The sequence below is a fragment of the Azolla caroliniana genome, unplaced genomic scaffold (genome assembly GCF_043228905.1).
Source record: "Azolla caroliniana isolate FFs.n. ecotype wild unplaced genomic scaffold, voAzoCaro1.0.p SCAF_3, whole genome shotgun sequence".
NCBI classification, from domain to species: Eukaryota; Viridiplantae; Streptophyta; class Polypodiopsida; order Salviniales; family Salviniaceae; genus Azolla; species Azolla caroliniana.
Window position 1 is genome coordinate 25,154,415 of NW_028230438.1, and position 114,703 is coordinate 25,269,117.

At 36.9% G+C, this 114,703-nt stretch overlaps 5 protein-coding genes and 3 long non-coding RNA genes across 15 annotated transcripts; 7 read left to right on the forward strand and 1 right to left on the reverse strand.

The window, feature by feature from the left end:
* The first annotated feature begins 335 nt into the window (after positions 1-335).
* SRT1 (sirtuin 1) lies at positions 336-26,619 on the forward strand. 8 transcript variants are annotated; one of them, XM_087317317.1, is made up of 17 exons: positions 336-550; positions 6,272-6,301; positions 6,464-6,556; positions 6,640-6,759; positions 8,782-8,882; positions 9,439-9,547; positions 9,631-9,710; positions 21,670-21,748; positions 22,333-22,386; positions 22,986-23,082; positions 23,159-23,241; positions 23,309-23,376; positions 23,485-23,587; positions 24,394-24,462; positions 24,626-24,691; positions 24,768-24,842; positions 25,960-26,619. In XM_087317317.1, the coding sequence occupies exons 1-17, from the start codon at positions 452-454 to the stop codon at positions 26,266-26,268; spliced, it is 1,635 nt and encodes a 544-aa protein (XP_087173443.1). In that variant the 5' UTR covers positions 336-451; the 3' UTR covers positions 26,269-26,619. The 8 variants fall into 8 exon arrangements, 6 of the variants coding, with proteins under 6 accessions (XP_087173443.1, XP_087173444.1, XP_087173446.1 ...); XM_087317318.1 differs by having other exon boundaries at positions 24,626-24,664; positions 25,957-26,619; XM_087317320.1 differs by having other exon boundaries at positions 24,626-24,664.
* Positions 26,620-33,985: 7,366 nt separating this feature from the next.
* LOC147866825 (nucleobase-ascorbate transporter 2-like) lies at positions 33,986-41,343 on the forward strand. The gene is made up of 14 exons (XM_087317323.1): positions 33,986-34,126; positions 35,348-35,445; positions 36,059-36,235; positions 36,496-36,596; positions 36,717-36,792; positions 36,941-37,000; positions 37,110-37,294; positions 38,940-39,036; positions 39,183-39,269; positions 39,869-39,927; positions 40,013-40,104; positions 40,288-40,365; positions 40,481-40,641; positions 40,925-41,343. The coding sequence occupies exons 1-14, from the start codon at positions 34,039-34,041 to the stop codon at positions 41,135-41,137; spliced, it is 1,572 nt and encodes a 523-aa protein (XP_087173449.1). The 5' UTR covers positions 33,986-34,038; the 3' UTR covers positions 41,138-41,343.
* LOC147866826 (uncharacterized) lies at positions 41,067-41,433 on the reverse strand. The gene is made up of 2 exons (XR_015529530.1): positions 41,301-41,433; positions 41,067-41,240 (listed from the first exon to the last, which is right to left on the reverse strand). It is a non-coding gene; the product is annotated as an uncharacterized LOC147866826 (long non-coding RNA).
* A 3,305-nt stretch (positions 41,434-44,738) lies between these two features.
* Positions 44,739-52,537, forward strand: LOC147866827 (putative mitochondrial adenine nucleotide transporter BTL3). Its single transcript, XM_087317324.1, has 4 exons — positions 44,739-46,764; positions 48,641-48,944; positions 49,454-49,966; positions 52,017-52,537. Exons 1-4 carry the CDS (start codon positions 46,055-46,057, stop codon positions 52,083-52,085), a joined length of 1,596 nt encoding a protein of 531 aa, XP_087173450.1. The 5' UTR covers positions 44,739-46,054; the 3' UTR covers positions 52,086-52,537.
* Positions 52,538-56,652: 4,115 nt separating this feature from the next.
* Positions 56,653-60,644, forward strand: LOC147866828 (uncharacterized). Its single transcript, XM_087317542.1, has 6 exons — positions 56,653-56,986; positions 57,063-57,142; positions 57,490-57,533; positions 57,639-57,914; positions 58,535-58,724; positions 60,315-60,644. The coding sequence occupies exons 4-5, from the start codon at positions 57,667-57,669 to the stop codon at positions 58,722-58,724; spliced, it is 438 nt and encodes a 145-aa protein (XP_087173668.1). The 5' UTR covers positions 56,653-56,986; positions 57,063-57,142; positions 57,490-57,533; positions 57,639-57,666; the 3' UTR covers positions 60,315-60,644.
* Positions 60,645-85,546: 24,902 nt separating this feature from the next.
* On the forward strand, positions 85,547-87,591 carry LOC147866829 (uncharacterized). Its single transcript, XM_087317543.1, has one exon. It carries the CDS (start codon positions 85,754-85,756, stop codon positions 87,500-87,502), a length of 1,749 nt encoding a protein of 582 aa, XP_087173669.1. The 5' UTR covers positions 85,547-85,753; the 3' UTR covers positions 87,503-87,591.
* An 11,142-nt stretch (positions 87,592-98,733) lies between these two features.
* Positions 98,734-103,797, forward strand: LOC147866830 (uncharacterized). Its single transcript, XR_015529532.1, has 2 exons — positions 98,734-99,118; positions 103,195-103,797. It is a non-coding gene; the product is annotated as an uncharacterized LOC147866830 (long non-coding RNA).
* Positions 100,928-103,605, forward strand: LOC147866831 (uncharacterized). Its single transcript, XR_015529531.1, has 2 exons — positions 100,928-102,388; positions 102,714-103,605. It is a non-coding gene; the product is annotated as an uncharacterized LOC147866831 (long non-coding RNA).
* Positions 103,798-114,703: the final 10,906 nt, after the last annotated feature.

Sequence of the window (114,703 nt, forward strand, 5' to 3'; positions counted from 1 at the left end):
AGTTTATGCTAGAATATATTATGACCAACGATTCAAATCAGTCACATAGGCCATGGTCACCGATGCAGGGCGATGGAGTCAGAAACACAAGCATTAAGCAAATTAATATTTGATAAGCGGCTCCGGGATGGGTTTCTCTCAGGGTGTGTCGAGCCAACAAGATATATGGTCACATACATCCGAAGGTGATCCCTCGCCCCCCGAGCACTTCTTATATGATCAAATGTTTCTTTCTCTCTTCATATACAAAAAAAGAAAGATCTAGGAAAACTCCCTCCCCACCTTAGTGGGAACTAAATTTTTACTACTGTACTGCTACTTACTGATTTTGCTGCCACATCACATGCAATGCATCGCATTCCTTTCTCATGTGCTGCGTTGTGCTGCTACTCGGTAGAGTAGAGGAAGAAACGACGAAGGAAGGTCGGTCTTGAGTATTCAAGTTTCAGGTATGTCTCTAGGTTATGCTGAAAAGCTATCCTACAAAGAAGATGTAGGGAAGGTTGGGATGCCCGAGCTCTTCGATTCCAATGCCTCTGTCCAACTCAAGGTAAAATAATGCTTTCCACAGGTCCTCATCTTCTTGTTTCTTTCTTCCGTTGATTGATTATTTAGACAGAGAGCGAGAGAAAGAGAGAGAGAGAGAGAAAGAAAGAAAAGACGGTATGACAACGTCTACCAGAGGCCAAAATCGTCCCATGAGACAAATCATGATTATGAACATTATCCATCTTGAAACAAAATCAAAAGCTCCATAGGTGCGGGCCTATGGAAGAAGTCAATGATATGCGATTTCTGTCACTTCATATGTGGTAGTATAACAGTTGATTCCTTATGCTTTTGAAGCTCGAGTAAGCTTTGGCTAAAGTGCCGTGCATCAACCTTATCCATTATTTGTCGAATGGCAGTGGCAGGTTATCTCTTCAACCTCCTTTTAAGAGTTGACCTATCGCTCTGTGAGCACTACGGGGCCTGTAGACGTCGATGTACCTCGGTCTTAATAGGAAACCATCATTTCATAACTTCATGAAGTGATATTTGTAGTAGGCCATTTTTATATGATCCAAGTTTTTTGCCTACAGAGTTGTCACAGGCCTCACTGGAATATCTTGCTCTGATCATCATTTTGGAGGGGTACAATAGGTCATCTTTGTGGGGAGAGTTATACGGTTTTCTTAGGGCTTGTTGCAATACCTTGCTCCATTCATAATTTTGGAGAGTGTTGTGTATCATAAGGGTGGCAAGTTCTTTGTGTTGAGACCATTGTCGTGGAACCTAAGCTTCCCTATCACACTACAATGCTTTTGAGATAGATGTGTATCCCTATGAAAAGGCCTGATAAATAATCCATCCTGCGTTATTCATAAAAAGGTTGCCTTATAGTGGGCCATATTTCTACCAAGAGATGTTGCGGGGCTAACCCATGCTACTACTTCCATGATCAAATTTAATGATATCAGCTAGGATCACTCTATTCTCTTCCACTTTAGTCAAGGTCAGATGTGGACAATCCAAGATATATTGGAATGGGGATAGTGTGTTTATTCTCATGCTATGCGATTGAAACCATTCTTGCGTTGCATCATACCAGCTATGATAATCTCCATGTTCTAGAATCTGTTTTGATGAGTTAAGTGCCAGTTTTCAGTACCTTTTCTCAAAGGGCTTCCAAATTCTTAGAGAGAGAAGGAAATGAAGTGCTGATCGGGCCATAAATTAGATGGCTGTGTCAACGCGCGTGCCTGTGCCATTTGAGTGGCACCATGAAGGACCTGAACTAGGGAGAATGTGATGCCGTGTGAGAAGATTCTTTAGACCGCCTTTTAAATCTCTTTGTATGAGGCCCGTTATATGTAATTAGTGATCAAGGACTCAGGCGAGGAGAAGGTTCTGATGGGCGAACGTTCCGAGGAGGTGGACGGTCCAAGGAGGTGAAGGCTCTTAGGAGACGAACATTCCTAGGAGGTGAATGTTCCAAGGAGGCAAACACTCTTCACTCTCTGTTTCACATGACCATAGAGTAAGAGTGGTTCACACTTGATTGATGTTAACCATACGATTTCAGGCTAAAGACACTTGATTGACACATATGAACAAGGTTTTAAGTCCCAAAGTTCACGCTTAAATAAGAATTAGCCATTTGACAAAATGGGTTCACCAAAGATTACCACAAATACAATGGTGTTTACAAAGATCTCTTTTAGTTTACACAAATAGGAGGGAACAACGAGACAAAGTGGTCAACCTTTGGTGTGGATCTGAGCTAAACGATATTATTGAGGCTTTGCCTACATTCAATGACAACACCGTCAAGTTGAAGTAGTGTCCTCGGGCCGAATAAGCTCCCTTCTGTAGTTGAAGAGCAACAAACCAAACTCGCTCCTTTGAAGCCGCCAACACACGAGCTCTATGTGGGGGAGAAGAAGACATCCCCCGAAGTTGAAGAGGAGATGGAGAAGAACTTAAGAATAACAAAAACTATACCTTAATCACAAAACCCTTCCAAAAATGTCGAGCTCCCGAAATGCAAGGGCGACAATCTCCGTCCTCTCCCCAAAAGCCGACTGCCCCAAAAGAACTCCTAAAAAAGCCCTCTTCCCCTCTTTATATATATATATATTTCTTTATATATAGAGGCGCTTCCTCTTGCAATAAATGCATACTATCCCCACTTTGCATTAAAAAATGAAAACTTATGGAATAATTCCTTTCTTCACATTGACAAACATTCGAACTATGCACCCCTTGAACTTAGTCAATAGCCCTAACCATTGGGCCATTTACTTTTTATTATTTATATTTGTTTTCCCTAATAGATATGTACATTTTTGTGGCTGCCCCCTTTTTGCCTTTTTCCTTCTTTTCTACCTTCGGGCATGCCACATCACAACACTTTTTCAAGTCCACCGAGTTTTTAGTTTTGTATGCCTATTCGGCCTATAGTTTAGGAGAAGTTATATATGTTGTAACAAAGATGTGTAAAGAAACACATCGAACTTGTGTTGAAAGTTTAATACCGTATTGGTTTTGGTGAGCTCTTTACAAAAGAAGAAGAATGAAATGAAGTGAGGAGTTATATTACTGTCTTCAAAAGGCCTAAGAGAATTATAAGACTTCGAGTGACATCGATTTGAGTCTTATAGAATGTCCCATAAAATAAAGCAAATATTAAATTTAACCTATCCTAGATGTTTCCCCTATATAACAAGGTTATGATCAAAGTACAATGATTAGGATTAGAATTAGAATTTTTATTGTCCATAAAGAGGCCAATATTGACCTATGGGACCAGAGTATACATGTGTTCGTGATATGTGTCTCCTTCGTAAAAAGGGGTATTCACACATTGAAGCACAATGTCTCTATGTGTGAATAAGGCATGCACATATGAGCTCAACCTTCTAGGTGGTGTCTTAACTATGACACTTAAGTTATCACTCCCGCTTAATATGTCATCATATCTTGAATGAATTGCACTATATGCCGAGCATGTGAAGAGCAAGTGACATTCATCCTCTACCATGCCTTCATTGCATACTTTACATGCCATCAAATTCGTTACATTTTGATACCATGATGTAACTTCAATACCTAACTTGTGAGATCGAGTGCGAAGTAGTGTGAGGGCTCTACGAGCATTACTGTCATATTGGTAATGAGATAAGGTTGGATACGATCAGTAGGCATTCTTGCCTTATATTGAGACCAACATTCAGGGTTGACATTTGCAATGTAATATTCTAGCTTTATCCTCTTAGCATCTTCCCATTTCATCCTTAGTGATTTCACCAGCCTTTCCTCAATCATTACATAATGCATACCATCGCCCGAAAGCTCTAAAAGATCATCCACACCCCATCTTTTGAACCGTTTTCTTATGTCAACAACCCAATCGAATATAGGAACCAAGGGGACAAGTTTTTGTAAAGGATAGAATGTGCGAAATGAATATATATATATATATATATATATATATACATACATACTGAGTGGATCATCCCATGAATGCTCTCATAGGATAACAATGTATGCATCAATGTCCTTTGTATTGGACTGCTTGGGGCATGATTCTTGAACTCGGGAACTAATGGTATGTTCATTCGATGTAGAATATGTCATCTATGTGATAATCACTGTATCCTTGGGCATATGGATGAACCAAATGAATTGCTCAATTGAGCAATATCTTTTTGTGAGATGCAATTGTGCTTGATCGGAGGTCTCTCGTGATGACCTCATGAAGAAGTCAACATCGGCCTTTGTACGGGCATTGGATGTCTACTCAGGAGAGACTTTTTAAATCTACTGAGCTCATGTCAAACACCCATAAACATTTCTAATAAGAGAAGTTCATGAGCCTGGAAGATGCACCAAATCCCACTAAAGAGAGGCAGTGGAAGTGTCCTTGGATATCATAGTACACATCACAACCATAGAGGTAGAGTTCCTCAGACGCAATTGTGATGTGGCATGTCCGAAGGTGTGAATGTGGGTAAAAAGAGGAAAAGAAAAGGGTTGAAGCATGTGGATAAAAAGGAAGAAAAGAAAATGTGTAACACGTGAGGGACAGAGAAAAGAAAGGGGGCAACAAAATTGTACATATGTCCTTAAGAAAATATTAACGTAATAATAAAATTGAATGGCCTAGTGGTTAAGGCCATTGACTTGGTTTAGAGGGTGCAGAGTTCGAATCTCTATAGTTCGACATGAAATTAATGAACATTTTATTCACTATAAAAGGAGGAGAAGAGGATACATTTTGGGTCTTCTTCCTTTTGGCGATTTGGAGGTATTTATCTTCGATTTTGGGGCTTTGGAGGTTTCTTCTTCGAGTTTTGCCTTGGGTGGTCTTTGCTGATTTTCGACTTCTTTTCTTCCTCAACTCTTCTTTGTATTAGGTCTTTCGACTTTGCTTGGGATTTTTTAGACATTTTGGAGAGGATGGAGTGGCCCAAGGACTCTACACCGATTCGAGGCATCGTAGCCGTTGGAGATAGTTGTGGTCTTGGTGGCCCACTTGACTTGCCATCATTGGAAGCTTCAACCCTTCCCCCTATTTTTGTCTTCGTTACTTATTTAGTGGTTAATGTTGTTGCCACCATTGTAATCATTTACATTGAGCATTTGTATACCCTATTTTATAAAGGGTTCATTCTTAATCTATTGTTTATGGCCTACAAAGAGGCCTTTTTGATCTCATTATTGTGTAAAATCATTCGTAATCTTATGTTCCTTGTGGTAATTGCTTATTTTGATCCTAACCTCGCACGTTAACCATTATAAGAGCGAGAGGAGGAAGGAGAGGAGGTCGTTGCTCCTTTTGAGTCCTAAGATCTTTCAACTCTAGGGAGCTTTGGACTCTAGAGAGCTTTTGATTCTAGTGACCTTTCGACTCCCACAACCTTTCAACTGTAGGGAGCTTTTGACTCCCACGGCTCTAGGGAGCTTTCGACTCTAGCAACCTTTTGACTCTTGAGAGCTTTCGACTCTTATGAGCCTTCGAGTCTTGTGACCTTTCGAATCCTAGGGGCTTTTGGCTCCCACAGCCTTGGAGTTCCCAAACGTTCGTGCCCTCCTAGTCCTTGCGTCCTACCTAGTCACGCTCGAGTAGCACACACACACGCGTTTACATGACAACGTTAGCTCTATATAGGCATTGTAATTGGCATTCTCTGCTTGGGAAGTACACCTCTTTGCCTCCTATTTCTATCTCCTACTGATGTGTTGAGGTGTGGTTCTATCCAATGGTGCATCTCAATCTATGAGATAGATGGATATCCACATCTCCAGGGTGTTATGAAAATCTATCCTCAGTGATATGGAGGAGAAATTTTTGATAGAAATATTTGTTCTTGTCTTCAAGAAAAAAAGAAAACTATTGTAAAAGACTTTTAAGAGGCCAAAATGGCCTATAAGACTGAATAAGTGATTACATCTTAAAATTGTTTTGTTGTCTTTGAGAACGACAAACCAAAATATACCTATCTATCTATATATTATATTAAACATAGGGCACTAAAGAATCTAGATATCTAAGAACTTAAGATTCTGAACTTGAGCAGTTGTGACGTGTACTATTTTCTATCAACAACTTCTCTCTATATGGGCTTCATTATTTGACCTTAGTTTGGTTGAAAATGTTAAATTCATGTGTTGTCAACAGTTTTTTCTATTCCAATGGCTGGATTTTGAAGCAATCAACCAAGTATAATTCCTGATTGTTTGACATGAATGTGCTGTGCCATTTGACGTTATTGTGTTTTTTTTGCAGATTGAAGAGTTGGCCAAACTCATTCAGCAGGTACTGCATAGTATTCATATTCTCTATAAAACAACTTAGGATCACCATGATCAATGTTCATGAGCATTTTATATCCGAACCAAGGAAAATGTACACCTACATTTATTCACATCATAAATAATCTGAATTTACTCTGAGATGTTTTATGTGGGAGATTTGCAGAGTAAACATCTGGTAGCGTTCACTGGGGCAGGGATATCAACATCATGTGGAATTCCAGATTTTCGTGGGCCCAAAGGGGTCTGGACCCTTCAGGTACTAATGCATTCTAACCAAAACGTAGCTGCTTAATACCCTGTCCTTTACAGAAAATTTATTCTGTAAGATGTGTTATCCAGCGTGAAGGAATGCCACTTCCTAAGGCAGACTTACCATTTCATCAAGCAAGACCAGGCATCACCCATATGGCCTTGGTGGCATTGCAACGCCTTGGAATTCTCAAGTTCATAATCAGTCAGGTCAGTTTGATGGTGATAATGATCATATAATTGGCGTTGGCACAAGCCATATTTATTAAGCTGTTATGCTTGATTGGTGTTGGTTACTCATGATTACATATATTCTAGGCAATTAGTTTTAAGAAACTCCATGGATGTTTTGATTGGAGTAAAAGCCTACATTGGGGAAGAAGCTTTTATGACCGGTTAACCTTCACACATATGGAAACTGATTTGTTTAGTTTTTGTTTGCATAAACAAGTGAGGGTGGTCGCAAATGATGGATCAAATTGGGTCTTAGATTCGGCGCATCCACAAAAGGTGAATCGTTTTTGGAGGTTTTGGATTTTTGGAAAGGAGATCAATATCTCGATTAACCTGGGATCCCTAGAACTGTATTGGAAAGTGTTTGTTCAAGCTCAGATAAAACATGTACCTTTTTTCAGATTTCTGTGAAGATTAGTAGAAAAATATTAGGTGTTAGATCATGGAAGGAATTGGCTACAAATGTTTTCTGGAGACTGAACGTGCTTTCTCCACAACATCTCAAGCAATTTTGGAAATGGTTGTGGGGCATAAAAATGAGTACGAAAATTGTTTGTTTTCGATGGTTGTCGGTTCATAGAGTTATATCAGTTAATGGTTGGCAAAAGGGGTGAATGCAGACAATATATGCCCTTTCTGTAGGAATCTAGTGGAGACTACTAAGCATTGCTAGTGGAGTTGTGACTTTGCGATGGAAATCCTCGAGCATTATGGGTGGTAGTACAAGATAAAACAATGGTATATGAACAAGAAGATGTTGCAGATGCTCTTGGTATGAGACATGGTCTGATGCGAAAAACAATTATACCTCTGAATCCACTAATAGAGACTGATAAACCATAAATATGGCAATTGCTAAGTAGTATCGCAATTTGGTATATTAGGAAGGCTAGATGTTTGAAGTTATTCCAAAATGTGGCTGAAAGATTTGCCCAGATAATTTCTGGGATTTGGATAGAGATTTTGCATAATCTCAGAGGTTCTTTGGATAACATATAAGGTAATACGCAACAGGCAGAGTTACAACGATTGGAGTTTCATGCCAAATAGGACAAATGAATATTTTATAGGCGAATTTCTGATAAGGTGGAGTGGTTCTACTTTACATCGAAGTATTTATTTAAGCTGACAATTAGAACTTAGTACGGAGTCATTACCTAAATGTACATATTTCATGTGTAGCCTTAAGACGTCTTCTTAATACTAACGTAGTTTCTTTCTTCGAAAAAAATACATTCTTCTTTTAGTTACATCATAAAATGTTGTCTTGTCTATGAGAACAACAAACCAAACTCGTATACCTAAATCTAGGGCACTGAAGAATCTATCTTTTCTTTGCTTCATTCTGTCTGGATGGTACATTATTATAGTTGGTAACCCAAAAGTGATATTTCTTGGTAAAATATAGTGACACATGAAGAAGAAGAATCCTAGAGTGAGATGCTGCCAACCACCATCCGGGGATATTGTAGTTGAGATCTTTAAAGTATCTCCTATGCTCCTAAGAATCTTGTTCATAAACAAGATGAACTTGACAACCACCTCCCATTCAAGGGGCGAGAATGGCCTAGCATCGAATAGAGGAACCTGCGGTGGCTTTCTTTGCCAATATTAGGTCAGTTCTTGACATTTATGACAGTTTGTTAGGGGTTCACAACAGGTGCTGTGACGCTAAAAGCTACGCACGTAGCATTATGTTTGTATACACATGTTCTCACTTGCACATACTTGTAATGGTGGACTCCCTCTGCTTTAATTAAACGTCATTAAACCCTTCTGTGGAGAGAATCTTTTTCTCTGCCAGGAAAACATTGCTGAGCTTAGTTGTTTGGTGAGTTCTCTTCCTGTAGTATTGATCTGTCAAATTCAACAGGCTACAGATTTGTTTCCTTCCTAGATGTGGCTCAATGATATCAAAGGTTTTTTACCTCAAGGATGACTGAACTTTACTCATGTCATCTGAAATATCACTAATTTCTTTATCACAGTTTTTTACAGAATGTTGACGGCCTACACCTGAAATCTGGGATACCGAGGAGTTATCTGGCAGAATTACATGGGAGCTCTTTTCGTGAAGTATGCTCCTCATGTGAAAAAGAGTAAGAAATGATAAATTTTAACACATCTTGATTAAATTAAAGACATAACATTGCTTCTGCAGTATTATGCATCTTTCTTATGAAAGTGATTGATGCAGCTGGTCAGTACACCATTTTCCTTGTTTCTTAAAAACAAAAAATCTGATTTCATACTAGCAGTTTGAGGTTCTTTATGCATATTATGCAGCTTTCTGCAATATTATGCATCTTTCTTATGAAAGTGATTGATGCAGCTGGTCAGTACACCATTTCCCTTGTTTCTTAAAACAAAAAATTTGATTTCATAGTAGCAATTTGAGGTTCTTTATGCATAATTCGGTACCTTTAGTTCCTATGTGTTAGGGGTTTTATTTGGAAGGACTCTACTTCATGTAGATTTTTTATATGAAATTACCAACACATTTTGAACTAATCCATGTTGCAAATGAGTATTACCTTATATTAAGTCCCAGTAATGAGTACTAAGCAGTTTTCAGTAATTTTCTTTCAAGACTAGTTCAGATATCATCAGTCCTATTCAGGGTGCATAATTGTGAATCACTGTATTTTAAATCAGATATATTCGTGATTTTGAGGTGGAAACCATTGGCATGAAAGCCACAGGGCGGCGATGCTCTCAACCAAGATGTCGTGGAAAATTGAAGGACACAGTTTTAGACTGGGAGGTCAGCAACATGTTAATGCGATTAATAAGTAACAAAATAGTAGGAATTTTCACGATTTCATATTCCAATTTATGTGTTTGCAGGATGCACTTCCTCCAAAGGAATTACAGCCTGCTGAAGCACATTGTAAAGAAGCTGATGTTGTACTTTGTTTAGGAACAAGGTATTTTACTATCTACATATGCAAGCTGCCAACCTTTCATAATTCTCATTCTATTGCTAGTAATTTGATTTCAATTCAAGCACTATTCTTAGTAAAGATGTGCAGAAATACCATGTTCCAATTATAAGGTATTCGAAGGTCCGGGCCTTCTTTCCCAACACAAGTTGTTCATGAGTCATGGAGAACTTTTGTATTTTCTTCACTCTCATCTGATCCTGACAAAAATAAGTTTATTTTGCTAGTAATTTGTTTCTTTTTTAATGATTTCTACCGATTGAATTCTCTTAGTTATGGCTAGTCAGTTCCAACAGCTAGTTAGCCCAATGGCCAGATCTTGGCCTTTATAAAGAGGAACTTTCTCCTCTTGTAAAGATGAGCGATCTCTGTATTTTCTCCCTCCTGTTGTGGCTTACCGATGTATATTATTGGACAAATGTGCTTTCTCATTTTTCTATTTGGTATCAGAGCATAGATCTGCCCCTCTGCAAAACCCTAGATCCACCCCTCTGCTGGTATGATAGAGATTGGAACAATGTCCTAGTATCCAAGAGAGGAAAGGGGGCTTCTCCTTTTGGGATGACATTGCTATGTGATTGAGAGGCGACTTGAGAAAAGAAGTCAGAAGAGGAGAGCAGAGATAGGCTAAGTTGAGAAGATGGATGAGGTGTTCTCAAAATGAATGAGAATGAGGTGAAAACATTGGTGAAATACATGAAGTAGGCTGAGATTGTAGCATCTAGAAGTGTGATAGGAACACAACCACCACCTCGACTTGAACTCCTCCCAATTGAGTTCAAACTCGATGAACCAGCCACGTACTTGATCTGGTCGCGTCGGATTACGGGTGCCTTGGCAAGGATAAGCCTTGACGGCTACCTAACGGTGGAAGAGAAAGAACCTCATGTTAAAATGAGTAGTGAATGAAAAGCATGGAGAGCTACCCACATGTCTTTGTATACGTGGCTTCTCAACTCCACGGTTCCATCAATCACCACAACTGTTGATGGAATTTTAAGTGTGAAAGAGATTTGGGAGAAATTGCAAAAGACATATGCTAGGAGGGGAAATAACATGAGAGTATTTCAAATCGAGCAGGAGATAGATGCCGTCTGGCAGGGAGATAGGATGATTCAGGAATATGCCATAGAGCTGGAGCGTCTATGGGTAGAATATGATCATTTCTCGCCCGTGACAGTGTGCAATGATCCTCAATGTAAGAGCAAGGAGGTTTTTGCCCAAAGAAGAACCATGCAATTTTTGAAACATCTCAACCCATCGTTTGATCAAAGAAGGGCAGTTCTTCTAGCCAAGGCTGAAATTCCCACACTTCATGAGGCAATTGCGATTATGATACAGGAGGAGAGTAGAATGAAGCTGCTCGCTGACACCACCGGACTTCCAAGGGTACGATCGGCACTAATGGTGTCGAATTCGAGTGGAAGTGAAAATCGAAAATGCTACAATTGTTGTGCAGCTGGTCATTTAAAGAATGCTTGCTCTAAACCATGTAAGGAGAGAGAATATGGAGGACGTGGACAAACTAGAGGTCATGGTCGAGGGGGCCGAAGAGGTGGAAGAGGTCACCAAGCAAACTTGATGGTAGCAGAAGAAGTGGAAGGAACTAAGGTGGTGCTCACTGAAGAGAATCAAGCTCTCTTAGAAATACTTAGGAGGAAGCAAAAAGCTGCAAATGATACTTCATTCATGTCAAGAGGTAACGTTGCCACCTATGCTCATTCGGCCACAAGTACTAGCAACAAAAATACTCTTGCCTCTACACCAGAATGGATAATTGATTCTGGTGCATCTAGGCATGTGATAAGTAATGTTAGTGAATTCTCCTCGTATACTCACTTATCAATGCCAGAAAGCATTCAAATTGCTGACGGTACAACCTGTAGTGGGTATAGGTACAGTAAAATGTACCAACTCTATGACATTGTCTAATGTGTTGCATGCTCCTTCTTTCCCGGTAAACTTATTATCCATAAGTTGTATCATACACCAACTAAAATGTGTTGTTTCTTTTGATATTCCCACGGTGATATTCTAGGAGAAAGGGATAGGTCGGAGACTTGGGCCTGGTACAAGGCATAGTGGACTATGGTATTTGGATCTTGAAGGGCTGGATTCAGCATTAGCATATATGGTAGAGGGAACAGATGTAAGGGGATCTAAAATGAGTCATGAGGAGTTGTTGATACTTTACCACCAATGTATGGGACATACTTCTTATGGCGTTTTGAATCGGGTGTATCCACGCCTTTTTGAAAAGGCTGATAAAACAAAACTTGTTTGTGATGCATGTGAATTTGGTAAGCTTACTAAAAGCTCATATGCTAGTTCAGGTCATAGGAGTTCCCATGCATTTGATGTAATACACTCCGATGTTTGCGGACCATGTTCCACAAGTTCTATTAATGGATATCGATATTTTGTCTCTTTAATTGATTGCTTCTCTCGTGTGACTTGGTTATATTTGATGAGGAAAAAGAATGAAGTATTTGCTTGTTTTAAAGATTTTCGTAGAGCAGTTCAAACTCAATGTGGTGCAGTAGTAAAAGTTAATGGAACAGAGTATGCTAACATAACATTTAGGGCATACCTCTCAGATCAAGGAATACAACATCAAACTACATGCCTGTATACACCAACACAAAATGGTGTAGCAGAGAGGAAGAATAGACATTCTCTAGAGGTAACAAGAAGCGTGATGATTTCTATGAATGTTCCAAAGCAGCTGTGGGGATAGGCAGTTTTGATGGCTACTGCATTGATCACTAGAATGCCCTCTAGAGTATTGGAGTGGAAGTCTCCATGTGAGTTGTTGCAAGGGAATAACCCTAGAATCCTTCCTTTGAAGGTGTTTGGATGTGTGTGTTTAGGACAGTAGAACATCTATAGGAAGACTTGATCTTAGAGCTGTGAAATGTGTATTTGTGGGATACTCTGCCACACAAAAAGGCTATGTTTGTTGGAGTCCAATAGAGAAGAGATTATCTGTGAGCATGGATGTGCATTTCAGAGAGTCAGAGCCATATTATAAACAAGTGGTAACTTCACCCTATGGTGACTTAATTGAGACTAAAAATATGAGGGAAGGAGATAATGGTGAGAGGTTGCTAAAAATAGGATCAATTCCTTTACTGATCCCTACATCAGCTGAGAAACAAGTGAACGTAGGAGATAAGGAAGAAGAAGGAAAAGTAAAGAAAAATGAGAAGGCACATCTGTGCAGTAATATACATTGGTATGTCAAAATAGGAGGGAGAAAATACAGAGATCACTCATATTTACATGAGGAGAAAGTTCCTCTTTAGAAAGGCCAAGATCTGGCCATTGGGCTAACTAGCTGTTGGAAGTAACTAGCCGTTGGGCTAGATGTTATAACTTTTAAACATTCTCAACACTCCCCCTCAAGATGGGCGAAAAATATCCACTAAGCCCATTTTGTGACACAATCTAGTAAGACTTATTGGCCCAAGTGCCTTTGTATGACAATCTGCTACTTGATGTTCAGTAGAAACATGACTCAATTTTAATATTCCATTATCAAGCTTTTCCTTGATAAAGAATTTGTCGATTTCGATGTGCTTGGTCCTATTGTGTTGTACCGGATTGTTGGCAATGCTGATTGCTGACTTATTGTCACACCACAACATCATCTGATTTTCCTGATTCACCTTTAGTTCTACTAGTAGAGTTCTCAGGCATAACATCTCCGCAACTCCTATAGCAATAGCTCTATACTCTGCTTCGGCTGTTGACCTTGCTACTACTGACTGTTTCTTACTCTTCCAAGAGACCAGATTGCCTCTAACAAACATACAGTATCCTGATGTGGATTTCCTATCATCAGCACAACTGGCCCAATCAGAATCACAATAGCCCTCAATGTTAAAATGACCATGTTTTCTAAAGATTAATCCCTTCCCCGGGGCACCTTTGAGATATTTTAGAATATGGTACACTGCATCCATATGATCTTTCCTCGGATCATGCATGTAGCGACTTACCACACTTACTGCAAATGAAATATCTGGACGGGTGTGAGTCAAATAAAACAGCCCACCTACCAATCTTTGATACCTTTCACGATCAACTTTCTCTCCTTCAAGTTCAGTTAGCTTGATCTTTTGGTCGATTGGAGAAGCTACGGGCCTACAACCCAACATTCTAGTTTCTGTGAGAAGATGTAATACATATTTTTGTTGAGATAGAACAACTCCTTTTGCTCCACCCTCAATTCCAAGAAAGTATCGTAGCAATCCTAGATCCTTCACCTCAAACTCTTTACCCAATTGCACCTTCAGTTGGGCAATTTCTCCTTCATCGTTACCCGTGATAATTATATCATCCACATACACAGTAAGTAATGTAGTATGCTCCTTGTGTTGTCAAAAAAACACTGTATGGTCTGCATTCGTCTGTTGGTATCCCATACCCACCATAGCCCTTCTTAACATGTCTAACCAGGCTCGAGGAGATTGCTTCAGTCCATAAAGCGACTTTTTTAGTATGCAAACCTTACCTATTGTTTGAATTGTACCAAAACTTGGGGGGACATCCATGTACACTTCCTCCGTCAACTCTCCATGAAGGAATGCATTTTTTACATCTAATTGATGTAATTTCCAATCCTTATTCACTACTAAGGAAATAAGTGTTCTAACAGTGCTCATCTTCACATCAGGTGCAAAAGTCTCATCGTAGTCAATGCCATATGTCTGACAATATCCTTTAGCCACCAATTGTGCCTTGTATCGATCCATTTTTCCCTTTGGGGTCTGTTTTATTGTAAACACCCATTTGCACCCAACCGCCTTCTTTCCTGGTGGTAGTGACCCAATCTCTCAAGTTTTGTTCTTCTCAAGAGCAATATCATGAGGAAAACCATAACGATTAGGAGGGACTCTTGCATTACTGCGAGAGGCCCATATCACCTCTGATTTTTGGGTTTGGGAGTTCTGTAGGTATTTCAGAAGTCGAGGCAGGTCGGGACTAGGGATCGGCAATGGTTCAGTTTAGGAGTTTTCAAACCTGAACCGAACCAAACCAAACCAAACCGATTTATGAACCGGTTTGGGAAACGGCTTGAAAACCGGTTTGTGAACTGGTTTGGGAGAAAACAACAATACTCTTACATTGAATATTGAACTTCATAACACAATTCTATTACAATTTATTATTGAACTTCATAAGACAATTCCATTACAATTTATCATTGAACATTCCCCCTCCAATATGCTCCAAATGTAGAATGGTTACAAGGCTTAGAGAAAAACAACAAGAAAACATAAAATGAGAAATTCATTGTTTGTGTCGATGGACTGGTCACTATTTGTGTCGAGAGTCCTATTACCTAAGTCGTATGTCTGTGTCAAGAGTCCTATTGCCTAAGTCGTCACTCTGGAGTCTATGTGTAGACAATAGACTCGGGACTCGTGACTAGTTAGAAGTTAAAACTTAGACTTGAGTCACCACTATTTAGACTTGAGTTAGAACTTAGACTCGTGACTAGTTATTAAGTCTTTGAAAAACCAATGTTCGTTCAAGTAACATGAAAATCATTTATAGGACGGAAGTGATATGGCCCAATCTAATTCATCTGGAAGACCACGATGTCTGCCCAATAGCATTACGCAAATAAGGAATTACTAATTAAATCACTTAAACGTCTTGGACGGCTTGAGCCGGTTTGGCTCGGCTCAAGCCAAGTGGAGCCAAGCTCAAGCGTAAACCGAGCCGCTTAAGCCAAACGGTTTAGGCTTGAGCCGAGCCGTTGCCGATCCCTAATCGGGACATGGAACTTGATGGCACATGTGGCATTGAAGATGTGTTCATATTTCCGTCTTTCTGCCTCCTCTTCCTTTTATACACCTTTAGCTCCCAACACATATAGGCTACTCATCTTCGTTTCCTTCTTCTTCCGTACCTCCTACGCTCACTTGTTTCTCAGCTGATGTAGGGATCAGTAAAGGAATTGATCCTATTTTTAGCAACCTCTCACCATTATCTCCTTCCCTCATATTTTCAGTCTCAATTAAGTCATCAAAGGGTGAAGTTACCCCTTGTTTATAATATGGCTCTGACTCTCTGAAATGCACATCCATGCTCACAAATAATCTCTTCTCTACTGGACTCCAACAAACATAGCCTTTTTGTGTACCAGAGTATCCCACAAATACACATTTTATAGCTTTAGGATCTAGTTTTCCTACAGATGGTCTACTGTCCTTTACAAAACACACATCCAAACACCTTCAAAGGACGGATTCCAGAGTTATTGCCTTGCAACAACTCACATGGAGACTTCCACTCCAATACTCCAGAGGGCATTCTATTGATCAATGTGGCAGCCGTCAAAACTCTACCTGTCCCCACAACTGCTTTGGGACATTCATAGAGATCATCATGCTTCTCGTCACCTCTAAAAGATGTCTATTCTTCCCCTCTACTACATTTTGTTTTGGTGTATATGGACATGTAGTTTGATGTTGTATTCCTTGATCTGAGAGGTATGCCCTAAATGTTATGTTAGCATACTCTGTTCCATTAACTTTTACTTCTGCACCACATTGAGTTTGAACTGCTCTACGAAAATCTTTAAAACAAGCAAATACTTCATTCTTTTTCCTCATCAAATATAACCAAGTCACACGAGAGAAGCAAGTCACACTCCTCATGACTCATTTTAGATCCCCTTACATCTGTTCCCTCTACCATATATGCTAATGCTGAATCCAGCCCTTCAAGATCCAAATACCATAGTCCACTATGCCTTGTACCAGGCCCAAGTCTCCGACCTATCCCTTTCTCCTAGAATATCACCGTGGGAATATCAAAAGAAACAACACATTTTAGTTGGTGTATGATACAACTTATGGATAATAAGTTTACCGGGAAAGAAGGAGCATGCAACACATTAGACAATGTCATAGAGTTGGTACATTTTACTGTACCTATACCCACTACAGGTTGTACCGTCAGCAATTTGAATGCTTTCTGGCATTGATAAGTGAGTATACGAGGAGAATTCACTAACATTACTTATCACATGCCTAGATGCACCAGAATCAATTATCCATTCTGGTGTAGAGGCAAGAGTATTTTTGTTGCTAGTACTTGTGGCCGAATGAGCATAGGTGGCAACGTTACCTCTTGACATGAATGAAGTATCATTTGCAGCTTTTTGCTTCCTCCTAAGTATTTCTAAGAGAGCTTGATTCTCTTCAGTGAGCACCACCTTAGTTCCTTCCTCTTCTTCTGCTACCATCAAGTTTGCTTGGTGACCTCTTCCACCTCTTCGGCCCCCTCGACCATGACCTCTAGTTTGTCCACGTCCTCCATATTCTCTCTCCTTACATGGTTTAGAGCAAGCATTCTTTAAATGACCAGCTGCACAACAATTGTAGCATTTTCGATTTTCACTTCCACTCGAATTCGACACCATTAGTGCCGATCGTACCCTTGGAAGTCCGGTGGTGTCAGCGAGCAGCTTCATTCTACTCTCCTCCTGTATCATAATCGCAATTGCCTCATGAAGTGTGGGAATTTCAGCCTTGGCTAGAAGAACTGCCCTTCTTTGATCAAACGATGGGTTGAGATGTTTCAAAAATTGCATGGTTCTTCTTTGAGCAAAAACCTCCTTGCTCTTACATTGAGGATCATTGCACCAGAATCAATTATCCATTCTGGTGCAGAGGCAAGAGTATTTGCGTTGCTAGTACGTATGGCCAAATAAGCATAGGTGGCAACGTTACCTCTTGACATGAATGAAGTATCATTTGCAGCTCTTTGCTTCCTCCTAAGCATTTCTAAGAGAGCTTGATCCTCTTCGGTGAACACCACCTTTGTTCCTTCCTCTTCTTTTGCTACTATCAAGCTTGCTTGATGACCACCTCTTCAGCCCCCTCGACCATGACCTCTAGTTTGTCCACGTCCTCCATATTCTCTCTCCTTAGATGGTTTAGGGCAAGTATTCTTTAAATGACCAGCTTCACCACAATTGTAGCATTTTCGATTTTCACTTCCACTTGAATTTGGACCATTAGTGCCGATCGTACCCTGGGAAGTCTGGTAATGTCAAAGAGCAGCTTCATTCTACTCTCCTCTTGTATCATAGTCGCAATTGCCTCATCAAGTGTGGGAATTTCAGCCTTGGCTAGAAGAACTGCCCTTCTTTGATCAAACGACGGGTTGAGATGTTTCAAAAATTGCATGGTTCTTCGTTGAGCAGAAATTTCCTTGCTCTTACATTGAGGATCATTGCACATGTCACAGGCGAGAAATGATCGTATTCTGCCCATAGACGCTCCAGCTCTATGGCATATTCCTGAATCATCCTATCTCCCTATCAAACAACATCTATCTCTTGCTCAATTTGAAATACTCTCATGTTGTTTCCCCCTTTCCTCTCTTGGATGCTAGGACAGTGCTGTTCCAATCTCTGTCATACCAGCAGAAGAATGGATCTAGGGTTTTGCAAAGGGCTGATCTAGGGTTTTGCAAAGGGGCGGATCTATGCTCTGATACCATAAAGAAAAATGAGAAGGCACATCTGTGCAGTAATATACATTGGTATGTCACAATAGGAGGGAGAAAATACAGAGATCGCTCATATTTACATGAGGAGAAAGTTCCTCTTTATAAAGGCAAAGATCTGCCCGTTTTTTAAACATTCTCAACAAAAAGAGGAACCTATATGTGTTGGGACTCAAGCTGAGGGGGAGCTAAAGGTGTATACACGGAAGAGGAGGCTTAAAAATGGAAATATGAAAACGTCTTCAGTGCCACTTGTGCCATCAAGTTCCATGTCTCGACCTGCCTCGACTTCTGAAATACATATAGAACTCTGAAACCCAGAAATCACAGGTGATATGATTTCCTCTCCTTCTCCTATAGAGGTTAGGAGGACCTCTCGTAGTAATGCAAGAGTCCCTCCTGATCGTTATGGTTTTCCTCATGAAATTGCTCAAATTATCTCTTATTCTAACATATCAGCTACATATAGAGCATTCATTGCACAATTAGACTCTGTCACTTTACCCAAGTGTTGGCAGGTTGCTAAAGAAGGTCCAAAGTGGAAAGCAACCATGCAAGAAGAAGTCGGAGCTCTTGAGAAGAACAAAACTTGGGAGATTGTATCACTACCACCAGGAAAGAAGGCGGTTGGGTGCAAATGGGTGTTTACAATAAAACAGACCCCAGAGGGAACAATAGATCGATACAAGGCACAATTAGTGGCTAAGGGATATAGTCAAACATATAGCATTGATTATGATGAGACTTTTGCACTTGTAGTGAAGATGAACACTAATAGAACGCTTATTTCCTTAGCAATGGATAAGGATTGGAAATTACATCAATTAGATGTAAAAAATGCATTCCTTCATGGAGAGTTGATGGAGGAAGTGTACATGGATATCCCCCGGGTTTTGGTATAATTCAAACAATAGGTAAGGTTTGCAGACTAAGGAAGTTGCTTTATGGACTAAAGCAATCTCCTTGAGCCTTGTTCGACAGGTTAAGAAGGGCTATGGTGGGTATGGGATACCAACAGACGAATGCAGACCATATAGTGTTTTTTTGACAACACAAGGAGCATACTACATTACTTACTGTGTATGTGGATGATATAATTATCACGGGTAACGATGAAGGAGAAATTGCTCAACTAAAGGTGCAATTGGGTAAAGAGTTTGAGGTGAAGGATCTAGTATTGCTAAGATACTTTCTTGGAATTGAGGTAGCTCGTGGAGCAGAAGGAGTTGTTCTATCTCAGCGAAAATATGTATTACATCTTCTCACAGAAACTGGAATGTTGGGTTTAGGCCCGTAGCTTCTCCAATCGACCAAAAGATCAAGCTAATTGAACTTGAAGGAGAGAAAGTTGATCGTGAAAGGTATCAAAGATTGGTAGGTGGGCTGTTTTATTTGACTCACACCCGTCCAGATATTTCATTTGCAATAAGTGTGGTAAGTCGTTGCATGCATGATCCGAGGAAAGATCATATGGATGCAGTGTACCATATTCTAAAATATCTCAAAGGTGCCCCGGGGAAGGGATTAATCTTTAGAAAACATGGTCATTTTAACATTGAGGGCTATTGTGATTCTGATTGGGCCAGTTGTGCTGATGATAGGAAATCCACATCAGGATACTGTATGTTTGTTAGAGGCAATCTGGTCTCTTGGAAGAGTAAGAAACAGTCAGTAGTAGCAAGGTCAACAGCCGAAGCAGAGTATAGAGCTATTGCTATAGGAGTTGCGGAGATGTTATGCCTGAGAACTCTACTAGTAGAACTAAAGGTGAATCAAGAAAATCAGATGATGTTGTGGTGTGACAATAAGTCAGCAATCAACATTGCCAACAATCCGATACAGCATGATAGGACCAAGCACATTGAAATCGACAGATACTTTATCAAGGAGAAGCTTGATAATGGAATATTAAAATTGAGTCATGTTTCTACTGAACATCAAGTAGCAGATTGTCTTACAAAGGGACTTGGGCCAGTAAGTCTTACTAGATTGTGTGACAAGATGGGCTTAGTAGATTAAAAGTTATAACGGCTAGTCAGCTCCAACAGCTAGTTAGCCCATTGGCTATATCTTGGCCTTTATAAAGAGGAACTTTCTCCTCATGTAAAGATGAGCGATATCTGTATTTTCTCCCTCCTGTTGTGACATACCAATGTTTATTATTAAACAAATTTGCTTTCTCATTTTTCTATTAGTGGTATTTGACTTGTGCACATGCACCTCAGGGATGATTTGTAGTTCAGAAGTATAGCAGATGGGGCTTCAAAATATGTCGCTACCCATGCCGTTGTGGGAGGCCAAAACTGTGTCGCCCTATCGAACCACCGTTGACCTTTAATAAGGACGTTTGACAAATGACAGACAGCATATGGCCGATCTGTAACCCTTCATATATGGCTGATCTGTTTTGGCTCAGACAACCTCTTGGGTTTGTGTATCATAGTGGCTGCTGTTAGCTTCTTGAGTACTTGCCAGCTGGCTGCTGAATTTGTGTGCGCCTTTGGGAGTAAGGGTAGGCATGTGAGTGCAATTTCTGGCAGTTGAGCTCGTTTAGTGGACCCAAAATTAGGCAAGTTCAAGGGTGGTTGTTTCATGGTTTATCTCAAGCCTTGTTCCAAAAGTTCTCACACAACGGCTTCTGGCTTGGGAAAATACACCATTTGGGCACTCAGCACGATCATACACTTGCTTGCTGGAGCTCAAAGTGTCTATCATACTCTTGAGCTTTTTGTCACCCAGATTTGACCTTGCATTCGTGTTGCTGAATTACTATTCAGCATGTTTCAAGGCACAGCCATTGGAAAAGATGGCTCAAGACAGTCAGATGGTACTATCGGATGGGATATCAGATTCAAAGATTCAAAGATGTTCCAATGCTATCGCCCTGATAGAAAGAATATAATTGTGATAGGTCTGATTCTACTGTGATTCTGTCATGACTGGAGATGCAGATGACCGGAAATTGGTATCTAGCTACTATTCTATTGACATCCAGAGAGTTCTCCGGTTCATCTCTTTCATGAATGGAAGCGGAATAGGGAGGTGATCGGCTGAGGCTATTAACCGAAGTATTGAGTGATTCCAGATAATTATGCAAATCTGCTCATGAAACAGTTTGGTTAGTTTCTGTAACAACCTCCATGCATGCCCTAAGTGAATAAAAATGGAAAGCCCCCTTTCTCAACAGGGGGCTGGGGCATTAGCTCAATTCATATTTCTTTTGGTTCCTATTGATATCCCATATTTGGGTTGCCTAGGCTTAATATGGGAGAAAATCATATGGTCGATTTGAATTCTCTTAAAAAGTATTTATAATCCTTCTCATAACTTATAACATCGATGTTTGTATGATCACGTTTCAAAATCATCATTTTCCACATACATTTTCTAATGGAATTCTGTGTTAACATTCTAGTTTGCAGATAACACCTGCATGCAATCTTCCTCTCAAATGCATCCGAGCAGGTGGAAAGATGGTCATTGTTAACCTTCAGGTACGTCTAAACCTGGAAGGGATGTTTACAGATTGATTTTATCATTGTCCTAGGAAGGTGGAAATGTGCTTGGATCATAAAGAAATTGTGTAAGCAAGGACATATGCTCTTAGTGCGATAACTCATTTCTACATCTGTTGACTGGTAGGGTGGTGTCATCAGGGGGAATGCCTTCACAAGCTATATAGGTAGGCATCTTTTTGGCACTTCACATATCAGGGCCTGGCGCCAATGAGAAACTAGGATCCCTTGAAAGTCTCCTAAGACATGTTTTGCAGTGTTTTCTTGGCTGACTCTTACGCTTGTTTACCATGATCTGTTTATCTACTTCACTTTGGAGCTACTTATCAAACTATCATAATTAATAAAATGGGCATCAAGTCAACATAGAAGAAAGGTTTTTGAGTGATGTGAACGAGGATCATACTGCAGGACATACACTTCTGCAACCTCACAATATGGGAGATGATAGAAATTGTATTTAAGAATTTGTGCATATGGGTAGTACTAGTCCAGTACATTATGCCATTTTCTTGTACGGTATAATGTTTTTATGTTGATGCATTTCGTGACGTTTGGTACAGGCAACTCCAAAGGACAAGAAAGCATCCCTTGTTATACATGCTCGTGTTGATGAAGTAAGTGTGCTGGAAAGTTAAAAATTACGAGTTTAACACAAATTACTTCAGCAAATGCTGTGTTAGAAACATGCAGGACACACACATCCTGCTTTAATAGCAGAGTTATACTACTGGTCGAAATATCTGCATGATATCAATATGGTCACGATATCCTTCAACTATAAAGGATAAAATTAAAGAGAATGAATATTCTGTTCAATAAGAATATGCTGTTCAATAACATAAGGATCATCAAAAGGATATGGAAATTTGCTATGCACGATCATCATTATATTCCTCTCCATTAGAATACACAGAATGAATTATGAGACTATGTAGAATGCCTCTTAAAATTTTACTTGAATTCGTATCAAAATTCATGAAGCTATGGTCATAATTCTGCATGTAGATCGAGAGACAACACCTTCCACTGTGTGGTCTCCCCATGTGGCTTATCTATGCAGTGTTCTACAAAATAAGCTAATGACAAAAACATCATTATGGCCAAAAGTAGTCTATAGCCTTAAAACTTATTACACCAAAAATAAAAGTTTCTTACTCTTGGGTTTGAAATTTTAGATATTGAGTGTTAGATTCAGAAAGCTCTTTTCTTGCAGGTTATTTATGGAGTTATGAATCAATTATGCTTACCGATTCCTCCCTTCGTTCGCATTGACCATGTTATGATAAACTGTGTTTTTGCACAACAATCAAGTAGATTTTAAAACATGTTCAGATTCTGTTTACATCTTTTCTTGTGTTCTTTATCTTAATTATGGAGTCATTACAGGGAACCATACTGTACATTGGACACTACATGTTAGCAGCTCACATGACAGAAGAGCTCCACTTCCATTTATTGATTCAGTTGAGGTAAAAATGTTGCAAATGGTTACAGATAAATTAGTTTTAGTTTCATTTATCATGTTTACGTTTTCAGGTATTATTTCCTGATCGACCAGATCTAACGAGTGCTGTAATCAAAGAGCAGCCTTTTATTTTGAGAAGGTGATCCTCTGTTCATATCATGGATAAGACCATCCAGAGATTCCATGCTTTGGATGGCAAGTTCACGTATTACTAATTAAGTTTTACTTTGTGCTTTCTATGCTGTAGAAGTACCATGAAATGTGAGAACTTTGATGTTCTTGTAAAGTTGCAGTTCGGAGATGGTTGCATGTGCAGCCCTGTCACTATACGGCATCCCATGAAATTAGGGGTGCGTATTTTATTTATAAACTGTGCATTTGTAAACATCAAAATTCTCACATTTCATGTTGTTGACTATGGGTTTGATATAAATGCCTGTATGCGATTTGTGAAACTGTACATTTCTTAGGCATGCATGTAGTTGTTGGCATTCCTAAGCATTTCATTATGCGATGTTGTCTCCTGAAACATGTTTCAAATTTTCCACACACAGTAGCTCTCTTTGGTTAGGTACAAATTGTTTTTTGCTTTATTTTACCAGATTTAAACAGAACACCGTGGATATAACTTTTGGTTTAACATAACATTATATTATTTCATTTTCCTCTCTTAAAAACAAGATGATGCAAATTCACAATCAGAGAATGAATAAATAAAAACTATTTATGTATTATGTATATCAAATATGCCTTATAAAGGCATTTACACATTGCTAATATCCCTTGATATCTTGACTTCATAAGTTCAAACGTTCCGCCATATAAATGTCTTTATGAGTCAAGATACCGAGATCAAGTACGATCATTTCAAAAATTCACAATGGATTCCGGGCAGTCATATGGATGTAATATTAGTCTTAGGCCACTTTTTCGTTTTCAAAACATGATGGGTAACCTGGGTAGATTTGCAAAGTAATAATTTTTTTTAATGGAAACACAATTGCTAAGTGAGCTATTTTATGCGATAGTAGAAAAGCTCATTTTCTGAAGCTCAAGTTGTACATTTGTCAGAAAAGGCAATGTGTCTAAGTTGTGCTTTGCATGTTACATCTTGTGATTTCTCTAAGTTACCTCAAGTTTTGGTAACCTTTTCCAGGATTTTGTAAGGTTATCTCATAAGGATAAGACAACCAAGGCTTGCGGAGGTGTAAATGAAGAAAATGTGGTGAGAGCGTATATGCTGCATTCAATCTAATTGTGTTGGAACTCTCAACTACTCACATAGTCTTCAGGAGTGTACAATTACATGCTAAAAGGAAAAGCATTGCCTCTTTGATGAATTAGTCAAAAGCAACCAATGATGAATGAATATATGCAACTTTGAATAGGTTCTCTCAACAAATAAAAAAGCACAAACTGAAGAGCAGGTAGAACCAGAGATGGACAAACTTGAGGTGTTTATATACTGGATTATCCTTTTTTTCCACCAAATTCAGTTCAGGTTTGCTTGATTGATTGAGTCATATACAGGCTCTTCAAAGAACACCTATCTCCAATGAGGATGAACTGGTCAAAGTTCCTGCAAATGTGAAGGAAGAAAATTTGGTAAGAGATTGCTTACCCTTCATCCTCAATCCAGCTGGATGTAATATTTTGTCGTTTACATTTGCGTTATTATTAAATCTTTTGTGCATTATGTTTTCCATGCACAAATATACATCTACACCATACTAAGGCTCTCAAATAGGAAGATTGTATGATAGTTACAGAAAAATCTTGAAACTAGTTATAGGTAAAATATGAGTAGCTGTCAGCAATGGTTTGATTCAGTTTGGTAGTCTCAAATTCAACTGTTCCAAACTAAATAGTTTTAAAATTCTGAAATTTAAACCGAACGATGAAACTGTTTCAGGGATTTCCAAGCTCAAACCAAACAGTTCAAGAGATTTACAAACCGTTAAGCCACAGTTTTGCACAAACAATTATTTTGTGATAACTTTTGCAAGATTCTTTGACAAAGAGTTCTCCAACCAAAAATCTCAAATTCTCTAACAAATAGTTTGTTTATAAAGTGAGGAAAAAGAAAATATTGGATCTAAAGTGTTATAACTTATTATGTTAATAGGCAATGAACCAAATAGATATTGCAAAAGCCTCTTCCTTGAAATAGATATGAGAATCAATACCAAGAGTTATTACCATAATTCATAGGCTAAGAGCTAAACTATGTCATGGCATAATATGTGAAACCTTGTATTGCCTGAAATATTTGTGCTTGCACCTGAATATGAGATATTTGCATCGAATGAGATTTCCCCTCCTTGCAAGGGACAGCTTGGAACTGTTAAGTATAATCCTTAGGATAGATGCATTAAATTAGGTCAGTTTCCAGTTTTGTTCCTTTCGTTTTTTTCTGATAAATAAATCAGATGGAAAAGATCTTGGTAACAAACTGTTTAAATATTTGAAACTTCAAAATGTTTTCATATTGAAATTTAGGATGCATATGAAACATTGGATTAGTTGGATCTTCAAAGCAGCTAAGCTCAGGCATTATGATTAACTAACCCATTTGAATCTTTTTTGAAAATCAATGTGTTTTCATCGTTTTTGCATGCTTGGATATGCATTTGAGACATTGTTTTGTATGTTGTTTCTATCCATTCTGGTTTTAAGTGTTTTAAGGATAAAGGATTTTTGTTTTCATTGTTTAACTTAAGAGACTATTTTCAAGGAGTGTGATGACAATAGCAAAGAGGATAAATTGGATATCTTGAGGAAGCGTGCAATCGAAGATGATGTACTAGGGACAATAGTTCCTTTAAGCTGTATGGAAAATAGAGCAGCCTGTGCCATGGAAACGGAGTATGCTATTGTAACATGCATTTTGAGATACAGAAATCCACTCCAAAGTGATGCTATGACAACTGGAAGTCAAAGTATAAAACGTTGCGGCGATGAAGGGGAAGAAATTCATGAAGAAAGTAAAAGAAGAAAGAAGATGAAAAAATCATCTTACAAGAACAAATAAGAGAAAATGAAAGAATACATTGCATATGCTATTTATACATTTTGCCCATAGTTATGCATTTGCTCCCAAACCTTAACTAATTACTTCCACTCTTTTTCTTGTGGTCATTGACTTTTTGTAACCCTTTGGCTGGTTGTCGTTGACATTCTTGTACCACTAGGCATTATACCCTGTATACCATTTGATGATACTCTACGTTAATTTGAAGCTTATGTATTTTTGTATGTTAACTGAAGATTTGTACCTATATTTTCCAATAACATGCATTAAGTCATCAAAAAATCTAAAATTTTTGCTAGACATGATGCATGCTGATAATTTATGAATACATATCCATAAAAATCTCATATGGTTGATGTCAAAATTATTCTTTGAATACAACAAATTGTATATAAGTGTCCAAGAAGAGTTAGCTTGGCTGTTGTACATATGGTGGTTCTAAGAAGTTCAAGCATTTCATCTTTAGCAACCAATGCAAGGGGTGTTCTCGAAATAAGAGAGATGAAAACAAATAAAGAACATGAGCAAAGCTTTATGTAGATTGTGGGGCCCTTATTGTTCTATATGCACTAGTAACTACATTTTAAACAAGTGTACGATTTGAAGCAATTTACCATTCGTATATACCCATCTTTGCACATGTCACACCAATCCATGGCAAACCCAGCCTAGTTAAGATCAATTCACATGTTAAACATTGACCTTGTACACTATTGATTTCCTTGACCACTAGCATTAGCCCATCACAAATTGTGAGGAAATCTTAGGTCCTTGTTCTATATGCTATAGACCCAAAGATCAACTTGAGTTCTCATCCTTGATTGCTACATCATTATCCTTTTTTATTATTGAAGGTACTTTGCAATATAGATAGGCGAACATGTATAAAGATTTTGGCTTTTTGTATGAACACTAACATTTCGGTTGTCAAAACATATATTCTTATTCTTGTGTCCAATGGAAGAAACTAGAATATTATTTATGATAGTGTTGGCTCTTTATGCTTTTATTTTTACACATCAAGCTTTAGGTTCAAACCATGGCCCTCGTTATCTTCTTCACCATGTAAATCATCAAATTTGACATCACTCATAATTGTTATCATTATCAGTAAACGATCATTTACACTATGTTTAGTTAATATATTGCACATACATCTTAAAGGTTGTTTTCTTCTCCATAGGAAACAACCATGAATCTTTGTTGAATCTTTGTTTACATGTTTAAAATATACAATGACTCACCACCCATCTCTTATGGCCATGTTTGAACATACATAATTACTTGTCAATATCCCCCTCTATGTTAGATATGGCATGACTTTTTGTCTATCACATTGCTAGCTTAGACTACAATATGGTTTACAATCAAACAATAAGAGCAATGTTTTTTCTTTGATTTCATATTTACCTAGCTTATTTTAGACATTTTGACATTGGCAATGGTAAAAATATTTGTGCATGTGAGATTTATCATTGTAAATCTTATGTATTGTTACTTAGGGGATAGATGAGGGATATGAAAACATGTGCATACACACAATTTTTTACATTCAATCACATGAAAACAAAGGTTTCTTGTGCATGGTGGAGTTTACAAAAAATAAGGTATTTTGGAATTTCACGCAGTGGTTAAGACATTAACAAGGAAAAAGATTATTGATATTTCTCATGAGTGGACACACCAAAACGGAATCATTACTTGATACAATTATCTGTAAGGTGTGAAAGTTGGAATCTTTTGAGTATATGCACATGGATATCTCAGTAAAGTATGGTATCTCGTGAGCTCTTTGAGGAAACATTGCACACAAGCAATGTGAAAAGCTTGCACACAATTCAAGGTTTTCATGTATTGGTATGTGAAATGCTTTGGTTGGATTACCGTTGAATTAGATTAAAAACTAGTTCCAATTTGTTTGTACCTACAATAAAAAGTTTTAAGTGTGCACATGTAAATTGCACATAGACGTTAGAGGCAAAATGCATTATGTTGCATTGTCTTTGTCATGCTTGGAAAAAAATTATATCATAAACGAAGTGGTCTTCAACTGATAAATTCAATTGAGCCAAAATATCCAATTACATGGTCTATAAATGAAATATTTCTTTTTCCTTGATCAAACAGATTAAATCACTCTTGAAACATAAGCTAATTCAGATGTAACTTTTTCTAAGTAAGTTTCTTGAAAACAATAGATCGTAAAAGAAATGTGAAGTGATGGGAACATAGAAGTGGGTGAGACGGAATGAATCTAATGACATGGAGACGAAGAATCTATAATTGTCTTCCCCATAAAAGCTTAGAAATGGGTGTAATTAAGGAGTAAAGACTTAGATAGAAGGAAAGGTGAAAATGGCTTTGTGTGAGAATATGGGTGATGAAGAATTAACTAAAGGTCAAGCAATCAAACCCAAATATTTGTGTGATCCTCAAGAACATTAGAGCATTGAAATTATAATTGTCATAATTTACATCACCGCTAACATAGTTGTAACTCGTACATATAGAATCCGAGGCAAATACACGATGCAACATGATAGTGTATTTGAGAGAGATGGTATTTAATAAACTCGTATGCCTCCATGGTCAGGTTGAGATATTCATGATGTCTTTGGTGATTATTTTACGTGTTCAAATTGTTTAACAATGCATTATATGGTTGGCTTTCTTATTAAACATGAATCAATATGATCATGTGTGTGTGTCGTAGTCATGTTGCTCATTACAATGATTTCATCTATCCACCTACTTCATTAGATACATTGCAATTTTTCATAAAACTCGTCGCCTACTTATGCAATTGGTGAATTTACGTCACTTTAAGAAATGGCATTGAAAATCCTAAGACATTTTTTAATCGAGTGTCATTTTTATATGTTTCGTAGCCACCAAATGTGTTACTACAGTAGTATCTTGGAGGATGGCTATGAATACTACAGGAGAAGACCCTGGGATTATGCACACATTAGTGTGAATATATCATGATAGCTAATACTTAATAAGCAATAAAGCAAATAGGGGGCAAAGTAGCTCTATGTGAAAGTCCAAGGTCACAATTGGGAGTTGAGTTGCATATATGTTTCCAATGCTAGCACAATTATTGATGTTGCATTATTAGGGCCAACCTATAGACAAGCTCAATATTCACGGGGTTTGCGGTTGGAATGAATTTGTGTATCAGATTATTAAACAATAATCAAATAATATCATAATGTTATCAAGCATGTCTTGAAACATATGAAATAGACACAAAAAAACAATAATTGAATAAAATACAAACATTGTCTATAATCCTACAACCCCAAAAAATTGTTCAATACGAGTTCGAGCAACCATAATTATCAACAATGGATCATTTAATATGTGCTCCACTCCAAAACGGGGGAATTGCATAACATATGATTCATCCTCCAAATTACAATGAAGTAGTTGCAATTCAGATTGATGCATGTGGCTACCATGAGAATTTATGAATGTAATGCATGTGGTTGACATACATGGGAGAGAACAAGTGTCACTCCATAGTCAATCTCAAGCTTTGGACATTACAGATTTAATAGATATTGATGTTAATTGGACTATGTGAAACTGTAGTGGCCAATGTCATCTGTTCGATTCATTTCACATGTATATTTTGTAATAGTGGACCATGGTTTAGTGGAGGTGGTTATTTAAGAGCTTGGTTATTTTAATAGGCAACTAGGACACCTAGGAAGCTCCTTACTTGAGAGCTTATTCTATTCACAAGTGCTAGTTTCTAGTTGCATGATTCCCAATCCAAAAGTTATTGTATTCTCAAATACATAACATGATGTTTTGGCATCAACGACATGGATATGTGAATTCAATATTTTTATTCTCGAACAGACAAATCAAAATATATAATGAAAATTCTAACGTTGCTCGCCCACTTGAGTTAGGATTCACTGTGAGTAGATCACATGTGCTTCTAAGAAAAGTGGAAATTAGCTTTATTTCGCAATGTTTACATAAAATTTACCGTCTCCCCAAAGGTTTCATCAAGATAATGTGAACTATGATAACAATAAAAATCAACACAATCGTTGTGAATTTTGTACATGAGATTGAATGAGAGCAACCCAACGGTCTTGCCGAAAATCAATTCGTATTATGAACTTACTTCTATAGTTGTTTGAGGAATATGTACCTGTCAGCTTTCTCTACACCCTATCATGTTGCTAATAAGTGTGTACAAAGTATCTGAGTACGAATGTGTTTGAAAGTAGTGTTAGGTTGACCAACCTTTTAGAACCCTGTCCACTAAAAATGTTAGTGATGGACGTTCAACTCTAATGTCATCACATATACATCATACACATTAACAATATCCTCCTAAAAAGCCGAATTTGCAAGAATACCCTGGTCATTATCACAAAGATTAGAACATATGTGTACAAGGAAAAGGAATTGGTAGTAAATGATGACGACTTGAAATAATATGATATGAGATGCATCCTTTCATATGTTAGTAGGCTTGATATCAATTGACCATCTCATTGGATATTGAAACAACCATGTGACACATCACCCAACTAAGTGTGCATGTTACTATTGCATGCAAGGTCATATGTGTGGTACATGCATAACCGCATATAGTTCTTCGTGTTTTTGGTGTTACGTGTACAATGATATTCAAGAGAGGACACTAAACTATGGCCATTTGTATCTGTAATGATGAGAGTGTAAGCGGCTTGTACATAGCTCGTAAAGACATCATGGAAATATGGTGCATGTACTCTTTTAAGTTCATTCTAGCACAACAATTTGTATAGAAAGTGTATATTTAGTCATGTCTCCATCTTCCGCATTTTATATCATCCAAGCATTTCATCGAGCTAGAAAAAAATAAAATTGAGCTAAAGAAATTAGTTCACTAGAATATACTTTGTGTCCAAACATTATTAATGCGTTGACGATGCCTTGCATTAACGTGTATGGCGATGTCTTGCATTATCATTTTCAGCTTAAATGATCTCACTTTTAGAGAAGTTGGTGCCGTAAATTTCTAGAATAAACTTTGGTTGGATTACTATACTCTAGATCAACAATTGTGAGCATGTCTCGTTGCTAATGGGAATAATCAAAGACAACCAAATTTCGCATTATAGTAAAATCAATCTCTACACTCTTAATGATCAGTGTGCACAATTATGTTTTTCAATAAAAATAAAAGAATGTGATTGTGGGTGTGCAATCTAAAGCTTTTGTATTGATCTTTGCAATTTTAATGTATAAGCCTTTTATGCAGCATTGATTTCATAATTTGTCCCATGTGCTACTACATCTCAAGTACGACATTAGAAGTTAAGAATGTATATCTACAATGAGTTTCATTAATGTATTGAAGCTGGTTTAACATAGAGAAAGAGAGAGAGCTTTGTTAGTCTATTTGTATTCTAAGCATAAATCTGGTTACATCTAATAAAGATCCTCCTTAAAATATAGCCATAACCATATGTACTTATATTTAGATTAGAGATAATGTTATAGGTATCTCATTCACAATGTAATGTATTAGAGACATGCAATCAATCGTGTCTTTCACCCTTGCTCAAATATACGAATTGAGTGCCGACTTCATGTCCCAATTAAAAACCCATTGTGTGGGGAGTGCATCTTATTGTGTTTTAAACATGACGCCTTCAATAAAGTTAATAAATAATCTTCTACGTGCATAACAAATAAGCATAAAATCAAGGGAAACCATGACCAAGGGCAATATAAGTATGAGGGCTACTTCTTTGGTGTTTTCCCATAGAGTAAGTTTAAACAAATGACTCCCGTAGCTCTAGAAGAGAGCATAATTTAAACTCCACATATTTAGCCACAACAAAAAACACACTGAACCTCGGCTTAATAGGACAACAAATTGCTTCGTTAGGGGTGATTCAAACAATCAATATAGGCACAAAGTCGGAAAAGGCTCACATGCGTGACTGGTCAAACCAGCCTTTTAAAGCCATCACATTAGAAGGCAAAGGTCTAAAAATAAAAGCCACGGTCAAAATAAATGGAGATGGGGGAGTTTTTTTTTTTTCCAAAAAAACACTACTTCGCATTAGTTAGCAAACAAAATTACATCATAGAACACCCAAAGTTCTTCTCACCAGCCCTCACTCTGGCCTTCCCACCAAAGTGGACATAGTCCCCACCTCATTTTCAACAAACGTATCCAAAGATGGGGGAGTTGTAAGTGAAGGGGCCAAAATATGTCACAAAAAACACTTGCCATTTTTTCAAAATCTTGAGATACTCTCACAAAGTCATGTTTTATTAGCAGTACATAGTCCATCAGGGGGTGTACCGAATGGTATGAGTGAGATAAATGCATAGGATGACCTCTAGGATATGATGAGACTCGCACCACGTTCCATCATGCAACTTGTAGACAGGCTACATTTTACCGTCTTCATCGTCGTCACTTACGGGCACAAACCGCCCTTCACTGTCACCATTTTTGCGTCGTCGTTGTCGTGTGAGTTGTAGCCTTCGGGCGAGCCAAAGATAAAAAATACTAAAGTAGTATAAACAAATAAGAAAATAAAATAAAATCTTGAGATACTCTCCTCTTCTCTCTTTACGCGACATTTTTTCAAAATCTTGAGACACTCTGCTCATCTCTCTTTACGGATTGTGTGTGTGTGTCTCTCTATCTAGAAATCGTATTCTCTAGAGACACACCTTATTCCTTATAAAAGACATACGAAAGAGAGAACTTTTGAGTATTTTTTTTTCGTTTGAAGGTCATGCACGATACAACATACATACGTGCAATTTGTCGGGCTTGGGATTCTTCTGAAAAGAGAAGCAAACATAAGGCGAATCGGACAATGGATTTCATTGTTCGTTCCGAGGCACAAAGGAAGGCATGCAATGCCAATGCCACCCTTACTCAATCAACTTCACTTCATGATGCAGAAAGCCGAAGCTCGACCGAGCACAAACAAACACACACACACACACACACACACACACACACACACACACACACACACACACAAGATGGCATTCGAGAGGCAGACATTCCGACCGATGGGGGGGCGGTTCGGGAAACATGGAAAGTATCCCACAAACACAAACACACACACAATAGAGAGAGAGAGAGAGAGAGAGAGAGAGAGAGAGAGAGAGAGAGAGGACCAAACTATGAGATGCTAAAAAGAAGGAAAGAAAAACCTCACTACATTTTCAAACACAAACTACTAGTACTCAGAGTACCCCCCCATTCACTCATCAGTGTTTGAATGAAACACACACACACACACACACACACTCTCTCTCTCTCTCTCTCTTACACACACACACACACCTCTCTCTCTCTCTCTTATACACACACACACACATACTCTCTCTCTCTTACACACACACACACACACTCTCTCTCTCTCTCTTATACACACACACACACATACATTCATTCATTGCTCTGTTTCTCTTCTCTCACCACTACTCTGTTTCCATTGAGTGCCTGCCACTCACTCTCTCCTCCCCTGTTCCTTGCTACTACATACAATACTCTGTTTCTTGCCTCTCTTTTATTGATCACTTGATCTTCTTCTTCTTCTCCTTCTTCTCCTTCTTCTTCCTCTTCTTTCTTCTGTTTGTTGTAGTAGTAGTAGTAGTAGTAGTAGGAGGAGGAGGAGGAGGAGGAGGAGGAAGAAAACAGGCGAGAGAAAGGGTTGTAATATATACCATATACATACATACATACATATACATATACATATACATACATATATATATATTATGGCACCCAAAGCAGAGGATATATCACATCCACCTTCAGATCAGCTCGTGGGTCTTGACTACTGCATCGACTCTAATCCTCCTTGGGGTAAAAGAAACTCCCCCTCCTCCCCAGAAAACACTAATTTAAAAGTCTAGAGACACAGGGAGAGAGAGACAGAGACAGAGACAATGTGTGTGTGTGTGGTTGCATAGGGAGGGAGAGAATGTAGGGGGCTGTGATTCTTCTTCTTTTCCTCTATTTCTACTTCTTAAAACCATTTTTGGGGTTTTAAATGGGGTTTTAGGGAGATATCCATGATTTTCCTTTTAATTGCCAAAAATCTCCTCCACTTCGAGGTGAGAAAGAGCTTATGGTTCCATTTACCCCTCAAATGTTTCTGTTGTTTTTCTGTTTCACTTCGTGTTTTTATGCTTTTCTTTTGTATACATATGTACGATTTTGGAAGACAAAATCGTGAAAGTTTATTGCTAGTGTTTATTGTTTTTTGTCGTTAATCCATTGAAGTGCAGCTGCCTTTTTCTGTTTTGTCATTTACTTCGCAAATCTCCTTTTTTGGTGTTCACTCATAGAGAGAAACGATTTCCTTTCTTCTTTTTTATTTTCACCTTTCAAAATCCTTTTGTTCAAAAGTTTTTATGTTTGCTTCTTCTTCTGCTGAATCAATTGAACATCAGATTGGTTTGTCTGATTGTTTCCCTTACCTCTTCAAAATGTGATTGTTTTTACGTCAATCCATTTAAAAAGTGGGTAAACTATTCAAGTGAAACCCCATCTTTGTTTAAAAATCAAGTAAGAGACAACAAGTTCTCATGGCTGTCATCGCATTACACATAGCTATGGAGTCTGCTTTTTATAATTGTAATGACTCTTTAACGTTATCGTATTTCTGTTGGATTTCCTCCTAAAGTCCTACAAACGTCACCATGAGGATGAATATAAATCCTTTTACTTTTTACTTTAGAAAACGTTTTTGATCTTTTTTGTGTTCTCTGTTGCCAAGCGTTTGCTCCTTTAATCTTCAAATATATTATATGTCTGAACGCATGTCCGTATTATGTGTGGTTTAAAACACACGTATGTTTGTGTACTGCAATACGTATGTATAATTGTATGTATGTATGTCTACAAAATAATTGTATTTATGTATGTCTACAAAATAATTGTATGTATGTATGTCTACAAAATAATTGTATGTATGTATGTCTACAAAATAATTGTATGTACGTATATAAGTAAATAAAAAATCTGAATTTGTATAATGGGATGATCCCATCAACAATCTTTTTTGTTTTCTTTTTCTTTCAGGTGAAGCAATCCTTTTAGGGTTTCAGCATTATATACTGATGCTAGGAACTGCTGTCATGATCCCCACTTTATTGGTTCCACGAATGGGTGGTGATGATGTGAGTACATATCCAACTTACCTTGTGTGTAATGAATCTTTCCTGGCCATGCGATAAGATCTCTTTACTTTAGTGTATGCTTTTTTTGTACGTGTGTCAAAACTTCCTCTATGGTTTTGGATTGTAAATCTTTAAATGTATACGGAAAAGGATAACCAAATCTGTAAATGTATAGGAAACTGGTCAAGGAATGCAGTAACAACTTTTTTATACGTATCCCCCAAAACGGGTCAAGCATATACATAACATAAAGCAATTTATAGATATGTTAATTATTTATTTCTAAACCTGTGATAAATAATGAAATGCATACAAAAGCAAAACTGGAGTATGAGCCTGTAGTGTTGAAAATTTCCCTGGTCATATGTATGATTATGTCTTTAAAAGAATGTGTTGTGAGCGTTTCATACAAAAGCAAAACTGGAGTATGAGCCTGTAGTGATAAAACTTTCCCTGGTCATATGTATGATTATGTCTTTAAAAGAATGTGTCGTGAGTGTTTCATGTAAATTTGAATTTAAGAAATGAATCTCTGATGCTATGTTTTCAATCCATCATGATTCAATTACGAACACGGGATGAAATATATGTTTTTTTCATATTTTTATCGCAGAATGACAAGGTCAGGGTTGTCCAAACCCTGATTTTTGTAACAGGACTTAGTACTTTATTGCAAACTCTCTTTGGCACACGCTTGCCTGCAGTCATGGGTGGTTCCTATGCATTCCTTATTCCAGCTTTTACAATCATTAACTCATCATCCTTACAAAGTATCCAGGATGATAGGGAGGTAAATATCCCCTACCCCAAAGAACAAATAAATGTCATACATTCCAAAATTACGCTTGATTTTGGGAAATTTCCAAAACTATCCTTCATATGAGACTGTCATTATTAAACTATATACCCATGGGCTATGCTTTTGCACAACAAATAGAGCCCATGGCCACAGGATTTGATAATTATACACTATACATATCATATGTGATCCCGTTTTTGTTTTTTCTATGGCTTTATGTGATGTGTGTGGGTCTCATGTATGCTTCTCAGAGGTTTCTTCATACCATGCGTGCAATACAAGGTGCAGTGATAGCATCTTCAAGTTTGCAAATAATCCTTGGTTTTAGTGGACTTTGGGGGATACTCTCCAGGTTAGCGAAACTTTGTTTATCTTTTATACATTTTTCAATATACATATTGTATATATGTATATATTTTTTAGGTTTCCTTTTCCATTCAAAACTGAACTCAAAAGGAGGTAATAACAACAGGTTTCTGAGTCCATTGGGGGCTGCCCCGTCAATTGCATTAGTTGGCCTGGGGTTATTTGAGCTCGGTTTTCCTGGGGTAATTTGTTTCAGATTTGATAAAAATCTCTTTAGAAATTGAAAATGTGTGTTTTCACGCATTCACCATCTCATATGCATATGTATAAAGCTTCATCATCATGCATATAGCATTGATCACTTACTTTTAATCTTTCTTGTTAACTCAGGTAGCAAAGTGTATCGAAATTGGTATATTGGAATTAATAGCACTTGTCATCATTTGTTTGGTATGGGTTCGTTTGTCTTTAAATTGGGTTTCTCAATTTGGTTATACTTATTCTTAGTTTCTATAAGCCATGTCTTAAAAAACATAAGAAGTTACTTTTTGTGTATCAGTATTTACGCCATTTGAAGCTGCTGAAGCTTCCTCTGTTTGAGCGTTATCCAATCATACTTTCGATTGTTGTCATCTGGCCGTTTGCTTACCTTTTAACTGTGGGTGGGGCTTACAGCCATGTCTCTGTGAAAACACAAATACATTGTCGAGTAGACAAAGCAGGCCTCATACACGCTGCTCCATGGTAACTTATAACTCTCTCTCTCTCTCTCTCTCAATCAGATCTATCACACATTCATGTATATCTATACTTGTACTTATGTATATGTATATAGTATATGTATATGTATATGCATGCATATAGCCATAGAATGAACCATACGTATCATACATGCATTTGCATTCGAGAATGATTAAATCAAACGTGTGGTAAATCATCTCAAAGTTGGATTGGATTGACTAGGCTCTATATTATATATTGATTCACTCTCAATCCTAATAAGTGGACTCTAATCCATTGTGAACCACCAACATAAGTATGGTTGCAATATTTGCATTGTATCACATGCATACTTTTGGGATGCAAATCAAGATATCTCTATCATCCTCACTTTAGAACTTTACAAAAAAATGAGTATGAACTATAGAGATTGAATCAAAATATGTCATTATAAATTATAATCAAACGTTCAAAAACTCATAAAACATATATTCGAGAATATGAAGAAAACATGACATAGGCAGTATTAGCATAATAACTTACCACTAGGGTGACTTAATTTCTAATTACAAAGAAAGAAAGAAAGAAAGAAAAAGAAACATGGCACTAACATAAACTTTTGCCATGACATAGGCAGTAGTAGCATAACAACTTACCACTCAGGTGAGCTAATTTCTAATAACAAAGAAAGAAAGAAAAAGAAAAAAAAAGGAACATGACACTAACATAAAAATTTGCCATGACACTAACAAGAGGATATGCGAAAGTTGGGAATTGAGCCCAAGACACAAGTAATAGTAGCACAACAACTTACCACTAGGTTGTGCTTAGTTGTAATAATAAAAAAATAAAAGAAAAAAAGTATTATAACACTAACATAAAATTTTGCTATGACATGGTACTAATGAGCGAGAGAAAGAGATGAGAAAAATGGGAATTGAACCCAAGACATAGACAACAATAGCATGACTCCTTACCACTAGGGTGAGCTAAATTGTAATGATAATAAATGAAAAAAAAGAAAAAAGAAAAGGATCATGTATTTTTCCCATTTCAAACGTGTTCGTTTCCAAATGTTTCCAAATGTTGGAATGCTTGCACGAACACGAATATTACGTTCTATGCATATAGCAATGGTTCTGGTTATCAGCTTGCTCATCATGCATTCTACACGTACATATCTATATATGTATACACACATACATATCTATATGTGTATGCACACATGCACATTATATCTTTGATGACTAAGGTAGTCCAAACGTTATACTTTACATTCATATGAAGGTTTTTGTATCAAAATGTAAGCTCTCATAGAATAGAACAGTTTTTTTATTGGTCACAAGGAAGCCAATTTTGACCTATGAATCCAAATAAACAGATCACCTTGGATATGACTTCTTCATAAGAAGTGAGGTTACTACTGTGTAAATAAAACTCTCAATGTGTATGGGAGGACAGTCAATCAGGGTCATCTCATTATTTGGTTTAGTATTGCTGAATGATTATGTAGTATTTTTATATAGATATGTGAACAGAGATGCACTAGTTTTTTTCAAATCAGAAGATATAAAAAACAAGAACATTCTATTTTATAAGCTTGTGCGTTGAAATCACCTAATTTTCAGATCACTGGTTATATTAATTCTGTTGGTTCTTTCTTATTTAGGATCAGAGTTCCTTACCCTCTTGAATGGGGAGCACCATCATTCAACGCCGGACATGCGTTTGCAATGATGGCCTCAGCCTTTGTTGCCTTGGTGGAGGTAGTTCATATATAAATATGTATTCATCTTCATCAACTACATGCATTTATATCATTACACGGAAAGCAAGAAATAATTGTTGAAAAGTGCACAAGAATTGTCAATTTCTGTTTGACACTGGTTTTGTATTGTAAATGTGATGCTAGTCGACTGGGGGATTCATAGCCGTTTCTCGATTGGCAAGTGCTACCCCGCCACCCGCATTTGTATTGAGCCGAGGAGTTGGATGGCAGGTGAAATATTTATGTTTCAGATTCACCTAGGCAGGCACCTGCGTTCGCATACGCATTCATGGTGCCGGTGCCCATACATGTACACATAGACACATCCCCATCTCATGCACACACATACCTACATGCATAGTTATCTGGTGAAAAGCATGCTTCACATCCACAAATATATTCATATCCACTTGCACACACATTACACAGTAATCTTGTAATACGCATGCTTCACATCCACAAACAAATCCAGCTCCACTTGCACACATACATTCAAATCTATATCCACTTGCACACATACATACATCCATATCTATATCCACTTGCACACATACATACATCCACATCTATATCCACTTGCACACATACATACGCATCTATATCTACTTGCACACACATATGCAATTATCTTGTGAAATGCATGTCCAACATCCACAAACGCAGCCATTTCCACTTGTACCCATGCATCCAAATCTACATCCAATTGAGCCCGCCGTATGCACACACACGAAACATTTCATGCCCACATACATCTCATGAAATGCATGGTTTGGAATCAATAACGTGTTTGCTCCATATATTTACAACCTTATATTTTACTTTTGTCTCAGGGTGTCGGTATCTTATTGAATGGCATGTTTGGAAGTTTGACTGGGGCAACAGTGTCGATGTAAGCATTTTTTTCAAATGGCAAAATTAAATAATTTCTTTTTGGGAACTCTTGGCACCTGATTTTTGTTCTGATTCTATGCCAGAGAAAATGCGGGGCTTCTCGGAATAACTCGTGTAGGGAGTCGGAGAGTGGTTCAGATCTCATCTGGGTTTATGATATTTTTCTCCATTCTTGGTTAGTTTCGTAAATCTCTCTACTGCAATGATCCATCCATCCTTTATACATTGTATCTGAGACCTAACTATCACTGAATTAAATTTTTATATAGTTATTGCTAAGACCTAAATTAGGCTAGATTAAGATTTGATGTAGTTATTTTTTTGCTCTTGTCAAAATGCCATATTTTTATATGTACAGGGAAGTTCGGCGCACTTTTTGCTTCCATTCCTTTCCCTATATTCGCCGCAATTTATTGCATTCTATTTGGCATAGTCAGTAAGTCATCAGTTGCATAGACATAGTTTTTTTTTGCTATATATATGATACAAATTTACATGTAAATGTAAAACTGATTTTGGCCAAAGAAGTTAAAACTTACGTCAAAATGCAGCTGCAACCGGAGTATCTTTCCTTCAGTTCACAAATATGAATTCATTACGAACGATGTTTATAGCTGGGCTTTCGTTGTTTTTGGGCCTATCAATACCTCAATACTTTGATGAATATACTGCCACTGCTGGATACGGCCCTGTTCGTACCAATGCTAGATGGGTAAGGGTTTTGCTCATATGCAAACAAACAATAATTTGATGCATAATTGATAAAATCATAATACAATGCAAACATTGTGCTTGATGCATATGATAATAAAACAATGCTAGATGGGTAAGGGTTTTGCTCATATGCAAACAAACAATAATTTGATGCATAATTGATCAAATCATAATACAATGCAAACATTGTGCATGATGCATATGATAATAAAACAATGTGGTTCATTTTTATACACATGCTGTCGAAAGAATCAACCTGATGTTCATTATGTTTTGTTTAGTTCAATGACATTCTCGACACACTTTTCTCTTCACCAGCAACTGTGGCTCTCATTGTTGGTGTCTTTCTCGACAACACGTATGATGTGAAGGACTCTAAGAAAGATAGGGGCATGCCGTGGTGGTCCAACTTTCGTACATTCAAGGGTGATAGTCGCAACGAAGAGTTTTATTCACTACCATTCAACCTCCACAAGTTTTTCCCACCCACCTAAAAACAAAAAACACCAATACACATCCACATACATACATAATACACATACATATACATTATTTGATTTTTATTCCTAGTATATAAATTATGCAAGAGAAATCCCTCTAAATCGCCATCATTGTCACTCTTTTGATAAATGAGAGAATATTTTGTGATCCTCCAACAGAAATTGACCAATTTATATATACAAAGTTATTAATTTTTTGAGATCTAGAAGATGTTAATAGACCTACAAAAAGCCATTATAGAGCTCTTTCTCTTTGTTATGCGAAAGGTGGCTACAAGAACATTGATGCATATACATTTTGACACCCTTTGCTTCTAATCAATTGTTCTAAATTTGAGGAAGAAAATTTTCCATTAAAGACTATGGAAACTGATATGGCTAGTACAATTTGGATTGTTCTTGGTGTTCCAATACTTGTTTTGTGGTATTTGTTTGGCTTAAGGCATTTCAATCGTGATATATCTTATAGTAAAGGCTTTTTTTGTAGCCAGTTTGTAATTACTTATATTGAATATCCTGATTGATTATAGAGCAATTTCCTAAAAATTTGTTCATGTTTGTTACTTGTTAACTCATTATCTCACATTTCTCCTTTTTCTATTCCCACTCCCTCTATGAGCCATATATTCAAAAACTATATATGTACATACACACACACATAGAGAGAGGAATGAATGCTTTGACTATTTCCAGAAATGTGGGGTGTAATGGAAATTTTGGAAAGTAAGAGTTGTCAGTTGGGAATGTCATGAAGATTTAGGTATATTTAGTTATGAGTGATGTTCTTAATTGCATGAAGGTAGAAAATGATAACAATTGATTTGCCAAGAAGAGTGGCGCTTTGTTTGTCTATTTGTGAAGAGGGATGTGCCATAAAGGATTAGCTTACTTGGCATTCATCAAATGTTAACAAGGCTTGGGTATTATGATATATACTTGTGGAGATGAAACAATATTATATACTATTTGTATACTACCTCTGGCCTTTTATTAATACCAATGGAGCATATGTTTTATGGAAAAAAAGAGAGGCTTGGGTATTATGAGCTCTAGTGCATCATATGGATTACACATGGTCTCCGAATTTTGGCTTCATAATTTGCATATCTCAACACTTAATGTGCTTTGTAAACCAGAACCCAACGGCCGAAATATGAGGTTCTCCAAATTTTGAAACACCATTTTGTGTCATTGGGATCCATCCTCCAAATCACCTTAAAATGTTTATGACAACCGTATATGAACATTTTAAGTGACGCCATTCCAAAAACAAGTGCGTGCATGCACATAAAGAGAACTTGGCCTTTATAAAATATCATATGTGGTAGGATGTTTTGTGATAATATATGTATATCTATCAAAGATGTGTCGTCTTTGAGATACATTTGAAACTAAGATGTGGACGGTGACAAGTGCGTGTCTAAAACATAGAATTATATAATGAGTCAAAAGGTTAGTGAGGCACGACTTTTAGGATTCATTCATAACCAATGTTGAAGGATTCACATGCCTCTTAGATTAATTCATGGCCAATCATTATGGATTGACATTCATGGATCAAAAAGAGAGAGAAGAGAGTTTAATGGATTAGAAAGATTGTTGGACGAAAAGGGAGAATGAAATCTACATTTAATTACTGAATAAGAATAATTATATTATTTTCCATGAATGAATACCCTAGAATGCTCCTGATTTTAGAGAGAAACACAAGTGTCTTGTGACTTTAGATAGACAAAAACAATTTAAGAGTTGTGACAACGAAACATATGAGTTGTGGGTGAAGTAGAAAGAGAATTTGATCGATTGAATACATTAACTCTTTTTTAGGAAGGATGAGGTCGATCTTTTCAATATTTTATTGTTGAGAGAATTGAGATTAGCATTATGAAGCAATTGAGATAGTTTTTTTTAAATGATCCTTCTGATTTTTTGCATAAAAACACTACATGGTCTAATGGCACGAACTTTGGACACAAAGAATAAGCGGCCGAAGCCATGAAAGAGAAAAGGTTACAAATAATAGAAAGAGGAAAGGCTAGGAATGCTATGAGAGAACAGAGAAAGGATATGTTTGTTCTCCTATCTAGCATGAAACCCTTTTCACCTCAACATTGGTTCTCTATATATTTCTAAAGTTGCTTTCACTACTCAATGTAGGAGCTCGGAGCATAAAAAACATTGCAATTGTCTTCATCGATTCCTTATAAGAAACTGGTTGTGACCTATATTGATTTGCATTAGGTGACAAAAAAAGGAACCAAGAGTCGGATGGACTAGAATAAGAAGAATGATCTCCCTCCCATATTCAACATTCAAGAAGTTGTATAAGGATCAATGCATGAACTTATGCTGTTAGAAAAATGATTCCCGAACTTTGGAAATGGGTCCTTGGGGATTGTAGGAAAATCACTACAAATCCATCTTGACCATTTTCTCGCTAAGCCGGCTTCCTTGTGCCAACAATCCTAAGGCCACTTAACTATGTGCAAAGTGTGGCCATGTAGTCAAACAAGGAATACTTGTGCGCTTCCAAAATGCGTCATGGGATTGATTGAGGCTCCACGAAAATACACTAAAGACACTATTTCCTCAAGTGGGATAGCTTTTATGCCTACATGTCAATGCACTAGGAGTTTGACAAAGAAAAGAGTGGTTGGCAAGCACTGTCACTAAACGAATATATGAAGCTTTTGAAAATGGGCCACTGACCGATTGGGGGTTGATCCTAGGCTCATCCCTCTTCGTGGGTTGGTGGGTATATATATGGGCGGGCGGGCAGTTGGGCCACGATGTCTCGAGGGACACATTGGCATATGCACATGGCATCAACATGGACATTCACATGGCCACAAAAACACAAGCACGAGCATGAGCACAAGCATGAGCACGAGCACGAGCACGAGCACGATCACGAGCCCACACATGACACACACACACACACACACACACACACACACACACACACCCACACCCACAATCTTCACTAAGCCAGCGGGAGAGAGAGAGAGAGAGAGAGAGAGAGAGAGTCGTACTGGTGGAGCCAAAATGCGTTTAGACCACATCTTCTTCTTCACGAAACATAACATACATACATACATACATAAAGAAAGAAAGAAAGAAATACATAAATACATACATAAATAAATAAATAAATAAATAAATATTATGTACATACATATATGTATTTGTACCATTTATTAATAATTTATAGTATATACCATTTATATACAACTCATACATTACAATATGTACATACATTCATACCCTAACAAATTCTGGTTTTTGAATTAATTGTGGGGAATATTCTCTCCCTCTCGCTTCCCAAGCTTCCATGGCGAAACCCTAATTTCTCTACTCCTCCTCTGCTACCTCTCTCTCTCTCTCTCTCTCTCTCTCTCTCTCTCACTCAAATTCTGTGCGCATTCTCTTTCTTTCCCCATTCTCTGCTCCTCCTTCTCAGTTACCCTCCCCATCTCTCCCCGAATCGAAATTCACACTTTTGCTCTTTCTCTTTCTCTTTCTCTTCTCTCGCTCTGCAATTCATTCACAACTCGATTGTTTGTCTCGTCTTCTCTCTCATCACGCATTTTCTTTCTTTCTTTCTTTCTCCCGTTCTCTCTCTGGATCACTTTTTCCCCCGTATCTCCTGTTCTGCTCGAGCTTCCGTGGCGAAACCCTAACTTCTCATCATCATCATCGTCGTCGTCGTCATCATCATCTTCTTCTTCGAGACCCTATCAGAGGTCTGATAAGCTCAAGGACGTTTTAAAGAGCTATAACGTCCCTTTCGTTTGGACAAGATTTCATTCTACAGTAAATTCTGCCGAGTTTTTATTCTCTCATCTCCGATCCCGTAAGTACATTTTGATTATCGAGAAGGGATCTGCGAGATTTAGACTTGAGCTGTCAAGGAGATTTAGCTTATTCATAATATCTAGCGGCGTATGCACACAAATATGTCTAAATCTGTACATATACAAACCATGACTTCATCTGAAGAAGGATATACACGTATTGAAACCAATCTTCATGATTCTATGATCGATTCTTCATAGATCTTGTTTGATCGCGGATTTTGCTTCAGCAACAGTATCAGGATTTGTGAATGCTTCTTTCTTCACCTCAAGAAGAGAAAATTTCATGTCCATAAACAGATCTATATAAACAGGATCTCTTCTTCATACATCTTCTTTCTCTCTCCTGGATCAGACGGTATCAGAATTCGTGGAAATTTTGTTATTTATTTGCTTATTCGACAGATGGAAACTCCTTTATAGAACCTATCTCTTGCACAATCATCAGCACCAACGCGTTGTTGAGATTTTATGACTCCATTGATTACGTCAAGAATTATGAATATTGTGGTAATGTCTTGTCGAATAGATCCTATATGCTCGCCTCTTCTTTGTAGATATGGTTTATCTTCTTCTTCTTCTTCAAAAACATCAGAATTGGTGGAGATCTTCACTTCATATCAAGACTCTGACGATATCTGGGGAAGAAGTTTCTTCATAGATCACTATTTCTCTTCTGCTTAAGCAACGTCATGATAATTTTGTTTTTTGGAGATCTAAGGAAATGTTGGTTACTTATTAGTAAACTTTTTCTCTTTTAAAAAGGTTTTCTTCATAGATCTACTTCCTCTATTCTGCTTAATCAGCAACATTAGGATCAATAATTGATTGATTAGTTACACTTATTTCTCATTAAAGAGAGCTATGCACCTCTCTTCTTCCAAATAGTTTCTCATTGTCTTCTACATGTAGAAAGATTTTAGATCTTTACTTCCTGATGTGTATTTTAGTAACTGCTAATTCGAATTCCTTCGTTTCTGAATAGATCTATTCTCCAAGATAGATAGTTACTCTCTCTGTCTCTCTCCACCTTTTTGGTCAGAAAATTCCTTTCAGCATGTCTAGCAACATTTCTTCTACAGGCTACAAGAAAAACAAAGCTTTAAACTCCATAGCGAAAGATTTCGTATCTTTGTCTTGTCGAGGAGGAGAACAATATCCTTACATTGCAAATTTAGGCAATGAAATTTCTTTCCTTCCTTCTGTATTCTCATCCCCTTATACGAACTCTTCCGTCTGTAAATTCATCCTTGCATTACCTACATCTAAGGGCCATTATACCCCTATCACATCTTCTTTCTCTTCTCTCTCTACTCTCGCATTTCTATCAGTATCAGCTAGCATTAGGTCCAAACATTTACTTATTGATCTTGATGAACAAGGTCGAGTAACAGATAAAAGGTCTATGGTCTCTGCTTTAGCTTCTACATTGAAATCACTGTCTTCTATAGAGAAACCATCCCTTGAGTTCATCACAAGAGTTGAAGGTACATCAAGGATCTCAGCGAAGAAGAAGCTAGAGAAGAAAAAGAAGACGAGAAAGGATCCATTGCAATCAGAAAGACATAAATCTAATCGAACTTTGGTACAGAATCAAAATTCCCTAAGCTCAAGTCAGAGTATTAGCTATGTGAATGAAGAAGAAATAGATGAAACTCCTAATCGAATGGGCAATGGGTTAGAGAAAAATGGAAAGAATGATCCAAAGAAGATTCAAAGCATTAGTAAGTATTTAGTAGCAGGAGCCATCTCTACTATTATTTCAAGGTAATTCCTTGCTTTACTATTTAAACAGTAATAAAAATCACATCAAAGAGTATTATAATCATGTTATGCGAGATTTCCTTGGATATGTTTTAAGACATCAATTTACATGTAGTATTGCGATCATTCTGCATGAGATGTAAACTAAGTATGTATTTTAAATTTTTAATAGGGAAATTTTGAGTCACATACAAGACTTATTTTGCTTGTAACTGAAATGTTTCGAGTCACAATTAAGAAGTATTCTGCTCATGCCTCATGATATGTTAATAAGCTTTAGTGTAATTGGATTTGAATGTATGATCTGCTCCTATATGAGTGAACTATTACCATGCTATAGCAGTCAGATTTTAATTAGTATTAAACATAAAAGGCCATGCTTTGCTAGATGTCACTGAACATATTTCAAAACCTTGGAAAAAGTACCTTATTTAGACTGTATATAATCAAATTTGATTCACAATTTAAAAAGTACAAGCTCAGGCCATGCGAGGCGTCCTTAAATGTATCCTGACATCTTGCACTGGTTTTGTGGAATCATAGAGCACAGATGCAGATGTTCTGTGTTTTTAACCTCTCAGACTCGTGCAAATTTCTTGAAAGCATCATATTATTTGATAGTGATATATATATATATATATATATATATAAATCTAGCTTTTTGATCTCTGAATTCCGAAGACAAATAAATGTGCATAGGAATATCACAATATAAAGTGTTCGTTTTCAATTAAAATCTAGAGAGGCTGGCATTATAGATGAAGTATTGACGAAAAATTCTTTGTTAGAACTCTGAACACACCTTCATTGCAGTGTAAAAAGGGGCCCTGGTTTGGCATGGGCTTTGCAGAAGTTTGTTTGATGGAACTCAATTGTTTAATGAGAGAGGTTTCTAAAATAAGATTTTGGTCTACAAATGCCAAGACCATGAAACAGACAAATCCAACATCTTGTGCTTGGGGTTTACCAATGGATGCGAATCCAAGCTATGATTTTGGTTTTCAGATTTCTTTTGTTAAGAATTTATTCAATTCTTCACCTACAAGAAGGAAAGATTTTGGCAAAATTGTAATATGTGCACAATTATATTGCAAGAAGGTAGATGTGAATAGGTGGAGAGGATTTCTAATATAATGAAGATGAAACTCTCTTGCTAAGTAACATATTGCCATCTTGGATAAGCTCAATGCATTATGTCAAAGCAAAATGGATTTTTGTAGCTTTTGAAAAATGCACATAATAATGATTTTGTGAAACTGGAATTCAGGGTCATTCACGCAGGTGAGGAATGGATTTTGATTTGTTTCTTGTAGAATCAATTGAAAGCATGGTGCAAGAATCTAGATGCATTGAAACCATTGCTTGATTGTTATTTCTGACTAAAATTTCTTTCTGCCTCGTGTGCATATAGAAAGTTCAATATGAACTAGTAGTTTGATATTGGGCCTGTAGTCACTTACGTTCAGGAAACTACATTCTTTTTTCAATTTTCCTAAACCACATAGTGATTTGGACGAAATCTTTTGCGGTCATTTCCCACCTTTTTTTGCTGTTGGTTTGTCACTATTGCACTCTCTAGCTGTTGGCTGTGGTCTCTGCTGCAACCTCTCTTCCCCTCTCCAATTATCCTTCTCTAGTTTGTCAATCACCCATGGTTTACAAATGTGAAGTATGGAAGTTGAAGAGCATATTTATTTGAAATTTGTTATAGGTATGGAACCTCCAGTGATAAATATATTTTGTTGTAAATGATTCTCATTCTAAATACAAATTAAGGGCAAAATTCAACACATCTGCAGATCCACAAGGTTTAGCAATATGTCATATTTCTGAAACATTCATTATACCTCTGATGTTTGAGATTGTTTTGTTCTTGTAGGACTTCAGTTGCTCCTCTGGAGAGATTAAAGCTTGCATATATAGTTGGCGGAGCGAAACATAGCTGGGTTCATGTGATACAAGGAATATGGATTACTGAAGGATTGAGTGGATTTTGGAAAGGAAACATTCTAAATCTTCTTAGGATGGTCCCATTCAAGTCCATTAACTTCTTGGCTTATGATTTGTTCTGTAAAGACATCCTTGAGAAGCAAGGTAAAAGTGAGGTTACAAATCTTGACCGTCTTACAGCTGGAGCTGCATCAGGTGCTGCAGCTACGCTGTTATGTTTTCCTCTTGACACGGTATACTTGAACTAAAGAACTATATTGCATTTTGTTTATGGGGCGCTAGATATGAATTGAACAGTTATAGCATTGTCTATGAAAGGCCAAAGAGATCTATGAGATTGAATATGGCATCTGTGTGAGTCTTATAGGATGTCTGGTAAAATTATCTAAAATAGGGTTGACTATGCATGGGTACAATTAGTAAGAGGTATAAACTTGACTTTTATTAAAATACATGGGTATAAAATAAGGGGATAGAGTATAGAATAAATAAATCTGAAATTGGTAAATTGTGAGTGGATCAGCCCACTAGAGAAGTGCATCTCTATATTACATTTAAGAATGCCCCAAAGTGAAATGCTTTATTTAACATAAGGAAGTTTATTTTAAGGGAAATTTTTATCAAGACTCACAGCTTTTCTAGAATTCCCTTGAGATCGTAGGTTCTATATTCTAACTTCACATTTCTAATGTTTCAAATGCCAAATTACGCTAAACTTGGGTTTTTTTAAACACGATTTCAGATGAGAACTCGACTCATTGCTCCTGGGGGTGAAGCTTTAGGCGGAATGCTTGGTTGCTTTAATCAAATGATTCAGAGAGAGGGCTTTCTCTCTTTATACAAGGGTCTTTTTCCAGCTCTTCTAAGCATGGTTCCCTCTGGTGCAGTTTTTTATGGAGTTTATGACATACTTAAAGCACAATATTTGCAATCACCAAAGGCACAAAGAGAACTACAGAGGCTTATTATGGAAGCGAGAAGAGAGAAATCAAGTAGCAATACAGATGGTGTTATATCTCATGAAAATAATAATGTTAGCCCTCAACTAGAAGTGGGCCCAATTAGAACTCTTATATATGGTGCAATAGCGGGAGCATGTGCAGAGGTTGTTACTTACCCACTTGAGGTTGTAAGAAGACAACTTCAACTTCAGCAATCAACAGCTAAAATAGGATTGCTTGCAGCCTTTCAAACGATCGTGGATCGAGATGGATTTGGTGCTCTTTTCTCTGGTGTAACGCCGAGTACCATTCAGGTTTATGTTCAAACATTGATTTCACTTCATTTTGTGTTTTGGCTTTTTTGTCTCTCAGAAATTAAAATACCTCATGGATGATCAAGACGTTCAATTTAAGAAAACCATATCTACTGTCCATGGTGGTGATCCAAGGCTATTCCAAATCATTATTTGGAATTCTAATGCAAAGATGTTTAATAAAGGAAATTACCCTGTATTTACAATTCTCGATGCTATTGTATACTCCACTATTATACACAAACTTTCCCAGGCAAATTGGTATTTAGCCAGCTCTCTCCTTCTTAACATATTCACCCTCTTTTCATCCATCCTTCACCTCAAAGCGTAGATATGCATGATCTGCTGCCAAGCCAATAGGTCTATTAGAGATAGAGAACTCTGTTATTTCGGGTATGAGATGGAGAAACCATTATATATCAGAAATCCATGTACACTTCCCAAGGGTAGAAGTATGTGCGATATTTTTGCTACTTCACTCATATCTTGAGGTTGCTGCTTTAGACCAACTTCTTCTGCCATGACTTCTCCACACATAGCTTTGCCCACGTCAAACATGGTTGTTTGTTCATCATTATGTTGTGCACTGAAGTCTCCTAATAGTACTAGACTCCCGTAGCATCAAATCTGATGATATTATTATATGATGGCAGATATGATGATGTTCCAAGAGGCACAAACCTCGAGTAGGCAGGTGGGAAGTAGCAAGTTGCTCTATGTAGTTCTCTAAGATTCCCACTTTTGATTTGTATCCACATTATCAATGTCTATTAAAGAAGTGATGACTGGGCTTGGTGTCCAAGGTTGGTTGTTGGTGTGGTGAAATGAAGTTATGACAAAGTTTATTGAGTGCAGTGATGTCCATGATCTTGTGATGGTATAGCCCATCTGCCTTACATCTTGGTACTCACATCATTTATTGAATGGTCGTGGAGTCAGTGTAGAGGGAAGCATACGTCTTTCTGATGTGGTTGAGAACTGGCATCTACTCACAAAACTACATTCAGACTTTTCTTCACATAATTTGCAGAATCTTTTAGCTCTAGGTATACAAAGTTCTTGTCCTGCCTCAATCTCTAGTTGGTGAGATGAAACTTTGAGGTTTCCTATTGCTTTGTGAGCACCCTATGGGGCATGTAGACATCCATGTATTTCGATCTTTGTACAAATCCATCCTCTGAAAAGTTCTTGAAATGATCTTTGTAGTAGGCTACCTTTTGGGGAAGTCTGAATGCATATAATACATATATTCATGACAAAGAGAGTTTAAATGCAAGGAGTTTTGGTAGGTGACGTTCCCTTGGGACAGAATCCAGCGTTTGGGGAATAAAGAAAAATAGAGGGTGACTTGTCAGGCACATAGGCCTTGGCCTTGTGGATGACAATCTCATCACCCTCTCGTTGAAAATATCCCGCCATTATAGGTAATTTCTTCACTTTAGAGACCTTTCCAGTTTGGATCAACCTAATGCTAGAGATCTTTCAAAGACAAAAACTACAATATATCTAAATTTGAGAAGCTTACATGCATAGGTGATGAGATTCTTTAGTCACGTCTTAGGCTATTTCTGTTTACCTTTTTGTGTGGTTAAATTAGTTTGGTTTGGTGTTCTCAAACTTGAGACACCATTTTAAGTGTAATCACTTATTTGGTCTTATATGCCATTTTGGACTCTTAAAAGATGTTAATATCTTTCTTTCTCTCCCAATTAACTCTAGGTTCAATATTAAGATTTGCATGGATGTTATTTAGTCTCATACGTCACTTACGCATTTTAGAGACACTAACGTAATATTTTCATTTCGTTTTTCTTCAATCAGCTGTAAGTTTAATAATATTTCTTTGTTCTCTTATGCTGTTGCTCATATTTGAATAGTGTTTTGCATGGCCATCTTTCATTCTTTCCCTTCCATGATATAGTTTTTGTTTGCTTGTCTTTGTTTCTCTCCCAATCTTCTATCACTAGACTTGTGGGTATGGCATTGAACCACATCACTTTATTTTTTTTCTCTCTCCAAGTTAACTTTTGTAATTCCTTGTTAATGCCAGGTTCTACCATCAGCTGCTTTAAGCTACCTTGTATACGAGTCGATGAAATCCATTTTCAAATTATCGTAGAAATATAAAAGACATTATTCAGAGATTCAAGAAACAAAAAGCGACGTTTCCTCTCCGAAACGAAGAAAAACTTAGGCCTCGCAAGTTTCATCTTGTTTTTATGATGTGCTATTTATTCATTTTGTGCATAGAGGAAAACCAAGTAATCTGTGGGTGTAATATGTATGAACCTATGATATAATAATATATATCATATCTCACGTGTGAACAGGTGAAGATGGTTTAGTTTTTGTATCATTTTAATTCAATGGTTTTGACCACTTTCTAGAACTATGTAGGAAGCCTTTCTTGAGAGGTTAAAATGCTCTCACTGTAACCCTTAAAATGCTATTTGTTTATATTTTGAGACCACATGGAAAAGCTTCAGTTATGCTTTATGAGTTTCAGGCTTTGCATCACCAAGCAAGTGTATTTGTATGACAGAAAATATGGGATATTTATCTTTCTTGATACTTGCATGTATCAAAATCTATCTGTTCTTCGATATAAACTGAGAATTTTCTAGTCTTTTCTTAAAATGTATGGATAGCAAGAAACGTGTTACCAAGTTTTGTGATGTCTCTCTAGATAATTCCTTGTCAAATTTCATACAAATAATTAGTGGATCAATTATTAATGAAGATCAGGATGATTGATTAATTTGATTGTTTGAAAAATGAGTTTTGTATGAGTGTCCATGCTCATACATACAATTAATGTAATATGATGGCTTGGCATGCTAGTGAGAAGCCTTAATGATTTGATAGTAGTGACAATAGCAATGGCTACATTCATTTAAGTTGAAGTAGAGTCCACCTTGAAGTTGACAAGCACTTTTGGGTTCCTTGGCTGCTTATTGTGGTCCTACACATCAAGCTTCTACACATCCTCTCAACATCCAAGTGAGTGAAGTGGGAGCACACAAATCAAAATTGACATTTGTAAACGTCTATACATGAATGTGTCATTAATAAAGTTGGTTGATTTATTAAAGTTGTACTTATGCCATGTTGACATTCGATGCAAGCTATCTTGTTGTCCATTTGATCTATTTAGAAATAATAGTTTTCAATGGGCCACATCTCGAGAATTGCCAATGCTCTTTCTAAACCCAAGTATGGTGGAAAAGGAAGGCACATAAAAGGATTTGACAGAAGCAATAGTTCGCAAGTAGCAACAATTGAGACCATTTGGATCAAACTAGGTAAAATGATGAAAGCTTTGAGTCCATTCCTATAGGATTCTAGGTATGATAATATATCATAATCCCTTGGGATTCTAGGTATGAAAGACATGCAATTGATTGTGTGCCCATATATCATCCAAAGTTGTAGGCCTTGCCCAAAGCCTTCCTACCTACACACAAAATGTCCACAGGTAGATCATTACATTCATTGACTATAGAGGCCCAATAACATCCTAGAGCCGAAGCATTTGTGGACTAGACATTACTATGCATTGTGCTCCACTGTAGAGCCGCAATTCTCTCTACAACTCTTACACTGAGAACTGACAAAGTGTTTGTCCTCCCATCAAGGTGACTGAAGCAATCATTGTATTCATGAGAAATGGATTTGCACTTGAGTATGCCTCCTCTCACATAACTACATAACTACATACCTACATACATTACATAAATGCTCGAGTCTAACTACTACCAAATATTAAATAGGCCAAGTGAGGGAATCGTGGGCACAAACGGTGCAAGTTGCTCAATTGAGGGTGCGTGCGATCTACACCGTTCGATGTGGATAAAAAGTTGACAATGTCTGTCATGAGGAGCCCGACTCAAAGCTTGTCGTGTCTAACTTCAAAAAATTAACAATAATAAAATGACAAAGTAAAAATATTCTTATTAATAGTGAATGGCCTAGTAGTTAGAGTTATTCTTAAAATGTGATAGGTGCAAAGTTCATAACTTTTTCTTTGACTTCTTTTTCCTCCAACTTCTTTCTTTTTGGTTTGCTTCTTCTTCGACTTCTTTCTTTTTTAGGGTTTTGACATTTAGTTTTAGGGTATGTAGTCACTTTACAAATAATTTACAATGAAGGGTACCTAATAGTGGTATTGAATTCAACACCTTAATTATTAAATGTGTTCATTTTTTACATCACAAGTTTGTAGTTGTAGGCACACAAGTTACACCTCATGGTATTCACTCCCAATCTTAACTCTTAGAGAAGGCTCAATATTATGCTTACAAATTACTAAAGTTTCTCATACAAATTTAACGGAAGTTTTTGTTCATCTATTCACATGAACTAAATTGTTTTTGCATGATATATAAAGAACTACACATGGATGGATTTGACCTTGGTGATGAATGATATAGAGAATTGAAGCCTATTGTAGATGAGGTGCCCTAATAGTCTAAAAGATATATCTTTATATCATGGTGTGCATCCCATAGAATGGTTACATTTCTACTAAGGTGGCAAATCTTCCTTGTATTTAGAATTGGTTTTTTGGAGAAATAATTAGTTGCAAAAGGTTGTCCTCTAAACACCCTATTGTATGCAATTACTTCTCATCCTTTACTTGCTTTATACTTGCAAGGTGTAAATTTGTCATCATCAAACACTTAACCATATGTTGTTGATGATAGCTTTGTGCCCTAATATATAACTAAACATTTGCAAACTCTGATTGATGCAATTGAACTTTTTGCTGATGTATTGGAAATTTGTAAGGTGGCCTATGCATGGATTGCTACATATGGTGAATCAAATTTTCTTTCATTGATTTCTTAGCCAAGAATGCACATGAGATTTTTAGGTGGAATGCCTTCAAACTATTTTGGCAACATGATACAACCAAAAAGGTATTTATGTAAACTCAAAAGTGTTATTTATTTAATGCTTGTCTAGTTCAAAATAGCTTGAGTACACATATCCATGACTTTGTTTGGAAAGTGATTTTGTGGTTCAAAACAATATAATTTGGAAGCAACCACTAGCTAATTTGTGGAAATACAAATCAAAGAATGGTTTCCTTGTCTACACAAGACGGGCTTGGGAATAAATACTTTGTATGATGTAACTCTTATGACCTTTCTTTATAACTAATGGAAGGACAATTTGTTTTGAAAAAAAGAAAGAATGGTCTCCTTGACATTTTCTTAGAGCAAAAGAATTAACAATATTGTCATCATTGCCCCCCCCATGCATCCATTGTGATTTGCTCACTCATTGTGATTGAGAATGCATTATTATATTCACTATCAAATAGACAAGAATGTATGACTTCCGTTTGCCAACTTCACCAAATCAATAGGGACGACACTTGTATGTACTTGTCCTAACACGACTCAATTAATGAATAGAAGTTGGTAGAGAGTACCATTGTTAATTATGCGTGTTGATCAATTTCAAAGGTAGGTGGTAATCCACATGAAAATTGACAAGAGAGTTCCAACCTTCCACCTATAATTCAGAGTTTGGGGACGTCTAGTTGCGAGTTCAGTGTACTTCATCCAAATAGCCATTGAAACGACTCATAAAACAATTCATCCCTCATGTCTGGCAACGAAGTCATTTGGAGGCTGGAACTTGTCCGAACATGCCAAATCTTGCTCATTTGATTGATCACTATCGTCTAAAACGAAACCCAGAGGCGTGCCATCGGAACAAGCAGAAACTTAACTTTATCCACATGCTTTTTAGTCCGAGAGACATGAGCAAGTCAATAAACGATTGAAATCATTCATTACATGGGATTAGTCAGATTAGTAAAAATTTAGATTATTACATGAGAGTACATTGCACAGTATGTATGTAGTGGTGATGATATTGGCATACAATATGTATCTTAATAATAGAATCTGTAAATCACAAAAGAGTGATTATTGATAGGTATAAACTTATATGTATATATGTTAGATGATCAAAGCAAAAAACTTAAGTAACACCCTAAAACCCTAAAACCGTTTGATAGGGTTTCAATTTGTGCAGCCGTCTTCTCTAATTTCCCCACCCTCGCTCAACACAGAAACTAAAATTTCAAATTTCTCTTCATATTATATATGGTTCAGAGTCGGCCATCGCCATCGCCATCGCCATCGCCATCGCCATCATCATCATCATTCTCATCATGAAGAAGAAGCTCGGCATGTCTCACTTTGGGCGCTCAGGACCTCCTGATATCAGCGACACCTACTCTCTCTCTCTCTCTCTCTCTCTCCTTAATCCTCAACATTACCTTCAGTAAGTCATCTCCGCCCCCTCTTCTCGTTTTCTGTCTTTCTTTCAACCTTCCCTTCCTCCTTTCTTTGTTTCCTGTTTATTTCGTTTCTTTTTTTCAAGCCTTCGGTTTTCCGAAATCCGTAAAATTTAAATTTTTTTGTTTCGTTTCCATCTTTCTCTCACTCTGTCTGTAAATTACTCTCAATATCATTTCAATGTTTCTTGCAAACTTTTCTATCTCATGCCGTTCTCAGAAAAAAAATAAAAATCTTTGTCTTTCAATGTTTTCTTTGCCGTCCCTCTTTCAAGTTTTCTTTCATATATGCACACTATGTATGTATGTATATCTTTGGAGTTTACTGAGGATGCACTCACTGTATGTTTGATATTACCATCATCATGAACATGCAAATTATACGAAGCATCTTTCAATGTTTATTTTCAATTTTCTTTTTCCATTCTTTTATTCAGCTTGTCTTTAAAGTCTCTCTCAATCCTTATTTGAAACTCATACTTCAAACATATATGCATTCCATTTCTTCCTTCCCTCAGGCAAGTTCTCTTTATTTTAATCTTTCTTCAGTTTTTCTTATGGTTAGACATAGTTTGGTTTATGCATACATTATTTGCTAAATTGGAGCTTTTCTTCTTCTTTGAATCAGGAATTAGTGCAGATGACCTTTTCCCTCTATTTGATCGATATGGGAAGGTTGTTGATATCTTCATACCTCGTGATAGAAGGTAAGCAACATTTTTGGCTTATCCCGCATAAAACAATTTGCTACCTACTTTCTCTTTAAACTGTAATCATACACAGGAGTGCTGAATCTTGAGGTTTTGCGTTTGTTCGGTACAAGTACGTTGAAGAGACTCGGAAGGCAGTTGACCAGTTAGATGGTAACATGACTGTTACAATGCTTAAACACGACTATTACAATACTTAAACGATGACTATTGCAATAATTAAAAATAATGACTATTTATAGACATATCTCTGAAGTTATCTAGAGGTTGGACTCATTATTGAGGTGTCGACTTTTGTTATATGGATTTTGATTATATAGGGAAGGTGGTCGATGGTAGAGAGATTATGGTTCAATTTGCAAAATATGGTCCCAATGCGGAATCAATGTGAGCTTATATTTACAGCAATAATGTTTATGTCTTGTGCATACTCCCCATTTTTTCTGTGTTTGGAATTTGGCTTTGTTTGTAAAATTAATTCACTGCCATTGTCTTCCCAGTCGGCAAGGTCGGAAAAGCGATTCAACCTATAGAAAAAAAAATGGTTGAGGTTTTTGATTCTTTTTTAAATGTTAATTACTTATGCAATAGATACGAATTTTATGTTATTTAAAGACATGAATGTTATGTGATTTATATATTGGTGCAGGGATCGAGATGAATATTATCGTCATCATATGCGTAGCCATAGTCGGGATAGGGATAGAGATAGGGATAGAGTTAGAGGTAGAGATAGAGATCAATATTGCGACATGGAGAGGCATTCATCAAGGAGATATGCACGGAGTTTTAGTTGTAGCATGAGTAGTAGTCGGAGCCCAGCTACATATCGTAATAGAACTAGCAGCCAAGTTCAAACGAGGAAAGGTGAAGACTTTCAGAGGCGTGAATTTTACACTGAGGAAGAGTCTCCTTATGCTAAAAGGTATGTATAAAAGAAATACCCTCCTTATTATGGGCCGATATCAAGTATGCCCTTCGTCTTACGAAATATCAATAAAACCCTTGGACATCTTGATTAAATCAGAGAGTGTGATTGCCAAAGTGTATAAATTGATTAGGTAAGATGGTTTGATTTCTTGTCTGGATAGCTTGATATTTCTTGACTAGATCAGATAGCATGATTGTTTGATTTATTTGGTTGCTTTATTAGAATAGATTCAAATGAGTAGCGTAATTGGCTTTCTTAATTCAAATGTTCACAATGAGAGTAGAGACAAACTATGTAGGTCGCAAACTTACTTGGTTGCTTGATATCGGTGAGTATTACTGTAGCCTATGTTTCTTGACTCTGAATAGGAGTGGTATAGTGTGATCACAATATTTAAGGAAGAAATAATGAAAATCAAAAGTTAATATATACTACCTTTGTGACCAAGTAATAATAATATGGACATTTTTTTGAAAAATGCTGAGGATAAAATTTGCTAATAGACCATGTGTGATAGGTAATTTAGATATTTCCCAAACTCAAACTAGTGATGTGTTTGTTTGGTTGAAGGTAATGATTATGTATTCAATGAATTCTTTCATCTTTCATTGAAGGACTCATAAATCTAGAGAAAGTAATCTCTTTGTATCTCCTACACGGCCCCGGAGTACAATTCCAGATAAGGCTCATAGTACATCTCCACGACCGCAAAGCCCCAGGAGCCCATCCCTCAATTGTGTTTCTGCGAGGAGTCATAGCCGAAGCCCATCTATTGATTCACCTTCACATAGTTCTGATGATTAGGTACGTACTATATATATAACTTTCTCTTCTATCCCTGGTTTTCTATGTATATTTCTTCATGTAAGTGTGTTCCCCGTTTGTTTGTAAATATTGTGCGTATTTAATGCTACGCAATGGACTTCTCAACCTATATTTTTACCTGGTTCTCTATGTAATGTTGTTCTCTCTTCAATATTCCTTAGTCTTTATTATATACTTGTTTTGCATTATTGTCAATCTCAGTTCAGGTGTTGGTTGAAGGGGAATTTTATGAGCTCATGCAAAACAAATACAGGAATTGATGTGCATTCCCCCCAGATGCTGCAATTTGTGAATTCTCTTAAATTAGTTTTTTTCTTATTTTGGCTATGTATGTGCATACATACACACATAGAACGTAATATTCATGTTCGTGCAAGCATTCCAACGTTTGGAAACGAACACGTTTGAAATGGGAAAAATACGTGCTCCTTTTTTCTTTCTTTTTTTTCATTTATTACCATTACAATATAGCTCACCCTAGTGGTAAGGAGTCATGCTATTGCTGTCTACGTCTTGGGTTCGATTCCCAATTTTCTCATCTCTTTTTCTCTCTCATTAGTACCATGTCATAGCAAAATTTCATACTAGTGTTATAATAGTTTCTTTCTTTTATTTTATTATTATTACAACTAAGCACAACCTAGTGGTAAGTTGTTGTGCTACTATTATTTGTGACTTGGGTTCAATTCCCAACTTTCTCATATCCTCTTGTTAGTGTCATGGCAAATTTTTATGTTAGTGTCATGTTCCTTTTTCTTCTTTTTCTTTCTTTCTTTGTTATTAGAAATTAGCTCACCCGAGTGGTAAGTTGTTATGCTACTACTGCCTATGTCATGGCAAATTTTTATGTTAGTGTCATGTTCCTTTTTCTTTCTTTCTTTGTTATTAGAAATTAGGTCACCCTAGTGGTAAGTTGTTATGCTACTACTGCCTATGTCATGTTTTCTTCTTATTCTCGAATATACGTTTTATGAGTTTTTGATCGTTTCTTTTTTTCTTTCTTTGTTATTAGAAATTAGGTCACCCTAGTGGTAAGTTGTTATGCTACTACTGCCTATGTCATACGTTTTATGAGTTTTTGAATGTTTGATTATAATTTATAATGACATATTTTGATTCAATCTCTATAGTTCATACTCATTTTTTTGTAAAGTTCTAAAGTGAGGATGATAGAGATGTCTTGATTCGCATCCCAAAAGTATGCATGTGATACAATGCAAATATTGCAACCATACTTATGTTGGTGGTTCACAATGGATTAGAGTCCACTTATTAGGATTGAGAGTGAATCAATATATAATATAGACCCTAGTCAACCCAATCCAACTTGTCAATCCAATCCAACTTTGAGATGATTTACCATACACGTTTGATTGAATCATTCTCGAATGCGAATGCACGTAGATACGTATGGTTCATTCTATGCACACACATATATACTAAAAACTGTATGATGGCAAGAGAGTGATCACATGAAAATGCTCTGATGAATCGTTTGGATCAATATTTTCCTAGTCTTTTCTAATTTCCAAAGTAATTTGGTTGTCAAAAGAACTGTTTTTGTGCAAGGTATTAGGTTGTGCTAAGAGTTATGAGTGGGGCTGGTGCTTGTAGAAGGTCATGCTGTGCAGTGAGGATGGTGATGGTGATGATAAAGAAAAGTTGTGTTTTTACCTGATGATGTTGATGACAATGGTGAGCAAAAGAAAAGTTGGGGTTTTAACTGTTGGTGATGGCAGCGGTGGCAGTGGCAGTGGCGATGATGATGATGGGATTGTCAGTCATGGTGTTATCGGATGGTGGTGATGATGGCCAGAGGGAAAGTTGTGTTTTTACCGATGATGATGATGCTCATTTGCTGTGTTGATGCTCAACAACCAACTGGAGATCTGTCTACATCTATTTCATCATAAAGTGTGCTATAATTTCACATGGTTTTTGTGTATATGTTTTTTAGTTTGATGCTGTAAACATTCAATGGGTTTTTGTTTTAATATATTTCTCTTTGAATCAATCTTCTAAATTAACTTACGCATTGTGGTAATGCTGAGGTTGATAATTAGGTTAGCTTCCTGATCAATGTTGATAATGGTCATGGTGAAGAGAGAAGGGTAATTATTATATCCTTGATAAAATTGTGATCAATGAAAAACCTAATAATCGTGGAAAAGTTTTCTATGCACATCAAGGTAGTTAGTAGCATATAACGCACAAAATGGATTTATAGTTACATACCATGTTTAGCAATTTAGGATGGATTGCTTTTATTGTGATCAGATGTATTTTATTATTATTTTTATGTCATCTGCTTTTAATTAGTGCCATTCCCACCCTTCTTTGATTGACAGCTTGGAGTGCTTAAAATGTTTGCAACACCTGCTCGATTCACCAGCTTCATTGACACGGTTGTCATATAATTGCTTGTAGTCAAAATTTGCAAATTGTGGTTTCAAGTTGAAAAGTTCCTCTCTTGGGTTTTTGATTCAAGCCTTGTCAACATTTTATTGACATGTAGAATCTCAAGTACGATAACATTTTGAATCAGCAACAAACTTGCAAGTGAAAGAGATATATTGATGATTTATCTTGCAAATTTGTCTTGCAAAATGGGGATTATTATAACTAGAAATTTGTTTCATCCATTGAGCTGAATTAGAACGCATCAATTTTTGTATATTGACTTTTTCTTATAAATGTCTCTCCTCTTTGGAAGTGTTTGTAAATGGATGATGAGACACTTATGTTGTTTAGTAAAAAATATGAAGTGAGATAGTGCCACCCCACACTTCCACTCCATAAAAGCAACACTTGAACCACCATAGCAATGAATAACATCAATCTCACTTACCATCCTTGAGTATATTGCATTGATTCTTGAACATATAATAACTGTTCCAACCAGCTTGAAGTCTAGACTCATAATGTACATTCCACCATTTTGCCAATGAGATGAAACATAGAGACTATCAATTGAAAATGTGTACATGGATTGCAACTCAATACATGCCTAGATGTATTTTGTAATGATGGGTGGCATATGCAAATTTCGTTGATTTGGTAGAAACAACCCAAAAGAGCAAGGGATAATTCAAGGCGTCTTCTCTAGGAACACCCATTTACTTGGCAATGTCTACTTGGCGTGTTGTTACAATCTAAATTCCATGACCATTTGTAGTTGTGAACAAGTGAATGAGCACTTTATTGATCTACTTTAAAATTTTCCCATGTAATACTTTTCATGTACCAAGTCACCCAATTGTGCTCCTACCCATAATGACCTAGGACACATGATGTTTTGTGAGCGTAAAGGGAACTAGCAACCTTCGCTTAAAGATGTCATTGATATTCGGTGTGGCAAAGCTCTTTGTATTTTGGATCCATGGTAAGTTGAACTTACAAGGTATAATACCAAGGCCATATTTGCCATTTCAGGATGCACATCTCAAGTTTTGGAACCACGGTTAGTCAAGCTTCCAAGGTATAATGTAGCACCAAATTGGGTAGTATGGGTCTTTGGTTTGGGATTTATATTTGTCTCTTGTCCTTTGCTTAGGAGTGATTAGTGTAGCCAAACATCTTGAATCTATCTTCGTTCTTAACTGTTTAATTAATTGGTCATCGTGAGAATTGATCGTTGATGATTTTTTTAATTACCATCCCCCACACATAATTTCTAAACATTCTTTTAGCTTGTCGGCTTTTACAACACAACCTTAAGCCCGTTGTTATCTATAATGCATGGGTCTAATACTAGGACAATATGAACCATTCACGATCAACCTTATTTATCATTCCCTACTCAATACAAAATAATATTTTTCATGTACCATTCTGTACTCATTACTTTCGAAGTTTTGTAAGCTCTTTGGCTTTAAACCGTAGGATCTTGGCCTTTTGTCATTTATTTTGTAAGAGGACAATATAAACTACTCACAACCAACAAATTTTTGTGCATTCAACTTAGCATGCAATATTGGCTATTTAGGTGCTTCCTTCAACAATTCTTTTTTGGATGTTTCAACTCCATCGGGGCCGCCCTTGAGGCCATCATATTGGCTCTTTAGAGGGGCTACAACTTCACTCCATATCTCTTGCATTAACATTATTGGATGGGCGGTTTGGTTGGAGAAGACCTGTCCACACTGATGTTTCTATAGAATCCAAAGAGTTATTGGACTGACCAATCCAAAGAGTTATTGGACTGATTGGATATTGCCGATGGTGGAAAAGAGAACCTCTTGTGCTTTTATCACCAAAGTCATCCCCTCTTCCTGATGCTCGTACTTGTCAACTGGGGCTTGCCATGATAACCAACATACGTTTCCCCACTTGATTGTGCCTTGCACATGCCATAATTGTAATAGGCGGCCAACTCCCCATCATATTATTCGATGGGTCTCTAGGCAGTCCCACAGAACGTGTCGAATTGATTCTAGTTCATTTGGGCACACTAAACAAATAGGAGAGCTAAGGTTCCCACGCTACCACACTCCAACCGGTAGTGACTTATATATTAATAGTCATTGGAACGTGGTAATTCTCCTTGCCTGTTGTTGTTTCCAAATTTTCTGCCAAAACATGGTGATAATTGTGTGAGGAACATGATATGTGTGCCAGACCTTTGCAGTAACCGACTCTCTTTAGGATTTTGCTTCACTTTGTTTGAGGTTAACACTCATAATGTAAATGCATATCTCAATGTGAGTGTATGTTGGTAAATATATATTGGTAGTAATATTGGTGGTGTACATATTTGATGTAGGAACATGTTTTTTATATTATAGTGTGTGCATTTATTGTGCCAAGTGTGTGTATTCATTTATTTGTTGTATATGTATGTGCATGCTAGTCATTGGCATTGTATTCTTAGTATTATGTTTTTTGTCATGTTTATAATCGATGAGGTTCTTTCCTGTTAGTACTTGTAAATGTTACAACAACAGATGTAAGGATGTGCCAATCTAATTGTATGTATGTGCACACATGTTCATGCATTGCTAGTACTAATGTACTTTGTATTCTTATTGTTGGGTGTGAGTATACACGAAGAGTTGTAAGGTGTTTTGTTAGTAATGTTTGGGTTATTGTGCATTTGTGCCATACATTAATAACTATGAAGTGCATTGTTTGTATATGTTATTGTCATGTAAGGTGCACTTTGTGAGTAATGTTGTTAGAAGATCATCATTGTACGGTAGCCATGATATAGGTAAAATCCATGGAGTCATTGCACTACAAAGTGGGAAATAGTAAAATTGTCTCCTATTTTACGATGGGGTGGTGGATAATGTGGATCTTTGCCTTGCTTTGGGTGCAAAGATAGTTATTCATTGTATATTTGCGTGTTTATTGACATGCTTTTAAACCCTCAAATTTATTAGTACTTGCGAAATAAGTGGGAAACATGCGGCTAAGCCGGAAGCATGTCTTCGCATAGGACACATTGATTGGCTTTCCAATGCTCGAAAGATTTGGATAACAACTTAATAAATGGGCAAAAAATTAACTTTTGAAGTAAATCTTTTAACCCTCATAAAAATGGTGTAAAACGCTCGTATTTTTAGATAGCGAAAAGTATCGAAACTTGAAATTCAATAACTATGTTAGCCTATCGTTCGTCTAGTAAAGACCCTATTTGGATGAAAACTAACATCATACACACACTTTAAAGAGGGATAGTGGAGAAAATTTGATCTTACACGATTTGGATGAACTACTTGAAGAGGGCATTTTGTGAGAATTAGATATTCGCTAATTTTGATTCTAATTGAACATTGACCAAGCATATAATACCTTCGATCCCATTTCCCTTTTAAATTAGAGAAGGTAATAAGCCAAACTCATTAGGCATACAACATTATTTGTGACATCGTCTCTTTCAAACAAATTAGTTGTTGATAAGTTAATTTTGAATGTTCAACTCCAACCAAAGTATTGTTATTCTATGATACTAACTTTCAAAATGAGATTACGGAATGAAATAATGTATGCATCCCTTTGACTCAAGATTGCATGAAATGTAGAATAATAAAATTTGGAGAATATTAGGATATGAGGAAGTGGTAGGGCCATAGATGTAGAAAAATAAACATATACTATACTAAAGAAAGAGATGATGTGGATGAGGTAGTGGTGCCTTATGTTGACCTTCCAAATTATCACAACCTTTTTTGTTGAGACGCACTGGGCAATTTACGTCAGGTATCTAGAAAATAACAAGAAATAGAATTTTTGAATGGGTGGAGATAATCATTTCATGTCACCCTTGTGTAGAATCGAAACTAAGTCATCATGAAGGATGGTGTACAAATGTAAGAATCCAAAAGAAGTTTAGTTTATTGGGGTTCTTGTCATATCCACACACACAGGCACGTAAGATATATGTTATATAATATAACCACAATACAAAGAAGACATGATAATGTGGAATGAAACGGTTACATTTTGAATTGTTTCTTCACATGCTCATTTTGCCAACTTGTTATGAGCATTCAATCAACAAGCTTCTATGCCATGAATGGCATTGTAATCTACTAAAACATCAAGGACATGCCAAATTTAATAAATTCAAATGCATGCCAACATAGGTCTCATTAATATTAGCTATTATTTTGTTTTGTTCACATTGATATCGTTAAAATATTTCTTTAATGCAAGATTTTATGATGCCATGCAAAATATTATTGGCTTCACCCCTTGCAATCAATCATTGACAATTTTGTGTGGTTCTCGGTCCCATCACTCTATTCATGGTAATGTCTACTAGTCTGATTAGGTAATATTATCCAAATCTACCATTCTCTCCATCTTTTCTTTTTTTGTCAATGGAATTGGTAGCAATAAGTGATGGTCATTTTCATTAGATGGACTATATTCCTCAAATGGAGGGAAATTTGGTTGGATTTGTGTATACATAGGGACGTTAAGAGTCAAGACTTCAATGATTATATTGGTTGAAAAACGGAGCAAGCTATGAAGATGCTAAGAGAAATGCATGTGAAGCAAGCATAAAGCCTAAAGAGACATTGCATTCGCATAAAGATGCCTTGCAACGTGTCCGACCACAAAAAATATCTTAAGACACTTACATGGCCTAATTTGCGACACAAGTGGATTTAGACACACGTGTGAACATTGTATAGGATATTTAATCATTTACTCACTTGTAGTATTTAACTTAATGATTCAAGCATGCATTTAACCTATAATACGCAATTAAGGTAGATCATGAAAATAACTCAATCATTTGGTGGTAACTAAGTTATTAACCATTAAGTTAGAGGGAATGAATCATTATCATGAAGAAATGAATAGCCATAACTATAAGACGACTTCAATGAATAAATTGCTTGACATTAAAAAAGAGAAGGGCAACAAGACAAACTCCAGCTCATGTGTGGGTGTGTCCAAGAAGCTTTTTGAGCAGATAATCACGGTTCGGTTTTATTCATAAGAAATTCTCTTGAGCAAGCTAGAAAAAGTACGAGTCACACATTTCATAAGGCGCCTTGAATACAAGGTACCAACTTAGTACTAGAGGTTTAACTTAGCCTTCAATAGGTCATAATGTCCTTAAACACACATGACATGTCTCTCATACCTATAAATACAATTACTAAAAATGCGGTAGTAACATTATGGCATAAATGTATCTTTTTGTAGTTGTCATTCATAATTTGGTCCTCAATCTTGTAAATACTTATGGGTTTCTCCTGATCAACAATCTATCACCTACACCACCATCCTTGAGATTACTAAAGAAATCATGAATCCATTGTCGGTGAAAAGCCACAAGTCGCGATGGCTAATTCATCACATGCGATATTTCTAAAGAAGTTTGATATTCGAGGGGTACTTTTTGGGAAATTTGGTAGTGTTCTCAACAATAAATACGTCTAGCTTTAGAGAGTAGAGAAAATATCTATGCATTTGCATCTCCCAAAAACACGAATTGACATCAAACGCTTAGAGTTAACATCTATGCTTGGCTTGAAATAATCACGAGCGTGAAAGATAACACAAAAAGATGTGCAATGATCCCGCTAGTTCTCATGTCAACAATATTGTAAACAATGTTGTTCGGGTTGAACACTTTGGCAAGAGAGACTATCACAAATCAATCACTATCAATAGCTCAAAACCCCCCTCCTGTTACTAGCATCACTGCAATTGCACTCCACCCACCCAGATCTCAACAATACCAGCACAATGCATCCTTTTAAAACACTAACACTTTAAAAATTTTCAAAACAAGGAAGGGTTTATGCAATTTTTACTACAAATGAGAAAAACCTTCTTTTCTTTGTATATACTATATATTAAGAGAATTTCTCTTTTCTTCTTAAGCTCATCTCTCATAAAAATAAAGTTTCAAATAGAAATTAGTCTTATCATACATGACCATATAATTAGTTCCAAAAACATGGGCGTCATGAAGTTTTGTATAGTGCCTCATACTTGACACAAAGGCAATCAGGGGATAATTACAAGAAATTTTTCTTAGTGATTAGCACCCCCTTTGGGACTAATCAATTACAATTCTAGTGGACCTGCTAATAATGAGGTAATTAGTGCTAGAGTAAGGAGTGCTTCCGACCATACCCTCCCCTCACCGGGCAATAGGCTTCATGTTGTGTGCCCTTGTAGTCATGGTTGAAGACATCCCAAATAAACCCATAAAAATAACAAACCCATAGAAAAGACAATACTTTGAATTAAAACAATCTTTTTAAATCAGTGTACTAGAGAGAAAAATTTCAAAATTTCCATGCATTAGAGAGAAAAATGAAGAGATGTAAGAAGCTTTTAAGAGGTCATCCTCATCTCTAGAATCATGGTTCATAGTGGGTTGCTCAAGGCTCTTTAATTGTGGAGTCAAATCCTATGGTTTTATGACGAACCAATGCTAACTCAACCTCCAATTTAAGTATCATCCAAAGGATCCAAAATGAGTATTTTTAGGGTTCATGCTTTTGCAAGTTAACAATGAAATGAATAATAAGAAAATAGACATCGGTTATGAAATCTTTGCCAATGTCTTTATGCCATAATTAATGGATCCATCTCCTGGGTCGATAAGAATTTATATCGCATCTCTTCCATATCAGGTCCTAAAAGGATTTTCATCTCTTGAGTCAATCTGAGATGATAATCCAAGTATGAGCATTTCCCAACATATGCAGCTGGCACACTAATAATAGTCTGAGAAATTTGACAGATAGAGAATTTAGAGGTGTTAGACTGACTCATCATGCCATAATTGTAGGCAGAGGAATAGTGATATAAGATCTATTGCTTGCTTGAAACAATTTATGTCTATTATGTTCTTCAATGGAATCACTATAAATAATGGGCTCTTTTTCTTTTGAAATCTGTATTTAATTGGCTCCTCAATTATACAACTTGGGCATTACAATATGTACATTGAACTAACGCAATGAAAAATGAATGGCATTTCCTTTATATGACCATAAGCAATTATAGTGAAAGAGATGTCCAATATATACATATATATAGATATCAATCATTACATAAAAGAATATAATTTCTTGAGTAAAAGTTTATGTGGAAAACAAATTTCTCTTGAAATTTGGATCTATGAAATTCACATCGACTGGCTTTCGCGTAAAGACTACGCGGAACCCAAATTTTTCGAGTTCTATCGTTTCATAGTCCGATAAGGTAATGAGGTTTTTTTTTCTCTTTTACCAATTTTGGGGACTGTCTATTTCAGAGAAGTGGTCCCCGAAATGGAAATGGATGGGATGGAGGAAGTGGTGATGGCAAGGCATTTTCTACTAGAAAATATTGATCTCATTGTTGACCCCAATGGTTGCATACTTGGAGAAGGCAATAATGCCAAGGCATTATGCTAACAAAGGGAAAAAAGGATGATTATACATACATTTGGCTAACTAAATTGATTGTTGAATGAGAAAACCTCATCTTCATGATTTTTTTAAGTGACAATTGGTTCTTTATATAAAGTTGTACTAAAATCTTATTGTCGACGCAATTCATCGATTATATCTAACATTGAACCTTATTGCAACCTGTTCTCAGGATCATGCCCTCATCTAGCCATTGGATGGACTAATGAATGAGCAACCTTTTATAGACCATGTAGTATCATGTTAGTTCATGTCCCCCCAAGTAATACTCAAAAATCTCGTTGAGCACCATGTAGTACTATAATGGCTTTAGTTCCTTTACAATGTGGTTGATGAAACTCTCTCATTAGTCATTGCAACAACTCCAATGGGCATCCAGATCAAAATACGTATCTAGTCCAATAGGAATCTAGCTATCTAACATTATTTTGTTGTGTAGCTCCTTACCTTGGATCCACGTTGTCCATTGAAAGAGGAGTTTATCCATAATGTACAATAGTTTTGAGCATGCAAAAAGTCGTACTAGTCTTAAGGATAAAGGACTTGAACCCATGACCTCCTCAATGTGGCACACCTTTGGGAAACCATGCTTTTCTAGGACCTTGGGAGGGCTCCAAGTTTGAAGTGTCAAATATCCACAGAATCCAAGTGGCAAGCATGCATTTTTAAAACTAGGTGGAACGCACAAAGGAGTAGAAATATCAAGGATAACTTGATTCTGACAATATTTGTTAGTAATGCATGATTGACAAGTGGTAGAAATTCGAATCCAAGTGGCAAGCATGCATTAGGTGGCTTGCAAAGAAGACTAGAAATATCTCAGGGCTAACTAGTTGTGAAAACATAATATTGGCGTGATAGTTATGCATGATTGTTGCTAATCATGCAAAGAACTAGGAATATCAAGGATGTTACTCAACATGATTAGTGTGTGTATATATATAGTCTCGTATTGATATGGTCTAATTGCTAAGTGACCTTTTTCGTAGCATAGCTAAGTGACCTTTTTCGTCATTGACATTTTTACCCTTGTGGAAATATTGATATGGTCTAATTGTTTGGTAGCATAGCTAAGTAGCCTTTTTTGTCTTTGACATTTTTACCCTTGTGGAAATATTGATATGGTCTAATTGTTTGGTAGCATAGCTAAGTAGCCTTTTTTGTCTTTGACATTTTTACCCTTGTGGAAATATTGATATGGTCTAATTGTTTGGTAGCATAGCTAAGTAGCCTTTTTTGTCTTTGACATTTTTACCCTTGTGGAAATATTGATATGGTCTAATTGTTTGGTAGCATAGCTAAGTAGCCTTTTTTGTCTTTGACATTTTTACCCTTGTGGAAATATTGATATGGTCTAATTGTTTGGTAGCATAGCTAAGTAGCCTTTTTTGTCTTTGACATTTTTACCCTTGTGGAAATGTATAGAGTTTTGTCTTCTCCTTCTACCTTTGTGAGACTCCTTCCAAACCTTCCCCTTCTCCCTTTTGAAAACATCCCTCCTACTTATTAATCCACCACCCTCCTTGCTTGTATCAATAAACATTTCCACTCATCCTTGCTTTTATCAATAATCCTTTCTTGGATTTTCTCTCAATATCCCCATTCTCTTGAAAGAGCACATCATTTTTATGATCCAACAATTTGGTTATGAACAATGTGCTATAGATATGTAAGATTGTTTTGATTGGGAAATATTTGTTGAATATTGACCTTGATTAGTAATTGGCTCCACCAAAGTTCAAGTATCTAGAGGATCAACATCCATTGTGCTAGTTTACCTATCATGGAGACCAAGTAGAGTACTAAATTGTGGTCCATATGCAAATAATGATAGCCAACGAGCTAGACTTGTTCAGATTGTCTCATACCAACCATTGTGTAATAGTTTGGATTAACAAATCATTGCATGTGTGGGTGGAACTAATAGGATATATTTGCAAGGGAGATTGGTAGCAATATTGGTGTTGTAGTAGTAGAGACTTACATTATGAAAAATCGGCCCAAGTTTATCTCCATTCTCTTCTATTTGAAGGACATGAGTTTTAACATTCTCATTCTCTCTTTCTTTGCAGAGAGAGAGACACTAGATTATAATGAAGTATAACGATAATATCTATAAAAAATTAGATTACACCCCCCAAAGAGTGAAAATGAGATGTATGTAATTTGATTAATGGAGAAAGTATAAAGATCATAGATTCTAAACCTTGAACACCCTCGAGAAAAACCTTAAGCGAACGCCTTTCTCAATTGGAGTAATGAAAGCCAGTCATGTTGGTAATGAAAGCCAGTCATGTTGGTAACTTTTCATCATGTGGTAACATATCACATGTTTTTATCTATTTAATTAATCTCATGTAAGTGATTTAAGTTATAGAGTGGGTTTAGAGTTTTCTTTAGTAGTTAAGTCTATTGTAAGTGGGTACTTGAGGGTGTCTCACTCCCAACCTCACTCATCTTGCCTACAAAGGGGTAGACGATGGTATGTTCTCTCGTATATTGACCTTTTTTGGAGGCGGTTCTTCAAAAGAACTCATGACCAAGAATTGACTTCAAATAAGGAACTTTTGGTGAGTATTTTGTAACTATGTATAGACTAAGTAGATGATAAAGAACCACCCCCAACCATTAACCACTATGTTTTTATTTTTTCATTGTGATTTACATCAATAAATTCGTATTACTAAGATTGTGTGTTCACATCATATAGATTTCACTAACAACTATCATGTTGGGTTTTGAATCTTAACCAAAACCATATCATGTAGAGCTTATTCTAAACTATAGTGCATAGATATATAATAAACTATTGTAAAAAATTATCATGTGGAAGCAATCAATACAACTCTCATTGTGTACCCCTACAATTGTTAAACTATCGAGGATTGTTTCTTGTTGAAAGGGGAGCCTTGCAATATCATCATAATAGGACCTATGGCAACGATGATAGTAAATTCAATCAAGAAAGTGTTCTCACATATCTTATTTATATGTTGAGGAATGCATTGTGCGACCAAAGAAGCATACCAGAGGACCCTATGCATTTACCTAAAATAAAATGCTTCAATTGTAAAGGTCCCCGCATGACTAGTGAGTGCCCCATAAAGCATGGCTATTTCACTCAAAATGCCAATTGAGCACATACCAACACTACCTTCTCCACAACCCACCCACAATTGGGTAACAAGGTTCCAATTCAAGGCTACATGCCCTTGTTGTTGTGGTTGGAACCGTTTAATACCTAATTGACCTAAGAGGAAAGGGGAGGTGAATGTGCACATTTTATCTATTGTACCTAAAAATTGGGGTACCAAGTAGTTAGACGGCTCAACACATGTCTCAAATCATGAAGAGTACGAATAGGGCTTGTAAACCATCATTATAAAGAGGAAGAACAAACAAATGCGTCACAGTATAGTAAAAAATCCTTCAAACACATAACGTCCATACCCAACTCCTAGTTTGAGGAATCCCAAAAGAGGAAACACACTCCTTCAATTGACAAATTATTTGAGGAATCCCACAAGCGGAATCACACTCCTTGACAAATTATTTGAATGCTTCAACTGAAAGTATGGAAAATACAAAACCTTGTTTGCCTCTTTGTGAGGGGCAACATGTGAGGGACATGATAATTTTTCATCCCTTCACAATATACAACCTTGAATACAATCTTATGTTTGTAGTTATTAGATTATTTAAAAATTGGCCTATGATTTCTTGTTAGGATGACCTTTCCTATGTGTACAAGTGTACACTCAGAATAAGACTTGAAAATGATTTCCTCCACAATGAAAAGGAGAATAAGACTTACCGAGTACAAGTGTACACTCAGAATGTACACAAACAAAAAGGTAGCCCAATCATGGATGAAAATTCTATAACCATCGAGTTGGAGGAAATTTTACTTGTCATATGAAGTGGATATTGATGAAGATTACCTTCAAGATTATTGCTTATGAGTGAACTTCATTCTAGCTCGTCCTCTAAAATGAGCCATACAATTCACTCATGACCTTGATGAATATTCTATCATCAGAATTTACCCCGTTGGACTCCCATTTTGTGACATGAATGCTCTTATCCTCTATAGCTTCATGGTAGATCCATGTTGTTCTAAACCTAAACCCTTAGACATTAGTACCTCATGTTAGGCACTAGGGAGTGTACATTCCACACACAACCTAACAAATGTCTAGGATGTAAACCAACTCCTTTTCTTGCCTTGTGAAAGTCCATGGGCATTACTCTTAAGCTTTAACTCACACAATCGCTAGTGTGACTCTCTTTCACACAAGCATTAGTTGTGATTGATTTGTTGTTCCATTAGGAGAATGCAATGATTGGTGGGGATTGATGCCACCATATCCAATGTGTAGGGTCACTATTGTGTATAGTGACCACTTACATTAGTAATGCTCATGGACAATAAGGCCTATAGTAATCTTGTCAGAATTATATATCCCCTAGCAGGATTATTGATAATATACTTTCTAACTAGGGATGGCCTTTAGCAATAACTCTTTGTACATAGTGAAAGCCTTATCTAATCACCTTCCCAGGAGATCGTGATGGATGCCAAACCCACATCTTGTCAGAATCATTGTATCTTCTAACGTGATTGATATGACTTAAGCAAAACTTGTCATGTAAATATTTCTTTAGTGTCATTAGTACCATAGTTGTCTATCTGACACTTACGTTGTCCCCCCCCCCCCCCCCTTTCCAATTTTACATTGTAACCCACATTATTTGTTTTTCGTGTCACCAATCATTCCCATTAATTTTTATGGGTTATAGTACATTTGTTTTCACCTATGCTTGTTTTTGTTTCTCTATGTTCTTTTTCTCCTTTTCCTATTTTCCCTTTATAGAATTCCTTAAACTATTTGTCCCTTATTCTCTTGCTCTTTTCTTCCCTTCGAGAGAGACAAAGACAGAGACAAAGAGAGCCTAACATGGTAATGGTGTATAAAGGTAATATGTATAAACCTTTAAATACCTTTCCCAAGTGTGAAAAGGACATAAGTATAATTTGGTTACATAGGAAGTATAAAGGCGGTTTACAAAGGCTCTCCTTAATTGTAAGTTAAGAGCTTATTCATGTATCCATGGATTAATGGAATTGAAGACGTGCTTGTGATTTCTTATTGTGTCATTCTTCTATCAAGTTCCCAAGTGTGGTAATGCCTCATATTTTTTCAAGTATCTGATCAATCTCATGCAAGTAATTAAGTTGTAGAGTAAGTTTAGAGTTTGCTTTAGTTGCTAGTCTAGCATGAGTGGTTGGAGGGTAAATATCGACACTTACCCTTGCTTGTCTCATCAACAAGAGGGTAAATTATGGTACACCCCGCATACCAACTCAAGGTGTTTCTCAATAAAAACAATTGAATAAGAAGTAATGTTTAATAAGGATATTGAAAGAATTACATCTTTGGCACCACCGGGGATCAATGTGTGTATCGGGGGACTCATCAAGGTTTTAGAACAAGAGATACATGGATAAATATGTAAACAAAGACACATCTGAGTGGACAAAGAAAATTTAATGCACAATGGTAAACTTAACTAGGAAACATGCCCATTATAACTTTAAGAAAAAAACAATAAGTATACCAGACAATAATACATCAATCGGCAAACCTTTACCAAAATATGGTTGTACACCATATGTTCACTTGACATTGGAAACAATAGAGAAAATATAGTTATGGATTGCATTGTTTCTCTACCTCAAATACAAAGATATGGGATGGCATTCATTGACTAACATAATTGGTTCCTTGCGTGCAGAAGCTCATAGCCACAATCGGCTCTATCGGATAACAACAGAAATAGAACGAAGGTTTAATGGAAAGCTTGGAAATATATAGAGAACACAGGAGACACACAAAGAGCAGGACAGTAAAAATTCTATTTCAAAAATCACTCTGTAAACTCTGTACATACTAATGTGCTCGAAGAGCACTTTTATACAAGTCCTTAAAAGGACTAACAGAAGTACTGACAAGTACTTCAATGCTTGTACTAGGCTAGGATCGTAGGCCTCTAACAACCTACCGGTATCACACCGATATGGCTCTTTGATCCGATCCGGGCCTAGCGGACCATTCTTCATCCAATCTGCCTATCGGCTTGTTCACTGCTCTTGCCCATGTGGAATTTGTCCACTGAACACTCCCTCTGAAGCTCAACTTGAGGTCAGTTCGTTGTGTCAGTCCTTGTCGGTCCTTGCCTACAGCTTCTCCTGGTGTCTTCACACCTTTCTCGCGCCGCTCAACATGTCCGGTTCCATGCACCTTGACCATCTCGATCGACTTGTTTGCTCAGAAAGCCCATCTCAACTCCTTCGTTGTTATGACTCCGGTGCTTCTCGACTCGTCGGCTCCTCCGTGTCAGTGTTGACTTCCGCTACCTTCTTGTCCACTTGGCCTTCAAGTGATTTGGCTCTTCAGCTGAATTGATTGCCTCCGATTCATTCCGGCTCTTTTCCGAATTAATTGTCTCCAATTCGTCTTCAATCTTGAGGCCCTTCACAACATCAGACCATGTTCGAGTTTTGGCCTTTATCTTCGGGTCGGCTCTGTCCTTCTTGACTCTGTTGTGGTTACCACCGCTTTTTCCGACTTTATCGGACGTGCCAAATTCTTTTTTTTTTTAAACAAAATATCCTTCCATTAGTTTTAGAAAAGGCACATCAGCTACAATGTTATGTTTTCCGTAGAGATTGTGCAACTATTGAAGCCAATCTATCCCACAACACCTCCATCCATCACAAAATCTAATTTCATTTTTGTATGTACAAATAATTCTCCCATGTTGCCACATGCTTTCAACATACCAAAAAATATCATCATATAAGGTAAGAGGAAGCCACAAACATTTGAGGATAAAATTGCATAGCATCCTCATTCTTATCATGCTTAGTATAGCCAAATAACACGGTAGTCCATGGTACGATATCTCCAACCAACAATAATTCATCAAAGCTTTTGGGCTTCAATTATTGCTCAACAAATGCAAGCATTAACAACGTTGTAGTGACTGTCGATGTTGATTTGAAGGGCTTGAATAATCCAAAATGCATTAAACAATTGGTTGGTTGGTGGCTCATAGGTTTCACATCCATTGTTTAGCACACCCGAATTGAAAGATCATTGAATGTTTATTGGGTTATTTCAAGCTCGCCACATTTAGCATACATGTCCACGAAAGCCTTCCCAAGCTCAATATTGTCTTCCAACAGTCTCGTACTCACGATTTCATTGTGAATTTCTATGTTGTTATCAGCCACCAGTACACTGCCACAAGCCTTTAGCAAACCTACAAGGGTGTTTGCATCCGAAGAAAGACCATCATTTTGCATTTGTTCAAAAGGATTCCATGCTTCCTATCCAAATCTATGCCGGGAATATCTTGAAATTAGTGCATTCCAAGAAGCCACAACCCGAACCGGCAGCCCCTTGAGCACTTTTTGTACTTTTCCTCCTTCACCACATTTGACCTACCAAAGCAGTATCTAGTTTCTGAACTTTACCGATCAATCTTTCACTTACAATTTCACTGTGAATTTGCTCACCTCTATGTAAAGCCCCTATGCTTGAAGAAGCCTTCGATATGCAAATAGAGGTGATTGTATTTGGCAAGCAGTGATTCCGCTACATCCTCTTGAAATAAGTTTTAGCTTTGCTTCCTTCCCCTTGCGGAACTTATCCAAAGATCAAAACATTCCACAAACACAATGTCACGAACACAAAGCTCATCAAACACTTCCTGCGGTTTTCTCTAGCTCACCACATTTTGCATACATATCCACCAACACATTGCCGAGCTCGACATGCTTGTTTAAGCATTTCATATGGATAATCTCATGGTGGATTTGTTTCCCCCTATCTATTCCACATGCCTTCAAGATGCAAGTGAAAGTGATACCTACCTGTTTGAAACACTTCAATGCACCTTCATTGTGGCCATGCTGAGCATATCTTGAGATCAATGAATTCCATGAGACCAAATCTTGAATTGGAAGTTCATCAAACACCAATTGAGCTTTTTCCAAATCATCGCATTTGGCATATATGTCAACAAAAGTATTATCAAGCATAACATTCTCTTCCAATAAACTTTTACATCACGATGCCAGTAAACGTATACAATATCTGCCTTTAGTCTTCGTACTTTCTCAATGTCTCCTAATTAAAATGTACATATTGTTGTTGGTTGATTGGTTTTAGAGACAAATTGCACTTTGTATTTTGGATTGGATGTATGAGATTCCATGAATTTTTAGCTTCATGTATCCCATTGTATAGTGACACATCTTTGCCCTTCACTAAGGTTATTTATGAAAACCTTGCCCCTGGGTGATAGTAGTCCAATTACTGCAATAGCATCTTCAAAAATGCCACATTTAGCATATGCATCAACTCCCTTTCAATGATATCATTATGGATTTCTTGCCCTCTTCTAATAGCTTTTAGGCTTATGCATGTCTTCAAGGTAAAAATATAGGTCACAAAATTCAGCATAGTCCCTTTCAACTACTCTTAGAGTTCTATAGACCGATGTATGTCCCAAAGCATAAGTAATAATAGTTATACATTGACACATACCTCATGTCAGTGGTGGTTGATACCTCCAACGTATACCACCATTAACCATGCAGAATACCTTCATCTTTTCCCATCTCTTCTTAAAAACCTCTTGCTTTCGAAAGACTACATCTGGATCACCTTTGCTAGCACCATATTCTCCTTTTAGTGTATGCACTAAGGTCATCCAAATCTCCTTGACTACATCCACAACATTTCATTGAATTTGCTAAAATATCCACAAAACCCATATGATTATTGAACTAATCGTCTCCCAAACCAAGCCATTTTGGACTAAATTAATAGGCATATATGGCGACACTTCCTCAACATATCGACCTCTTGTATATAATGCAAAGTTAACATTTTCTTTTTCATAATCTTGTACCTCACCCTTAATATTAGCTCACATAACTGCCCCCCATTTATATATTCTAGAGCCATAAACCTCATGCAAGAGACGTAAAAATCTTTTCCAAACCAATTTGGCAGCCATACATGACCAAAATAGCTGATGAAGAGACTCCACTTCTAAACCGCAAAAATTACACATCTTATCCACTTCATTACAATACATCCAAGCTATAACAAGAACCGCGTTATTAACAATCAACCGCATAACAGGAATTTGGATGTGCCGAATTCTTTAGTCGAATCGGCTCCGTTTTTCTCAGTTGCTCCTTCGATGCCTTTACCTCTCCTCCCCCTCAAGTGCGGCACGTCGAGATGTTGTAACCCAAGCATCTCTGAAAAGTGTTGCAACTTGTCGGATCCGAGTGGCTTGGTGAAGATGTCGACAATTTGCCAATCAGTTCGAACATATCAGAGTTCGACTAAACCGTACAGCTACACCCGCTCGCACACAAAGTGGTAATACACCTCGATGTGGTTTATGCGAGCATGGAACGTGGGGCTCTTTTCAAGCTACATGTTACTCATGTTGTCACAATAGATTGGGATCGGAATCGGTACTTCGATCCGTAGGTCCTACAACAACCGCCAAAACCATATGGCTTCATCGGTCGCGACGGTAGCTCCTCAGTACTTAGCCTTAGAGCTTGACGTGGCCATTGTGGGGTGTTTCTTACTCCTCCACACAACAGTCGTGCTACCAAGAGAAAACATAAAGTCAGATGTTGACCGACGATCCGACGCAACACCGGCCCAGTTGACATCAGTATAGTTGACTAGTTATTCGTCTACACCGTGTTGGTACAACTGTCCTCGATCCTTAGTGCCGCTTACATATCGCAGTAGTCGATGCGTGCACAAAAGGTGCTCGATGGTTGGTCACTCCATGAATTGGTTGATCACTCCGATCGGATAGTTGAGTTCGGGTCGGGCTATAGTCAAGTATATGATGAGGCTTCCGACTATCTGTCAGAACCGTTTCTTGTTGCAGGCCACTCCAGAGTCGGGACGTAGCTTGAAATTATGGTCAAGGGGTGTCAAGACCGGTCAGCAATCCGTCATGACATATCCTTTGGCCACTAATTGGGCCTTGTACTAGTTGACCAAATCGTCGGCATTATATTTTACCTTGTATACCTACCTACAACCGATCAGTTTGTAGTGTCGAGGAGGATCAACTAGGTCCCAAGTATCGTTGGCATCAAGTGTCCGGATTTCTTCCTCCATAGCAGCTCACCAATTCGTGTCTTTTGCTGCTTCTACGTAGCTCTCCGGCTCATGCACTTCCGCCACCTTTGTCATGTACGCGTAATGATGTGCCATATACTCGTTGCACCCGTATCGCATCACGAGGTTCTTATGACAGGTAGATTGGTGGAGCTTCTGATTCGCCGATTTTAAGGCGCTTTTGGCCGACTCAGACTTCGTTTCCAAAGATTCTTCTTCATTCTTTCCGAAATCAGACTCGCTTCAATATGACTTTTCTTTGTCGATGTCGTATTCCAACATCTTCTTCCGCGTGAATCATCTCCTCGGTTCCTTGTGTGGGGAGTGCACAGTTGTCGGCTCATCATTTGACTGGTCGTCCAGACTCAATCTCTCATTTGGCCCACTTAGCTGGAATGAGATTGGACTCTCTTCTAGAGCTCCGATGTCTCCTTCTTCTTCCTCCCAAATCATGTCAGGCTCACTGGCCTTATCCTCAGTGATCGAGTGGTCAGAGTTGTTGGAGGTCAGAGTCGGAGTCGATAGAGAGTACCATGATGCCGACTCATCGAACTCGACATCTCGGCTTACTCGAACTCGTTTGGTCCGGGGGTTGTAACACTTATACCGCTTTTGTTCATGTGAGTAGTCGACCAATATACGACCAAGATGCGTAGTTGTTCCGGTCAAGCTCTTCGGTAGGAAGTGAGCTCGACATGCTTCTGTCCATTTCTCTCTTCTTCTTGTCTGTTCTTACCAAGTGTTACGGTTTTTCTTACGTAATCGTTTATCGGCAGCAAAGGATTCTCAACGCTCACGCTCTGATACCGTGTAAATTGTTACGTGCAGAAGCTCGTAGACACAACCGGCTCTATCAAATAGCAACAAAAATAGAACAAAGGTTTAATGGAAAGCAACAGAAAAATACACAGAGAACGCGGGAGACACATAGAGAGCATAATAGTAAAAAATCTATTTCAAAAATCACTCTATAAACTCTATACATACTAATGTGCTCAGAGAGCACTTTTGTACAAGTCCTTAAAAGGACTGATAGAAGTACTAACAAGTACTTCAATGCTTGTAGTGAACGACAAACACTAACTACCAAAAAATTGCCTATGTACTAGGCTAGGATCATAGGCCTCTAACGGCCTATCGGTATCACACCGATCCGGCTCTCCATTCAGGATATCGATCCGATCGGTCTTCATCCGATCCGGCCCATGTTGAGCTAGTCCGGTCATTACAAATTAAAACCATGTTAATATCTCTTGAATTGTGTTATCGAACAATGTGCGAGCTATTCTAACTTTACAATTTATTGGTTGAAGAGAACAAGTCAAGAATTAAAAATTAGGCGAGTGGATTGAGTTGTGTGTGATGTGCTCATGATTATCTGGGTGAAGAAACACATCTTGAAATCTGAGTTCGTTTATTTTGATTTGTCATTACAAATGTGCTAGTATTATAGGCTACATTACGTGATTATCGACAGCTTGGAAGGTGTAGAGCATCGTAGTCTAGGAGATATGGTATACAAATATGCTTGGCTATTGTATATACACATTACATCGGCCATCATGTGGGTCTATGGGATTTCAATGTGGTCTCCATTCCTCCAACTTTTGTACCTCGTTCTTGTGTTCTTATAATACCAAGGTGTATCTCTAAAGGCTTGTGGGCCTCTAGAGGACCTCCTCAAAATGCAACCACCTCAAACTGAGGACAATGTTATTAGCATAACCTTATGGGACTCTAAAGGCTAATTCTGATGGTTTGGGTATAGGATGAGTGGAAGTCGATTATCCTGTGACTTTGGACAAACCCATAAATACTTGTGCCATTTGTGCAATTTGGGATCTGCCAATGGTGCTTTACATTTATCCCTAGAGCAATTGTGGTTAACCACATGAAAACCATTGTTTTAGGTTCTAATGTTTTCATGCAATGATCATCGTTAGTCATCGATTAGTTGTGTATTGCCCCCTCCAAGGAAAAATAGAATTCAACCACTTTGGTAATCATGTTTGTTTCATCAAAGCTTGGCGATTGAGCTTGATGATTAGTGATATTCTAGTAAATGTTGAAACACAATCATTTGGATCCTTGTAATTGTAGAATTTTGTATATGGGATGATAATGACTATAACCCGATTAGCACATACATTAAGTTATGTTGATTGTGATCTAATTTTGAGCATAATATAATAGATTCTAATTGGTATTCATTGCAACATTGTGAATAACTATGTTCGACAATTAGCTTTGTTTTTAAGTTTCTAGGAGCACAGTGTTCCATCTTCAACCACATTCGATCTTAATTCCAACATTCATTATTAAAGTTCTTGAACATCGAGAGAGCCACTCACCAACTAGATACACTACTTTAAACGTTTCATTCTTGGTCAGTACAATTTGGCCTCCCACTACCCTTGTAAATTATATCTATCTCTCAAATTCAACAATACATTACAACATTCGCATTGGCCCCAACCAACAACTTCTCCAAAATTGATAGATCCTTGAAGTCAACCCAACCTTCAATCATTTTCGCACCTTAATTCGAAGCAACTCTTTTAATTGTGAAATGCAATCAGAAACAGCTTGCAACATGGAAAACCCGTAAAATCTAATTGATCTTATACCATGAGGCTTTCCACCCATAGCCACATTTGGGCCCTCAGCTTTCCCTAGCTCTTCATTGAATCACACCCCCTCCATAACACTCTCTTGAATATCTAAAACCTCGCCATTGCCACTGATCTCATGATGCAAATGGGTCATCCATCATGAAATTCTCATAGCCCTGCCTACAAAAAAACCTAGTGTTTTGCGATACCACACTATTATTGGATTGGATGTCTCGACATGCCATCGCTGGAACACCAAACATATTGAATTGAGTAAGAAAACGTTGGTACGAAACCTCGGGAACAGTTCGTTGTATGCAATTCATAGTCCTTCATCAGTACAATCGGTCATTTTGAGTTCATCAGTACAACCAGTCATTTGAGTTGGTTAAATAAGAAATTTAAAGATATATTTTGTGAATCTACAATCACATATATATGCAGCTATTGTTTTTACGTACATACAGAGTCCCATTTCTTGTAAAACATAATGAATGGCATTAATATGTTATGCAATAATAGGGACAGTGACAAACTAAAGGTAGGATGTAGTACCATGGATGGGTATCAAATATAGGTAACAAATTACTGAGTCACCACCCTGAAGTAGATGTAGCTCATGTGGCCCTAATTAAGAACCCCCACCTTCCTAAAAGCACCTTTTCACTATCCAAGTGAAAGCTCCATCTGCTTGTAGTGTCCTCATCCATATCCACACACATTATTGGGACTTATGGCCACTCTCACTTGGCCTATAGCCCAAACTAAAAACACATCCTTGTAAACATTGTTAATTTTAGCTACCCACGATCATGCCCCTCTTCCGGTAGATAGTAATGATCCATATGTGCAATATGCCTCTCGATTGATCATATGATTATGCCACACATTCGATGTATGATCACACACATCATAATGAACATTATGTTTTAATGCACTTAATGATGAATTAAAACCATGCATGAGTCTTTTACATTGGAACAACGATAGTTATTTGTTGATACTTATAAACTACGTCATTGTTGGTTGGTCTTGGAAATGGCTACAAATGGTCCTAAGCGTGACGTCATTTGTAAGGATGATCAATTGATAGAAGGTTAGAATGGACACTATTGTCCCGCCGTTTGAAATAATAATGTGATTATCTGAAACTATTTGCTTTAAGATCATTTGTCCGACTCTCTTTAGTTTTACATTTACACCCTAAAAAATAGTTGTAACCATCCAACTCATGTATCCATTGATTACTCGTGAGAAGTAGACGGCTAGTGGTAATTTTAAAGAGCCAACTTGTCTCCTACGCATTTGTTTGTTGTCCGGATACAGTTTTCATTTCCACATCATGTTGTCTTCGTATAGCCAATATGGGTACCTTGACATCAAGTTTACTAGGTTACACATCTTCATGAGTAGACAAGTAGCATGGACGTACAAGTTAGGATACAAAAACCAACACATTAGAGAAAGCTTTACATTGTGGAGAAGGAAACACAATAGACCAAGTCGGATCACCAACTCACTGCCGCACCTTATGCCAATCATATTCGGCCTATAACTTAAGATAATTACTCTAGTTCCTAGTGAGTTGGATTGCGCGTTATTTACTCGTCTCGTACTTACAGCACCCCCGTTTGGGTGGTTTCTGAGAATTCTTATGCAAAACAAGTGACGACCCACTCTCCACGTGAAAGGGGGTGTAATTTCTAGATTTGCAATGAAATAACTAGAAGTACTTGGCCAAGATATGTTTGTTGGGTTCCCCCACATTTTATTTCAGGATATAAATAACTTAGTAAGTCTGCAAACTCCAAGGATTGCGATGATGATGCATGGCCTACCACTTGCAAAGTGCACTAGAAAAGCAAGACATAATAAGGAGGGAGATGAAAGTGAGAGGGTGGGATTGTTTGTGCAATGTGCATTATATGACGAGAGGGAGGCAAGAGAGAGAATGTGCAATGTGTGTTGTGTGTTGTGTGTTGTGTACTTTTAAGGAGGTATGCAATATGCAATGCGCATTATATGATAAGACAGTAGCACGAACTTTCGCATGATTTGCGCATTAAGAGTTGTAGTGCGTGGTCTACCACTGTAATCATATAGTGTTGAGGGAAAAAAGAGCATGAGTACACACTCACTTTCTATATATTTTCGTTTTGCTCGCCTTGTCTCTCTATATTGCTATCTAAGCAAGTGGGAAAACAACTAAAAAGCCTTCCATAAACTCAGACACCAGAGGGATTGGACAGAGGAAAAGAGAAAGGGAGAAAGAGAGAGATGGTCGTACAAGGCGCAACCCTAGAAGAAAATAGGAAAGATGGAATGCACATGACATAACGAGAGAGTGTGTGAGTGAGAGCATAGAAATTTGCAATTCGATAGTGAAAAGGGAGAAAGGAGATAGGGAAATGTACGAGCTTCAAGCCCGAGGAGGGGCGGAGTGATAAAGGCTCGAGAACAACGAGCTCATGAGACATAGAGAGAGAAGATTAGATGAAGTTAGAAGCTAATGAATTATGAAGTCATAATTTGGGGTCATCAGTTCGTCGACGCATTGATGTGAGGTTTAGCGTTCGTTTCGAAGTAGGGATGTTTTTCACATCCATACATACATAGATAGATACATGGTATATAAGTAAAATAAAGATGTGTGCCAAAGCAATAAGGTTTTGATGAATTTGATTATGACCTTGATATGACGAGCCAAAGGTTTGCTAAGGTTGTTGCGACTTAATACATGTTTTTTTTTTCCCAAAATGAAGCTACTTTCCCATTAGTTAGGAAGAAGCGACTTAATACATGCTAATAATATCAATGCATGCATCTGCATCCGGACCAACTAAATCGTGATGTTCGAATCGGACCATTGGAGATATAAGCCCATGTGTGCTAGGTATATATGTACTAACTAAGCACAGGTTATGGTCGAGGTGAGATAGGGTTTTTTCGTGTGTATGATGACGATGATGATGATTAGCATGGGGCGTGAAGGTTTTTGAGAAAAGAAAATGTGAGGGAGTCCGGGAAGAGAGAACATGAGGTGTTATTCCGGGGGGAAGTGTGTTGGCCGGGGATCGCAAGATGACCGTTCGATCGAGTGAAGGGATGGCCGGGAAAAACCAACAAACAAACTCTCTCACCACACACACACACACACACACACACACAAATACACGTACTCGCTTGGTTCAAAGGGCCAGAATGAAAAGCCCTTTTTCTTTCTCTTTTATTTTTCACCCTCTTTGTCCATGTTGATGTCCGGCCGTCTGTCCACCCGGCCGGCCGGCCGGCCGGCAGCTCTCTCTGTCTACTTCGTTTGTTCTCAGCATGATCCGGCAGGTCTACCTCCTCTTCTGTCTTCTTCTGTCTCCTTCTTCTCTCTTCTTCTTGGGCCTTCCTGATTTCGCGGCGTGCAGATAAAACCTGCTGTTTCCTTCCAGACGGATTATAGATATGGAGAGAGAGAGAGAGAGAGAGAGAGAGAGAGAGAGAGAGAGACATACACGCAGCACAGTAGTCACAGACAGACAGAGACAGACAGACAGACAGACAGAAAATGAGGAAAAAGTAAATCTTAACAAATTTTACCCCCTCTTCGCCTTCATTAACTACCGCCATTAAATTCTGGCTTCCTTTTTTCTCTTCCTTCTCCTTCTTCTCTTGTTTTATTTTTATTTTTATTCTTATTCTTATTTTTATTTTTATTTTCTCATCCCTTCCCTTCCCTTCCTGCCAGATTATTAATTAAGCAAATATGGATTAATTAATCGATATACGTATTTCTTCGATTTTTTAACGCTTGTTTTCATTCCTCAGCTTCTACCCAAACTCCCTCTACTTCACATTATTAATTTATTTATTTAAATAAAAATTAATTTGTTCTGCTTTTCTTGTCTCAATCTAAATATGTACATACATACATACATACATATATTTCTTTTAAATAATAATTAATTTCAGTCCCTTCTTCCCTATCTCATTTTCTTCGTCTCTCATCTTCTACATAATCTTCTTGTAATCCCAGTTCTTAATCAGAGAACACTAACTTTCTCGTTCTTTTAATCTCTAATCTTCCTCTAATTCTAATTACCTCTAATCCCTAATTACCTCTAATTACCTCTTCAAATCCTCATCCCTAATCAGTAATCTCCGTGTAATCCTCTCCTACCCTGATCAGTAATCTGCTCTCCAATTCTAATTTGTCCTCCCTTTCTCTGTTGTCCCTATCCTTTTCTAATTCTGTTTTTTATTTCTCCCTTTCTTATAAAACTTTCATGTCTAAAGAAGAAGAAGAGGAGGAAGATGACTGGATTAATCGTCATGATAATGATATTAATAATGTAATTCCTGCATATCTATGGCAGAGTTATGCTACTAATAGTACTAATACTCCTGGGAGCCTGATAAATCTGGCCACTCGCCCAGCTAATCAAGCGATCAATCCTCTAATCACCCCTCCAAACCCCACGATTAGTGTTAATCACCCCCTAACTCACTCTCACTACAATCCAATCTCATATCCAAATCATGTGTTAAAAACCCCACCTAATTACAACAATAATCATCCTGCGATATCATCATCATACAATTATTCGGCAGCGCCCATTAATAACAGTTATAGCAATAACAATAACAGTAATACAAACAGCATCTACTATATTCCGATTCCCGATCCAATTATGCACAATAATAACAGCAATAATTTGCTATCGTATAATGAACAGCATCTGTATAATTATAACAGCAGTAATATAGTGGGTCAGAATTATGGAATGAGCAACAACAATGCTAGCAGTAATAGTAATCCTAATAGCAGCAACATGATGGGGATGGATCATCCGACGAGCAGCAACGTGATGATGATGGATCAATCAACCACCATAATCGCTAACCCTAACCCTAACCTTTATCATTCAGATTACAGCAACATGGGAAATTATATTTATGCAACCACACAATCGCTACTGAACCATAGCCAGAATATGGAAACTCTGAATAATCATCCAACAGCGAATTACACATACATGGATATGCTCAATCCCACAGCTAATTATAACAGTTATACAATGGCTAGCACTACCGGTAATACAATGATGAGTTCACGATCATCAAATGAGAGGAACAGTGTTGCAGGGATTCCTAATTACATCACCAAGGAGAAGAGGAAGAGCTCTGATGACAGCCACGATGATTTCAACAAGAACTCCGATGCAAATCAGGCCAAAAGCGTAAGGTATAGGAGGAGCGGGAAGGATTTGATGAGTACCCCAGCGGCGCCGTCACAATTAGCGGCGAGCTTAAACGATGACGGCGATGGCAACGATGACGAAGAGGATGATGACGAAGATGACGATGAAGATGATGATGATAATGATGAAGATGACGGTGACGGTGACGGTGACGGTGACGGTGACAGTGACGGAGATGGTGATCATGGAGAAGGAGAAGTGAGGGGTAGAGGTGGGTCACACGGCATGAGGAATATTCGGAGGAGTAGGAGGAGTAGTAGTAGTAGTGGGGCGCCATTGCCCTGCAGCCTACTACTACACAACCCCACGGCAATAGGTCGGCAGCAACACCGGCAGCTCGGGGCACCATCGGCACCATCGGCACGTGCACGAACCAACGCATCGGCAAATGTCGTGCTACCCGCTCACACTCCTCGTGCCGCCAAGACATCGGCCCCTACGGCCCGAGGACGGGCCGCTTCCCCAGGCCTCTTCCTCCAAGGGGAATCGGTCGGCCGGGGTACGATCACATCGAGTAGTAGTAGTAGTAAGGACCGGCACAGCAAGGTCCAGACATCCAAGGGGCTGCGCGACCGGCGCGTGCGCTTGTCCGTGGCCACCGCCCTCCAATTCTACGACATCCAGGACCGCCTTGGCTTCCAGCAACCGAGTCGCGTCTTCGAATGGCTCATCGACAAAGCGAAGCCCGCCATCCAACGCCTCCCCCGGCCCCCCCCATCCACACTCCCACACCATCCCAATCCCAATCCCAATCCCAATCCTAATCCCAAATGACCCCACCTCCACATTCTCATCCACACACTCATGACAAACAAAATTTAGGTCTAGTTCAGTAGTAGTAGTAAGTAGTCCATGATAACACGCCCCATTGTAAGCTCGACAACAACTTCCCGGACCGCACATGTACCCCCCCCCCCCCCCCCTATATACATATATTAGTCGGTCCGTTGTCGTTGTCGAGTCGACTCGACGACAAATTAGTAGCCTCTGTCTGTGTCTGTCCCTATGCTTGTAGGCTGCTTCCCATCATCAGTGGTACCTGGAGCTACTCTACTAATTGGCCTTAACAATGACAGTATCATGCCCAGACTCCAGCTCCAGCTGGGTAATCAAGATTCTTGATGGGTTTTACAATCTACTCCAACACTTTGGACATGACCATTGAGGACACTCTCTTTTTCTCTCTCTCTCTCTCTATATATATAATATATGTCCATTACATGGGCAAGCTACCTACCTTCACTATATGCATACATATGTCCATGTGAACCCAACACAAGTAGGTCTCTCATCATAGCATTATACTCCTCAAAAAGCTATTTTTCACTATACCCATGGACAAGTACTTAGTATGTATATGGCCATCAGCTGAGATATACCATCTTCGTCCATTGAAGCTCCAGCATGACACCACTATACCACATTACCGTCGGTCATAATCAACACTATAAAATAACTTCGATATACCAGAGTAAATTCATGAGCTCCAAGAAGTTTTCTCGGGCTCACACCTATTGTTGTTACTCAAGTGACTATTCACTCGCTCGAATGCAATAATAATACAGGCATATATAAATTTGTAATCTCCGTCAGAATAAATCCTCAATATTGTGGGTTTTGTGTTTTCATGGAATCATCCAACAACAAATTGCACGAGATAAGTCGAACATAAAGCATCGATGGTACCTCCGGTTCCTTTGTCATCATGATGATGACTACTCTGTATCGATCTCACAAGTACCATCATCATATTACCCTTCCAAGTAAGAGTCCTTCTCCTTCCAAACTATTCATGTTATATCAAGATCTTAACTTCCATAGATATACATTAAATGGATTACAACACTTGCCCATTGGTAATTATAGTTGTATTAATATTCATCGAGCACTTCAATATTAGTAAAGTGTTCACATTTACCAATGTATGGGAGAGTCGCTCTAATAGTGGCTTGCCCAAGTTTGAGTTTCTACTTTACATCAGTTTCATAATTTCCTTCGTTTTATTATAATCATTACTAAATAATAACTTTTAGGTAAAACTCGGCCTACTAAGTCTTCCTTCTTCTTTTAATGCCTCTTTAAGTTTTTTCTCTGATATTTCTCCAAATGCTATGTTTAAAACTTTAATGTCCCTCACAAAAACAGGTAATGATGGAAAAGTTGAGCAGCAAATTGACCACATACTTACTCAAACTAATGCACATTGTACACGAATGCAAGTTAGTGACAATGCTTAGTATCCTTCTATAAACATAGGTTATTGCCCTTTAGACCAATAGTATAGATCCTTGATTTGATATTTAATATTCTTGATTTGATCACTATCACAACAGATAAGTGGTACATACCAAACATGTATAGATAACTAATTAATATATGTCCTCCAAACTTTTGAGTCCTATATTATGGCACCCCTAAAAGACATTTATTTCCGAGCTATGTCAAAGACTTGCCTCTAATTTTTACAATACACCATGGCCAAATGTCCGGCCAGTTATTATACCTTATAAGCCTTCTATCGATGATTTTGTCGGCAGCGAAATTTCAAGAAGTCAGGATTCTTGCATACATATATATGATTGTAACTAGTGCTGGAATTGCTATCAATATGCAATTATCCACTATTTTGTCCATAATTTTGACAGTACATTAGCCAAGTATTTGCAGATCAGCCCTATTGTCTTTCCAAAACAAAGTATTGATTCTTTCACTCAATGGCCTCGATGACCAGTTTTGCAGAGTTTTAATCATACTTTTGCTCATAGTTAGGATCAATCAGAGCCAATAACTCTACATGGCCGGAACTGTCAGACATTTTTTAAATAAATAAATAAAAATCAGATATATAAACGCCAAAGAATAAGTGAGTGTAAACCCCAAACTCAAAACCCTAAACATTCAAACAATAAAGTGGAAATTGTAAACCCTAAAACCTATCCGCAAACCACAACATTCTTAACTATAAACCCTTTACAGTTCCTGAAACACCAAGCCCGAAACCTCAAAGAATATAGCAATTCTGACTAGCTATGTATTATGTTTTAATTAGAGAAGGTTAGAATTTTGCAACTAGCGATCCCAATAGACGACAACCACCTCTCAAACGCGAATCGAAAACTGGACAGGTTTTCTATGAGACAATCAACAAATTAAACTACTCATTGGAAAAAACTTCCAAATGTTAATACACATTATATCTTTCCAAAGCCCCGAGTATTTTCAGGGCATTTTGAAGAGGTAATGTTCATATATACTTTAAATTGGTAATTGCTGTTCATTTTTGTTCTCTTAATTACAAAAGCTGATATTTGCTACAGTTTTATATAAATGCCATTAACATCATCAATAGAAATATCGAGAGTGTCGACAATAATGCGGATAATGTTGGTGACACTTTGATGCGAATCAGAGTGCGGCCATTATATGGACACTCAAAACAAACTCAAACAATTTGAAACAAGCCCAAAAATACCCATATTGATCTGAACAATAAGCCCCGGTGCTAAATATATTTATCGGACACTTCAATTGCTTTTTTGATTGCGTTGATGGTTTTGCATTTGTTTTGTCGAAAATATCAACATTATAATTTTAGACTAATTTGCTAACAACTTTCAACCAGAAATTAGCACATCTGGTCGAAAGGAAATGGAGAGAACATAAACTAAAATATCTTGGGTTGCTAAATATAAAAACCATGGGGATGGGAATGCCCCTCATCAAATAAACAAGCAAAAAAACAATATGCCATAACCACAATATTGTGCTCTTTCTTCTAATAATGAAAGAAAAGAATGTTCTCAATTATATGTCGAGAACATGTATAGTTTATATATACATCATTGAAATGATACAACATGATCAGCAAGCTGGGATAAACAAAACAAAATCATACTAAAAGAAAACAAAAGTTTATCTATCCATAGACTTTAGAAATATAATTATTGACCGATCTCGTGAGGGCCAAGCCGACAATGTCATGGTATAAGTACCCGTCAACACAACATCACAATATAATATGATAAAGAAAACAAAATTTTATCTATCCATAGACTTTAGAAATATAAGTATTGACCGATCTCGTGAGGGCCAAGCCGACAATGTCATGGTATAAGCTCCCCTCAACACAACATCATGAGAATGTATAAACATGAATCCCAGTTAATCCTCCAGTCCATCGGCTTTATGAAGATAATCGACTGGTCTTGTGGCTAAGCTGGCAGGGTCATCATAGCTCTCCTCATCACTACATGAGAATTAAACATGAATCCCATCAATGTGTTGAAGACTGTCAATGCCTCACACTACATTATTGACCTCTGTCTATTTCCATTCCTGAGAGGGAAAACTGGGGTCTGCTTGTTTTGTCATGAGATTATGCTCATTTCCTATTGGTTTTCCTATGAACCATAGGATGATGACTCCTTAGCATGTTGTATATTTTTGTTGTAACTGTGTTTTCACATTATGGGAGAACATGTTAGGTGACTATTTCATGCTTCGAGAATTGGACGCTTTGTCAAATCGTATGGTTTGGTTGGATTGTTCTGATCGGGGGATTCTGCTCATCTGGTTCCTTATAAAAGTTGTTGTCTCATAGTAGTGTTGGTGGTGGTGGTAGTGTTGTTAGTGTTCTTCTTCTTCTTGTTCGTTCAATGATCGGTTGTGCAATAGAACACGAGCTGTGTAATGTTAGTAGTGTGGGGGAGGACACCTCGACGTGAAGCTTTGTTTGCTCATAGTGGCCTTCATTTGTTCCAACCTACCATTTCCTACAAGTTTGTTTGACATTTTTAGCCCCCTCCCTATATTGGTTATTTTGAGTTGGCACCTCCTAATTTCCTCATTGCTTGTCTATAACATTTTGCTTGATCTTGTTGTTGAATGATTTCTCCGTCCACCGTAGTTCATTGTGGCTTAACACCCTTTCCAATATTCCCCAAGCTTTTCATGTGATCGTAATCTCTTATTGGCCTTACCTTTTACACATATAGAACTTCCATTACTCCAACTGAGTAGCAATGCGTGGTTCCTTAATGTGTTTGTGAATTATTCATCTCCAAGGAATTCCATTTCATGTGACTTCCATGTATTGCTTCAATGTGTTTGTTGCGGGAACAAGTTACTGGTTTGGTTTTAGTAAGGAGAAACGGAGCTTCCCTCATTTTCTTGTTTCGTTTTAATATGGGAGCTCATCCTTGCTTCCCATACTGTTATGATTTTCTTAGAGTCTCCATGCTTCACTTATTTTCCTTTTATTGATGTTAACTGAGAGCTTTCATGCTACCCATATGTTTTCCTATATGTCTATGTCTTGCGCTTGATGCCTATCATCCCAAGCACCGACACTTAATGTTTACTACTTCTAGTAGGTTCACAAGACTTAGCCTTGGGTCCTTTTAATACTAGTAATGTTACCATATCCATCATCAAGCAATTTCATTCCTCACTTCTAACCCTTAGAACTCTTGTTTTCTCCACTAATGATTTCTACCAAACACGTGCTTCGACAGGTTGAGTGTATTTTACCATGGTCCTAGGTTCTTTGTGCATCTATGGGGAACTTAGTTCATCACTCTTGACTCATATCTCATGCTTATGTTCCTTGTTTACTTTCTTTTACTTCCTTAGGCCTTTAGTTTATAGTTACATCTTCGTCTCGCCATGGAGAAGGGTGATATTCCTCTTCCTTTGAGCTCTTTAACCCTTAACTTTGGAACTATTTATCTTAATCATTATTTTGTATAAATTTATTGGTGTTGGCTGAGGATCCACTGCAAGTTACTCACAATCATGTTATTTTTTGTTTCTTAATTTACTTGAGTTGTTATCTAGTTGATATTCGGTCAAGATGCATGGTTGGAAGGTTCCACATTAAAGTTTGAGAGCAATTTGTGCAAACCCCAATGGTGGATAGGAGGCCTTTCTAGTTGTCCAAGAAAATTGTGGCGACAATTAGTTCACGCCATGGACTCTTTTCTACCCTTCTTAATGTGCTACATATCCACATTGCCTGTAGGGGTTTTGTACAAGTGGACCCGGGGCCCTATTGGTTTGTTTACTCACCAAAACCAAGGACGGGATTTTCCATTAAGAAGAGAAGAGGTTTTCACATTACAACTTGAATGGATGAACCTTCTTACAAGGTTTGGAATTTCAATTGTTAGCTATTAAATGCGAAATATAATGGGCACTCCTCATCTCTCTTACAAGTGTTCCTTTAAAGTCCTCAACATAGATACTAACATCTTAGTATTATACATGCAAGAGACCTCAAGCTCATATGCATTATCGAGGCCTTTCCATTTGTCTTTAGCTGATTTCACACTTTGGTTGTTTACATTGTTTGTCATGAGCTTTCAATGACAAATCTCAATGGCCATGAGTGAGATTATCCCTTCCAATGGATTAATGTTCAAGACTACTCTAGTTTATTCATGTTAAATTTTTATCTTTAGGCAATTATTTCACACTTTCTTTGTTTAGATGATTTGTGTGCTTCTTACGGGTTGTTACTCCATCACTAATCTCAACCCCATGAGTGAGATTATCCTTTGTGATGCATTATGTTGAAGTCTATCCTAGTCTCTTAATGCTAAAACTCTCTCCCTTTACAAATCCTCTCCAATTTGAGCATTGTTTGTGCCAAGGCCACCACTAAACAATCATGCCCTATGGTTCAATTTTCTATTGTTGTTTCAATTATTTAATCACCTAAACATGTCTAGTAACCTTTTATTATTGGTCTTTCCATATAACTAAATTCCTTTGTGTGAAGAAGGGGATGGAAATATGGGCACACCTCAAGTTACCAAAATTATCTAGCAAACCAAGATGAGAGAAACTATGACACATGGAAATACACAGCGTGAATAAGTCTCTTTATTCATGATCATTAAAATACAATTGTGGATCAAATAAGAACCAAAAGATTGATTTGATGCATTAGACCATGGTCAAAAATCATAAATTCTCTTGGATTGTCTATTTAGTGAAGTATTTTGTTTATTGTAGTAAGGGAATGAGAGCAATTGTCATTTGCCTACCCCATTGCCATTTGCATTGCCAAATATTTCAAAGCGCTTTTTACTTTTCTATTTGAAACTAGTTGGAAGTCTTACTCTTCAACTTTTTCCAAGGTACATTGGAGTTCCCAAAACCACTCATGCCTTGATGATGATGTGGAACTTGTGCACTTTATAAGAATCTACTTCATGTACGTTCATTCATGTCTTGTTGATCGTGAAATGTTTAAAACATGAATTGCTTAATAATATGTCGTAGAATGGGCATGTAGCAAACTACGGGAAACCATATGAGTGTATGCATACAAAATGTTAAGCCATAAATTATGTTTACCTTAATTCTAGTAAATACACCAAAGGTCTTGTTTACTTAATATAATGTGTGTGAAGGGATCAATTGCATGTCACTTTGAAGATAATCAAGATAAGGTCTCAATGAAGATATCTGTGAAATGGATTTGTGAAATTTGGTGAAGTCAATAAAAGGCAACATACTTATGCTTTACATAAAATAAGTGTACAAGACGATGATTTGAACTCTAGTTCATCTCACATCATTATTTTTCCAATGTATGATTTCAATGCTAAAAAGAAGTGACCACGATTGAAATTACAATGTGTAATGATGACCTTGCCGACATATATCCAACTTGTTATCCTCCATTTGAATATATTTTTAGGTCAAACTAGAGTAGATGTATTTGTGCTTTTTCTGTTTTCAATTCCCATTCTTTATATCTATTGATAGGTACCAATAATGCAATCAAAATTTTGAAGAATAACAACATTATCTTACACATAATTGTATTACATACAATACCTAATTGGAGGATTCCCAATTATTTCTTTGGTTGGCCAGAATGTGACCTATTCCAAAGTTTTGGGTCTCTTAATCATTCAATTTTCTTAAAAACATGTCTACTTTACACACTTGTCACAATCTTCAAAAGTTGGATTCTTATTTCTTCCAATTACTCCGTTTCTATTTCATTGGATTGATTCTTGACCAATCTTCCAATGAAATCAGGGTTATTTTATTGTGCTATGAATGAGTGCCACTAAATGTTTGAATCATTGGAAGATATGACACCAAATGCTTGTTATTCAATGCATTTGAGTAAGGGTCTAAATCTTGTTTTTCTTTGTTCATTGTAAATGTGAGTAATGTATTTGCAAGTTTTATCTCCATTTTGACAACAACTTCTTGATTAAGTGTGAATGTGTAGCGTCCAAAATATACATGGGCACATAGTATTTCAATAGGTTCATACATGATGGAGGAGAACCTCATATTGCACCATAGTGATTTTAACCAAATAAAATTATGTGATCCTTCCAATGTAACTTTTGATTATTTTTCAAAAACTAAACATTTATTGTTACACTTAATTATTTTATGGGTTCCCCCACAATATATAATTGAACATGACAATTCTAGCTTTAAATTGTTGGAAAAATGTATGTGAACAAGTATATAATCCCGATCCAATTAATCATAATGGCTAAGTATTGATCTAATCACAAGTTTAGCATTCATCCATTCATACATGAAATACTCCATACATTGCAACTCAATGGATTTGCATTTTATTAACATTTGATCTCTCTCTTTTTGAATTAATGTTCGGTAATTGTGGTTGGTTCCTAGTCTCATATTTTGCCATACATCTATTCAATATTGTGATTCCCTTAGCAAGATCATGGCGCATACAGTGCCAGAATCAATATTTTATGATCAACTAACATGTTGTGCAAAATTTTTAAAAAACCATAAGTTTTGGTATTGATGAATTTGCATTCACGTTATTTTGTGAAAATAAAAACCACTTTATAAAATGAAAAATCCATACAATCTAATAGAATGGACTTGAATTACCATATTGTGTTCGGTTTTAATTGATTTAATTAGTCTTTGAACATTCATCGACCCAAGTGCATGTATTTTGCATGATGTTTCCTATTAGACGAGAAAAAAATTAAGTTTCATGATATTTTATGGCAACATTTGCTCCTTAAGTTTGAAAAAATTGTGAAATGATGAGTCATAAAATACTCTTGAAAGTTAAGCACGCAGACAAGGCTAAAAAAAATAAGAGAGGGCGTTGTAATGTCGTCCTATACAATCACACTCGAGTTGTGGACCATGTTCGAGCAAGAGGGCACGAACTAACAATGACAACGATCACTTTTGATCATATTCACAAAGTAACAAAGCAAGTGACATAGAAATTACCTGTCCATGCATGGATAGGTGAGATGAAATGTCTCCTTCTGTTTTCTATATGTACATTTCTCAAGTAATATACTAAGGTGTATCTTTCTTGCAATAAAAAATAAAAAAATTACCTGTCCATGCACATAATTCGTTGCATGGATTATATAAGAGGAAATTAACAAATAAAACAATAGAAATCATTGAAAAGTAGAGTTTCGGAAGGAATCAATAATGGTGACTCCAATAAAAAGAGGGAAATTAATAAACACCGGAAGTCTTTGGATAGAAGCATTAACAAAGCCATAATTTGTTAAAATCATTGCATGGAAATATCTGAACTCCGGTGAAACAAAGAGAATTAAGTAAATAATAGTCGTCCCTAGGAAGGAACAAATCAATAAATGATCAAAATTGTTGCATGGAAGTGTAGGAGGAACGTCAATAAATGATTGTCTTTGTTGCATAGATGTAATGAAAAGATAAGACATTCTCAGCTGTAAAATTTAATAACTAATGGAAGGAGTTTTGTTCTTGGAAATAATAATAAGATAACACATCCTCGCTTTTCGCCAAGGAACTTAGTACATGCCTTACTACTTAGTGCAATTGACTAAATACGTACATGTAAGATATCCTAATAGCAGCACCTTTTGGGCATGCACAATAAGTTGATATGACACATTTTAGGATATTTTGATTCTCCTATAAAGCATTATTGAAGAGAGGATATGACATTTATCGAGATCACTTTTCTAATGTCACACAACCATAAAAAGTATTAACCACAATTTATAATTCCTAATGACTTTCACTAACTAACATGTGATTTATCTCGAATATATTCTTTATGGGAGATATGTTTCAATGTGATGGATGACATGACATCATTGCCTATGGTTTTTACTCATATTTTAACAAATGTTTATCCATCTCCACACCAAGATAAACAAATTTTGTAGCATATTATTTCATGTCTCTTTAACATTCACTAAACCCTACCATTTCTCCAAATGCTCGATGGAAGGTAATGTGATGTAGTAGCTATGTATGAGTATGTGTGAAGTACAATGGCATTGATAAACAATCTCATCGTTTATTGCATTTTTCATGATCCCTTCCATCTAATTATTGACGTCGTGGTTTGTATTATGATCCTCTACTACATTTAAGATCGGTATTTCTACCTATGTTTTGTGATTCCTTTTAGTACAATATAGTGCCAATAAGTGGGAGAAGACCCCCATGTGTTCATGCGTTGTCATAATTTGATAACAAGTAATATGTAAATAATTCAATGTTTTTCTCTTACCTTCTGCTTGAGTCACATTATCAAACAATGTGTTCAAGTATCATTATGTAGGTACCGTTTGAGTCACATTACAATTGCAAAGACCAAATGTGACATGTTCCAATTCTTAACTCTACATCTTGGGAGATGAAGAGAATGCACGAGTTAATTATGCAAACAATTCTTGAATATTCAAAGAACTTGTGCAAATGGGAAAGGTCATTGCCCAATAAGAATCTACAAACAATTAATTTGAGCTCCTTAACTAAAATTAAAGGAGAATAGAAGTAATACTACCAAACAAATCTAATTAAGAAAGAGAATACAATAACAATCCAAGTACTTAAATAGTGCTAAGGAAATGTTATATTTATATTAACTTTTTTTTATAAGTTTGCACTTGTAATTTCAGTTTTAAGTAGATATAACCAAGACATTCTTAATTAAAAACCAAAGGCACTTGTTGTACCTTCAACCATTGTTACTTGGGGTCGAAGCTACCATCGTTTGCTTATGATACGATCTACCTTTAAAAATTACAATTCCAACTGCCCACACGAAGTGAAGGCAATAGGAAAAAACTTTAGTTAATAATGCTTCTCATCATTGAAAATGCATGCATCACGATAATGGTGACATATGTTATCCTATCTAAACATCGAGCTTATATATCAAACATACAAAACCGTAATGGCTATAAAAAGGATCAATGTAGCAAGTCTGCAATGAATCATATTCTCATTAAGGACTAATTTCTATTCGTAGTTGTCAAATTACTAAAACGTCGGATCCATACGTTTTCGAGATTATGAACTTTCAAGTAAATAAAGAAAACTTCAAAGTTGAGAGATATGTATGCCGTTTTCTACCATGTTTATGTTGGTGCGACTCATATATCGCATGCAAAAACCTCATCGGTGCCCTCATATAAATTCCAACAAATAGAACAAAAGTCTACAAGCTAATAATGTATAACACGAGACACACACATGGTCTCCAAATTCTTGTGGCACACATGGCTAGGCACACTAGTGACTATACCTTTGCATCACGTGGCGAGGAAGACTCTACATAACACATTATTACTAAGGACATTATACTCTTCATATGTTGGCCCCTTCTCGAAGACACGATCAGTTCATGGCTCTTTTAAGCGCATGATCACCCGACTCTTTTTATCTGCCTTGTTGGGCCCGAACAACTGTAGCGCATCACAGGCTGGGCTCCAGAGAGGCTCGACCGAGAAAGGGAATGAGCCGGCAATACGGCGGACAAATGAGAAGAAAAAGCCAACACACACACACACACACAAATGAGAAGAAAAACCAAGGCATGCACACCACCGTGTGGACAAGACAAAAGGAAACATAAGGCAGGTTGGCCGAGGGCATTCCGTGGAATTAACAAAAACCTTCCCTTCCAAGTATTTTGAGAAACCTTGGGCTTCTCTGTTCTGGCAGATCTGCTTTCATTCGCCATGGCGATTCCTTCCATTTCATTTTTTTTTTTCTCTTTCTTTCTTTTCCGAGCCTCCTCCGCCTCTTCTCATCAACGCCACACACCTATGCTTCTTTCTGAGTTCTCATTTTTTCCTTTTTTTTTTTTGCTGTGCAGAAAAAACGGATCGATTCTTGCAGTACCACGATGTCATCAGATCGCTGTGAAATAGAGCTATTATTTCTCTTCTTTTCCGAACCTCCTCCGCCTCTTCTTGTCAATGCCACAGCTAGGGTTTTTTTTTTCTGAGATTTTTTTTTTTTCCCTATGCAGAAACGGATCGTTCGTGCAATAAAACGACCTCACTAAAACACACATATATATCGCAAACTCATTTATTGGGCTTTCTCTGAAAGATCGATCAGGTACTTAATTACTCCTCCTTTTCTATGTCTTTTCAGTAAAAGAAAAGGCAATACTTTAACGTGTAGTTTTATTTTTATTCTTCGGCTTCTCCTTTATTTATTTATTTTGCTTTTCTCTCCTTTGGTTTGCTTTTCTTTATTCAGTAAAAAAAATATCTTAATTCATTGGATGAATTTAAATTGTTTTTTGGTTTTCTTGGTTTTACTTTCTCTTTTTGTCTTCTGTGCGCTATTATATTTCTATTATGTTTAGTTTTTTAATCAGGTTTTGCCGTAAAAATACACTTTCACATCGTTTGATGGATTTATATATTTTGCTTTTTAGTACCTTTTTGTTTGATATGTCTGTTGCTCAGCTACAAATTTAGAACTGATCAGGTACTCTACTCCTTCAAGTTTAAATAAATAAAAAACTTTACATCAATGCTGTGAATTTATATAGATCTGTTTTTGTTTTTTTGTCTTAAATAGATTGTGCTAACCTAGAACCGATCAGGTTTCTTCTCCTTTGCCATTTAAAACTATCTTTACATCATAAGACAAATTCTACGTTGTATTTTCTGTTTTTCATTACTTCTTTTGCTTTTGTACATTATCCTCAATCCAGGACCAGTTTCCACACTATTCGATGAATTTTATAGGTATATTAGTTTTCGGCTTTTATACTTTTCTTGTTTTCTGTAGTTTTTGCTGCTTTTCTTTTTTCTTTTCATAGGTTATATTAAGAAGTCTCCTCAGGCCTCATGGAACTCTGCTTTTAGGACCCATCATATGCGTTCTTGGGCCTTAATGAGAATAAAAAGCTTTCCTCTACTCAGTGAATTTATACCCTTTTTTGCATTTGTTCTTGTTTTTTTCGTCCATTTTCCTTTGGCTTTTGATAGATATATACCTCACAGCGAAATTTCTTGAATACATAAGTTATAACCATAAATTTCCCAATGAATTAATTAGGATGCTGCTAAGGAGGGCTTTCTTGTTCTTTGCATTTATTTCTTTATGTATTTTAACTTTTTAGTACATAAGTTTCGAGGATTGTTGGATACCCAATTGTTACACAAGCATATACACCTGAATCGAGTTTGTTTTAATGACTTGATATTCTTTTAGCAAATATCTTAGACAAAATTGTATGATGAGTTGTCTAGGTTATTAGACCCTCCTTAGAGCACCCTTATATGTTATTTTGATTGTCTCAGGTTGCGAGACCCCTCCCTTAGAACTTGTAGAACACTTTTAGATATTATTTTGATGATCTGCTACAAGTTCTTTACCCAAACCACTTTCAAAATACAGTTTTAGTGCTTTTAAGCACAACAATTTTACATCTGTCGATGTATTCTGCACATTAGCATAATCTTCTACTGCCCATTGACGTTTCACAGTAATGTAAGTTGTTACTAAAATTTTTAAAGAGAAAATAGAATTAACAGGAATATGTAAGGAAATGAACATAAATACTATATCATTGTAGGACAAGAAATATTTTATGCCATCAGAAATCATGCTCTCAGAAACAAAGAAAAAATACAAAGGTGTCATCTTCCTGTCATAATTGGATGGTATTGGATCACAAAGAAGAATCAATTGCGAGTGAGGTGGATAAATATGTAATGCTGCATAGAGTCTGGATCCTGCCGTGAGATCTTCGGATCCTTGATCCCTTGCTCTCTTACCCCATCACCCTCCTCGACGTGAGCATGTGATTGGTCTTAATCTTGACGCAATTGTCCGATAATTCCATAATAAATTTATGGTTTTTGTTTTTATGTATTGAAGGTGGTATATCTTAGAAATAGATGTATTTAATCATTTCTTCTATCATAGTGTTTGCAAACTCTAATTCCTGTAAATCCCTATGGATTGAATGACCAAAGAGAAATGAAAAGTTGAGGTAACATCTTCAAAAGGCCAAAAGTTACATCCGTGTAAATTTTATAGACTCTATGGTGAAGTAAAATAAGATAAAAGTGTACCAAAACGAGGTAGCTGCACTATGTAACTAGGCTGAGGGCAAAGAACAATGATATAGGTAGAGATCATGAGTACAAGTAATCTGGAAGATAAATTTACAAAATAAATATACCTGGGTTGGTAGAACTTAAGTGGGTCAGACCATGGGATGATGCCTTATTGCACCAATATTCTCAGTAATGAACCAACCGGTATCCTTCGATGAAAGCTAAGTCTTCTATGCAATGCTCCTTGTATCCTCAATTAAGCAACATCCTTCTATAGTCTCTTGGCATAGAGGGGAGGTTCTAGCAATAACTGTCTACCCACTTTAAAATTCATCACTACTCCCTCTGAATTGAACACTTGTCTATTTCCAGTCTGGAGAAAGTTTTTGTTATTTCCCCAAATGCCAATGGACAACCTAGTATCGAGCAATGTTTTGTCCCATCTAGGATGATGTCGTCAGTTCTTGCCTTTTTTCTCAATTATAGATGCTAATTGAGCAACTATATGGCGAATTCATCCCATTTTTATCTCTTACACAGTTTAACCAGGCAGATTTGTAGACATAGTTGGAGCTTAGGAGCATTGTAAGAAACAGAAGAAAAATCAATGGTTTTTCAGAGTTTTTTGCCTTCAAATTTAATCCCATCATCCCACGATGACGCATGTTATGGGATGATGCATAAATTTTAACAGGAAAATTAACAGTATCACGACATAAACATTAGAGAAGTGGGCTCATTTCAACATGGAAAATATTGAAAACTTATTTTGTGAAGAGTTTTTTGCAAGCACCAAAGAGAATGTTTTCATACTCTGAGGAGAAGGTTTTCCTGCAGTGTTCTTGCTTATTTATCAATTTTTCTTCAGTGTAGATATAATGCTCGTTTCTCTCATTTCTGAGTTGAGTACTTAAATATCAAGGAATAATTAGACATTGAGCCCTTTCACTATTTTTATCTAGTTCTTCTCTAGAGTCTTGTGTTTTTGAATTCACTCAAATTTGATTCTTGGACAAGGACGAAGTTGGCTAACATATATTTTTTCCTTTGAAATATGAACAGGTTTTGGTAGTTCTTGATAATCCACTGGACAATTTTTTTAGCTGCTGCAGGGTCGATTGTAATGGTTGAATTTGTTGCTGGGTTCTGATTTCTGAATAGCTAAACTTTTTCCTTTTACTAGGTGGTTTTACGAAATCCTACCAATGAGATTATGATACCAATTGTAGAGGAGTTGTGTCAATGCCTACCATTGGAAAGGTATTTAGGGTTAGGACAAGGTTGCTAGATGTTCCTGATGTTGAAGAAGGTGGGTATTGAACGAGAATTCAAAGTGGTACTTTATGTATAAAACATTTATGATTGTGTGCAATGGGTCTTGAACATACTCTTAAGCACTTATTCTCAATAAGGGGTGCTATGGAATATTATGGTAAGAAACCTTATTCGGGTCTTCATTATGGATACAATTGAAATAATTTAATCCTTCATGTTTTAACTACTGCATGAACGAAATCAATATTCAAGTCGTACTTATAATATTTTAACCTAGTTCTATCTATCATTGAGATTATTATTTTCAGCTATTGAAGAATATAAAGAAATCAGTCTCACTTTATATTTTGCTTTTACAGAACCTCCATTTGAATTTCATGCTTTTAACACAACTTGGAACTGCAATCAATATCCTGTTTTATGTGTAACACATCCTTACATCTATGAAGCTTATTTATAGCAATTCATTTCACTTACAGTCTTGTGTGTGTAGGGATATACCAATGGCATTGCCTGTGTATCCTTACACAACTATTATTTCTTGCCATAGATTAGTTATGAGAGTATCCCTCAGTATCCCTCAGATTAAGTTGATTGTATGTGTTTAGAGTTTTAGTTTGTGAGTCCAGAATTCTTGTGTATGGACGGAAATTTTCACTGGAGTAGTTTTGTTCTGTAAACATGATATGATGATTGGGATTGGGCCCTCGGATCAAACATTAAGCATGCATATCTACTGCCATAAAAGTTAGGAGTGAGTGATGACATGGTTAAATGTTAAAGAATATAAATTTTAATGTGGACATTAATATCAGGGTTGGTCACTTTAATACTTTGCAGGTGTGTGAAAGTTAGCAAGTTTTTGACGCACATGCTACAAAAGAAGAGTTATTCCTACTTTTGCTCTTTTGGGAGTTCGAGCACGTTTAAGGTATGGAGTCTGGAGAGGGGGGCTCGATGTAAATTTTTGGAAGGAGAGAAATGTCTCAAGAAGAGAATGCCAACCTCTGCCGTATTGTCCTTCTAGAAGGAAAAAATTAGGGTTTCTGTTTAGTCTTTGGCTGATCAGAAACTAGGATTTCTGATGACTGTTGGAAGTTAGTGTGTATCTGAATGGTTTTTCCGATTTTTTGTTTGCAGATTTAGAAAACTAGGGTTTCTGGTCTCCTGGTTGCATATCGAACTTTTCACTGTCTTTCACATATCAGAAAAACCTTTGTTGATCAGACAATAAAGAATTATTTATATATTGTTTACATATTCAGCAATCGTGATATCTGATATATCCTAAGAAAATCGAATAATAGGGTTTTTAACATCACTGCAGATCGGCTGGCACACTTGTAGTGTTATGCTGTCCGAAACAGTCTATTATTGTAATCGTTTGATTCTAATCGGAATAATAAATAAATACTGAAGCAGGCTCCAAGCTTTGGGCCGATCTATGGATTGTGACAAATCTTCTAAACTCTGACTCTTCTCAAGCACATTTTTAATGATTTTGATAAATCTAATTATGTGTAAAGATGCTTGCTGCCTCAAAGTTTTTCCGGCTGGTTTCAGGGAGCTACTTACACCAACGAAGCTTATATATAAATAACATTGCATTTTAGATGAAATCTAATAAGGTTGTTATGAGTTTTTGCCAGTGGTGTAGCCTTAGATATCGTCATTATTTATGTAGAGCCCAAGTCGGATTCTTTTGCATTCCTTCAATTGACACAGTGGGTTTATCAGCTTTGCTCTTGGCAGAAGTATGTGTGTCATCGTGACTGCTTGACATGGGTCACTTGTTTTCTGAAATTTTATAGACTTCAGTCAACGACTAACAATGTCTATATTGTTATTAACCTAATTGGCGTGTCTGTAATTTACATCTAGTTTCTGAAGCTTAAGAGTGGGAAGACGAGAGTAACTGCTCATGCACCGAAGGTAAGCCATTCGGGGATTGGGTCTATTTGTAAGTGGAACTTCTTGATTAAAAGTAGTTATGCAGAAGTGCAAGTCTGTTTTGTAGCGAAAACATCTTCTTTTTTGGGGGAAAAAAAACCCTATCCATATTAATGTTCATTGTCAAATATTAGTGGTAAACCTGAGAACAACTTATGTAATGTTCTTATCAAGCAATCACATGCTTATAATGTGAGTAACTTGTGGTTTTAAATTAAAATATTATTTAAAATTGATCATTATAATATGAGCCATGTATTAGTGTCAAATCAAAAGTACATTGCACCACTAAATCTTCTCTGTCTTAAAAACAAAACCCATGTTATATAATGGAATGAATCTTGAAGCTTTGGATGGATCATCCATGCTCATACTAGTTTGTGTTAAAAGGTCGTATTCATAGGAAAAAATTCACCTCTTACTAGAACATCCAGAAGTTTTCAGAAATTATGACAGGATGTTCTAGTGAAATTTTACAGCTGAGGGTGCTCATAGAAGTATTGAAATAAGTGAAGACGATTTTCTTTTATGGTCTATAGTGACTTGGATGGTTATTCCTATTAACTTGACATGGACAGGTTCAAGATGAAGTCGAGCAACTTTTGGATGAACATGTTATGGCTGATCTTTTACTGTCGTCTCCTCCTGATAATGGTCTTCATATTCATCCAGGCATGAAATTCCCTGTTTTGTCCAAATTTTGTTTAGTGGGTAAAAAATCATGCAATTGCCCAAGGTTAAATTTGGTATGCTTCAGGTTAGATTTTGAACAAACTTAGTTTACTGGGTGCTTGAGTTTAGTTTAGTGCAAACACTAGTTTAGTGAATGCTTAAGATTAGATTATTGCAAACTTAGTATGGTTGGTTGAGCACTTAAACTTCTTCAAAGGGTCATCTGTGAGGTCTAATGCTGAAACTATTTATTTGCCATCAGTCCATATAGATTTAGAAAACCATGTGACTTAGATGCTTTTTTTCATAGTTTTTTCTACTTCTATTTGAAGAATAGTTTCCGATTACATGGTCATTGTGTGCAGCGCAATAATTGCCAGAATCAACAAAGCGTGTTGTCATCGGTTATTATACTTTTGGGTAGATCACAAACATACCCCTACCATTTTGGATATTTTGCAGAACACCTGTCAGTTGTCAAAAAGTCTAACCATTAGTGGGTTATCGTCTTAAAGTTTTGAAAACTGGGGCATTTGGGATATACAAAATTAGAGTGTCAGTAGTAGTTTTCCCTCCTAGAGTATTTTGTATACGAAATGTTGTTTTCTGTTGTTTAGGAGGTGAAATCCAAAAGCCTTTGTTTCCTTAAAACGCAATAACAAAATAATTTGCACCATTCTAATAACAAAATAATTTGCACTGTGTTAGAATGGTGCAAATTATTTTGTTATTGCATATAAGGAAACAAGGGCTTTTGGATTTCATCTAGAGAGCCTTCTTAGGGCAGGAACTGCTGTGTCAGGAATATTTGGAATGAATATTCCATATCTGATATGGTTTATGTGCTCAAATGGATACTATGTTCGTCATTCAAACTGCTTTGTCTCTTATATCAGGCCCAATTGCGTTGAAAAATGAGCAGTCTCTTTACTTAGCTATTGTTTGGATGGTTAAATTGGTTTTTAAGGTTACTTTTGATGGTCAAAGATTCTGCATCTTAGTCCCTTTATTAGGCTAGTTTGGATGATTAAATTAGTCTATTAGGTTAATTTTGACTGTCAAATAGTGTGCATTCAGTTTGTATCTAGTTATCAGTTTTGAATATAAAAAATAATCGATCAAATCATACCGTTGCATAGATTATATACCTAAGGAACATATCTTTCTGTGCAATGTAATCCAATCCCAGCCAAAACACATGCTTCCTCTGTACTTTCTTCTGAGAGAATATTTTGAATTAAGAACCATACACCTAGGCAGTAATGTTGATCATTTTCTCGAGTTCACAGGGAGCTATATCAATAAACATGACAGGAAGTTGGCCAGAGAGATATGTTGTTGGATCATTTTCTCGAGTTCACGGGGAGCTATATCAATAAACATATGATGGGAAGTTGGCCAGAGAGATATGATTAAATACTCCTCTAACGCAATGATGTTTATCTCCCACAAATCATTTATGTTAGTACAGCGTAAAGGAAAAATGTCATTCAAGGACCAAATAATACAGTTGCATTAGAATATGCTAAAACACTGTCCCTGAAAAACGTATCTTTCCCTGCAATGTAAGTTCAACCTGAAAACATGTCCTTTACATTGTTGAAAGTAACCTGATGCTTCTAAACACTGGAAAATTAGAAATGTCTAAACTGTATGAAAAACATATATTTCGGCATAAATCAGCTCAACTGAAAACGCATACTTTACATTGCTAAAAGTAATCCAATGCATCTAAACATCATAAGTCAGCATTGTATACAATTATGACTCCTATACCTCATGCATATACATGCATGCATATACACTATTCAATGATGCTTGTAGACAACAATTTGAACACACAGCCATTGATAAACAGGTTATATTTTTTCCTTTGAAGGAACTATGCAATCTATTTTTTATACATGACAAGAGCTGCTAAAACATTATGTGTATAAATACGAAATGCAAAGGTAATGATTAACTTAACATAGTTCAAAAACTTGGAACATGTCTTTGCGTACAATATTTGTAGTCAGAATATCTTAATATACTCATGCCTTCAACAAAATTTGTGGTAAGAAAGAAACATTCTATAAAGGCTTATATTTAAGTTGCCATAAGATCTCCATAGTTCCGCATAAGTATGACACCGCCAGCAAAGAGCGCAAAAGCTTTGATTAATCTCTGAAACAATAATCAAACACAAACAATTAAATAGTATCCAAAAATTATAAAGCCTTAGTGCCTAATATAGTAAAGAGTCTGCTTGAGAAGTAACAGGCAAAGCAAAAGCATGATGACATTTAAAAAAAAATTGCAACCTATCCAACATTTCAATGGTCTAAAACTGCAACATTTTAGCAAATGCATGATGAAATTTAAGAAACTTGTTACCTACCCAACAATTTAATAGTCTGAACTACAATTAGTCAAAAAATACGAAAGTATGACCAACAGGAGAAATATGTTGGAGAAATGGGGAAGGCTAGTTATCCACTTAACAGTTTAGATACTCTAATCAATAATCGACCAAAAGCAAAAACATGAACAAATTATGGAAAGGCTAGTTAGCCAGCTGAAAAATTTAATGTTCTAAATTAGAAAATGCAAAAACATGATTGAAATTTTGAGGAAGGCTACCTTAGCTAACAATTTTATAAAGAGAACTTCTGGCAGTATGATTTCTATTTGGTTTCCTTCACTCTAACTTCTCCCAAATGCTTTCCTTGTTTTTCAGTTTCCAAATAAATCCAAATACCTTTCTTCTTTGTGTTAAGAACACAACCTCATCTTCGCACTTGAATATATACATGAACCAATTTCAACTCATTCTTGATATGCATTAACACAAATAAAAACAAGCATGTCTATGGATTCCTCTATTTAGTCCTTAAAGATAGCTTAAGCAATCAAAGATTTGTTCAGAACACATTCTCTAATGTATAGGTTTTAGGACCTAGGATTCACCAGGATCTATGATACACGAGACCCAAAACCTTAATTGATAATAAACATATCTGGGCCTCAACCTTTAACTCTAAAAACTTAATGCCCAAAGGTTCATCCAAAGCTTCAATAAACCCATGAGAGAATTGAAACACAAAATGAATGTCTCAGGTTTAGGAATAACTACATCCAGGGTATATATTTCGACGAATCATTTAGGGATTTCTAATGAGGGTTTTTGAGTTTAAGGGTTTGAGGCTTAGGATTTAAGGTTTAAAATTTGAAGTTAAAGCTAGGATTAGGGTCAGGTTTGGTGAAAACCCCTGAGTTGTCAAGACACATATAACCATACCACTAATCTATCAAAAGGAACCCTAACTACCCCAGACATGAAATCGTTAAAAAAAAACTAAAAGCAGGATATAAAAAAACGCCCTGAAACAGGATATCATGAAAAAAAAACTAAAACACCTTATAAACAGAAGGAGAGAGAGAAGGATATACCATGTTGGCGACAAATTTTTCGTCATTACTGTACTCTGAGGCCAGAGTTTGCTTCAGTTTCTGCAACACATTAGGTAGGGCCATAGCCTTTGAATCGACGGAGAGAAGAGCAAAGAGTGGAGCGGAAACTGCAGGGCAGAGAGAGAGAGAGAGAGAGAGGCAGGCGCAGCGGAAAGAAAGGAAGAAAAACAGAGACTGAGACAGAAAACAAAGAAGAGAGGGAGGGGTGTGCTGCTTTCAGCCCAGTTTAGGGAAATTACAAAACATACCCTCCCATCCCAATATTTATGTATATATATTATCCTACTATTATGTACTATACTCTCCCATCTCTTTGTGTTTTGTCTATATTCATGCATAATACCCCTAAAATAGTTCTTTGAAATCTTGGCTTGAACTTCTGTGTCCCCACATATACATCGCTACCTTGGGGCCAACAACATTTATGAGAATGCCGATCTTCTTTGGCTTTCGGTTTTGTTGCCCATAATCTCTGTAACTTGCCGATCTGGATTTTAGCTGCCCAAAAACACACAGCCTGAGTTTTTATATAGAAACTCTTGAAATCTCCAACCCCAAAACAAACAAACAAATAAAACCATCCTTACTAATGAGCTTTGATTACACAACTCCTCTATCTGTTTAAGGTGACTAAAACAATTAGGTCATTTATATCATTTAGGTGAAATTGCTCTCTTCTCTCGGCCCCCTCTAAATTTAAGGAGTTCAGATTGGTCCCCCATCAACTTAAAGAGACTATGCTGGTTTATAAGAATAGTATCGGTTGGTTGTTTTAATAAATCAAGTGAAAATGTTTCAACTCAAGGGAAAACTATCATAATGCAACTTGTACTCCCTACGACGTTTTGAAAATAGTTGAGGTATTTTCCTATCTATCGATTGTACTCTCTACTATCTAGGAGTTTTTGAAAACACTAGTGGTGCCTTTGTAGTCACGTAAAAGAGTAAGGGCATTGTGATTAGCTTCTCATTGCTAAATTTAGGCACAATATATTTTGATCAATTTCCCATAGTTAAATTATGCGTATTTCTCAAATTTCCAAACTCTTGTTAGCTACAAATCCCAATACGACTCAAGTTCAAAAGTCCCTGCTTGTCAAAGAACGAAGGAGACTAATTGTGAATAGTTAGTTAACAAACCTGATCATCTTTATTTAATGAATAAAGAGACAATTAAATTAGCAAAAGGATGAGAGTAACAAAACATGGATTTGATATTCTTGTTGGACATTAACCTTTGGGAATCATGGGAATTCTTGTGAGCTTGAGTAGCATCAATGTCATTCTTGACGTTTGATTGTTACAGGAATAACCTTACAAACCAATCTATAGTTTTAAGGGTAAGATACTCATAAAACTCGTTATCCTAGAAAGTAGGACAACCCGTGGGAAATTGAGGGGGTTTAGGAGCTTTTGGTGACATCACATAGTTTCTTGAAACAATGAAAGAAAGAAATGATCATTTACGTGTTTGCCATGATTGAATACCAATAAATTAAGGTTTGCAAATAGTCTCTAGAGAAAACTGAGTGAAAGTGGCAAAACCACATCAAGTTGACTTGTTTATATTTGCATATGCCAATAGAACCATGAAGGTTTTGAATCGAGACATAAGAGAGAAACAAGAAAGGATGATTACAGTAACTGCACTCAAGGAGTTGGGAAACAAAAAATTGTCGATTATCGTAATGATACTACAATAGGTAAAGCTTAACTTAATTATATCATAAATAGTCTTTTATGATGATGTAAAGATAGGTACACGCCTTAATAGCCTTGATTACATGTGAAACACAACATCCCTCCTCCCCCCCAAATGCATGATTTGCCAACACCATGCATTGTGCATGCTTGCTTCCCACATATTGGTGGATGCAGCACACCATGTATTGCACGTGCTTGATTCCCACCTATTGGTGGATACAACACACCACTTTTTACACGTGCTTGATTCCCACCTATTGGTGGATACAACACACCACTTTTTGCATGTGCTTGATTGCCACCACTATTTCTCTACCTTTGTACTGTAACTTTGTTTCAGTCATGTTGCAATCTTTGTGCTTAATGTTTCACGACCATGGAAAGAAACTTTCGGGAAAGGAATGGAGCTCTTAAAAAGATTATGAGGTCTTTGTTGTGAAAATGTAGTGATGTACACATTGGGCTTACAAATTCATATAGATGGAGAGAAACGATGGAGAAAGGAATTGAGATTTATAATGATGCTATTGGTTTTTGTTGTGAAAATGAAGTGATATACGTGCAACGTTGGATGTAAATGATGTTCTCGATTCAAAACCTTTTCAAACATCCAAGATGAACTTTTAGCTTTAGTCAAATGAATAACTCAAAAGGTTAGGTTAGTGTAGAGGTCATTGAAATATACAAGTATGCTTGAAACTTAGAAATGAACTAGGTGCTTCATTTGAGCCATTTTCAAAGTTCCAAAACGAAAACCCTACAATCAATGTAATTGAAGTTGGAAGAATGCCAAACTCTCAACTCGTGGAAATTATGTCCACATTATGCAAATACAAGTGTTAGTATTTGCTTGATTGTTGATTTGAACTCAATGCTTTTAGATGTATCAAGTTGCCAAACCTCTCTCATCGATCCAATAATGAAAGTAGCAAATTTAGAAACATACATATAACTTCTAAGAAACAATGGAAGGGACGATCATTCTAGTCTAATTTCATGCAAACTTGGACATGGACCTCACCTCAACCTAAACTTAATGGGTAAATGTTACAAAAATATTTAGGCTTGAAGTGTATACAATTGCATGTTATATTTATGTTTGGTTCGTTTTGTTATCATATGGGGCATTCTAGGGTTTTTATATAAAGATATTTTGATGTTATGAATCATTATGTCAACAATAGCACGTAACAATTGGCAATGGTTTGGTTCGGTTTGAGAGTGTCAAAATCGAATGGTTTAAAAATTTTGAAACTTGAACTAAACCAAACCGAACTGAACCACGAAATCATTTGAACTGAAACTATTTAAACTGAACGGTTTAAAAAAATCCAAATTAGGTTTGCTTTTCAACTTAGGTCAAAAGTCAAATTTAAACATTTTAAACATTTTAAAAAATCATTTTTAAGATTTTTAATTTTTGAAAAATTTAAAGATTTTCCTAAAATGCGAGGATTAATGAATAGAATTTCTTTTTTAAAATCTAAATAAATCTTAAAAAAATTTAAAAACCATTAAACCGTGGTTTCTAACCGTTGAAACGAAATTGAACCGAACTGTTTAAACCATTAAGCCACATTTCATGGTTCGGTTCGGTTCAAATTAACCCGTTGCCAACTGTTAATAGCACGAGGAGCATAATTCAATTAGGGACAAAAAGTTGAAAAAGGAGAAGCAACATTAGATAGTTAAATTGTATGAAAAAAATTTGTGGCTTAGTGTGAGAACATGATTTGCCACTTGGAGTGAGAATTTTGTGCAACATTTGTATTTCGATTAATATAAGCTCAATGTTATGATATCCATATCATTTAAAATTTTTGAGAGTTAGAGTGATATAGTAAGTGATGAAGTGAGGACAAGAGTATCACTAAGTACAAGTGAGGGAGGCATCTTTCTACAAAGCTTTGTTTCGATATTTTATATGTATGTTAGAACATTTTGGGAGGGAGCTCCCTCTATGTTGGTAACATTTGTGTATTCGAGACATTGGTAAAGGAAGCTTTAACCGCGAGATAACGAGAGAGGCATGGCATGTGCAAGGGAAGGATGAGATTTGTTATGGATCTCATCTGATGACTCACATTTGAAGTGGCTAAAGAGCCACGACTTTTATTAACACACCTTAATTTAGTGCTCTCTTGTTGTCAATCCTCCCATTAAGGGAGAACATTGTCAAATAAGGGGCCTAAAAGACATTTATGGCATGTTGGGTGGTAGTATAAAGATGGACATGTGTGGAGTCGTCATTCCAATACCAATAAAGCACCTATTATTCATTACCGTGTCGATATCCATTACATTCATATAGGGTGATAAATTTTGTGTAGAATCTTTTGCTACTCTACGTCAAACCGGATACTAACCAACCACATACTCCCTAAATAGTTATCAGACCAAAGAAGTCGCTTCTATTGCCAAGTTCACAATCACGATTGCGAACGCCTAATAATCAATAGATATATCAACAAATGCAAATTGCATTAAATTTGGCTTTATTATGACCACATCCAAATCATATCTTTAGTGGTATATTCAATTAAAGGCCAATGTTATGTTGACGAATGTATGCATTATCTAAATGAAGAAATATTATCCTGAAGGGCAACAATTATTCCATCGGATGAGACTAAATGCTGCAAAGCACAAGTGGTACCATCGTGTTTAGGTGTTTTAGAATCTCGAAGAAATTTCACATGGTGCTTTGGCTCTTTGTTCTCTATATTGTTTAGCAAGAAAACTACCTTTACTTTTTACCATGAATATGAAGTGATATATCTTAAATTACAAGCAAGGAATGCTTTTCATATGATCCTGATACAAACCATATTTTTGAAAAACTCAGTGAGGAATGCCAAGCACATCATGTTTTGTTGTGGAACTTCACTTGTTCATTCAAATATATTTGTAGAATGCGTAACCACATCAACTCTCATTCTTCACACACGATGTTCCCCAATACTCCATCATACACATGCACATGGAAGAATATTTTGAGCCTACTTCATGTCCTTGTAAGTAGATAGTGTAACAAAACGAGTATGTGATATGTACTAATGTGGTAGAAATTAGGTTTCTCAATTATGAATAGGTTCAAACGAGAGTTTACAACTGAAACATCAATGGTAAGTTGCCCTCGAAGGTTATGATAAAGGGGAAGAAACCTATATTTTATGCCATTGAGTTTTTCCTCAATGGTTGGCATGATCAATACATATATTGATTGGATGCAAAAAGACAGAAGAGTTTGTATATCTATTCAAAAGACAATGTTGAAGATTTTATAGATCTCGATTCTCGAGAAGTAAGGAATTTGTTTAATGGGAAGGTTGTCAAAAATTCATCGGTATTTGTGCATTAAGCACACTTTTCAATATTCCACACATGATTTTCCGAGGACTCATGTGCTCCATAGACCATGTGTCTCTTGCATTCTACAACTACAATGATATATAATAGGTAATTCATGGGCACCAAGGACTAGTATCATGTCATGTGAATCGAAGTGTCCATGGTTGTCCGTTCGGGTATGAACCATGATGTGTCGATCTTTTCTTCTACGATCCGTTCATCTCGAAACTCTCAACAGAGTTGTTTTTATAATATTGTTATGTACTTCGTAGTTCAAACAATTGCGTACTTCAAAGAGAAATCACCTTTACCTTTTATGTCGTCGTTTTCAATATCATTTTCTCCTGATCCCCTCATTTAATGTATCATATGGTCAAATAAATCACTCGAAATCCCGATTTCACAAGCAAGTTTCCTCCTTCAAATTTGATGCATCCTACTGGCTCAAGTGGATGATTATGTTTGCAACATTATGTATTTTCGAGATCAATATATTTTTCGCTTTATTTTTCAATTTGTTTATCTATCTATATATGTATATGTGCACCACGACTCTCCATTAGATAAATTTTCATGATCGTCCATACAAGAATTTGAGAGTGTTATCATAGCACTTTAGAAAACCATGGAGCAATCACTTACTCAAGCGAACGAAAATATAATTCTCTTGTTGTTGTGTCCGGAAAACACCTAGGGTGTCTTCTATCTAATCTATGTTGCTTCTAGGGGGTAACTCGGTTTGGTTGCATTGACATGAATTGACAACCCTCATTCACCAATTAATGTTGACATTGTGACATGTCTACAAATCTTTGAACGTTTCTTTTCTACTTACATTTAATTGCAAAGTTTAGAACGATAATGAGATTTCTGATAAAAAGATTGATCTCCACAAACTAGCACCAACATGGTCTACAACAAAAAACAAATAAGAAGCGTGATAATAATATGCAATCCTCATAGCGGTGGTAAATTATGGATATCTATGTTGCAAGACAAGCTAGATTGAAAGCTGGGGGGATCTTCTATAATGAACACACTCATATAACATGAGATATTGATAACACTAGAGGATTTTAGTTGAAGAGTCCACATGCCAGCCATCGAGAAGACAATGAGTGGGGGGTAATAAGTTTGGAGAGGCATGTTAATGTGAGATGTGTTTTGACATTGGCACGAAACACGCGAGGTCAGAGTTTCGGAAATGGGCATGCATGAT

Excerpts from the sequence above, each read along its gene's own strand:
- SRT1 (XM_087317316.1), top strand. The coding sequence starts at position 452 with ATGTCTCTAGGTTATGCTGAAAAGCTATCCTACAAAGAAGATGTAGGG. Across the intron at positions 21,749-22,332 it reads TGGTCATTGTTAACCTTCAG|GCAACTCCAAAGGACAAGAA; the intron begins GTACGTCTAAAC and ends CGTTTGGTACAG. Across the intron at positions 23,588-24,393 it reads GGCATCCCATGAAATTAGGG|GATTTTGTAAGGTTATCTCA; the intron begins GTGCGTATTTTA and ends AACCTTTTCCAG.
- LOC147866825 (XM_087317323.1), top strand. The coding sequence starts at position 34,039 with ATGGCACCCAAAGCAGAGGATATATCACATCCACCTTCAGATCAGCTC. Across the intron at positions 40,366-40,480 it reads CATTCTATTTGGCATAGTCA|CTGCAACCGGAGTATCTTTC; the intron begins GTAAGTCATCAG and ends GTCAAAATGCAG. Across the intron at positions 40,642-40,924 it reads TTCGTACCAATGCTAGATGG|TTCAATGACATTCTCGACAC; the intron begins GTAAGGGTTTTG and ends TGTTTTGTTTAG.
- LOC147866827 (XM_087317324.1), top strand. The coding sequence starts at position 46,055 with ATGTCTAGCAACATTTCTTCTACAGGCTACAAGAAAAACAAAGCTTTA. Across the intron at positions 46,765-48,640 it reads ATCTCTACTATTATTTCAAG|GACTTCAGTTGCTCCTCTGG; the intron begins GTAATTCCTTGC and ends TTGTTCTTGTAG. Across the intron at positions 48,945-49,453 it reads TATGTTTTCCTCTTGACACG|ATGAGAACTCGACTCATTGC; the intron begins GTATACTTGAAC and ends ACACGATTTCAG.
- LOC147866828 (XM_087317542.1), top strand. The coding sequence starts at position 57,667 with ATGCGTAGCCATAGTCGGGATAGGGATAGAGATAGGGATAGAGTTAGA. Across the intron at positions 57,915-58,534 it reads GAGTCTCCTTATGCTAAAAG|GACTCATAAATCTAGAGAAA; the intron begins GTATGTATAAAA and ends CTTTCATTGAAG.
- LOC147866829 (XM_087317543.1), top strand. The coding sequence starts at position 85,754 with ATGTCTAAAGAAGAAGAAGAGGAGGAAGATGACTGGATTAATCGTCAT.